At 37.6% G+C, this 144179-nt stretch overlaps 3 protein-coding genes and 1 long non-coding RNA gene across 6 annotated transcripts in view; all 4 read right to left on the bottom strand.

Moving 5' to 3' along the window:
* Window positions 1-1137: 1137 nt before the first annotated feature.
* On the bottom strand, window positions 1138-7791 carry RPS15A (ribosomal protein S15a). Its single transcript, XM_028520163.2, has 5 exons — window positions 7689-7791; window positions 6525-6662; window positions 5817-5896; window positions 2930-3015; window positions 1138-1777 (listed from the first exon to the last, which is right to left on the bottom strand). The coding sequence occupies exons 2-5, from the start codon at window positions 6655-6657 to the stop codon at window positions 1684-1686; spliced, it is 393 nt and encodes a 130-aa protein (XP_028375964.1). The 5' UTR covers window positions 6658-6662; window positions 7689-7791; the 3' UTR covers window positions 1138-1683.
* Window positions 7792-10958: 3167 nt separating this feature from the next.
* Window positions 10959-19042, bottom strand: ARL6IP1 (ADP ribosylation factor like GTPase 6 interacting protein 1). 2 transcript variants are annotated; one of them, XM_028511693.2, is made up of 6 exons: window positions 18887-19042; window positions 16674-16807; window positions 16095-16214; window positions 13770-13887; window positions 13094-13178; window positions 10959-12672 (listed from the first exon to the last, which is right to left on the bottom strand). In XM_028511693.2, exons 1-6 carry the CDS (start codon window positions 18923-18925, stop codon window positions 12554-12556), a joined length of 615 nt encoding a protein of 204 aa, XP_028367494.1. In that variant the 5' UTR covers window positions 18926-19042; the 3' UTR covers window positions 10959-12553. The 2 variants fall into 2 exon arrangements, with proteins under 2 accessions (XP_028367494.1, XP_028367501.1); XM_028511700.2 differs by lacking the exon at window positions 16095-16214.
* A 6476-nt stretch (window positions 19043-25518) lies between these two features.
* Window positions 25519-126010, bottom strand: SMG1 (SMG1 nonsense mediated mRNA decay associated PI3K related kinase). Of its 2 annotated transcripts, XM_028529281.2 has the most exons (63): window positions 125884-126010; window positions 97069-97232; window positions 96089-96244; window positions 94296-94432; window positions 93272-93330; window positions 92042-92255; window positions 89997-90122; window positions 89518-89590; window positions 88523-88620; window positions 86826-86999; window positions 84751-84975; window positions 83476-83577; window positions 82521-82790; window positions 80825-80955; window positions 80241-80402; window positions 79173-79291; window positions 78667-78754; window positions 78477-78578; window positions 77930-78070; window positions 77181-77380; window positions 76589-76785; window positions 76268-76429; window positions 75308-75462; window positions 74042-74184; window positions 73696-73897; window positions 69807-69916; window positions 68897-69044; window positions 68366-68525; window positions 67591-67711; window positions 63981-64229; window positions 63376-63660; window positions 61999-62143; window positions 61718-61856; window positions 60283-60513; window positions 59980-60157; window positions 58927-59088; window positions 58158-58375; window positions 57703-57857; window positions 55324-55546; window positions 52102-52348; window positions 51453-51682; window positions 50142-50390; window positions 48934-49072; window positions 48739-48848; window positions 48416-48634; window positions 47689-47879; window positions 46800-46972; window positions 46373-46652; window positions 45636-45908; window positions 45175-45409; window positions 44687-44913; window positions 42716-42866; window positions 42422-42611; window positions 39987-40456; window positions 38179-38316; window positions 34190-34342; window positions 32873-33052; window positions 31743-31970; window positions 30895-31106; window positions 30641-30747; window positions 29680-29859; window positions 29493-29599; window positions 25599-26747 (listed from the first exon to the last, which is right to left on the bottom strand). In XM_028529281.2, exons 1-63 carry the CDS (start codon window positions 125967-125969, stop codon window positions 26670-26672), a joined length of 10977 nt encoding a protein of 3658 aa, XP_028385082.1. In that variant the 5' UTR covers window positions 125970-126010; the 3' UTR covers window positions 25599-26669. The 2 variants fall into 2 exon arrangements, with proteins under 2 accessions (XP_035876777.1, XP_028385082.1); XM_036020884.1 differs by lacking the exons at window positions 88523-88620; window positions 89518-89590; window positions 89997-90122; ... (4 more) ...; window positions 97069-97232; window positions 125884-126010 and having other exon boundaries at window positions 25519-26747; window positions 84751-84871; window positions 86826-86959.
* Window positions 126011-143796: 17786 nt separating this feature from the next.
* The window catches only part of LOC118499559, a 7289-nt gene continuing 6906 nt past the window's right edge, over window positions 143797-144179 (bottom strand). The window contains exon 2 of the long non-coding RNA XR_004902054.1: window positions 143797-143906. This is a non-coding gene — a long non-coding RNA (uncharacterized LOC118499559). The remainder of the gene's footprint in view (window positions 143907-144179) is intronic.

The following is a 144179-nucleotide window of genomic DNA, read 5'->3' as shown; positions in this document are numbered from 1 at the left end:
GTTAATCACTCACAGCTTTCAGAACATCAGAGGCTTCAGACCCAGACCTCTCTCAACTCCTAACATTTAAAAGCAGGTGGAGCCTATCGATAAATGGGGTTGTTATGTGCCTCCTTACAACAGGCCCCCCTTTCAGGAAGTTACTAAGTTCTTGAATGCTAGCCCTGGGTTGTTTTACATGTTCTCATTTAGCAACCCGATGAGGTAGGTTCTCCCTTTTGACAAGAAGGCTCAGTTGTCACCTGCTGGAGATCACCTTATGCCAGGTCAGTGATAATTCAACATCCCCACACAGGCTGAAATAAAGAGTGCTGAGAACTGCTTGACCTATCAGATGGTCAGAAAGTAGTCCTGCAGGATAGCTATCAAAATAACCCCAACAGGTAATGGTGGAACATACTTTTCTGAAGACAATCATATCAAACCTATACAGCATCAAACAACTGCTAGCACCTCATACCACTTCCTAGGTCTACTGGATGTTTTGTAATCAGGCCTGCAATCTGGCAGCCTTTGGCCCACATGACTAGAAGACAAGGTAGCTGCTATTCTTTTATGTAAGGCTCTGAACTGCCCCATCCAATCCACTTCCATACCCGGCAAATACAGCAGACTAGCTGTACAGTAGCTGGATTCTCTCCCAAGCCTCTTTTCTCCTTGGCCAGACTGTCAGTCCTACCAAAAATAAAGAGGATAACCCATACTGTCTATTACGGAATACCAGCCACATGTAGTTATTAAAAGTGGCTAGTCCCAATTAAATTGTGCTTTAAGTATAAATTAATGTGTAACATACATGATTTCAGACTTATTACAAAGTAAAATTCCATTCATTTTGTATCAATTACATGTTCAAATTTTAACATTCTGAACACAAAATGTTAAGAAAAATAATCAATCCCTATCTCTTTACTTGTCTCAATGTGGTTACTAGAAAGTTTAATTACACGTGTAGCTCTTGTTATAATCTACCCTGAACAGTACTGTGCTCTGAGAAGTAGGGTGGAGGCCTGGTCTATCTCACAGGAGCCTTCCTGCCCTTTTTGGTGGCTGAGCTGTTTATAAACATTTCCCAGGTAAAGTGGTCTAGCAAACTTATTCACCCCAACCCCAGGAACACATGTGTGACAGGTTTACAGTACAACTACAATTTTAAAACGATGTTTCATTTTTTAAAATGCCACTTTACAAACACACATTGCTAAAAATCTTACTGACATGCCATCCAAATTTACTTTGAGGTCTTAGTGAGCTGAGGGCTCTAGCTGTCTTCCTCCTGCCTGCTTCCTTACAAGCACTTACATAGTTAACTAACCATGTATTTTCAGGGCAGTTAACAGTGCATGGAGTGAGTACTGTATCAAGCTAAAAACAAGAAAAAAGGCACCACTCTTTCCAGGGTTGACATAAGACCCCAGAAAGGGACAGCTTCACCACTTGGACCCCAACCCAGACTCAGCTATCCAGGGCCAGACACCCTCCTGTGCTGAGCCATGAGGGTGACGGTGGAGTAATCACAAACCAAGACTTTCTTGTTCACTTCAGGGAAACAGCATTCACCAATTAATACAAAGGCTGCACACTGCTGCGGGAGCTCTTGCTACTCTGCTGTCACGTTCAAAACGACCGAGTGAAGCACCAGAGTCCACTGAGGCATTTTATTTGCACATATGTATTACATCCCTAGAAAAAGAATCCCAGGATTTTCCCTCCTGTGTGTTTTCGTCTTGCTTCTTCATGGTCCATGATGCCCGCTGAGGTTGTCAGTACAATGAAACTATGGAGAGTTAAAAAAAAAAAAAAATGCTGGTGAGTTTTTCCTAAATAGTTCAACACAAAGCCAATTTCTGGTACAGAAAAGCAGCAACATTCATCAGTGCTTAAGATACTTTCCCCTAACAGACAACAGACTAACAGTGCCTACACAAGCTGGCACGACTCCTGGAACCAAAAGTCTCAAAACCAGAGACCTCAGCCACACACACTCACAGCTCTGCCCTAGATTAACAAAGAGAAACAATGCTATTAAGTTTAACTAACAACAAAAACTGCACTCATCTTCAAAATGTCACTTTCTGCTTTCAGGTAAGGAGACATGGAGTTTCAAACATCCAAGTACTGCTACGAATTGGATGGAATTGTTTCTGCCACTTACCATATGTAAGACCACAGGGAAACTACTGTACAGAGTCACTTGGACAATGGGAGTCCCACCTGGCCTATCTCCTGGGTCACTATGGGAATCAAGGCACACAATATATGCCAACTGGGAGGAATTAAAATTAGGATCATAATTACAGTTAGAAATGACTTGCTCCTAACACTGCACCTGCTACCCAGTAACCATAAAGTGGGAGTAAATCCAACTATAGCACCAAACAGGATTGCAGGGCTTAAGTTTCTAACCACAAATAAAGTGCTGTCAGACCCTAAAGTGCTTTACCAGAATTAAATTGGTTGATAATAGAACTTATGAGAAAACTATCACTACTGTTATACATGAAGATATCAAGGCTATCATTTGCCCAAGGATTCATACCTTTAAAGTAGGAAAACAAGGATTTGAACTCGGCCTCTTACCAAAGATGAACATTTTCAAATTGAGTTTCCCCAGAGGCCTACAGTTCAGAAGTGATTCGGCCATAGGAGAGGAATCACATCACACATAAACGTGAAGTACATGCACTGAACCAAAAGAGCAGACATTAAAGGGGACACAAATCTGCTCTCTCAACCTCAGCTCTCATATGCCTCTCAGAATCTGAATCCTAACACTAGCATGTGAACTGACAACAGCTAAATCCTTGAGTCAAGCAGGTTGAGAGTGAACACAATTCCTACTGCTGTAACAAAACAAAACTCAGGTTGTCAAATTGCATCACAGCAATCTTTAGCATTAACTTATTCTAAATGAGAAAAATCAACTTACCCAAACTGACGGGATGGAAGCAGGTTGTTCTGCCATTTTTCTAGATCTTTGAGTTGTACATCAAATCTGGGGCTGATTACTCCACACTGTAAAAGCATAACATAGATGTTCACTCTTCATCAATAACAGAAAGACTAACACAAAACAATATTTACTTCCTTAACAGCCATACAAAAAGTCATACAAACCAACCAACATTTAATGTACAGTACTTGATATAAATGCCATTTGAAATATACTAAATTATGAAATGCAACCCAGGGAGAAAAAGCAAAGTATAGAGAAAGTCAAAAAACGCAGGACATATGTCAGCGTCAGGTCATCAATGTGCACACCGCCCTCCCCATGGGCTAGACAGCTATCCCATAACAAAGTCTTAGACAAAATTGCAGTCAAAACTTTTTAGATAGTGAGGCTAATATGGATAGGTAGGGTCTCAAATCCTTCACCTATAAACTGAATATGCAAAATTTCAGAATTTCTAAGAAACAAGCTCCACAGGCACTAAGCTAAAATCTAAGAACAGTGTCCACACCAATAAATTACCGCTAAATACTTTCAAGGCTTACTACCCTCTACAACCCCTGGCAAAGTTTTCCAAACTCATCCAACAAAATGGATGGGAAGGAGAAAGAGCAGAGTTCTTAACGTTATCCCACTTGTTTGCTACTGAGACACAGCAACTGTCCTCTCCCAGTGAGAGCTCTCCAAGAGCCAAAGCACAATACTTCAATCGCTCAATCATATACAAATCCTAAAACACAATACATGTTCAAACATCTACTAACAAGCTACATAATTTACCTGTGAGTTCATACAGGGTGTCTGACTTAATCAGCTGGCTTTGGAAAATGAAAGTCGGGAAGATCAAAAGTCTCTTTAATTAGAAGTCAATATGACACCCCGCTCACAACAGTGCTTATAAATCACCAGCACACCTAAAAATATCTAGGCAGATAGGCTCCCACTATTTACACACAAGAAATGATCATGTGAGAACATTCAGGATTAGGACCATCAAAGTGTAAACTCCAGATGACTAAGAAAGCAGGTAGACAGTTGTATACACACCTATACAAGACAATCATTAAAAAAATTCCAAGATGCTTAACAGTAAACTAAAGAGATTACAAGATTAGAATTCATTCAAGTTTTGTAGCTACACATCCCTAGGTAGAGGTTTAAAACTGAAAATGGGCCTCTTAGGCCCAACTGCCCTGCGCTAGAAAGCGTACCTACTCAGGCACTACTTCCTATTAGCTATAATGTGACTTGATTCCATCCCACACTGGATGGAAAAAATACAGGAATAGGGAAAACCAGTTCTCCAAGCAACCTAAAATGAAAGACCTTTCTGAGGTCTCCATTCCACAGCATCCAGGTTTTTTATTCCAGCAGAAAAATGGGTCTCATTCAAACAAAATTAAACCAGCACACCTTTCCCAAACCAGATAAATCTTAACAGTCTTTAAATACTACCTTTCCCCCCAGGCCCACATTTCCACAGTAAGGGTACCTCTTGCACAAAAGAAACAGGCAAAAATGAGGAAGACTGAAACTCAAGAGAAGCTGAAAACTGAAGTCTGTTTTGCCCAAAGTCAGACAGTTAAGTGGCAGGGGCCTGGATTTCAACTACCTCTTAGCCAGAACTTTTCAAACCATTATACCACAGAACAAGAATGCCACAAATGAGGTCCAATAGGGAAATGCTCTATTTTGTATCTCAAACCATTATGTACAGTGAATGTTCAAGAATTTGTTATGCAGCCCTTCTCCAACTAAAAGAAGTTGGCTTTCTTTTTTCTTTTTTTAGTTTTACATAGTTTCTGCAGGACAGTTTTAAGATGTGCTATAAAACTGTCTCCCACTGGTTACCAAGTAGCTGACACACCTTGAGCAGAGCTCAGATCTCAGCTTCCTAACTGCCAAAATTAGGAAAAAGCAATGACACACCTTCTTATACTTCAAGAGCTCTAAATCTTTCTTTGGGGCAGTGATCTAAAGGTTGTAACTAGAAAACAAAACATACTCAAAGTTACCCTAGAAAATCCTTCTTCAAATCCTTCATAAAAAGTTCACCGCAGTAGTTTTCATCTAACACCACTCAGTATCTAGCCACATATGAACCGAGTTCACAGGGAGCAACTTTGTAAAAGAAATTGTTGGACAAGGAAATAACCCTACCAATCAATCTGACTCAATTTCTGGGCCTGCTCCCCCTCCCCATCTGTGCTGGACCACAGGATCTCAGACTCCCTGAAAATCTGAAAGCTACAAACATGAACAGAGATAGCAGGGTGGCAGCTCAGGGACCCTGACTTAGCTCCAGACACCCGCTTCCAAAATACCTGCAATCAGTTAAACCATAGCCAAATGGCTCAAACAGACCCACTAGGTTACACTGACAACTCAAACTGACAGGGAACACAGACCTCAGAGACATATACAGCTTATGCCAGGAAGAAGAGAAGTATTAACATTCTTAGAGAATCCTATTCCGTTCAAAAACCCAAGAAAGGACAAAAGTTGTTTATATTGAAAGGATTAGTGTGACTTTGGCCACCCAAGTTCAAGCCAGTGAGGCAAGCAGTAAACCACCCAAGATTCAAATACCAAGACCACCAGCTTCACCTCAACCCTCCTGTATAGCCCTTCAAACAGCTCATACTCCACAAACACCAGGTCAACTAACAATTCCAGAACATGTGCAACCCTGGAGAACAAATGAAGTAAAGTGGGATATAAGATTTAATGATTTTAATCACTGCCTAATGTAAGTCTTCACCTAACTAGGTAAAATAAGCACACCACACCACTATTGTTTTACAAGAGCAATATCAACACCATGTAAGATCATTCTTAAATGTGGAAAATAATCAATTCTTACCTTATTCAACCTGCCGGTAAGGTTTACAACAATTTTCCCAGCTCTGTGGTCATCAATAATTTCAAATTCGCCAATGTAGCCTACAGAACATAACTGATTGTATTAACTGGCAGATATCAATTTGACAGACCTGAATATTTATGCTCTTCTAGTATTCCTGCTGTTTGCCTACTGGATTCCTTTCCCTCATCTATTTCTCTAAGCAGTTTAGGAAAAGACAGTTGCTCTGTATCAGAACCAATTTTTACAGCCTAATAAAAAATACTTAATATTCAGGGGGCAGCACCCAAAACCCACCCTGCAATTCTTGAAAGTGGATTATTTCCCCCTTGCTCCTTCATAGCTCCCCACCTTGTGGACCAGACATGCAACAATCCTTTCCATCCCAAAGCTCCTAGAAGAGTTCAGGAGCGCTTTCAATGATATACAGCTGAAAGACCACTGTAAATCCCAAACACCAAGCAGAGCAAGCCACAAACTTCGTTCCTCCTTTTAACAGTCCTAACCTACTCAACGCTTCTTCAACAGCATCATCTTTCCACACCATCCTGTCCACAGCACAGGTCAACTGCACACAATCCCCAGGTACTGGCAACAGCGGGCTCCCCCCACCCCACCCCCGCCCCCGTCCCAGTCCACAATTTCTACAGGATCGGTTCCTTACATATCTTTGTACAGCAAAACATAAAACACAGCAGCAACACTTACCATGCTTCATCATCACAGTTAGAAACCGGACGATGACTTTGGAGCACGGCCTGATAAGAACCTGGCGTTTGCCTCTCTTTTCAGCATTGTTGATACTCTTGAGAGCATCAGCCAGGACATTCATGCGCACCATTATGGCTGTTCAGGGAAGACAAGAGTTTTACCATCACCGCATCAACAGGGACCCAATCATTCCACATCCTCTTTCTTCTGTCTCTATCATGAGGAAGTTTCCCTATCTCTAAGCAGGCTGGCTTCCCAGTATCCCCAGCGTAATATGTCAGCTAACAAAACGAAATTATCATTATGGTCGGTCAGTTCTTCAGACAGGAAGCTAAGAGTCACCGACAACGTTTTCCTAACTCTGAAATCCAGCAGCACCTGTACTATTAACACTAATACTTTAACACTGTCCTTTAAATCAACTAACTCAACGTCAACCTTGTCCCATAAATATTAAAAATAGAACGTCTTTGTGACATCTAAAACTGCATCCAACAGCAAGCATATCACAAAGGCAAATAGAAACATTTTGCATGCACAAGAATGGACCCTAGCCCAAAGGGCACGAACTGCAAGAGTTCTGGAAAGTTGTTGAAGCTAAGGACGGAGACCAAATCATGCTTCAAGTATCACCAGCAGGGATCCAACCTGCTTCCTCAAGCTCAGCAAAGTGCCTGAGGGGAAACCCTAAAGCAATGAAAATCCAGGTTAGTTCCCACCCAACTGCCACCCCAGACAGTACTCCCTTGCTCCGCGTCCCCAGCCGCCCAAGCTCCCAGCGCGCCCGCAGAAATGCACGGCCCACGATGGCCACGGTCCCCAAGGCTTCCCGCCGCCCGGAGCCAAGGCGCTGCCTCACCCACTACGAGAAGATCCTGGCGCCGCCGACCGAGCCGGGGACTACCACCTTTCTGGGCGGTCGAAAGCTCCGGTTCCCGCCAGCGCTGTGGCCTGTGCCTTGTAAGCCAGCTCCCCATGGTACTGAGCGTGGGGCGACCCAACATGACTCTCCCCTACGCCTGCCCAGACCCCTTCAAGGCCAGTATCCCCAGCCCAGACAAGCCCCGGCATCCTCGCAGAGCACAGAAGTCGAGTCTGAGACAGCAGGATGGTGCTGATAACTGACGGATGATGCTGGATGGCTCACAGAGGAGTACTCACCGGCACGGAAAGATGGCGGAAAGAGGACGGGAGGGGCAAGCCCACGGAGTTATGGGAAAAGGGAAGGCTATCGCGAGATTTTCAAAGTGCCTCTGGGAGGAAGGGAAAGGTTAGTGGAAGAAGATGGGTGTAGGGCGGAGCCTCTTCAGGGGTGGGCAATAGAGAGTCGATAGAATCGATCTTCCCAGGTGAAGCCTTGGGAAGAGTATAGAAGGCGTTAGTCGGAGGTTCCATTACCTTTTAGCACTTTAATCTGTAAAAATGAAAAACTTGACAAGATATTTGCTAATTTTTATTGCACTAACTGTTCACCATTTAAAGTAGATTTTGATATTGCGTATGTATAGTGTCCCTGGAACGAACTACAGAAATCGGTAATTGCTCTCTGGGGAGGGCACTAGGAACTGGGATAGAAAAGACTTGCTTTTCTCCCTATACAATTTTGTTTTGTTGTTTGAAAGGTATATACATTGTATCTTCAAACCAATCAAAAATATTTTTTGACTCTCCCTACATCTTAGAAATTATTTACCAGGGCTCCAGACGTTTCTTTCGAGTTCTGGGGAACACAGTCTGGAAGAAAGCCACAAATGTTTTGAAATAAACACTCAGGATTCTGATCCAGTGGCTTTTTCCTGCTCTTTTGCACCCGGACAAGCAACAGTTTGTATGTCTTATTCTCTGTGACTTTCCCCAAATGTAAACCAATCCCTGCCTCTTTAAAATTATTTTGAGAGTCAGATGAGATAACGGTGACAATGGGCTCGCACACCTGTCACGTAGTAGGTGTGCAGTATATTTTGGCAACCGAAAGAGCAGGGAATTGTAACTACTGCTTGAAGCCCAGGCGTCTAATCAGCTGCAAGGGAGTGAATTCTACCTCCTCCTGGAGCTGTGTGACCTTGAAGCCAGTTACCCATAGCCTCATTTCGCTGCTTCCACCCTTACCCCATCCTCCACCATCCTTGTCTTATGGCAGCCAGAAAGACCTTTTTAAAACTGAAATAGTCAAATCATGCACTTTCCAAGGGCTCCTATCAAATACAAATTTCTTACCAGGTTTACAAGGTCCTCCCTGAGGTGCACACCTGCCTCCTTGCACCACACATAAGACCTCATACCCCATCATTCTCCCTGGCTTGCCTTTCCTCAGATACTCCAAGCATACTCCATCCACCTCAGGGCCTTTGCATTTGCTTTCCCCTCTAATTTGAACACTTCTCCCCCAGTTAGCCAGGTAGTTTGTTCCCTGGCTTTCCTCAGCTTGCTCTTCAGTCACACCAACATACAGCCTCCTAGCTGTCCCCTGTCCCCATGGCCTTACCTAATTTTTCTCTATAGCATTTACCACCTGAAAAATTGGAAGCATATTTATTTTCTTTCCACATTAAGTTCCAGGCAAGCAGGGACTTGGGTTTGTCCACCACTGCACTCATAGCTACCAGAGAAAATATCTGGCACATAGTAGGCCTTGGAGATAGATACATAAGATGATAGGTAGATATAAAATAAGTAAATGGCAAATCAATTTCCCCACCTATAAAATGGGGATGATACTACCAATCGCTTGAAGTTGCTGTGAGGATAAATGAAATAATTCATGAGGTTAATACAAAATCTGGCAGAGTAAGTGCTCATCAACATTAACATCATTCGTTAGTATAAAAGCCTCTACCTACCACATCCCATTTCTCAAATAGTGAACCCGAGGAGAGCAAATCTCCCAATTTGGATATCTCAGGGATATAGAATTCTGATTAAATATACATTACAAAAGGACCATTTGCTTTTTAAATGAAAATTTCCTTGAAGAACTGATTCCCCTGTACTTATGTAAAAAAAATGTTTTGTTGACTAAAATGTGGAGTTCACCTTGAGGTCCTTGGCAACAACCACAAGGAGTTAAGTGAATAAACCCACTTTACTTCAAGACTTACCATAAATAGAAAAAGAGCACCGTCCACCATCTCTTTATATACTTCATTCATTCATCCATTCATTGAACATCAAAATATCATGTGCCAGGTTTGAGGGGACAAAAACAAGTCCCTGCCCTGAAGAGGTGCAGATCACAGTAGGGGAGACAGAACTCTAAATAACACAATACACTGGCCAATGTGCCATATAGAAATGCGGGGCTGGCCTGGGATGTTGATAAAGCTCTCAGAGGAAGTGTAATTTGATCTGTGCTGTGAAGGGTACTGCCAACCACTAATTGTAACAGCCACTGTGTTTCTTGCAGATTAATTCTCAAAACAAATGTGATTATATACTGCCCCTGTAAGATCTATACTGTCATCCCCATTTCACAAATGAGAAAACAAAGCTCTATCTTAAAATGACTCAACCTTAAAATTGTTTTAAGTCAAAGGAAAATAAAAGTGGTTACTTGTCTAAACTACTAGATAAGTAGGTGGGGTTTGGATCTAGGTCTACCTTATCCCAAAATGTTTGTGTATGGGCAATAGATACCGTAGGCTTGCAACAGCTTCAAGAATTAGGAGGGCATGGTATAAAAATGAATAGAAATCTCGTAATGGCAGGGTTGGGATTGGGAAATACAGTAGAGGAGAATTGGAGCAGAGGGCCACGTATAAACAAGCCACCTGTTTACAAGTGTGAGATTTACGCTATAGGCAAACTGGACCTGCTGAGAGGGCTTCAAATAGGAATGAGCATGGTCTGAGTTAAACGGCAACCATGTAAACAGTGAACTGACATTAAATCACCTTTCCTAAAAACGTTTCAGCACAACTCCAAATGACGTCCTCTCGACATTTTTGTGAACTCTGGGATGACAGGACCTCCCCTGGAGGTGATGCCAGGGCAAGTATCTAGAGACTTTTGCTGTGGCCAGAGATGGCACAAGTGTAGCCATGATGGCTTCAGAAGAAAGCTAACCAATGAGACTGGCCCAAGATGTAATCACAGGTGTGTGGTAGAAATCCAGCATTACAAAGCATCAGGGGACCACCTATGGTGACTTTGGGTTGAGACTTCCCTTTTCTGGACATTACCAAACCGACTCCCCAGAAGGCTCCAAAGAAGAATCCATACTTTTTTTTTTTTTTTGGCGGGGGTGAAGGGGGGGTCAGTGGTCTCAGAATTTAATCTGATTGAATCTGTTCCCAGGACCCACTAAGTATAGATGGTGAGGCCCAATGATAAAACATATAATTTGAGTTCTAATGTGAAAAAAAAAAAATTTCCATCGGATCCATAAATCCACCCATGTAATATTGTACTGGCTAAGGTAGAGAGGACACAAAAAGGGATTCCAGCATTTATTTTTCCCCTTTTCACAAAACAAAGAAATAATAACAATACAGAATTAAAACCACAAAAGTAGTTAAATTGGTAGACCACGTATATAAGAAAAAAAGATCCAGATAAGACAACAGGCTTATTTACAATGAGAAAACACATGTAAATTAAGGTATCTTGCAGTTTTCATATGAAACATTAAAAAAAAATCAAACATATGCTACATGAGTACCATTGTTTACAGCAATATTGAAGGGGAGAAAACAACACTTATTTAGGGACAGATATACCATACCACAAAGTCCAGGTTTTATAGCATCAGTGCAATAAATTCACAAAACTATATTACAGCTAATTAATTAGAGTTTAAGACCTGTTCCCAAATATGTCACATTTTTGGCCCTTAGAGGTTCATTCCACAGACTTCAACTACTCTAAACTTCTAGCTACTGAGAGGAAGAACAACTCCAAGACACTTTCCAAGAGTTACAAAATCTCTACAGGCTCAGGTCATCCATTATCTCCCAAAGTCTGCTCTCACCAACAGCCCTCGTATTCTTCAGAGAAATATTCAGGGAAAAAGTCAGATGCCTAGGAGGTAGTCACCACCTCCTAGGCCAGATCTATGGTGACCAAAGCAGCCAACATTAACATAAAATGAGAACTGAAATATTAGTAGGATAAGATTATTTTCTCCTGAATCCTGATGGAACACAGTAAGACTTTTGTCCTTGATTAGCTGGTCTTGGAGTAAAAGTCATAGGCACAAGTCTTTACCTCTTATGTACTTTAGTTTTAGACAGCTGAAATCTGAAATTAAAAGTATGCTAAAAATCCTAAATGCAAGCTTTTAGAAACTTGCTATTAAAAAGCTTTTAAGGGCCTACTACCTTGAATGCTAAGTGCAAGGGGACAAGAGTTCTAAGCCTGTCATATTTCCCATTTCAGAGGAAGAATCAGTATTTTCTACAAATTGCTAAGTTTTGCACAAGGGAGAAACCAAGATATCCTAGGGCAAGTAATCAGTTTCATTTTATTCTATAAGGATTCTTCTCCCATGGCATACAAACAGAATGAATGAGGAATGAATCTTCACTGGTTTCTTCATTGGACATGGTAAACTTGGTCTCTGTGTTCATGAAGCCAGTTTTTTAAGCAGACTGTGGAAAGTAGGCAGTAGAACCAGTTTTTTGTAACCACAGACCGCTCGCTACACCTCATATCTAGCAAGCAAAGATCAACTTGAACAATTATCCAACGTTACTGTTAACTGTACTAAAGGGTGAAATTCACCACTATTTTATTTTAAAGGAAGCTGCCTACAAGAATTCAATTAACCCTGGGTAAGAAAAATCAAAACAAGTTGTATTCGTGAGTGAGTTGTCCTTATAAGGCCAACTGATGACAATGCACCCAGATATACTTGACAGGAAATATTATATATTAAAAAAGCCTTGTGTGGCAAGTCTGATTTTCTAGTAACTAAGGGCAGAAGGAATGAGAGCAAAGAGCTACTTCTGTAACACTTTAGTATCCAGATAATAGAAACTGTTCCCAAGGACAATCAATATACACACCATTAATCACACTGAATGAAGATGTTATTCATTTTTCTTTTCTTTTTGCTTAAGAAGCTTGTTCATCTCCCTTTTGGCCATTCCAATGTACTTCGAAATGACTCCATGTTGGTTTAGTCCAGGAAGCATCAGTAAGAAAGTCACTTAAAAATAAACAAACAAAATTAAGGAGGCAGCCATTCACTTCTTAAATGTTACTACATGCTAGAGAAGATGGTTTCCCAGACTATTAGGCATTCTAATGGGAGGAAGAACTATGAAATCCATTACTTCTGTTGATAGTTACCTCTAGAAACTTCAGCTATGTAGCTTCCAACCTCAGATGACACACACTGCTTATTTTTACCTCCTATACATTTCTTTCTACCCTGGTTATGTTCTTTGTCTTAGCTTCCTGCAAGACCATAAGCTCACTGCAAACAAGGACCTGAGTTTTATTAATCCTTTTAGACTCCCAGTTCCTTGTTCACTGCCTTAAACTTGGTAAGCGTGCACGTATTTGTTTAACTAAGTTCCAGTTAGACTTCACTGCCCAGGATGTGCCTTGTGTCCTCAAAGACTTACCTATCAGGTAGGTTAGAAGAAGGTTGTGGACCTGCTGTCCCACCCAAGCAACCGCAGCAAGAGAAATGATCATGGTCATGAAGTACTGGTAATAAAAATAGTAAGAATGTATCAACTCCTAGAAACAGGCTAAGAAGCCTAACTTTAGAAGGATGTTTCAAAGGTTGGCAAATGATTCAGTTTTTATTACCACTTTTCTTTAAAAATACTCAGTATCTATATACTATATAAAACCCATAGAAATATCCATTAGACCTGCTTTATAGAATTTGGATACATACCCTCCTAGAACTACTGTAATTCTATATTTAAGTTAAATAGTTTATAACAGAAATTACACTACTTTTACAATTAATAATGTCACATAGTAACTTCATGTGAAGCTGAATTAAGAAAACAAATGCTTTCTAAGTATGTTTTTTACTTGAGTTCAGTAAGAAAAAGGAAATATCTTACTCCACTAGAATATAAATTAAATGTAAAATATAATTTTAACTTCCAGTGATTCTGTCTAATGCAGTTATGCATTAGGAATGTACTCAAGAGGAATTACACGAATGGATGATATCAAAATATAACTATTCACACAAAAAGGCTATCATTATATTACAATGAAGAAAAACTGACTGAATCTTAACCTTTTGCTTTACTTGATTAAGTCAAAACAAGAAAGTACCATTTTTGGCTTTTCTTCCTTTAGTGTGAAGAGGCGTTTCCACCAGCCCACAGCTCTCCGTCGAGTTTTTACTAGACTGCTGCAAATTTCATGGAATCTTTGCTGCTGTTCAGTGGTCCTAGAAAAATAATTTTCCCCTTAACTATAAGCAAATCTCTATCATAAACAGAAATACACCATCCTCTCATTTTTAAAAACCTATCTTCTAAAGAAAACCTGAATAAAAAATAATGATTCATCATTATCTTACAGACACTTACTAGAGTGTCTTGTACCATTAAGATACCCTAGATTAAGGAGAAAACTGTATTTGAACAATGATTAAAAGAAAAAAAAAAAAGATACCCTAGATGGCACAGGAATAAGTTTCTATGTAAATACACGTGTGAATATGTATGCGTACAAAGTAATGGTGCGAAAGCCACATTTTGTTAATGACAGTAACAAAGGACTCATCTACTATGGGCTGCACGGAAACCAGTATAAATTAATTTCTCTATTGCTCTTATTTTTCAGATTCTAGTGAATCCTGGGTTGTAGCCCACCCAAGTCCCACTATTTTGAGGAAGACATGAAGTTTCTTCAAACAGCTCTATTTGAGGACTTTGCAGTAAGACAGTAACTATCAGCATTCATAACATTAATACCCTCAACTGGGCTTCATACATTTGATGCCAAGGCAGCAGCAACACACAACCCCAATCTAAGTTTAGTCCCACTGAGAAATACTATAATCACAAACCAAACAGCAGTAAAACTACGAGATCCTCCAAGAAAGCCCTTTTCTGCTTATAATTTTTTGGAGGGGTTCTGATAGAAATTGCCATTGTACTATCTTTCTATGTGGCTATAATGGCTGCTACTATAAAGCAGGCCTTGCACTAGGGAGATATTGTCTTCTCTCCTCCAGTTCTCATCCTTGTGAAACTGCAGTGAAAGATACAGTAGGAGGGATTCTGCTGAGCCCTGGAACTTCTTGCAAACAATTTGACCTTCTATGTTGCCTGTAGTCAAGGCTGATTATGGCTATCAACAGTGTTCTTCCTTCCCCATAAGGATCAAACAGTAAAACTGCTGTGTCGATAAGACCAGGCCACATACTGATTACCATGAAACTCAGTGTTTGTTTCTGAAAACATTTCTCCAGATATTATGAATTAGCAGATTAGAATGCCAGCTGGCTAATAAAGTCAAGGTCAGAAGTTGATTGCCTTTGTTAAATTTTCATACTGTGTGATTACAAACTTGCCCCCCAAAAAGCAGCATAATTCATTCCTGCATGTGAAAAATAATTTGATTCAAAGAACATTTTCTAATACCCATTCTGCTATGGGGGAAACATCTTTAAATAAATATAACTAATTATCCCTTAACTTAAGCAAACTCCCCTGAAACATCTGAATTTTTCTCAAAGATCCAAAGGATTACATTTGAAATTCTTCCCTTTAAGAATTAATTTATAATTTGCTATTATCAGGAGAATAAAAAGTTAAAGGCACAAGTAGACTAATCAAATTAAAAGAAACAACTGAGGGAGAATAGCAGCTGGGAGGAAAAAAGTCTATTCTGACCCCCAGTTCTGCTCATTATTTGGATGAAAAGTGAGAAATGCAACACTGTGGAGAAGTTAAAATATTTTAGTATGATCCATAGCCACTTAACTATACCTTGGGAACTCAGTAACTAATTCACAGAATAATATAAATGAAATCAACAACCCACTTGTATATACACAACTTGAACCTATTCTGAAGCACTTGTTATGCATTCAACTACCACTGTACTGCCTCAATGATCTCAACCTTAAACTAAGACCAATCTTAAAAATCAAAATTAATTCACAGTACCCAGAACAGTGCTGAACATAAAAGTAGACATTCAATAAATAGTTGCTAAATGAATGGACAAAAATATAGCAGTTACTGTTTTCATAGCCATTCAAGAATAACTTGTAAAATTAATATACTATCTTAAATATTAATGAAAATAAATACAAAATGTAAACCTACTACTTTTATGGAAAGCTCATATGAGTTCTACAATCTTTGATAAAACATTACCTGAAAGGAAACTTCACTTTAATAAAAGGTCTAAAAAGGAAAATAAAGAAAGTTCAAATAAAAGACTATAAAAGACCTATGGAGATATGTAAGTACTGGAAATTCATGATTTACATGTGAAACAGCTAAAATACTCTTCATATAAAAACAGTAACTCTAACCCCTAGGAAGCTGATGGTTAGCTCTCTGTGATAATTACAGGATACTAATCACAGCCAACAGGGTAACTTCTCAAATTAGAATGCCAAATCATTATGCCACCTACCATTTATTAGAGCCAAAAATTCTAGGTGCTAGAATGGGAACAAAGTAGTCAGCCAAGCACAAAAACATAACAAAACAGGAAACACCGGAAAGAACAGATGGATCTAGACCGTAGATAGTCCTGTTAAAATAAAATTAATAAAGGTTACAGAAACATAGCCATTTTTCCTAAGTAAAGATGTTTATTCACTTAGTTCTCTGGTTCTCATAGATGTTACTTGCCCTTTCAATCTAATTTTCTCACAAGTGGTTTTCTGGAAGCTTCATGACATGACCACATCATAGCTGTAATGTAAATAACAAGAGAAAAAATCTCTTTGGGGTCTTCAATACTTTTTAGGATTCTAAAGGGTTCTAAGGCCAAACGGTTTAAGAGTCACTGATTTATTCAACGGCATTATATAACCAAGTTCACATAAGTAGTACAAATTCTGAAAACTAGGCAAACTGCTCTAAGAAAAGGCATTCTTTACAGATTATACTTTACAAAAGACTTAAGACACTTCCATAAATGGAGGCTGTGTATTACTTGAGCCCTTATTAATAAGCACAATCTTAAGTAACTGAATAGCTCACTTACAGAAACACCAAAGAAACCACACCGATGATGGCAGGTGGAAACCAGGGTCTTTCCCATCGGAGGATTTTATCAGCCATCAGCATCACCTCTCCCCATCCTTGCAGCTGCTCTTCCAGACTTGCAGTCTCTGCAGCCTATATATGACCAACATTTAAAACCATCATTTACTACTGTCAACATTTCTATGGTTCTTAGAGAGTTAAAATTCTTCTAAGGCACCAAGTATATAAAATAGCTGTTAACCAAATCACTATTTTAAACATTAGTTTCTAAAAACTACAATTTTGGTACCAATGTCAGAAATCAATGCCGAAAAAAAAAACTATTATTTAATGGTCACCTTCCATGCCTAAGAACTGGGACACTCTTTACATAAGATTGGGATAATTAAAACCCATCTTACAATTAAAGAATTGCTAACTAACTTTCCTAAAGTTGTGTACTACCAAGCACAGTACCCAGATCACTTTATATTTGCTCATTTCAGGTGGTTGGAATTGGTCTGTTGTTTTGTCATGTCATTGATTTAAACCCCTACTTCTAAGTCCATTAGGTAAGCCTCTCCCTGAACAACACTCAATTTCTAAAATAGCTCTTTGTATAATGGAATCATTTAGATGTTGACATCACTTGCACAATTAAGGAAAACCACTTTCATCAAATTATATGAGGCATTTTAAGCTCAATATGAATCTCCTCTACAGTGCTTCTTACACTTATCAGGACATTATTATTAGACCTCAAATTTCTCTGAAAAGCTGACAATTTGACTTCCAGGATGAGCTAATGTAGTATAAACCCTTCAGCCAATTTTGGTGGAGGGAAAAGAAATTGGAACTAAAAAATCCACATGTCCTTATGTCTCAGGAAAACATGCAAATAACAGGGGACAGTGCTATCTGTGCCACAATGATCACCTAGGTGACCTCCGTATTTGACTTTATACCATACTTAAATAGTTAAATAAAAAATTCCTGTGTGAAAAACTATCTGCTTTATTTGCTTATACTTTAATCCTCCCAACAAAATAAAAGGTGTTGTTAGTATCCTCATTTTACAGATGAGGAAACTGAGATACACGGCGGTTAAAGATCTGAATAAAGAAAATCCAAACCAAGAGCCTTGTTCTCCTTAAAGTTACACTGCTGTGCGGGAAAGAATATTTGCGCTCCAGTCCAGGACCTGACATTTCAATAGCTGTGGGAACTCGGGCACCTTCTTTGTGCTCTTAAAAAGATCCTGGCTGGGGCTAACTATGCTCGCTGTAGAGTGGGTGGGGGGCGGGGCGGGGCGTGTGTGTGGCAGGCCATGCATTTCTAAAAACGAATGCACACACATCAAAACTGCCCTGCAAAGTCCCCAAATTCCTTACACCTGGGTATTGGAAAATCGAAAATCAAAAATCAAAAGTTAAATTCTTTGCTCCTTCTATTCACCGTGGTTGTGGTGTGCGACCTGCCTTTTCCTGCGGAAAGGCAATGGAGAAAATGAACGGATTTTTCTTGCTTTTGCCTAGAGGGTGCTGTGAAATTCATAATGAAGTTAAATTTGTACACCTGTGATACCACCTCATTTCAGTTCCTGAGGACCCCTGCTTATCCTAAAGTCGTCCTGTGACTCCTAGACTTACAAATTCCAGACAAACGCCTGGACCTCCCATTGTCCTTCCAACGGGACCCCACTCCCAGTTCTCTACGGTCAACTCGCTGCCTCTCTGCTATTTTAAGCTGTGCCAGCTCTTACAGAAATCCTCGGCAATCCCCTTTGATCCTCCACACCTGCCCAAGTATGGAGAAAAAGAACGCAGGGCATCCCGGTTAAGATCAAAACGGGGGAAATCCAGATACGAGTGGGGCCTAGGCCCCAAATACTCGAGACAGTCACCCCGCCGTCCTCTGCCTCAGGCTACACCCAAGACTTGCCAGAGTCCCCCTTTTCTCACTTCCTCCTCAACCGGTATTCACGGTGACTGATCACGCGCCCCCCTTGCGCCTTTCCCAGGGAATGTTAGGGGTAGGCACGGCTAGAGACCTCCAAGCAGAAGCTACCCAAGAAGCCCGAGGAGCAGGGATTGTCGCCGGCGCCTCGAAACCGGGAGAGGAGGGCCGGGGACGCCGCAGACGACAGACACGAGGCCGCAGCTCCGCCCGGTGGAGCCCTCAGAAGTACAGAGGCCCCGCTCGGTTCTCTCGCGACGCGGCGCCGGCACTCACCAGCAAGTTGGTGCTACGATTATCTCCCTCTGCCATCATCCCCAAGATGCCGCCTTACTGAGCGTAAGCCAGCCTCCTCAAACGCCCTCCTCAGTGACCAGCACTGTAACTCCAATGCGACGACACGCCCAGCAAACCGCTTATATAGGCCGGCCGCCTTTCCCGACAGCCCCTGCGAAGTCCGTTCGTCATTGGGCATATCGAACCCAAGCTTTAGGGGAGTGGGACCAACCGCTGGCCAGAGCAGGGCTTGAAATCGAGGTCAAAGAAGAGAGAGGCTGCGCTGAGCCGAGGGGGCGGGGACAGAAAATGACCAATCAACGGCCAGGAGATGTGCACGGCCCAGTTTAGGGCTTTGGAAAGCGGTTCAACAGCCGCAGCTCCTCGCTTGGCCGGCTCGCTTGGCCGGGCTTTAGTATCCCCAGGATTGGCCGCCAGGGTGATCTCTTGGATCTTCTGCTGAATCTCAAACCAGCTAAGGGGACTCTGAAATTTGGTTTTCGAAGAAATAAGCCACGCAGTATCAGGGACAGATGGGCATGTTTCCCTAACCTTGCTGTGCTCCTAGGCGGCCCTACCTTCTAATCCCTGCTCTGGCGCCCGGGTCAGCCCAGATTTGACTGCGACTGGTGCCCACTTCCTTACATTTTGAGCTATTTATGTGGATTTTCTGCATTTTTCCCTTCCTACCCATTAGGAAAAAGCCTTAGCTCGATTGCGGGGGTGGGGGCGGGCGGGAGTGGTCTGGGCTTAGTTTGAGAGCTCGTGAAAAATGCACCGAATTATCAAACTGGTTTATACCAGGGTCTTTCTGGGGCACTTGAGTAGCTTCGAGCTCCTTCTCCAGAAGTGCTGGTTTTGACATTAGGGATCATGCTAAAGAAAGATATAAACCCTCTTATGAGCTGTGGGATTATAAGCAATTTAGGATCTAGATGAACTGTGTTGAGGCACTTCTAGGTCTTTTTCTCTCCAGGATTAACAAGTGCTTTGCTTTTCATTATTCAAAACAAAATCATGCCAAATGTTCACCTGTTCAGATGTCTGTTTTAGGAAAACTTACCAAGCTTTTAACTTACAGCTTTTTATCCTTTTATACTCATCTATATTACACCATTGAATTTAAATGTTTTAAAATCATTCCTTAGAGAACTACCAGCTTCTTAAGAGTTCAAACAAGGCATAAAGAAATGAGAGCAAGTATAGCTACAGAACACAGAAAGCCAGGGGTACAGGAGCATTAAGTCAAGAAAGGGTAGTGTTGACAGGAAAGACCTGGTTCTTCTTGCCCATTCATGTAAAGAATTACAGATCAGCACATCTATTTGCCTGCAATTAGGGTTTATTAGTGATCAGTTCTCATGGAAGAGAACGGACCTAGGTAAGGTGGGGGACAGACGGGGTTAAAAGCATTAGGTTCAGGGCACAGCAGGGCAGAGAAAGTAAGGGCAGCCGGCCAGGGTGGCAAGCTCCCAAGGGGGCCTGAGGCAGAGCAGCCAGAGAGCCAAGAGTCCTTTGTTCTGAGGACTTACATAGTTGGTAAAATAGTTACATATTAATTGACAGGTTAATGTGGTGTCAGCTTCCCCAGGGAGGGGAGGGTAAATGTGGTGTTACCTTTCAGGGGGAGGGAAGGGACCTGACTACCAAATTAGGCATGTATGTGGGGGTCTGTTAGCCCAGATCCTTCTTACTTCAGACTCTATTTGTTCATCTTGCAAAATAGATACATGACAGGAGGCAGTTAAAGTTGGGGTAGTTACCCAAAGGTTTTTATGAGCTCTTTCTCTAAGCACTAGGGACTCCCTCGTAAAACAGATAGTGACTAGAGGCAGGCAATTTACCAAAGTTGTTTTATGAGCTTCTTTGGCACCGTGGACCCTCTTTCCCCCTTTCAGGCCTTGGGATGAATACAGTTTCATAGGCTTTCCTTCCCAGATAGTGGAAACAATACATAGAATTTCAAGGACTTCCCTCCTTGTGTGCTAACGTGTTTCTTGTGATGGTGGAACACCTGGCAATATTATCACACCAGGCTCAGGACTGTTAGTGGGTGAGACAGGACTCCCTCCTCCTCCCTGCCTTGGTTTGCTCTTCATTTTACCTAAGTGCCAAAAGGCATTCCTGGCAACCAGGAAGATAGATGCTGGCCAGTGATAGCAGCACAGTCTGAGTTCGTCCTGTTATCTCCTTGCCTCAGAAAGATCTTTGAAAAATAAAACATCTGGATCACATATAAACACTTGAAGTGGGGGTAAAGCCTTTGCAAGGGAAAGGGACCTTCAATGAAGTACTCACTCTGGGTGGAAAACAGGTTATGCAGGTAAGACGCAGCAAGCTGATCTAGAGACCCCATTTTGGGAGATTTTAAAGCTATGAAGTTTGAGGGCCGGGCCCTTCCCTATCTCTTCAAAACAAAAGCATCCCAATCAACAGCTACATAATTAGTGAATATACTGAGCACTGACTGCAAAATTTTGCTATTGACACAGTAATACCATCCACTTTCAATTAAGAGGCCAGAGTTATTAGGCTTTTAAAAGTGGCCTTTCTAAAAAAAAAAAAAAACCCTGACATTTCTACTTTGGGAAGTACTCCTAGTTTTCACCCAAGTTCCCCTATATACAACTTAAGAAGGAAGACTTTTGAACACCGACTTGTGAAATTGAGGTAGGTGAAAAAAATGGAAGCAGCTCAAGCAGCAGGTTCTCCAAAGAGTACTTTTAAGAAAGGTGTTCCCAGAGCTACTTCAACTTCACAGCCCAGGGGCACTGCTACAAGGTTTCTAATGATACTTTTTAATTGGCCTACCTTAAAAAAAGAAAACCTACCCTTAGTGTAGCTTTGAGCTTTGTTTTTGTGCTATAAAAACAGGGTGTGATGTTTCCTACTGTGCCAGATGACAGCAACAAATGCAATCTGACTTTCACACAGTAAAGCAAACCGGGTATTTAAATTTTTCCTCAGGCTTTTATACCCCGGGAAATGTACATGTGAATAATGTTCTACAGTTTTAAATATTAAGCATAATTTTATGTTAACTCTCACTGAAGTAAAATTTCTACTGCTGTTCAAAAATACTTTAGAACTTTGAAGGTAGAAAAAAATTATTTTAAGCATTTTTGGAGGTATTGATGCTTAAAAAAAAAGCTACCCATATTGCAAAATTATATCTTCTGACAACTACTTCAACCAATAAATTCAGAGCTTAAATGCTATGTCTTTTAAGACTTTATTTTTTTGAAAAACAGGTATTTCATACAATCTTTGCCATGTTAATGCAAATATGCACAAAGTAGGCATGTATTTTTGTTTTCCAAACAATGCATTATGAACATTTTCAGGAAGCTGGTGTGATTTATTCAACTTTTAATCTTAAATACAATCACAAAATTATATCCATCAGAAGGCATTACAACCTTTTGTACAGAGAAGCCACTTTAATTTATACAATGTTTACTAGGACAAGGAAGATTCAATTCAACTCAATTTGCTCTTATAATAAGGGTAAAGTAAATTAACAAATGAAGTATGATGTGGCTACTGACATTACAGGTGGAAATAAGGGAAATTTAAAACAGAAAAGTAACTGACACAAGAACTTTAAATAGGAGCTGAAAGTGAGACTGTCAGGAAAAAAGTAAAAAATATCAGCCTGTTTTGAAAGAAAAAAACATTCTACAAGTCTGCATTTCAGAACATGCAATTCCTTAAGTTTACCATCTTCAAAAGTTAAGCTAATTGTATGACATTTTTACATTAGCACAACCAACACCTTTTCCCTAATAAGCCCAGTCAAATCCCGTAAAAAGCAAAAGACTCTAAGCAGTTCACGTTGTACAACTTAACCCTTGGACCTATAAAGCTGCTCTAGGAGTCCACTTGCCCATTTGTAAAGAAGGGGTAGTGATATTGTTACCTAGGCCTAAAAAGTAGGAAAAGTGCACAAACCCTTAGGGGTTGTAATACAGTGACTGTCCCCTTCCCCAATGTTTGGAAAATTTTGTAATGCTAGTTTTTCCCCATAGGAGAAATCTTTCTAATACAACCCAAATACTGGAAACAACTACATTCTTCAAGTGATCCTTACACTAGTATCTTCTACCTCCTTGATTTGGGGCGGGAGGGGAGTTCTAGCTTTAAATTACTGGCATTTTACAAGCTCGAGAACTGAAGGTGATTATTTTCATATTTACCTAATTTTATGTAAAAAAAGTTATTTAATGTGCTAACAATAAAGCATTCACTGATTTTTGATGTAAATGAATAAGGACCAACAGGCTAACTGCAGGTGTTTTCTTTAATATGAAAGGAATCGGAAGAAAAGAAGAACCAGCTCCTTACTGCCAAAACAAGCCCAGAATAATTACAAATATGTGGAGGAAAATAGGCCAGGAAGACTTTTCAGTTTAAAGTACTGCCTATAATACCTCAGACTTAAAAGAACCTAAGATTGCACATCAACTCTAATATTTGGCTGTACTTGCATTGCCCTGCGTGGTATTTTTTTTTAATGGCTCTTTCCTTAAATTTCACACATCAGAACCACAAAATGCAAAAAAAAAAAAAAAAAAGACCCACACACACAAAAAAACCACACACAAAACCAAAAACCCAAACATTGGACAATATTTTAAAACTACACACTAAGCTTAGTTAATAGAGGCAAGTGTTAAGGGCAGAAATGATGGAAGTTTTTCTTTAACCCTCACCCTGAACCTGAGGTTTGGGCTCTTAAAAAACAATTTAGGGAAGCAGATCAAGAGCTTGATTACCAGTTCTCAAAGAAATCTTACATATCTCAAAAACTGACCACAAGTGTCAGACACAAAAGAACCTGAATAATCATCTAGCAAACTATGTAAGAACTCATAAGCAGAAATAAAGAATGTTAAGACATAGCAAAGAAATACAGACAGAGCCATAAACCATTAAGATCCACAGCTCTGCAGAGAAATCAACTAATATTCAGGCATTTCTAGAAAATTAAAGGCAATAAAACATTTAAGATAAACTTCAATTTCCAAGGGTACATTGAATTAGAAGTTGCATTAGCCTGTACCCTCTGAATCTTAGAGAAAGAGGGAGGAGAGCCAATCCCTGGTTTTCCACAGGTATTTTGTATCATTAAAAATGTATGACTTCAGAGGCCCTGGCTCCGTGACTCAGTTGGTTGGAGCACTGTCCCAATACATCAAGTCTGCAGGTTTGATCCCGTGGTCAGGGCACATTTGAGAACCAACCAGTGAGTGCATAAATGGGTGAAGCAGATCTATGTTTCTTACTCTAATTAAATAAAAAAATTTAAGTGTATGACTTCATAACCACATTCTAAACTTTACATTATTTTAAAAGATAATCCCCAAAATACAGCCCTGACTTCTCAATCTGCTTTATCACCAGGACTTTTTACCCTTGATTAACTCTGTTGAGTTCTCTTACAACAACAGTTTAAAATGGCAAGGCTACTTGCAGATGACCAGGATGCAGTCAAGAGCAGCTTTCTAAAGAGCAGTTTTGATGCCATCAGTTATTCGTATCTGCCCCACCACCAAACGTGTATGTGCCACACTATTCTGAGGGACTATTTTAAAATAAAAGTGAGGAATAATTTACCAGATGCATATGTTTTTGATATAAAGCTATTTTGGTTTTGCTTGGATAAGGTGCCAGGTCCCTCTGATGCCTGAAATTCACAGGCAGTAAAATTCACCTATTCCATTTATTCTCTTTACCAAAGAGGAAGCAATTTCGGAATACTACTTATAGGGACAAACTAGTATGAACTGGTTTTTATTTTGATGCAGGTTTTTCCTTGTGGCAATGTTGCTGAAAACACTTTAATCTTGAGGAGCAGAGGTAATCAAGTGATGAATGCAATAGCTCCCACAGCCTCTAGGAAATACAGCAGCTTGCAAAACACAATATGGCATTATTATTCCAGATAGGTTGTTCTGATTGTGAAAATAAGGTTCAAAATGAATGAGTAAAATTTAATGCACTAGGTTCTTTCCCTTGCTATTAAACACACACAGGTATTAAAAAATATACCACTTTCTTGCAATATCTGTCAAAGTATTTAAAAAGCACTGATACTGAAATGCATTCTTTGATGGGTACTTAAAGATTACAGATCAATGTGGCAATAAGAATACAGAAAAGGTGAGAGCTATGTGGAATTTCTCCTTAATACCCTTCAAGTTTGTGAAGATTGGCAACTAGAAATTGATCACCGTCCTAATCTCTAAGATGCAGGAAAAATGGTCTCAATCAAGATTTTAATTGTAGTCTACTTTGTGTTAGTAAGTGATTTGGAGAATCCTAATCTGGATTTTATTTTGGATCAACAATTAAGTTTACACAGTCAGTACAGAAATGCAATGCTAAAATTTAAGGAAAACTTGATCATGAAATCACTCTAATGTATTACTAAATAGCAAACTATTAAAATTATGTAAAAAGAAAAGTACTTTCACAGACTAATTGAACTTAATATTGGTGGTTCTTACTTTTGCTGCTGTTTCATGTACATATCCTAAAATGCCAGGTAAACTAAAGCACTTCTAATTTACACCTTGTAAATTAAAAGTATCGAATGAGAAAACTGAATTAAAAAAACATTTCACTCTACCTCCAAGAACACATCACTTTATTTTTAATCTGTCATCAACAATGTAAAACTCTTAATAGGTACTCTATTCTGTTTTTTAAAAAGGTAAAAAGATTACATTGGATTAGCTACTTTTATGAAAGAAACTACAGCAATCACAGAAGAGGGGAAATTTGAATGACCTCCCAAAAATGCACACTATAAGCAAAGGGGAGTGTACATGAAATCAAATGTGTTAGATTCATTACTTTCGAATGCACAGTGACAATTCTGGAAACTGTACATGATAGAATCACAGAAATGACTTAACCAGAATTACATTTTGTATGTGATCATCAGGCCTTCAAACAATCCTTGAATTTTCCATGTTATCAGTAGTTTTGGAGAAATTTGTTTATCACTCCAATTATGTTATGTAACAGCATCGAGACAGAAGTATATGAAATATAAGGATTGAACTAAAAGTGAATTTGAAAGATGGCTAATCTACATCAGGTAAAGGGGGAAGGGTAGAGGTGGCAGGGTCTAGGGAGAAGGATGAGTGGGGGTTTTTTTTCCCTTTATTTCAGAAGTAAGTTCTTCCCATGTAGTGTATCTGTTACATAGCTCTCCATTTTCAGTCCATTTCTGAAATTCATATCACATAGCCTTTTTGTACTTACTGGTCAACCCAACCAGCACTGTTGCCAGGCAACAAGTGTTACACGAGAATCTGAATGCATCAAATCTTCCTTGGCTGTGATTTCTTCGCGGCCCCAGTTTTCTCTGTTTCTGAGCGGGGTTTGTTTTTTCCTGGATTGTACACACAGGGTCAGGTGGAATGGAGTTCCAAATCACTCTGTGCTCCGCGACATCCCGATTTCTTTCTGCAGCTAACCTCCTGACATGTTTGCAGCTGTTCTGAGGCAGAAAGACAATCTCCGTGTTCAGGCGGTGAGCTTTCTTTCTTTCACCCTTGACCCTGGGGTTGCAGGCCATGGTGTAGGGCGTATCCCTGAGTGCAGCTGCCCTGCAGGATTCACTTCCTAGCGCACCGAGATTTCCTAGGTTTCCTCAGAGTAAGCCCCCAGTTGCATCACCACCGACTGTGGTGTGGCTTTGGATGCCTGAGGCTGAGTTGATTCTGGTGGATGTCTGACCTCGCTTAACCAGACTCATCTACTGTCTTGCCATTCACACCCAGGCTGTCCAACCTTCATATAGCTGAGCCAAGTTATCTAGATTAGTTGCTTCCTTAATGACATAGTCAACCTGTGAAAATAGGCAGTATAGTATTTACATTTAAAACTTGACATAGTTCATATATGAGGAATACAAATCATTTAAGAATAAGTTTATAATCACCCAAATTAATTACTCAAAAGAAGTATAGTTGCTGTGGTAGAAAAGTTAAGTAAGCTGAGCTTCCCTCCTAATTGCACAGCTTACAAGATGGACTTCTGGAAGGCCACAAGCCCTCTGAGCCTCACAGATCCTTAGATGAAGAGAGAGCCCCACTGACCCCACAGCTGCTCTTGGGGTTAGCATTTACAGTCACTGAGTAAATGCTTAGGCGGTGTATAAAGAAAAGTACCTAGCAGATTCTGGAACACAGGTAGGTGCTCAACAAATGTCCACTGATTCTGACTTAGCTAAACTGCCTTTTATTGTAAGAAATATGATCATCTCTCTAAATCCAGAGCACCCATCAGGGTCCATTATATAGCAAATGTGCATGATATGGCTAAATTATAACCTATACTAAAAATTGTGTGCAAAGAACTCTATCCTTAACCCCACTCCTGTGCCCCTTAACTTAGTTCCACATAAAATGAAATAATGATCAGAATAAAAAGTACAACAGCCAAGCCTCCTTTAAATAGATGAACAAAGACCAGACTGGGTGGCCCAAATGGTTGGCGCACTGTCCCATACATCAAAAGGTTGTGGGTTCAATCCCTGGTCAGGGCGCATATGGGAAACAGCTGGTCAATATTTCTCTTCTCTCTAGCCCCCCTCCGCCCCTCCCTCCCTTCCTCTCCCTCTTTTTAAAATCAATAATAAAAATACCCACGGGTGAGGATTTAAAAACAACAATAATAATAGTGGATAGTCATGAAAGCATACAACCCAATAACCTATGAGAAAGTTTCTGAAGTAAAGATACTGACTGAAAACACTGTTCAAGATTTTGACAAAGGTGACAAACTGTTTCTAAAGAGTGACTCTTGACCAGGAACAGTGTAAGCTCAGGTCCTGTGCAGAGATTTAACAGCATTTAAAAAAAAAAAAAGAAAGAAAGAAACGCCTCTCTTGCTGATGTTTAAATTGTGAATACCAAACCATTTGAAAGTAAGATATTCAAGTCTCAAATTTTTACAGAAGAAAAGTTACATTTGTAATGGAGAATTCAGGAGGACACTGCCCTTGACCAAGTGATCTAACTTGTGTCAAAGATGGCACAAACATATGTCACTTATGTAAAATTCTGAGGACACATCACTGACATAGCATTCCTGCCAAAAATACTGGTCTTAATCTAATTATAAGAAAAATACTATCAGCCCTGGCTAGTGTGGCTCAGTGGATTGAGTGCTGGCCTGTGAACCGAAGGGTCACCAGTTCAATTCCTAGCCAGGGTACATGCCTGGGTTGAGGACCAGTTCCCCAGTTACAAACATGCCAGAGGCAACACTCTCGCACATCCATGTTTCTCTCCCTCTCTTCCTTCTAAAAATAAATAAAATCTTTTAAAAAAAGAAAAATAATATCAGACAAATACAAACCAGCATATTCTGCAAATCAACTGGTCTGGGCACATCAAAAAAGTCAATGTCAAAAGGAAAAAAAGGCTGGGGAACTGTTGTAGACATTAAAGGAGGCAAAAAATAGAACAAGTGCATAAAATGCAGAATGAACATTGATTAGATTTTATATGGGAGGGCAGGGATGGTTTAACCAGAGGGCATTTTAGGATAACTGGAAAAATCTGAATATTGCTTGAAGGTTGGATAAAAGCCAATGATAGCAAGATGAAATACCAAAATATTATAACATCACTTTGTTGTTGTTACAACAACAGGAAGCTGTTGTTTCCTGAGTTAATAGTTATATAATTATATTGTGGCTATATATCACAATGTTTTGTTTAGGAGACATGTGCTCAAGCATTAGACATGAAGTGTTATAATGTCTACAACTATCAAATGGTTCTGAAAAACTGCAGCATACACAGACAGAAAAAGTGAAACAGATGTATAAAAACATTAACAATTTGTTTCCCAATTCTAGGTAGAGTATATTAGAGTTCCTTTATTTCCGCAGATTTGAAAATTTTCAAAAAAAAAAGATGGGGGAAAATATTTCATTTTCATATTTTATATATAGTTTTAATAAAATTAATGAGAAAATTTCACAGTAATGACTTCAGACAAACTGACATCCAAGAACACTACAGATACTACTCCTACACCCAATATGTCATCCTCAGTGTACATGATACCTTCAGATAAGCCTCTTTAAAATGCAAATTAGAGGGTCAGGTCACACTTTAAATTTCTGTTAAAAGAGGGCTAGGGAGAAAAGAAAGTGTTAATAGGGTCAGATTAAAATGGTGGATGTTTGATGATTACAAAACTGTTACTCAAAATCTTCTGAACCTTAAAAGTCTCTCATTTCTTCTTTTTTTAAAGGAATTTTCTTAATAAAAAAAAGATTTTATTTATTTATATTTAGAAAGGAGAAGGGAGGGGGGGAGACAAATATCAATGTGTGGTTGCCTCTCATGCACCCCCTACTGGGTACCTGGCCCACAACCCAGGCATGTGCCCCCTGACTGGGAATTGAACCAGTGACCCTTTTGTTTGTAGAGTGGTGCTCAATCCACTGAGCCACATCAGCCAGGGCAAGTTTCTCATTTCTTGATGAAGCACCAAGGATATGGATGAGGGGATCTTTAAACCTAGAGTTTCAGCAGCATTATAATGTGCACTTCAGGTTTAAAAAATGATCACCTACCTGTTCAGCAACTGACATCCTCCTATTTGGATCAACATCTCGGCCCTCCAACTTGGCTTTCACTCTCTTCCACACACTCACTGCATATGAGTTTCTCTCTTGCACAGCTATGAAGCAATGGAAACACATGCAAGTCAAGCCACCACTTTGTATAAACATTTAAGGCAACCTTATTTTAACAAATTACCTTTCCCAGTTTTAGGGTCTCTGGCAGCCTTTTTAGGACTACAAGCAACACTCTTGCCGGTTCCGGGAACTGTGCTTGGTGGAGTATCTGCCGAAGTTGCAAGATTTTTCTGAATTAGCTTTCTAGCATTTTGTGACATGACATCAGGCTGAGTCTTCTGGCCAGTGTTGCTTCGGACTGCTGTAGAGAAAGAGTTGGTGGCTCGATTTACATGTAAACAGAAAAATGAAGGGACATAAAGAAGAGACAGCAGAGTGACACTCAATCACCAACTACAATGTACAGCCTTGAAAACAGATGCTTTTACTAACTTAAAGGCCTTATTCCTTGAAATAGAAATTGTCTTCCTAAAAATACAACCTAAACAGCTAGACACTGAGGTACACATTTGTACAATGGGGCTTCCTACCTTGTTGTGGTATCAAAAAACTATAAATATCTCAACTGTCCAACAATACAAGATTAACACAGAATGGCATATTATATTTGGCCAATAAAAATAAACAACTTTGGCCACTAAGTCATTTTAAAGATTTTTCAATGACAGGGAAATTATCAATATTAAATGGCAAAAGGCAACAAAAATCATGTTCACAGAATACCAATTTACGAGTATGTGCATGCATACACAGAGAAGTCAATCAAGAAACACAAAGTGGTTTTACCTCTAATTAGTAGAGAAATATAAATTTTCCTATTAATTATTTTTCTAAATTTCCCTATATATTTCATAAACGATTTAAAGACTATTTGAACACAAGATATTTTTGCTATCTCATTAGGTACTTTTAAAATTAAGCCAAAATTTGTTCAGTTTTGGATATGACAAAATTCAGGGAAATCCTTTCAATAGGTGACGACTATAAATATATTAGACATTTACAGTACACATAAACATCTCAGCTTCCATGTATAGATGAACACATCAAGATTCAGGTCTTTTCAAGTAGGGAAGTCCTACCTGCAGCAAAGGAAGGCTGATACGTAGCAGATGACGTTGGACTTGAACATTCATTTGTTGCATCGGTGATTAAGGGTGATGCAAAACTCACTAAATTATTATAGATACTGAAATACAAAATAAAATGGTTATAAAATGCTTTATCAGATTCCTACTTATAAATATGAAGATTGCAAAAAATTAAATAAACAAAACTTAATTACACCAGAAGTTTTTAATTTACATTTTAAATTTAGGCCAGAAGGTGTTCTTACCTTTGACTTTGTGTTTTCAGTTCTTTCAAGGTGGGAGTTATTTCCTGGAGCATTTCAACATGTTCTTGACTTCGAACCTGACCCATAGCTTGGACTAACGTAAACAACACTGTCTGAATGTTGTCCTGCCATGATTTATATTCACCCAAGAACTGCCGAACACTGTTCTCATAGGGAACATCTTCACCATCTGCCAGAGCAGCTTCTTCATCCTAGAACCCATATATTAATGATTAAGAAAAAAGTATTTGTGTTAGCAATTACTCTTAAAATGGTCACCTTCTACATAACAAGTGCTTTTCAAATACCACTGCATTTATTTAATCTGCTTATTACCATTAAAGTCCTTTTCCATTAGAATCTTGTTTCCAGCACAAAATAAAAATCCCAAGTAAAATAAATCCTAAAATTAAATGATTTATTGTTTTGTAATAACAAGTAATTTAGCCTTTTTGGGGAACTCAGTTTCCTTATTATCTAGATTATGTAGGATACTAGAAAAAAGATAATATTTCAGTCATTTTAGAGACAAACTATGAATTTGGGGGTAATGGTGAGGAGAAGGGAGAGAATTTGGAGATCTAAACACTCTGAGACTAAGTTCAAGTTTCACTCCATTATAAATGATGTGACTCTGGTGATTCAATTTTCTTAAGCCGCACTTTCTCTGTGTACAAAATCCAAATACTACTACTTGCTTAAAAAAATAGTTGATGAAAACACAAATTAACTCAGTTACAAATTGGAAGATGTAACCTGAGAAAACTTTTGTTTAGGTCACATAAATACAACTATTTATAATTTTATAACAGGGGAAAGTAACTGTATATCAATGTTATTAGCCTTACCTTAGCCATTGCTTTCAGGAGGTGTTTGACATCTCCAAGTGGCCGGTTATGACCAGTGAGCACAGTCTTTATATTATCAACCAGGTTCTGAATTGTTTCACAGACTGTTTCTATCTGTTGCTCTTTCTCAGTCTGAATTGCTCTCTGAGTAGACATATCCTGTGTCAGTTGTTTATGTGCTGACAAAAGCCATTCAGAGCTTCCAATAGGATGTTCAAGACTAGTGTCCTAAACAGAACAAGCATTTGTTTGATGTTAAGTGTCAGTTGTAATAATATGATTCTTTATCATCATCAAAAGGCATTAGTAACTCAAGTTGAGACACAAAGAACCTCCACTGCCAAGTCATGAATTACCCACAAAACACTAATTTAAATATATGAAGTACAAGCTAAGATTTTTAACTTTTCTTCATAATCAATCATACATGAAACAAACACCTAAAGTTTAAGATCTAAGAAGTATATGAAATAACAAAGATGACCTACATCCAGGACCCTAAATCACTCTTAAAAAATTTTTATTTTTAAAGAGAGGGGAAGGGAAGGAGACAAAGAGGGAGAAAAGCATTAATCAGCTGCCTCTTGTGTGCCCCCAACATGCAACCCAGGTATGTGTCCTGACTGGGAATCAAACTGGCAACCTTTAGGTTCGCAGGCGGGCACTTGATCCACTAAGCCACACCAGTCAGGGCCCTAAATCACTCTTCAAACTGAAACTGGAATTTCCTGATACACATCCTAAAGCCTCCCCACAAAATATAAACACTAAATATGTCAACTTGATATTTCTGGACCCAATTCACTTGTTTTGTCAGCATTCATCTTTCACCAGCCCTCTGTGCACTTGCTACCCTACTTTCAGTGCATCTGAGTCATTTCCCATATAGATATCTTTCCCCCTCTGAAACTCCACAATACTCTGAGAATGCTTTCCATTTTTTCATTCATTGTATTATTTGTTTGGGCTAAGAAAAGACTTAGTCCATTGTATCCCTCAAAATGTTTTATATACAGTACACATTCAATAAATATAAGTTGACCAAATATATTGACTTTGAGGGGATAACATTGGTCTTATCATTTTAATCACCAAGCCTCTCTCTACTCCCACCAAGAATCAAAACTCACCACTCTCTGTAATAAACGGAGCTCTAACTCAGACACCGAACTGTTGAACTGTGATGCAAATGAACACATTTGCTGACACCGTTTGATTAGCTCAAATAATGCAGCGTCCAGGTTTAAGGCTTCTGCAGTTCTAGTTCGTAAACTCTCAAAGTGAATGATATTGCTGCAGAGGAAAGTGACCTGTGAAAAGGCAAAAGAGAAATGGGACCATGACAAAAAGAGGGGAAAAATGCAATTAATGACACAAAATACTACTGCCCATTCATTTCCAGAATCCAGGACCACAACAGGTCCTGAGAATGCTCATGACTCTTCTGAAACACAAACCTAATCCTTATAAATTATGGTGTGTAAACAAATGCACATTTTTAGTTATTAATGCAGTTAGGTCTGAGATGGCCAAAAGCACCTAAGTATAATTAGGTATATGTATCTCCTACATAACCGTTTTCATCCAAACACACAAAAAAATTTACTCTAAGAGAAAAATGTTATTATATTCAGCTGCAACTTGTGCTATGTCCAAATTTCAATTTGGAAGGTTCCCTTTCTGGTTCTACTCCTGCCTATCTTTACAATAAAGATCACAGAGTGCTAACTAGATATTTGAAAATATTAAGCACATCATTAAAGGTAGGTAACAGTATTGTGATTATATTCTTACATAGTTCTTATCTTTACAGACACGTACTGACATTTTTATGGATAAACTTATTTAATATGGGGTATTTCCCATGACTATGGGATGGAAAGGAGGCGTAGGAAATACAAAGGAAATCAAATAGGTCTTAAGTTGATAATTTTAAAATTTTAGTCATAGGTATATGGAATATGAAAATCATTATATTAGTTTAATTTTACACCTAATTGAAAGTTACATTAAGTTTTTTTGTTTACGTCCTCCCTGACCCCCTCGGTCATAACAAAGCTAATCTACCACCCCTGGCAGAACACAAGGTCATACAACATTTTATTGCCAGGTGGAAAAATAATATTCATGTCATTCAGATCACCCTAAATTACATATAAAGAAAACCTTAGGTAAATATGGAATTAAACCCTTTATCTTCCAACAGAGACTGAGTCTACTTTATCTTTAACTGGGAGGGAGTAAGAGCCCAGGGAAAAAACTGGTTATAGTTCAGCCTAAAGGATGTTGCCCCCACTCATAGCCTTCATTAACCCCTCTTCCCAGAGCTATGTGAACTAGATAGAGGGTGGGCTCTCAAGCTACCCCTAGTTATCCAAAATATAACTTCCACTCAGTTATATAATCTTGCAACTCAAAACAAAGACAATGTATAAGGGCCACAATACCTGACTTGCTCTTTGACTCTCTTTAAGGACAAGATTTCTTCTTTCAGCTATTGTTGCTTCAAAATCTTGTAGTACAGGTGCCAATGCAGGGTTGGCACCACCTGCCCACTTGAGTCGCTGTTCAATACTTGCTTCAAGTGCTGCTAATTTCTCCTATAAAAAGCCAGAAGCATATCAGTGAATATTTGACACTCTTCATGTCCTGTCTGTTGAGCATTTTATATAAATATAAGAGATTCAAAACAAGCAGGATGGGGTATATATAATTTAGAAAACATCCTTTTTTGGTAACTAATCTTGATTTCACTTTGAATGTTTAAAGATAAACAAGTCTGGGGGGTTAAGAATTGGCTTTCAGTTTCCTGTCTTAAAATCTGCAGAAGAAAAGTTTAATTTTCATTTTCAAATAGTCTAAAACAAAACAAAACACTTGCTACCTCCTGCACCATATGTGCTATTTATAAGAAAATCCATTATACTTTTGATTGTGAAAGATAAAAATCAGATTCCCACAAATTCAAAAATTTTTTGAAGAAAATATAAAAATTTTTAATATTAATTATCTTAGATACTTGGGAGTATGGATGAAATTTTTGAACTTTTATTTTCCAAATTTCCCAAACAAATGGGAATATTTTTAATATATATTTTATTGATTATACTATTACAGCTGTCCCATTCCCCCCTTCACTCCCCTCCACCCTGCACACCCTCTCCCACCCACATTCCCTCCCTTTAGTTCATGTCCATGTGTCGTAAATTCTTTAGCTTCTACATTTCTCATACTATTCTTGCCCTCCCCCGTCTATTTTCTACCTACGATCTATGCTACTTATTCTCCGTAGCTTTTCCCCCTCTCCTCCTCCTACTCCCATGTGATCTCTATTTCTGTGGTTCTGTTCCTGTTCTAGTTGTTTGTTAGATAATTGTGAGTTTGCTGTCCTTTTACTATACATGTTTTTTTAAATCTTTTCTTAGATAAGTCCCTTTAACATTTCCTAAAATAAGGGGTTGGTGATGACGAACTCCTTTAACTTGACCTTATCTGAGAAGCACTTTATCTGCCCTTCCATTCTAAATGAAAACTTTGCTGGATAGAGCAATCTTGGATGTAGGTCCTTGCCTTTCATGACTTGGAATATTTCTTTCCAGCCCCTTCTTGCCTGTAAGGTCTCTTTTGAGAAATCAGCTGACAGTCTGATGGGCGCTCCTTTGTAGGTGACTGTCCCCTTATCTCTTGCTGCTTCTAGGATTCTCTCCTTCGTTTTAATCTTGGCTAATGTAATTATGATGTGCTGATGTAATTATAATGTAATTAAGGGTTCCTCCTTGGTTCCAACTTCTTTGGGGCTCTCTGAGCTTCCTGGACTTCCTGGAAGTCTATTTCCTTTGCCAGATTGGGGAAGTTTTCTTTCATTATTTGTTCAAATAAGTTTTCCACTTGTTGCTCTTCCTCTTCTCCTTCTGGTACCCCTATAATTTGGATGTTGGAACGTTTAAAGGTCCCCTGGAGGTCCCTAAGCCTCTCCTCATTTTTCTGAATTATTTCTTCATTCTTTTCTGTTTGGTTGTTTCTTTCTTCCTTCTGGTCCACTGATTGGAGTCCCAGTTTCCTTCCCATCACTATTGGGTCCCTGTGCATTTTCCTTTATTTCATTTAGCGTAGCCTTCATTTTTTTCATCTAATTTGCGACCAAATTCAACCAATTCTGTGAGCATCCTAATCACCAGTGCTTTGAACTGTGCATCTGATCTGATAAGTCGGCTATCTCTTTGTCACTTAGTTGTATTTGTTCTGGAGCTTTGATCTGTTCTCCCATTTGGGCCTTTTTTTGCAGTCTTGATGCACCTGTTATGTAGTGAGGGGCAGAGCCTTAGGTATTCACCAGGGCCAGGTAACCTATGTCACTGCATTGTGATGCTGTTTGTGGGGCAGGGGTCCAAGAGGGAACAATGGTGCTTGCTCTGCTCTCTGTCGGATTTCAGTCTCTTCCACTGCTTTTCCCCAAGTAAACTGGGCCCTTCTGGTGCCAATTTCCTTGTGGGTGGGCTTGTGTACATTCTAAGACCCTGTTGGTCTCTCCAAAGAACTCTCCTGTGAGGCTGGGAGTCTCTCGTGGCAGCTCAACCCCCACAGGTGTTTTCAATCAGTGGTTTGAGGCTTTATTTTCCTCAAGCTAAAGCCCAGGGTTGTGTGGTCTATCTTGCTCCCCAGTCTTGCCTAGTTTATCTGCACACAAATGTGGGACTGCCAGGTCAGCCAGCTGCCTTGCATGCCTTGCCCTGCTTCACAAACGCCACCTCACTGGGTCTGCCTGTTGCGACCCCATGACCAGGGTCCGCCAGCCACTACTTTTATTGCTGAGTCTCCTCTCCGCTGGGCTGCCCAACTCCGCCCCTCCTACTGGCCTGGATGAATATGTCTATTGTAACTCCTTGGTTGTCGGATTTCCATACAGTTCAATTTTCTGTCAGTATTGGTTATTTTTTTGTTTCTAAATTGTTGTTGTCCTTATTTTGGTTGTGCGAGGAGGCACAGTGTGCCTACCTATGCCTCCATCTTGGCTGGAAGTCCCCCCAAATTCAAAAATTTTAATGATAAAAATCCATCCAGATTATCTTAGCATGGATAATTTTATATAATGAAGATATTTCAGCCCTGGCTGGTGTAGCTCAGTGGATTGAGCGTGGGCTGGGAACCAAAGTGTCCCAGGTTCGATTCCCAGCCAGGGTACATTCCTGGGTTGCAGGCCATAACCCCCAGCAACCGCACATTGATGTTTCTCTCCCTCTATCTCCCTCCCTTCCCTCTCTAAAAATAAATAAATAAAATCTTAAAAAAAAAAAGATATTTCATTATTTATTCAGCTTTTCAGATGGAGGAATTCACATTCTTCCTTTCCTCTGCTTCTCTCCCTTTCACATTCCCTCAAATCAGAAAAAAAGAGGAGCAAGAGTTCATTTTCCTAAGTAAAAGCTAGGACTAATAGCTACATAGAAGAGATATTTCAATCTTCATAGAAGTGAGTCCCAGAAAACATTCATTGAAAATTTTAAAAATATTACAGAAGTGATTATATTTGCTTTATACTAATATTAACTTACAAAACAAAAGAAAAATATCAGTTATTACTAAGTACATGAGATATAAAGATACACAGGAAGATATATAATAACTATGTAACTATCATCAAGACCAATTTATTTAAAAAAGCGAGGCGAGATTAAATATGTAACTAAAAGGACAAAGAAATACAATCAATAATAGTAGTGGTGAAAATGTTCTACTAGATATAATAAGCTGGATATAATTGCTTATGTACATTTCAGAAAAAAAGTACTGTACTTTGCCATGTATAATGTGCTCTTATGTATACTGCACACCCACTTTTTTTGCCCAAACTTTCAGGAAAAATAAAAAAAATCTCTCATTTTAATTTGTAATTCAATTATTTATTATTTATATTTAGAAATGAAACCAATTACTGTATTCCAGGGTATTATTTTCCATACAGATATCATTATTGCTTTTTAGAGTTACACTTTTAACACATAAGCATAAATAAAGAATTGAAAATATTTAGGTAGATACAGAATTAGTACTACCCATGTATAATGCACATCCTTCCTTTTCCCTAAAAAATCTGGACAAGAAAGTGTGCATCATGCACAGCAAAATACAGTATTCAAGTTTTCCAATTACCAAGGTTCTCTTAACGTATAAATATAGTAATTATCAAATTCATTTAAAAACTGAAATATTTAGTATGTCTATACTCCTGGTTCAAAATATACTGCTCCTATAATATTCAATTACCTTGGAAGGTAAGAAAGAAAAAGATGTAAGTTAAAAATAAAAGTGAGAAGGGGGTTATGTTCCTGTGGCTTAAATGCCAAGGACAGGCACTTCGTTTCATCACAGTGTAAATTATTCCTAAAAAGGTTATTCCTATTAAGGCATGCTGGAAGGAAGACCTGACAAAACAGACCTGAACTGTTGCAATTGAAGTTTCAATCTGGCTCAGAGTATGAAGTTTCTTTTTCATGCTGGTTAAGATGGCAGACCGAGGGGGAGGTGTGACTGACATGGCTTGAGGTCTGTTGATAAGGATATCTTCATGCTGCCACTGTTCAAAGAAAAACAAATGTAATAGAATCAGGAGGAAGAAACCTTTAGATAAACAAGTAAGGGGAAGTATGAGTTGGGATGAGGGTGAAGACAAAGAAACCCAGATGCAGCAAAGTGGGGTGGACAGGAAGAATAACAGCAGAAACTGTTACAAAAGAATCACAACCAGGTGAAATTTCTGAGGTAGAGAATGGGTGATAAATTTCTTAGATCAGTGACTCGAAACACTAAAACAGTAATTCTGAAGATATTTCCTAGTGTATGTACGAGACTAGTACACAATCCTCTTACCCAAAAGAAAATCTCCAATTAAAGAGGCTGAAACAGGTGTGGTAGAGGGGAAGCTTGTACAGCATGGAGGCTAGCCAAGTGACCAAAAGAATTAATGGCAGCAATCACAAAAGAAAGAATTCTCAAAACAGAGAACCTAGAAGTGACAGACAGGGGTGGGCAACTACTGAAAGAGTATCAAGCCATTTCGTGTGTTGTAAGGAAAATCCCAGAGGGCCAAAGGGGATATTTGGACAACAATTTAAAAGTTACACATTGTGATTAGAGTTTAATAGGTGTTCGGCTAAAACTGAAAGGATTTTTACAAGATTTCCCCTACAGTTGTCAATTTTTGAGGGAATAAACTCCAAATGTATAAAATAATAAAACTTATCAGCATTTTATTTTTCAGAAGTAAAAAAAATTCCAAAAACACATCGCAATGTGCTAGAAGGACTGTTACTATACAATAAATGCAATTCCATAATTTGAATAAATTACTTTTACTAACTTATGAACTAAAAAAAGAGCCAACAATAAAACTGTGAAGAGAAGGAAACAGGCTGGGTTCCATGCATGGAGCTGAAACCACCAATTCCACTAACGGGAAGCACCTTCAATACAAATGGCACAAAGGAACCTTGATTTGTGCCAAAATGGATGCCAGGAAAATGCAGTCCCAAAATATTACTCCATGCTACAACTTATTTGAAGTTATTGACAATACTGAAGACTATACAGTATTTGAAAATATTTAAGAAGTAGCTACAATTTTCACTATGCTTGCTGCCTTACATAGATCATCATTTTTACCCTCAGTTATTAACCGTTCTACAATGAGGAAATCAGACTTAGGGAAGTTAAATTCAAGTTCATACACTTGAAACCAAATCCACCTCACCCATAAAGCCTGTATTGTCATACCACCCGCTGCACCCACCCCCCCGAAATATGCAAAGACAAATACAGGCTTCTAAAAGCAATTCCCAGATGAGAAAAGATTCATGCAAAGCTGTTGTCACATCATTAGAGCATCAGAGAAACCAAAGTCTTTAGAAAGAATCTTAATTATACATTAAACAATACAGGAGACATAGGCACATAATAAATATACCCAATCATCAGAAATTATATTTACAAAGTAATAATGACACAGATAATACTAACCATTACAACACTGATAGAAACCAATTCAAAAGACACAAACTATAAATGCAAAACTATCTCAATTACATAAAAGATAAATAACAATAATTGGAAAGCACCAAACATCAAAGCTGCGTTTGCTCTTGGCTGGCACAGGCTCAGGAAATTTAAAAAGTTCTCTGTTTTATATTAATTCCTCCAGTTTTATAATTCCCACATCGAGGGAAAACACATTACTAAAAAAATACTTACCTGAAACATGGCAATATGTAGCTGAACACGCTGCAGGCTTGTCTTACAAGAGGAAATACTGGTTTCCAACCTGCGCACCAAGTCATGCTTCTTCCAGGCAGTGTCATAGGAACTTGCTAACACAGTTGCCCTGTTCATGACCAACTGAGAGAACTTCCCAATCTGGATGTTATGCTCCACAGCTTTCTTACACAGATCATCGATGGAAACTTTGCTTTCAGCACCAAAATCCTTTGCCTCTACTTGAGCAATGATGTCTACACCGAGCGCACTGATGAAACTGCAAAGTGTGAGTCCCAGGGCTTGGTTCGGCAGTCCAATCAAGAGCTGCCTCACAAAGTCAGCTGTGAATGCCTTTATAGGTTTGGCCATCTGGTCTTCACTGAAACAAGAGTTTCTAAAAAGGGTTTTTACATTAACAATCTGTACAGGCCCATTTACAGTATTCTGATCTTCCAGTGAACTTGACCCTAAAAAAAAAAAAAAGTGTCTTAAAGTCATGCAAAACTAAAATAAGGTAATAATGCTACTTATTTAAAAAAATTAAGATTTTATGAGCATACAATTAAATTAAGCTTACTCAATGCTACCCCCTTCCAAAGCACTATGCAACTAAATTTAGCATGTCTAAATATGAAATACTGATTACTCTGGAGACTTTCGGCCAAGATGGAGGTGTAGGTAGAAACCCTTCACTTCCTCGCACAACCTAAAAAAGGATAACAACCAATCTAAAATCAATAAACAACCAGAAGTGCCAGAAAATCAAACTGCATGGAACTCCGACATTGAAGGAATTAAAGAAACATTCAACCTGGCAGGTAGGAAGGAGCCAGGCAGCCTGGCAGGCAGAGAAGACCCCCTGCAAAACAGTGGACCTAGTGGGCCAGGCCCACTGAAAGGACCTGTGAGGTGGCAGACTGAGTAAGCAGGGCTGACTGAATGGGAAACTGAGACTCAGAGCTGACTGTGGACTACGGCGGGGGTTGCCACAGTGGGAGAAACTCCCAGTCTCACATGAGAGTTCGTTGGAAAGTAGGGCTAAAAGCTAGCAAGTAAGCTACATTGTTCCCTCTCTGGCGCCTCCCTCACAGACAGCACCACAAAGAGGGTTGCCCTGCCTTGATGAATACTTCAAGCCCCATCCTCTTACAATGTAACAGGTGTGCTGAGACAGAGAAATATGCCCCAAATGAAAGAACAGAGTAAAACTCCAGAAAGAGAGCTAAGTGATGAGATAGCTAACCTATGTGATGGAGAGTTCAAAACCCCAGTAATCAAAATGCTCACAGGACTGATTGAGCTTGGTCGCATAATGAAAGAACAAATGAAGGATACCCAAAGTAAAATAAAGCAAAATACTCAGGGAACCAAAACTGATGGGAAGGAAACCCAGATTCAAATCAACAATTTGGAACAAAAGGAAGAAATAAACATCAAACCAGAACAGAATGAATAAACAAGAATTCAAAAAAATGAAGAGAGGCTTAGGAACCTCTGGGACAACTTTAAACATTTCAATATCCTAATTACAGGAGTCCCAGAAGGAGAAGAAAAAGAGCAAGACATTGAAAACTTATTTGAACAAATAAAGGAAAACTGCCCCCATCTGGTGAAGGAAATAGACTTCTAGTAAGCCCAGGAAGCCCAGAGAGTCCCAAAGAAATTAGACCCAGAGGAACACACCAAGGCACATTAAGTTACCCAAGATTAAAGATAAAGAGAGAAGCTTAAAAGCAGCAAGAGGAAAGGAGAGAGTTACCTACAAAGGAGTGCCCTTAAGACCGTTGGCTGATTTTACAAAAGAAACCTTACAGGCAAGTAGGGGCTGGAAAGAAGTATTCATAGTCATGAAAAGCAAAAACTTACATCCAAGATTACTCTATCCAGCAAAGCTTTCATTTAGAATGGAAGGGTAGATAAAGTGCTTCTCAGATAAGGTCAAATTAAAGTAGTTCATCATCACCAAGCCCTCATTATAGGAAATGTTAAAGGGACTTATCTAAGAAATTGAAGAAGATCAAAAACTATGAACAGTAAAATGAGAACTCATAACTACCAACAACTGAACCTAAAAAAAAAAAGAAAAACGAAAACAAAAACTAAGCAAACAACTAGAACAGGAACAGAATTAGAGAAATGGAGACCACATGGAGGGTTTTCAGGGTGGAGGAGAAGGGGAAGAATGGAGGGGAAGGGTACAGGGAATAAGAAGCATATTTGGTAGGCATAAAATAGACATGGAGATGATAAGAATAGTGTAGGAAACAGAATCAAAGAACTTACATGTGCAACCCATTGATATGAACTAAGAGGGGAATGCTGGAGAGTTGGGTGGTACAGGGCAGAGGGGGTATAAAGGGGGAAAAATTGGGAAAACTGTAATAGCATAATCAATAAAGTATACGTTAAAATAAATAAATATGAAATATTACCTGACAAAGTTTTAGAAAAGGTACCACAGAGTCTGAAAAACTCCTTAATTGTCTGTAGTCTTTTGAGAAAGAAAATTTCTTCTAGCACCTGACGGTGGTTATCATCATCAAAAAAATTCACTTGGGTACTCCGGGCTTCCCTTATGATATCAATCTTTCGCCAAGCTATAGGAATTTCCATCTTGTTTAACTATGTAAATGAAAAAAAAGAGAGCTCATTTTTTACTCTTCATACAATGAACTACTTTTATACATTCATAAAATTACTCATAAAACCAAATCAATAATATTTACCTTTTCAACTAATAAGCCAAAAGCAGTCTCAACTTGAGCAAACATGCCATCAAATGCAACCAAAAGCATCTGGCCAGCTGACATCTTTGGTGTCTCATCAACTGAACCATTTCTTGGTTGGATTAATTCACCATATTGAGCATGAAGTATTCTAGAAGAAAAAAACAAAATAAAACAGGGAGTTAAACCCTCACTAGAGGGCAATAAATTTGGGGAGAACACAAATGACCAAAAAGTCTCACAGATAGTACACAAAGTCTAGCAAAAAGTGTTCTGGCATTAAGGAAGGAGTGTTATGATAAAATGGCACTTATTGTCAATCAAAATGGGATGCCAATGGTTCCAATTCAGTACTAGCAATTATTCATATAAATTTTATGTAAGCTTGAATTATGACAATTTTTTTAAAACTATATAAAATATGCCCCGGCTGGCGTAGCTCAGTGGATTGAGCGCAGGCTATGAACCAAAGCATCGCAGGTTGATTCCCAATCAGGGCACATGCCTGGGTTGCAGGCCATGGCCCCCAGCAACTGCACATTGATATTTCTCTCTCTCGCTTGCTCTCTCTCTCTCTCTCTCCCCACCTTCCCTCTCTAAAAATAAATAAAATCTTAAAAAAAAACTATATAAAATATTACAGTCTTACTTCATACACAGAATGTGAAATAGAACAAACCTCAATATTAAAAAAAAAAAGTCAAGAATCCCACAATTCTAAAGCTGGTAGATCTACCAAAAATTGTCAAGTATGTTTATATCACTGTCAAGTGGTAGAGCCAACTAAATTGATAGTAAACAGAAATACCTGCCATTTATCACTATTTAGCTAGCATGCTGTGCTGTAATAATTAAACTCACTTTTACTATATAATAAAACTACAAATAAACATGAGAAAATAGGAAAATTCTGAGTGTAGGATAACAGAAAACATTAAGGAATTATTATTACCTCTTTTGCTGAAATAATGACACCATGATTAAGAAAAATAAATTTATATTCTACATATATATATTTCCTACAGTATTTAAGAACAGTATTTGCTTCAAAGAACTGGGCCAAATACAATTTAAATAAGAATATGACCATATACGGGTAATTACTGACAGTGGTAAAACGGGAGTTCATTGTACTATTCTCTCTACTGAGTTTGCATTTGAAATTCCCCATGGGAAGAAGTTTGATGGGACAGTTTATTTCCAGTCCCTCATTTATACTTTCTGGAGTGAACTGGACATCAGAATGCCAAAGAATGAGGTCTTGAGTCACAAGGGACAAAGGGACTCAGGCTTAGCTATAGGCACAGTGCATGGCTAGAGGAACCACCCAATCTCTACAGGTTCCAAGATCTGTTTTTCTGGATTCAAGAGCTGAGGTGTACAGTGTTCAATATCCATAAAAACAAACCTTATAACATTTAAGCTAATTCTGAAATGTTATCATGAATTGACATATATATTCCATTAGCTAACTAAACTGGCTCAGGTGCTTCCACAGAGTTCTAAGGGCTAACTTAAAAAATAGAGCACTCAACTTTGTACTGTGTGCACATATGGTGAAATTACAGCACTGAAATAATATATGAATGTATGTGATAAAACCACACAGAACTATACACACACAAAAATGAATGCTTATGTTATTGGTGAAATCTTAGTAAGCTCTGTACCAATGTCATTTGCACAGTGTCGCTATTGTACTACAGGAATGCAAGATGCTAACATTGGAGAAGGGATGAACATGCACAAAACCTTTCTGCCCATTGTTTTTTTACAACTTCCTGCAAATCTGTAATTACTTTCAAATATAAGGTTTTTAAAAAGACATTTTTAAGCATTTCTTAAATGCATATATAAGCATTTCTTAAGTAATTATATCTGCTCCAAAAATTGAAAGAAAACTTAGTAAAATAAAGCTCAGAACCCGTATCTGGCTTCCCCATCTGTTTCATGAGAAAAGAGAGCACCTGCCTGGCAACATCGATATAATGAGCATGTGTTTCCTCTTCGAGTCCCATAGCTGCATTTCTTAAATAGGCTTGAAGAGATTCAACTAGTGTCTGTAGGGGAACACCATCCGTTGTCTGTTCAATAAGACTGTCCAATTCATGAAGCATGCTTTCTAGTGTGTATTCTCCTTTCATTAAACATCTCAGTGCTTCTGGAAATATGATTTGCCGGAAATTTGAATTTAATTCCTATAAATATATAAGAAATATAATTTAACATTTTCTGAGTTTAGATAAGTTACACATTTTAGAGACTTAATGCCATAGTTTAAGAACTAAATTGATGCGATTTTAACCAAGTTATGGACATGATCTTTATTTTAAGTGATTGCCTGAGCAACATTAAAAGGAAGGAAGTCAAATTGCTTTTCTGAATTAAAGAGGTGAGAAGTACAATGTTCAATATCTAAAACAAACTTAGAAAACTTAAGCTAATTTAAAAGTGTTCACCTGAAGTGAGGTGTATACTCCATTAGCTAAGTGAACTGCCTCAGATGCTTCCATGGGGTTTGGAATGTCTAAGTCCTGTGGCACCAAGTGGCACTGCTTCAGTAACTGAACCAGACAAGTGACATTTCCGCTCATACTGCAGAGTTCCTCCAAGAACCAGGCTCCATCCCGAGAAGTCAGATCAACCAGCTGTTCTCCAGCACTAGAAGCAGCACCTTCCATCATCAGGTTACGCCTACATGTGATAAATATTTGTGCAGTGAAACTGACTTAGCTAAACTCACATACAAATGAGGATACCTCAAAATATGAAAGGAAATAATGCAGCTGTAACAATGGGCAAGACTAATGACAGTAAAATACCTCAAGTCTGGGATTAAACAAAAGATTCATGAAGCCTCAATAAGCATCAATGTTTCCAAGACAACAAAACTGTCTCAACATGAGGTTAGCTAACTCACCTTGTAAGAGTGCAAAGGGCAGAAATAATAACACTTGCTAGACTTAAAGATCCTTCTTCTCCATTTTCATGAAGGAAAACTTTAATGCAACGTTCAATTTCTTTCAACTGATCTTCACAAACAGGCACAGTGACAGCTTCCTGTTTCAAGCGTTCCACTTGTCTAATAAGTCTGCTGTTTATGTCTGCTGCATACCGCTGCAGGGTCATTTCAGTGGCAGTGATGAACTGACACACTGTTGGGGGTGGTTGGGGAGCATACTGCATTTCATACCTGTGTAAAAATTGAAAGAGGTACTTGTTTATAATATAACCACTCCCTGCTTATAAATAAAGTTCATGGTTTGCAAAGTACTACTATATATTGAATACTGCATTTGATCCTCAAACCCTGAAGAGTAGGAATTATCATTTCCGTTTTACAGACGGTAAAGTCTTAAAAGCCAAAGTAACATCTGAAGATGACTTCTTGGTTAGTAACAGAATCAATGTTTGGGTTTAGCTCTCTACCCTCGTCCCATTCCTCTTACACTGGGATACATTTTAATAAATTAGAAAAAACCCATTACTTATACAGGAAAACATCCTCTTAAAACCAAGACAAAAGTGACTCCAGACAAATTCCACCTACCAACATTTCATTCAAGAAAAATTAAATACTATGCAATTAAACAAATGAACACAATTTTGTTTCTAACCCCAATGGGAAGTAAAGTAAATAAAGTACTATAAACTTACTTCCTGTAGACTTCTTGACAGCGCTCTACTGTGGTGTTGCAGATGAGCTCTTCCATCCAGGTCTTCCACTGTTCAATTCGATGTTTCTGAAATATGGCCTTAGGATACTGCAAAGCCACGGTTGCATAGTGATGCAGCTGTTCCAGACAGCCCCGGAGCACTGAACGCCTCTGCTGCAGCAGAGCACCAACCTCCCCCTCTAGCTGCTCACACTGGCTAATCAGGTGGGCCTGTCCAGCATTCTGCAGAAAGGCTGTTGCTGGCACATAGCTTGGAGGACCTTGGAGTAAAAGATAATTATTAATCATGACAAAACCATTTCAAATCAGCAGTCACTACAAGACGGCACAAACCAGAACCCCACACATAAAGACACAATTACAAAACACATGCTCATGTGTGTTATCTAAAACAAGTCAACCCATACCAAGGTCCATTTGTGTGCTTATCTCCTGAAGCAAACTTGCAAGCTGTGTGGCCTCTAAATTATTGAACGCAGCCTGATAATGTGTTATCCACTGTTCAAATTCATTCAGCTTCACCTGGATTGCTTCCTGAACAGCCCTTTGCTGAGTCTGTAATTGGGTGTGTTCAGAATACCTAATAGAGAAGAAAAATTTAAATTGTTTTTTTTGTTGTTCTTTCATGACTCTGACTTGCTCATACTTGGATTGCTTGGTAAACTCCTTTTGAATCTTGAGGGCACTGCACAAATGTCCCCTACTTCTCTGGTTTATCCTGATTCCACAGCTCCTTCAACTATACTCAAAACATTTTAAGCAAAAGTCTACCACACCAGCCAGGTTCTGAGTTATTTAAAGGTAAAAAAAGACTGATGCTGATAGATCTTTACAGTCTTAGAGCCTCATGCAGTGTTTGGAACTTTCATATTCAACTACCCTTTACTGAGCATCCACTGTGTGTGCCAGGTTCATTCACTTAGGTCACGTTAATTTAATGCAAAAGAACTCAAGAGAAGTAAATGAAATAACTGCCAGTGTACAAATGAATAAGGATTCAGACAAAAAGTGTAGAGAAAACCAAAATCCAGGTTTTTCTGAAGCCCAGTTCAGTGTTATAACCATTATACTCACATACCCTTAATTATTACTCAAACATTTAAATTAAATATAACAAATCAGAATATTTAAGTGAATTATTACTTATTAACACTTTGAAACTGCAGTCCCTGGGAGAGCTTTTGTCATTTATATGAGCTGCTGCAATAATTCTAATCCAACTTAAAAATATTACACAGATATGCAAATTCTCCTTAACAACATATATTTAGAAATTAGTAGAACACTGTTTCAAACCTGTGTTGCAGAGTGTGAGAAGGATGATCCACTCCTTCAGCTCCTTCCAGAAACTCTATTTCTTCCAGAAGTTTGCCCTGCAGTTTTTCCACATCTGTCAATTGCTCTTGCAAGCTTAGGTATTCGTCTAAGCTGCTGTCCAGCTTGGGAAGCACAACCAGCATCTCATCCCTATTTTTAAACCAGTTCACCTGTGAAGGGTATTATGGTTAGGAAGATTCTTACAGGATCAACTATGAGACATTAAGATGTCTCTCAGAATGATCACGCTAGAAGTCTATCTTGCACATGTTATTCTATTTAAATCTTAACAAAACCCTGAGGAGGTAATGGCACCACCCACATTTTACAAAGATAACAGCATTCAAGTTCACAAAGCCATAAAGTAAGACTCAATTCCACAATACTATACAGTTACCACCATACCACACAAAACAAGATCAGCATCACTGGCTACCAGGATATAAAACCAAGACTGAGGGAAGTCATCCAATTAAAGAAGTTAAAACAGTCATTGGCAAACACATTTCGATCTATTAAAAAAAGGTGTCTTTGTATGGAAGTGTTTCCTAATAAAAAAGACATCAAATTGCCCTATTTACTGCCATTTCAATATTATACATTAAAATCTTGCAAATAAAATAAAAACTGTTTCACTCAACTTTTTTATGGACACATTAACTCTATTAACAAAAAGATGGCAATGACCTCTTATCATTGACTTCACCTTAATTTCAGCTACTCTGGAAGAAAAGAGGCTGCGGGTAATCTCCCGTTCCATCTCTCTCTTGCTCTGCTTGCTCTCAGCCTGCTGGCCGCCTCCACCATAGACAGCACCAGCAAACCCAGCCTCGCCCCCTGCTGTCCAGTCCACCAGGGGGTCATACACAAAGGCCTCCAGCAATGTCAGCAGAGTTTCTCTGCCACGCCGCATAATGTGTAGAACCTGTTTTTAAAAGAATTTTAAGTATGGCCACAAGTTTCCTCATGAAAATGTAGTTTTTCATGTCACAAGGTTTATTTTAAGAGGTATAACAGAAAACAGTATACCTGCTCACACGAAAGCCTAAAAACACCTTCTACTCCAGTTACACCCAGTGCTGTTTCAATGTTCTGTGTCATTCGAAAAGGTACTTTCTCAGGAACACGAAGGCTTTTACCTTAGAAGAGAAATCATGGTATTTTTGTCTTGTCAACAAAAAAATCTGACCCTCATATTAAATATAAAATCTAAGTTAATTTTACCTTTTTCAAAGCAAACATTGTAATCTATGTGAACAACCTCTCCAGTTGTCATGTCTATGAGAACATTATCCAAGTGTCTATCTCCAAGGCCAATTATGTACCCAACCATAGACATGACCGCAGTAGATCTGGCATAAGACTGAAAAGGAAGGGGTGGGGGAACAAGGTAAATCGGCAAATTCCTTTAGCAAATTCACATTAGCAAATTTCTTTCCAACATGGACTGATGCTCTAAAACTTAAAAAATTCCATAACCCTCCTCTCCTCTGTTTCTAAATAAATAGCTAGCACTGCTCAGGGCTGCTACACAGGGTCGCTGAGGTTCTGCACTGAGCAGCTGCACACAACACCATGGGCCTCATTGGTCTGCTTAAGTTACTGGGTTGGCCAAAAAGTCCACATGGTTTTTTCTGTAAAATAAAAGACACATTTTTCATTTTCACCACTAACTTCACTGACTGGGAAATTCTGAGTAGGCAGCTATCTTCCACATGGTACAACAATGATTATTCTCAACTAATGTCTCACTTTGATCACTATCAACTTCAATGGGTCGACCCAACTATGGAGCATCATCCAGAGAGAAATCAGCACAAAACTTCACAAACCACTTCTGACACACTTGATCAGTCACAGCACCTTCTCCATACACTGCACAAATCTTTTTTTGCATTTCAGTTGCATTTTTACCTTTCTTGAAATAATAAAGCATAATATGCTAAAAGTGTATATTTTCTTCTATCTTCAATGTTAAAATGGCTACACAAAAATTCACTAATTCTGATTAAGTTTTTTTAAAATGCACACTGATATGACAGTTGTCACAATACAATCTAACAAAATCATTTCAAATGAAGTTAAAGACAACTAATGCTACTAGAGCCATCTTATGAGGGGAAAAAGAACGAACTTTTTGGCCAACCCAACACTATCAGAATGCTGGGTTTAAAAAACAAAAGTATTCTTCAGCCTCTCTAGTTTTCCCCTTTCTAAAGTTTTGATTCTTCTTTTCATTTCATCCATAATTCCCTCTGTTCTGCCCTTACACAGTCATGGCCATCTTTTACAAAAATAAGTGTAATATAAGATTCAAATATAGGTCTCAAACCACCAACTATGGAGGGAGGCAGGGAGGAAGAAGGGTGATCCAGACAGACAAGACAGGAAGCAGGCATGAGAAACAATACTGGTTCCAGCCAAAACCACACCTGCGTGACTCTCCACCATTCATCAGGTGTGGTGCAAGATGACCAAAGCTCTTTAGCAAGGAGATTTGGTGGGGTGGCTTCCATCAACTCTTCTAACACTGCCTTCATTACATGAAGAGGCCAATCCCGTCGGGACACATCCAGGCTAAGTCCAACTGCTTTTAAAGCAGGGCCAATTTTACTATAATAAAGTTCACTAGGACGAGGCACAATTCCAGGATTCTGAGGGGTTTGATAGGAATCTTGAGCCTGAAAAAAATTTATTTTAAAATAAAAGATCAACTTTATTTAAATAAGTATAAATATTACTTTGAATGCAAAATAGTACTTTTAAATGTTTTCCCCCAGTGGGATTCGCCATCATTTCATGCACCAAAAAGCCAATTTTTCTTACAATCTATGTCTTTCTCGTAATTAGGTACCACTACTACTTTATTAAAAACTTGGTCTAGTGTTATATTTTCTTGAAGTTCAATTCAAATTCATCATTCAAGTACATTCTTCTTTGTAATGTATAATTCAGTTTAAACTTATAATTTATACACATATTTCATTCTTCATCAATATGACTTCATCATCAATATTAAAGATATTTAGACAAAAATTTAGATAGCGCATCTCTAACTTACCCTTCAACAATGGTTCTGCAGTCTCCTACACCTACTTTTATAACCTGATTCCCTGCAAACTCTTGCTCCTTCCCATACCTAGCCTAATTAGAAGCATTTTCTCAGGATAGATGTGGCATCATGAGGTTGAGACTGTATAAAATTTATCTTTACATCCACAGCACTTAGTACTACCGTTCCTGGCAGATATTAAGCACTAGAATATTTAACTAAAATAAATCCTAAATAAAACTCCTAGTCTACATCAAAGTATAAATTTCACAGGTACAAAACAGTGACTAACTCTAAAGTTTTTTCTTACATACTTAATTTAAAAGAATGTGGGTCAAAGCTATCTCATATTTACAAATTTAATTTAAAAGCATTAAGCCAAATAAAAAGCATTAAGATGTGAATTATCAGAGTATTAGCCACACTATCGCCCTAGCCCCCAACACTGACCTAGAAGGTTAACCCAGTGTCATTATTTCTGCCTATTAAAATTTATTTTTATAAAATGTCCCTCAAAAGCACTTTCTTAAGTACCTCAAGTCTGTTTCTTCTTTAACTTACAAAGTTAAAAAAAAAAACACTCAAGTGCAGTAAACCTAGAAATATTTCACATATAACAATGGAGACTAATATACATGAATTGTTAGGCACATTCAAATAAAAATATATGTATACTTGAATTTTTATCAACCTTTTGTGCTTGTAAGGCAGCTTCCCGTTGTTGCCATCGCTTGTAGAGACCAAACAAGGGTGTGGCTCCATCCACCCACTGGATTAACCCTGAACGTGTTCCTAATGGTGTTACAGAATAGTGTCGAGCATGGAAACGAGGTGTTTCCTGGCGATTGATTGTAGCAAACATAGTATTCACGATAGACAGGAACTGCATTATTCTCTCATCCAGATGTAAATCCTCCAATCCTATGGAAACGACATTAAAGTAGCTAGTGCAGGTGACCAAATGGGATGAAGTACGAGGGGACAGGTTTGGAAACATACCACATTTTGTGTCCTTCTGATTGGCAACAGCAAATCAAGAAATGACAGCCAAGTAGACACACTGAGAGCTTTAGAGCACATTCAATTTGGTCATAAGATACCTGGCATTATTAGCTTTATCTCAGTTATTCTGCTGGCACAAATTCATAAGCAGAGAGAGGGGGACTGGGAAATTTTACTCCGCAGCATCCAACCACTTCCATTCAAAGTCACATAAGATGCAGGATACTCCCTGTTATTCATGACACATAAAAATTCACCCGAAGCAATTCTCTCCTAACACACACACACACACACACACAGAGCATTAATAATCAAACTAATGCTCTTTTAAATCTAACCTTTGAAAAGATAAGGATAGCTCTTCCCATCTGATCCCAGAAAAAGAAGTTTCTTTGGCTTAGTTTTGGTAGGTAAGATTGTGATGGTTCCACCCACACTGTGGATTGTGACAGTGTCTCTGGCTGAGACTTCTCCAGGAAGAGCGATTTCAGTGTTAGTCATGGCAGCCAGCCAGGGGCTGATTTCTTCAAGACGTAAGATGTAACTTGCACGTTTTTGTGCTCTCTGTTGCAAACTCAGCATTATCTGTAAGATGGGTAAAACAAGTTTATATTATCATTACAACACTTAATTTCCTCCATATTCAATCTGGCATCAAAGTAACCTTGAAATACCAACACATTTAATTTGTGGTCATGTATGAGGGGGGACCCAAATAAAACTCAGAGTTTATTTATAAAAAATTGCATATTTATTCTTAATGTTTAAACTTCAAAATACTCTCCATTTGATGCAATACAGCTATTGAGACTTCTTTTCCACTACTTAAAATAGTTTTGGAACTCATCCATTTTGATGCCTTTTAGTGCTTCTGCCCTTTTTTGTTTCACCTCTTCAGAGAAATGGTCAAAACATTTCTCTGAGGACTTTTTTCATCCAGGGAAAACAAACAAAAAAAGTCGGTTGCTTGAGGCAAGATCAGGTGAATAAGAGAGGGTAGGGCATGGGGATCATGCCATTATTTGGGGTCAAATGCACTTGTAAATCACTCATCATGAAATGGACAAATGTGCTGAGTCTTCAACAAAAATTCACTGAAGCTGAACACCGCCTCTTACAACAATGCCAGTGGTACACTGATACAGTCCTAAACACTTCATTTAGCAGGGGAAGTCTGACTACACAGGGCCCACCCTCCAAAAAATAATTCTGTTTTGGGGGGGTCATCCCTCGTATTTGGATATTCCTGGGAGGGGAAACACTGGTGTGCTGGTGTGCTCTAGGTGGTTGTTTACTTTGTAGGGCCCCTTCCCCTCCTCTGTCTAAATTAGCAATAAAATCACAGCAGATGGATGGAAATCACTCTTTGATCACAAAATTCAGGGCCTGCAGACTAATTCTCCACTGTTAAGCTATTTATAATCAATGCCAAATCAAATTAATTCATCCCTTGCAATACAGCAAAAGATGTAGCCAGTGCTGGTTTTCAGGTAGACACGTCCTTAGGAAGCAGCTTGAAAAGTGGGTCTGAGAGCTCTGACCACTTGCAGTATGCAGAAAAACACCATAATCCCTTCTAATAACTGACAGGGAATAGGTCACATCTATACTTGTGTTCCTATCTGCAGCTAACTCAAAAATCTGCACCTGAGCTAATGAATTAGGGACTCTACTTTCATGTGAAAAGAATTTAAAATCAACCCTTAACATGCTTTGTTCATAAAAGGAAAAACAAAACTGGAAAAAAACCCAGTACCCACTAACAGAACAATGGGTAAACTATGGTATTTTCCTACAATAGACCGATGTTCAGCTGTACAGAAAATATGGATAAATCATAAAATAAAAAAACAAAACAAACCCTTAAGGCTAGTTCATAAATAATGGAAATAGTAAGCAAAGACACATATATACAGTATGATCTCATGTATATGAAGTTAAAAAACAGGCAAAAACTAGACAATACACCATTTAGAAATGCATCAATAAACAAGAACTACTATTTTTCAAAGAAGTAGCACATTTCCTTCAAAAGAACCCATGTGATATATCTGCAGCAATTCAGATCTGGTCACTAACTTTAAATAAGTTCCTAAACGATCTAAACTTGAAGAACCAATGTTGACACAGGGAATGTTGGTATTTTTGAAATTAGTTGCAGTTAACCAAAACGAGTACATGAAAATGTCTAGTCTCAACTAAAAATGTCTCCATTCAGTTACTGTAATTAACACCATGAATGGCCTGCTCAGCTGATGACCCCATGGTGGGAATCACACATGATTCCTGCATTGTTGAACTCTTTCATAAGTTTAACCATCTCACTGTGTGCCCTGTAATTTTTTAACAGCTCATGCTTATGTAGTGTTCTACCCCATTATGATTATTTGCTGGCTACACTGCTGTTACAATGTTCTTTTTCATGAAGTGAAGAAATAAATTTGTTTGAAATGACTAAATAAATAAATAAAATCAAAATAAACAAGGACTATTTTTTTGAGTAAGTGATGATTAGTTAAAAATTCAGAAGAGTGGTTGCAGAGAGGAAGAGAGAATTAGGGAGGAACATGTGAAACTTCTAAAATGTATTTCTTTAGCTAATTCTATTTTCTTAGCTTCATTACAGAAAAAAAGGGAGACAGGTATTCTTTTCAATTTAAAAAATTTTTAAATGATCACAACCATCAAACATTTTTCTTACTTCTCTCTCTCTCTCTCTCACACACACACACACACACACACACCCCTCCCCCTACTTGGTTTTAAAAAGTATTCCTCATGTCTCCTCCTCTGAGTTTCTTGGTTAATTTACTAAGACAACAAAGAAGCAAGAAACCATTGTTGGAATGCAAGGAAACAAGTTTTGGCTAGGAGACACAAAATAAGCTTCATCATTCATGTTAGTGTTGTCTTGTGCTTCCAGCTATTTTCTTTCAATTTTACAGTTTGTGTTAACTAGTTATAGTAAGGTGTGCTTTTTCTCATTACCAAAGTAAGGAAATCAGTTAGGAATCATAAAGGTAAACCAGAAAGAAGGGATAAGGAAAAGCTACAAAGTAATAAATAGGCTCCCCCAACTCCTAGCGCTACTGCTGTAACAAAAACCAAAGAAAATATAGAACTAAGGAGATCAAAACTGAAAAGATAAAGATTTTCAAATATCTAAATATATTAATCATCTCCAAAAAGCCTATGCAGAATTCACTTCAAAATAATGAATTAGAAAAGCTAGAGAGGCACAGGATTAAATTTCTTAATCTTTCATGAAAATATAGCAGGCAATCAATATTCAGCTCAAGGCCAGAGCCCATCACTGACTAATTTCTTAAGAGTACACTCTTCCTTGGTGCAAACCCATTGTAGATGAACATTTGCAACCTTAAGCTCACTCACCCCTAAATTCTCAAAATGAAGAAAACACCTTTCTCTACATTTCTTAGAAGCTGACTTCCATAGGCTTTCAAAATCTCATGTTCCAAGTAAGAAGATTCCCCTTATTTAAATTTTGTATCTCATAGAAGTGTTCTCATTTTAGAAGCATTCTTGAGATTTTTCTGTACCTCTTTAAATGGCATCCAGCTGCTTCCAGGTTTTGCAGGGTTTGACGGTGTCTTAAGTTTCTCTAGGGCATTTTCAATTGCTTCACCATAGTTATCCTGAAACCACTTTTCATGAGGTGTTTCCGCAGGGGCTGCTGTGATGCTCCTTACATGCTCCAAAGCAAACACAATGGGCTTCATCAAAGCTGTGTGCTTCTCCCGCATGATGGCAATTTTCTCTTCTCTGACCAGGAAGACACAAAGTTTTATACAAATAAGGAACAATTTAAATGTATCAAGTATAAATAGATAGTGTAAAAGAGTAAGAAAAAATAAATATTAGCAAAGTAGCTTACAACATGGCATTGTCATAAATCCAGCATATAAAACAGGCAGCCTCCCTTTGCAACAAACAGTGCTAGGAAACTGGCTATCCACATGCCCAAGAATGAAACTGGACCCTTTCCTTATACTATATGCAAAGAAAACCTGAAACTGGATCAAATATCTTAAGAGCTAAGACTTTAAAACTGCTCTAAGAAGAAAACACAGGGGAAACTCTCCTTGACACTGGATTTGACAATGATTTCTTAGATATGGCACAAGCACAGACAACAAAGAAAAACTGGGCTACATCAAAATTAAAAATTTATATATACATCAATAGGCACTATCAAGAGAATGAAAAGACAACACACAAAATGGGAAAAATTATTTTTTGCAAACCATGTATCTAATGATGGATTAATATCCAGAAGATATAGTGAGCTCCTAAAACTCAACAACAATAAACCCAATTCAAAAATAGGCAAAGGATTTGACTAAGACATTTCTCCAAAGAAGATACACAAATGGTCAATAGGCACACAAAAAGATGCTCAACATTATTAGTCACTGGAAAATGCAAATCAAAACCAGTGAGATACCACTTCACTCCCATTAGGATAATTACCATCAAAAAAGAAAAAAGAATAACAAGTATTGCTGAGGATATGGAGAAACTGGAATTTATATGCACTTTTGGTGGAAATATAAAATGGTGCTGCCACAGTGGAAAAGTTTGTCAGTTATTAAAAAAGTTAAACACAAATTTACCATATGACCCTGCAAATGCACTGATTCATACATAAAATCATTCTGTACACTGATGTTCATAAAAACACTGTTTGTAATATCCAAATCCAACAGAGAAGAGAAGCAACTCAAGTGTCCACTGATAGATAAGCACATAAACAAAATGTGTCATATATAAATGAAGTAATCAGCCATAAAAAGAAGGAAATTCTGATACTACAATGTGAATGAAACTTCAAAATATGCTCAGGGGAATAAGAGAGACACAAAAGGACTCAGAGGAGTCACAGTCAGAGACAAGAATGTAGACCAGCAATAACCAGGGGCTGGAGTTACAGCAGGACTGAGAGGTACTGTTCAGTGGCTACAGAGATACTGTTTGGGATAAGGAATAAATTCTGGAAATGAGTAGTGGTGATGGATGCACAACACTGTGAATGTACTTAATTAATGTCACTTAAACTAGTTTAAAGGGCAAATCTTATGTCATGTATATTTTACATCTTTTTTAAAAGGCAGTTTTCTTCCTGTCAAGATGGCAGTATAGGCAGACACAGATCACCTCTTCGTACAACCACATCAAAATTACAACTAAAATGTGGAACAACCATCACCCAGAACTGTCAGAAATCAAGTTGAACAGAAGTCTGACAACTACAGAATTAAAGAAACCATATCCATCCAGACTGGTAGGAGGGGCGCAGACCCAGAATAAGCTGGTCCCTCACCCACATGAGGTGGGTAAAAATTGTGGAGGGAAACCCTGGAAGTGAGATGTCCCAGCCCCACACCAGGCTACCCAGCCCAGGGTTCCAGTGCCAGAAATATACGTCCCCACAACTTCTGGCTGCAAAAACCAGCAGGGACTGAGTCAGTGGAAGAAATTTCTGGAGCCCCAAGCAGTTCCTCTTAAAGAACCCAAAACTCACACACGGACTTACCTACTCAGACTCACTCCCTCTGAGCTCCAGCACCAGGGAAATAGCTTGAAGGTACCAGTGGCATAAAGGGAAGAACAGATACGTCTGGCATCAAGGCAAGCAGAGGCCACTGTCCTTTTTGAAAGCCTTCCCCCACAGAGCCAGCAAGCTGGTGCCATATCTGAGAATCCATCAACCTAACACTGTCTGACCCTAACACCTTGGAGATCCCCAGAGACTACCCAACTAATGGGCACATGCCTGGGTTGCAGGTTCAGTACCCGATTGGGGTATGTGCAAGGGGCAGCCGATCAAAGTTTGTTTCTCACATCGATGTTTATTTCCCTTTGTCCCTCCCTTTCTCTTTCTCCAAAAATAAATCTTTAAAACAAACAAACAAACATACTTGCGTAAGGTGTTGTTGTTCTGGACTCTCTTCACCTCATCTTCCAGCTGCTGAATTCGTCTCAGAACGTACATGTGTTGCTGTAACAGTACTCCCAACCAGAGTTCATCCCAAAGAACAGTGACCCTGCGTAGCTCAGCCACAAGCATCTGAACCTGCAGACACAGCACATCCAAACATGGTCATCTAGAAGTCCATAGACAGCACAACTCTGCAAATTCTGGAAGCTGCTGGTTAAACGTGTGCATCTTTTGTTCACAAAACAATTAGACAACCTTTGTTAGTGAGTCTACCTATCAATACAGATTTGTAAAACCAATTTTGAATTCCTCTAAAAGCTTTGTTCCTCAAATATCACCACAATAGTTTATAATAGGGTTTGCTTATGGGTTCTTTTGGGGGGAGAATGGTTCTAATAAAAATTGGCTTAAAACTTATGAGTTGGTTCTCTGTACCTGTAACACCATAGTTGGGTTTGCAGATGACAGCTTATCTACAATTTTGCTGTAGCAATCCTGCATCATGGCTTGGTCTTCATTTAATCCACTTTTAGGTTCATCCTTATTGCTATCTTGAGAAGCAGGAGGACTTCCTCCCTCACATTCAGAAACCAGCAATTCTTCTCCTTGAATATTGCCAAGCAGAGTAGGAATTGCAGAGGAAAACTTATTTCCTATAATAAAATGGGAGAATAAGGAAGACTCTGTATGTTTCTCCCGTGGGTATGTATCACATTAGGGAAAACAGTGATAAGCTCTTCAACTCCAGAGCACTCATTTAAATAACTGGCATTCTGTGCACTAAACTAAACAAAGATCATGGATATTCTGCCTTTTTACAAATTGTGCTTTTATATTAATATTATAAGCTAATAGAAGGTAAATGGAAGAAAAGAAGTCTGAACAAATGAAGTGTTCTCCTAGCCAGAGTCCTGAACTTGGTTTCAATCCTTATCCACCAGTTACTCAGCTCAGTGAACATGAGAGTGACTCAATTTCCCCTGCTTGGTGGATTACCGGAAGACTGAAGATAACATGTAAAGCACATGTCCTAGGTACCAGGCACACAGCAGTTACTCTCTCAATAAACAGCAATTATTAAAATAGTATTTAGAAAAACTACAAACTATCAACTCTGGAATATAAACCTCAAAAAAATTTACCTAACAAACATTATTTGCAAAATAATTTATACTCAAAGTAGCAGCATTTTAATATTTCATACCTGAAGCCTGTGATTCACTACTAAGCGATATGGTACCCACTATTGCAGGATACAGTATGAGATGTGGGGAATCTTGAGCCACACGGCAGAGAAGATTACAAATACTTTGGCGCACATACACCTCAGGGTGGTTTAAGCGTGAGAAAAGTTGTGGAATGATTCCTTCAGGATAAGAAGAAACATACTTTAAAATTATTAAAATGGATCAACATAGTGGATGCAAAAGGATACAACTTGATATTTGCTAGCATCATTTCTAAGGGCCTCAGATTTCTCCCTATGATTACCAAGAACCATACACAATAGTCTTGCTTTACAAGTCTGGTTAGATAGAGTACAGAGCTATAACCAAAATCTAGAGTAATTCAAAAATGTTCTAGAGAAATGTATTTTCTGTGAATGACTGTAAAAGTAGACATAATGTTTATAAAGAGTATATGAAAATGTTTTCAATTACAGTTTCCTTTCAATACTGTTTTGTATTAATTTCAGATGTAACCCATAGTGGTTTAGATAATGAAGTACTCTACAAATGTAGTATTCCCCTGGTATTTCCAGTACATACCTGGCACCACCCATAGTTACCGCAATACTACGGACTGTATTCCCCGTGCTACACTTTACATCCCCAGGATTATTTTGTAACTCCCAATTTGTACTTAATTCCTTTGTTTTTCACCCAGTCCCCCTTCACCTCTCCTCTCTGGCAACCACCAGTCCGTTCTCTGTATCTATGAGTCTATTTCAATTTTGTTTGGTCATTCATTTTGTTCTTTAGATTCGCAAAGTACATGAAGATTTCTGAAATTTATTTTAACCACTCTCCCCAAAATTTATTTTGTATTTAAAAAGCTTCTGCCTCTCAGCTCTCCATTCTTCTAAAAGGTGAGAGGGAAGTGGTATAATAGCAGCTTCGGGTGTCATATTAACTAATGTAGCTATTCTATAACATATTTAAATAATAAACGTAAAGGAACAACTACTACTATTTTTTATTGCCTTAGATATCCTACCCAGAAATAATTTTTCATTAGACATTTTTTAGATCATCACCTCTCCATGGAGCAGTAGGTGTTGTTTCCAAACCATGTTCCAGATATTGCCTAAGCTCACCAGCATGCTTCACAAGCAGCCTGAGCAATCGCAAGGTGGCCATCACAATTACATCATCAGTGCTCTGCTCTGCTCTATGACTTAAATGTAGCCTTGGGTCATCTTCATCTAAAGGAATCTAGGGTGAAAGAGCAAAAATAGAAATAAAAAAAGAAAGAAGAAACTATTTAGAATATTGTTCTTGTCTACTAGGAAAGAAATTTCAAATAAATTTTTGCTAAAAGAGAACATAGCACAACCTACCTGACCAGCATTGAGTTTAAGGAAAGTAAAATATGCGCTGCAAGACAATTTGTACAGGCTGAAGATTCTATCCACAACTTTCCTCCACACTTTAATTACTCCTTCTGTTGCACTTTCATCAAGTTCTGACAGCCATGGGCAGCTAGATATTAACTGACGCCAGATAACATCAACCATGTCATCTTCTTCATTATCTTCACTTTCTGTTATCTGAAGTGTTATATCTTCATCCTAAAGAAAAATTGGGCAAAAAAAAAAAAGCTATTTTTAATACAAATTGAAAGGGGAGAAAGGTGCCTTGTTTTCCTGTCAAATGAAAGTACTTTTCTCATTATGAAAAACCAAACTACTCATATTTAGCTTTATACATGCTAAATCAATTATCAATAAGCTTCTCCTTATGGTATAATCACTAATGTAGTATTTAAGAAGATATAAGCACCTCACAAAGATTAAAGGCTGATTTTGGGACTTTCAATATTCTAAGTTACAATATAATATTCTGCCTGCAGAAAATGAAACATAATCTTTTCAAAAGTTTGAGATGGGAGGTACAGAGAATACAGTCAAAACAGACTTTACTTTCTGTACAGTACTGTGTGTGTACATAACACAGGCTTTGGCAGACAGTGATATATGCTCAAGTCTAGAGTAAAAGCTGAATCAATAAAATTCAAACTTTTAAAGTCTGCAACTACATACTTAAGTCGTAACACTGTAGAACTGTAGGAACTTTGAGAATGGAGAGAATACATCCTGCCAATCATCTAGTCCCTTGTTTTTCAACTCCAACTATGTATTAGAATCACCTAGTGATTCTAAAATTAGTAAGTTTAAACACACGTGCACACGGCGGCATGCACACATACCTTCTATCCAGAATATCTGGACATTGGACTCAGGCCCAAGCCAGTGTTAAAAACCTAATTTCTGATTAGAAGGGCATTTAAAGAGTAATCTGTTTTACATAAAGTGAACTTCATCCTTTCTTAATAGGAGCCTAAGGAAATGACTCGGTTTCTCAAGAAATCAGAAAAACAGCAACTCACTTTCATTTTAAAAACCAAAGTTTTTATTTGAAACAGAACATTTAATCAAGTATATGTGATCGATTTCCTCAAAATGAATGAATTAGAACAGTGACCTTGCCCTGGCTGGCATAGCTCAGTGGATAAAGCGCGGGCTGCGAACCAAAGTGTCGCAGGTTCGATTCCCAGTCAGGGCACATGCCTGGGTTGCAGGCCATGAACCCCAGCAACCGCACATTGATGTTTCTCTTTCTCTCTCCTTCTCCCTCCCTTCCCTCTAAAATACATACATACATACATACATATATAAAATCTTAAAAAAAAAAACAAAACAAAAAACAAACAAACAAAAAAAAACAGTGACCTTGACACTATTCCCCCCAAACACTGTATCATGTTTTCCTTGCCTGAATCCCCGCTGGCCGACACACGGCCTGACCAAGGATACCATATATTCTCTCTTTTTCTTCTTCAGTTATAGTGTCTGGGAGCAGGTTTTGAACTTCAGATTTTTCTTTAGGCAGCAGACGAACGCCTTCTCCCTGACTATAAAAATAAACAAGTCATTGTTATTTCAGCTACTGAACCTTTACCATGTCAACCGACATTTTAAATCTCTAGTTTGCAATACTATTAATGTGCAATCAATACAATGCATGAAATAAATTACACATTTCAACATACATACCTGGCATTGTCAACCACCTTTCTGCCCCACCTGTAAGCCCAACTAGCCAAAGCTGCCCAAGATTTGGCTACTTCAGGTGCCTGTACTGAAGATAGGTGATATAACTGTCCCAAAATGAAGTCAGGTTCTCCAACTCCAATATGTACTGCCATGATGAAGAAAGAACAATGAAAGCAATCAGCAGTGTTACATTCATAAATTTCTAATGGAATTCCCATTAACATTTTAGGATTTTGCTATCTGCAAACAGTAAGTTCCATTAATACTATAGTTCATAATTTGAGAACACTTTCATTTGTATTATGCTTTTCTAAAAGTCTAGTATGTTGAGATGAATCACTCAGCTTCCCAAGCAAGCTTAAATTATAACCCTGTAAAATAAGTCCATGTCTCCCATGATCCTGAACTTTAGAAATAGTTCAGGTGTCAGATTCGTTGTAGAGTGTCCTGCATTCTAAATTTAAACGACCATTTCATTATGATTATATTTAGCTTAAACATTTTGGAAAAATGAATATAAAGGTGATGAGTATACAATCTCATTCAAAGATGCAGGAGGCAAATAACGTTATTCCCAGTTTAAAAGTGAAAAAAAAAAATCACCTGCTCCAGTGTCATTTGTCAGTATGAAGGTTTACCCCCTCATGAACATCAAGACCCTATAATAACGCACATTAGAAACGTAAGACTAATGTAAGTGATTAAGACCCTAGGCTTCACAACAGCAAAATGAGGCCACATTCTCATGTTTCAGCAGAGGTTAATTACCTCCCAAACTGTAAAATCTGGACAATGATACCTACCATAACTGGCACTCAAATACTGAATGAATTAACTACCCCTATTTGTTGGGTACCTTTCTGTTACTAACACTAGTGCCAGGATGTGAAACAAATCTTTCTATAATTTCTTTTTCTTTTTAAAATAAATGTACTGAATTCTTGTATGTGCCCTGACCAGGGACTGAATCCTCAACCCTGACATATCAGGACAATGCTCTCATCAACTGAGCTACCCGCCAGGGCCATTTCTAGAATTCCTTCCTATGCTCCACCAGTCAAGGGGACCACAAACTGTTATATCTTTGTTGCTCCTCTTAGTGTGATGTGAAATTTTAGATATCTGAGACAAGACCTTATTGCATGCACATTGAGGTCCATAAAAGCTTAGTGAATTGGGAAGGTAGAAAGTATGGCCCGTGGGGCAGAGGCATTCAGGAAACGTGTTTTAGTTATAGTACTTCCAGGCAATATAAATTTCCATAGAGACACTTTTGTGGCCCATTACAGCCAGCATGACATTGTAAACTTTAAAACAGGGAACAAAATAAATTCTAAAATTAATTATTTTAAAGCTAGTAAGAGAAAGAAATCCTACCTGTAGATTCGCTCTCAATCCGAGGATACTCTTCATCTGCTGTATTAACTGATGGCAGTTCTATTAAAGTAAGTATGTTTTTAGACAAAGTAGAAAGACCTGTGAAGTTCTGCTGTTGCTGAGCTCTGTAAACCTGTTTTAGCTGCCCTGAAATTTCTTTCCACTCTGCCTGGATCCATTTAGCCAGTGTCAGAATTGACTTGGCAACTGCATATTCAGCTTTGGCAGACTGGCAAAAAGAAATGGCACAGGAGCTCAACATTTCCATTGCATGTGTTGACTGGCCTACAGAAAACCAAAAACAATCCTTAGAAGCCTTCAAAGCAAACAATGGACATAATTTCGGGGTGAAATAAACTTTTAAAAACATGCAAATTCAGTGATAACCAATGATCTCTTAAAGCATGTCTTAATAACCAGCAACAAAATTCTTTTAAAAGTACTAAGTTACAGAGATAAATCAATGCACAAAATTCTTATTCAGGACTCGAAAGTTCTGCAACAGCTGAAAAAAACCCAACATTTCTACCACTGCCTCACACCATAATGTACATACACATGATTATCATCATAGTTGTGTATTAACCATAATTCATTTTACTAACCTGCTGTATGTAGCAATTTGGTTTTTTCAATGTCAAGTTCAGGCCCCCATTTCTCATCCACTTGACCTTGAGTTGAGAGTTTTTTAAAATGCTGGACTAAATCCTGTGCAGTGGTGGTCTTTCCCAGCTGAACCTCACTACACTGTGCCAGAAGTCTTGTTGCAAGTGACACATTCCCCCGTTTTCTAGCAAATTTTGCTGCTGTAAGACCTAATTCCATGAGATGGCTTCTAATTGGAACTGTTTGCTCTGAAGAAAACAAAACATTTTATTAGTCCCTGATTGGTCTAATCCCAGATTGCACAGAAACACAACCAAAAAATTCCTCCCCAACTCTTGCCTTCCCTACACCTCCCTAAATAAAGGGTCATTTTTGCACCATCTTTAAGTCCCCTGCAGTTAGCATACTGCTTGCCATACAATAAACAATAAATGTTTGTTGAAATAAACATATACAACGAAGTAGACAAAAGTAAAATCATTCACTAAAAGAAATTCAATGTTTAGTTTCTGAATCTTTTAAGCAAAGAGCCTAGGCCAAAGGGTAGGGAATGAGGCTAAAGCTAGACCACCCCCACTTCACGTACAAGTACCCCCTGCCATTCTATCATGCCATTCTCTCCTGGTTTACTCCTACCTTTCTGAAGGATCCTTTCTCCATTTCCTTCTCCTCCACTACCCATCCATTAATCCATTAAAACTGGTGTTCTTCAGGTTGGTCCTAAGGCTCTCTACTCTTCTCACTCTGCATAATTTCCCTGGACAATATTACCTGCTCCTGTGGCTTTAACTGCCATACAAATGCTGATGATTCTTGAATCTTTATCTCTAGCCTGGACCATACATGTGAGTTCTACCGCTTAACAATCACCTATACTCAGGATTTTTAAAGGCACTTTAACCTGTGTCAAGTGAAATCCATTTTCCATCTTCAAACCTTTTACTTCCTTCTCCTAGTATCTCTTTCTCAATCGGGCTACTTTAGAAAGTCCTAGCAGTCATTTTAGACTTTTATTTTCAACCCTCATATCACGTGATTTTTTCTGTCCCTAATGCCACTACCTTGGTTACCTTTAGCAGGGACTTCAGCCTAACTGGTACCTTTTCCCCCAGTCTCCCCTTCTTCTAGCCCATTCTCTAACCTGCAACTGAAGCAATCTTACAGAGAGGGAAGTCTCAACACTTAACTTCCTTTTGATGGCTTCCCACTGCCCTCTGACAAAGCCCAAACTCCTGAATGTGGCTTGTAAGGCACTGATGCTTTACATTCCATTACAATCTCAATCTCATTCAGCTTCATCTCTTCCCACTCTGAGCAAACTGACTCATGTCTGGGTCCCATCTCTTAAGCAAACTGAGTCATCTAAGCATCTTTCATCATTGCCACTGTCCTTCACATATGATGTTTGTTTAAATTAAATCAGTCTGCCTTCTTTCTCACCTCTACCTCCCTCAGGTCTCATCTTAAATGGTACTTCCTCTGAAGTCCTTTTCGAGTCCTAGGATTAAGCAGTGCCCTTGTTGCACGTTCTTTTAGCAACTTGCATGTGTACTTCCGTGCAGTACACCATACTGCTGTTTCTTATTTAATGTCATTTTTCCCTGCTAGACTCTAGAATCCCTTTGGTCCTAGGAATACAGAAAACAGGCTTGTCTTTTCATCATTACATCCCAAACTGAAGCACAGTACCTGGCACAAAGCACACAATTGATAAACACTTGATGAATAAAAGAAAAGGGAGGAGGAGCGGCATTCTGTCTCTAAATAAAACAAATGGATTACTGACTTTTTCTTTTCAATTTTAAAATGTTCAAATGTTCAATAAGAGGATAGAAAAGGAAATGGTATTTTTAGTCCTACCGCATGCTATGTTCTGTGCAAAGGCTTTCATATACCTTGTCTCATCTCCTATAAATCCTTACAAGAATCACATCAGTGGAGCAATCTCCTTGACCAAAAAAGAAAGTGACTCGGAAGTTTAATGACTTGCCCTAAGATGCCTCAATTTGCAACTGTTGGTCTAAAGACCCAAACCCAAACATATGACATTAAGGGTGTGAGCCACAGTTACCAACAGACACCCTACAATGCAAGTCCATCTCCCAGTATTAGCTCAATCAGAATTTAACATTTAAATTGGCTCAGTAAGCCCAGCTACCCCATTTTCAAATAAAATTCTACAGAATTCTAGCAAACTTTCCACTTTAGAACAGTAAAAGTAAACTGCTAGCATCCCTTTAACATGACATTTCTTTAAAATGAGACAAATATTTTTACAAATGCTAATTTTCAAGCCATTTGGTGTGGCTGACAAATGCATAAATAAGTCTTATGACTTCATTAAAAATGAGTCAGATTTAAACAGGCATTTTAAGGTATATAAGATATAGCCCTAGATGGTGTGGCTCAGTGGACTGAGCACCAGCCTGTGAGCCAAAGGGTTGTTGATTCAATTCCCTGCTATGGCACATGCCCAGGTTGTGGGCCAGATCCCCAGTAGAAGGCACACAAGAGGCAACCACAATTGATGTTTCTCTCCCTCTTTTTCTCCCTCCCTTCCCCTTCTGAAAATAAATAAAATATTTTTAAATAAAGAATATAAGATATACAATGGCCATTATGCAAATGAAAGGATGCTCAACATCATTAATCATCAGGAAGATGTACATAAAACAATGAGATAGTACTACATACACACTCCAGTGACTAAAATTAAAGACTAACAATACCAACAATGTACATGCCAGAAAGAGTGTAGTATATGTAATCAGTTTATAAAAAACTGGCGAAGTATTTTGAAAGTTAAGCTATACCACCCAACATCTCCACTCCTAGGCATTTAAATTTTAATTATTTATTTATTTGTTCATTCATTCATTCATTTTTAGAGAGGGGGGAGGGAGAGAGAAAGAGAGAGACAAAAACATCAATGCCAGAGAGAAACATCTATCAGCTGCCTCTTGGATATGCCCCAACCAGGGACTGCACACACAACCCAGACATGTACGCTGATGGGGAACTGAACCAGTGATCTTTCACTTTGCAGGACAATGCCCAACCAAGCCTCACCAGTCAGGGCTCCACTCCTAGGCATTTAAAGGAGAAATACAAGTACATGTTCACCAAAAAACTTCCACATGTATTTCACAGCAGCTTTATACACAAGAGCCCAAATTCAAAAGCAATACAAATATCCATAAAAGGGTCAACAGATAAACTGTGGCATATCCATACAATGACTAGTACTCAACAATATAAAAGACCACACTGGTACTTGTACCATCGGTAACCCTTAAAAATAAAATGCTAAACAAGAGAATTTAGACACAAAAGACTTTATCATTACATTTATATAACATTTTAGTAAAAACAGGACTTAAAGACAGGACTAATCTATAGTGATAGAAAGATAATCAGTGGTTGTGTGGGATGGACAGATGAAAGAGATAACTGTGAAAAGGCATAAGGAAACCTTTCAGGGTAGATAAATAGTGTGTATTTTGATTTTATCAGTGGTTACATAGGTGAGGATGTGTTAAAACTCACAGAACTGTACACTTATCATATGTAAATTATATCTGAATAAGTCTTTTTTTTAACCTTAGTTACCTTTTATTTTCTCCAACAACTGACTCTGGTACATGGTATATCTCAATGCCTGCATCCATGGCCTCACATCATGCTGTTTACATGAACGCAAAGCTTCACTGAACAGTGGAATAAGACAGTCCTGCCAAGGTAAAACCAAAACCCCTTAGTGGAAACAGGATCCCTTACATGTTTGTAGACTGAGTTCAGTTACATCTCCACAGGCTGACTATCAACTCTATTCCAGGTTTATTTATATTAAACTCTCTACCTTCTTCACTGCATCTTCTAATCATAAGTGGAAAAGATGCTCTAAGAGAAAACACTTTCACCCATCCAAGACTGTTTTTCAGAATGTAAGTGTAACTTACCAATGTACTTATCAAAAAGTATGCACATCTTACTATAATTCTCTTTGGAAGAGCTTATCTTTGGTTAAACTTTACCCTATCTGGTAAGAGTAGGGGGTGTCTTCATCTTAGTCAAATATAAAATTTATATAATCTGCCCAACAGAAATATATTTATGTACACTAACCCCTTATCCAAAAAGAAAAAGAAAAAAAATTAAGCAATTAGCATCCTTGAGATTATGTACCTTAAGTTCTTCCACCTGCCTTACATATTTCTCAAATGAAAATCTGTCTGAAATGGCATTTTAGATTTCTGGATTTGCTAGCTTGTCTAACAAAGTTACAGATGCTATTTTAAAAACTTGAAAAATAGTCAAGTTTATTCTACCCTAGTGCCTATTGATGTTCAGGAGACTACCCTGGTAAAAATATACCTATACGCACCTCTGTAGAAAGTCTGTTAGAAACTGTGTTCTCCAAAGCAAAAGAGCAATACAGCTGTAAGGTACTGAGGACTGGCAGAGACTGGGAAACTGTCAAAGTAGAAAGTCTCAGTGGTCCAATAGCTATGCGGGAGGTTTGCTTCAAGTACTTTACCACATTTCTGAAACAAAATGTTTATTATTAATTCATAAATGAGATTTCTCAACTTGTAACCACTAAAGGGTATAAAGCAGTTTGATAAGATGCTTCCATATTGGCACCCAAACTGGAGGAAGAAGAGTAGGCCTGCTCTTTAGTAAAACGGTGTAACCAAGTCAGAGCATTTGTTTTGGGAGATGTTAGTATTTTATTTACTTTCAGCCTCAGTGTGTAAGCAAGTGGCATCCACATATTACATGACTTCTACAATCAAAACGAAGCTACCACGACTAGCACTGTAGTGATCTAGAAACTGCCTCACCCCCACCAGAGTACAAACATTTGTCGTAAGGTATACATAGTGCACATTCACCTGCTTAGAATTCAACTTACTCGGTGATAGACTGCCACTTCTGATCTTGTTCTAGATGGTTTAAAGCAGTTGCCAAACAAACAGAGCTTCTCAATAACTGAACTTCAATGGATTTCTGAAGTTCCTTTGGATCTGGACTTAACATGTTAGGAAGTAGTTTTTTCATATCTACAAAAGTTAAATAGATCCCATTCAGTTAATTCCCTTTTAATGTACAGGTGATAAGATATTTTGACAGTGCTAAAAATAATCACCAATGAATACCTCCTTTCATATTAGGTTCAGCCAGCTATGCACAATAATTAAATTTCTGATACCTATATAAAAATTATACTCTATATAAAGTTATACTTCAGACCTCTCCCGAGTCAGTTAATTTCAAGGCTCAAAAATCAGTTAGTAACCTACTATTTATAGGGGCTAAACTAGACCTACTTTGGCATATGTCACTGAATCTAGCAAATCAATACTATCACACAGATTACACAATACTAACTTTAGTACAGCACACAAAATGTTTCGGTTGTGATAAAGAATGAACCACATCAAGATGTCAAAGCACACAGGGGAAAGTGGTGATGGAACAATGGAGACAACTGTATTCAAATATTAATTAAAAAAATGATTTAAAAAAGGTGTCAAGCACAAAAAATATTTAGCTTAAATACTACTTATACTTTTTCAAGCAAATGGCTAGATAAATTTCAAAGTATTAGTGTAGCCTTTTTGTTGTTGTTGGCTTAATTTTAATGAAACTGTTATTTGCCAAATTAAATATAAATAGAACACTCCTAAATTTGTTGATTCACATGGAACTTTGCCCCAAAATAAATGTACAGTAACTTTCCAGATTGCCTAGTAAAATATACTAAGCCATACATTAAGCAACTTGTCCATAAAAATATTTAATTTTAAAATTATCTCAAATACCTATTTTTTCTTTTGATCCTCCAGCAAGTAGATTGATATTTTCTCCTGGCAACAATTCTAATTGCTCAGTGCATTCAACAAATTCTCCAGACTCAAAACTGCTTAGTGATCTGTAATTAAAATATTGGTTAGTTTGTATTACACCCTATTCAGCCTGTGGAACCATTAAAAAACAACAACAAAACAACAAATTCTAGAAAAAGACAGCACAGTTTATAGCATTCTTTTAATGAAGTTCTTTCAACACAGCCCACCATTTTATTTTTTTTTTTGAAGATGTGACCACCACCTTATTTAGCACTAAAATTGGAGTAGCAAACCTGAAGGTCACAGCTTTTGACATCAGTTTAGCATACTCACCCCTCAGTGTCTCCTTTCTCTCTTTGCAGCCTATTTTTCCTTGGGGCCCCTCCAACAAACTGACAACAGACTTCTGCAGGACAACTTCAACATCTAGTTCCCCTCAAGCTACCACCCAACCCCCTACAAGGCCCTGCCCGCCCATCACTTAATGCCTAAGATCCTGTAGGTCTATGTTATTATCTCATTCTTACATTCTAATAGTCCTGCCTTCATTCACTGCTAACCCTCTTCCTCTCTACCTTTTGCACTACCTTTCATGGAACCTATTTCTCTTCTTTCAATAAATTCTTTTCTATTCCCTCACCTTATCTGAAAATGGCAACACCTCAGAAACTCCCTCCTATAATCCTGGATCATCAATGCCAAGATGAGGGGCCTCATACTCCTAGCTCTTCACTACTTTCAAATTCCTGACGACCCTGTTCCCATTCCTATTATAGTTATTCTCAGCCAGAATAACAACTTTAGTCAAGTTGCTCCATCTCTCTTTCCCATTAATCTCTCATCTTTTCCTGTCCCCCTCACTGTACCATCCCCCTTAACATCTCAGGCTGAATCCAGCAATGTAAGTGGACATTACTTGACTATACCTGCTTCCACATTAATATGCCCCATGCCTGGCTCAACGCAACCACCAGCCTCTTAGGTGAGCTGTATGGCTGATGAACTGTCAAGGTTTATAGACTAAAACACCTTTTCTGGCACTACAGGGTCAATCTTCTCCAGTGGCAGGTTCCCTCTGTGCCCACTACACTCTACATTGCCCTCACACTTCCCACTAATAACTGACAGGACATGACAGGACAAAAACCCCAGGCTTTAGTTTCCTCTACCCTTACCCCAACCCACTATACACTCCCAAGAGCATCTATATCTAACTTTAACTGCTTTCCTTGAGGCACAGAAAAGGTGGAATTTGGTGGTTCATCCTTCAAGTCAATGGTCTTTATCCTGTTTCTTCAACTGCTTTCTAGTGGCTCCTCCCCCTTTGTCTGAAAGAACACCTGATCTCACCAATATTTGAACACATGATACTCTCTTTCAGCCCAGCTTCTTCCTCTTCACTTCAAGGAACCCAATTAGCCTAACTAAAGCTTTTCCTTTCCAAGTTTTTCTACCACTCAACAACAGTATTTGACCTGGCTGCTCCTCTCTCTACAAAGTTCTTGCTTGCAGTCTGGGGTTCCTGACAAGGCTGACTACTCCAGTCTGGCTCTCCTACATCTCCAACACTTCCTTTCTCAACATCCTTGTGTTTTCTTCAATGACTCCTTCTCCTATTCCTTAACAGATGCTCAAAAGGATTCTGACCTTGACCCTCTTTCCTTTTCACTCACTCTTCTCCAGAGCCTTATCTGTGGTTGGTGGCTTACAAAGGCTTAAGAGTATAGAGTCAAGCATTTAATTACTGCCTATATAGTAATGATCCCCAAATCTCTAGCTTAGACTTTCCTCCTTAGCTCCAAATCCAATTCTTAACTACTGGGTTGGCCAAAAGGTTCATTTGTTTTTATTCCATAAGATGGTTCTAGTAGTGCTGAGTTGTCTTTAACTTCATTCAAAACAATTTTTAAAAATTTAATCTTTATTGTACTTTTTCCCATTACCATTTAGTCCCCTTAGACACCCCTCCCTGCAGCAACCACCACACTATTGTCCATGAGTCCTTTTTCCTTTTTGCTCAATCCCTCCACCCACTTAAGACAATTTTGTTAGACTGTATTGACAGATGTCATACCAGTGTGCATTAAAAAATAAAGTTATCAAAAATTAGTGAGTTTTTTGCAGCCATTTTAATATTGAAGGTGGAAGAAAATATACATTTTAGCATTATTATGCTTTTATTATTTCAAGAAAGGTAAAAACTCAGCTGAAACACACACAAAAAATTGTGCAGTGTATGGAGAAGGTGCTGTGAATGACTGAAGGTGTCAAAAGCAATTTGCAAAGTTTCATGCTGATTTCTCTCAGGACAATGCTCCACAGTTGGGTAGACCCACTGAAGTTGAAAGTGATCAAATTGAGACATTAATGGAGGAAAATCAATGTTATATTATGTGGAAAACAGGTGACACACTCAAAATATCCAAATCAATAAAGTTATTGGTGAAAATGAAAAAATGTATCTTTTATTTTACAGAAAAAAACATACAGACTTTCTGGCCAACCCAAATACATACTAAACAATCTCATCTGCATGTTTCACAAGCGCCTTAAACATGCTTCATTATTCTGTGTGCTTCTACTTCAATTAATAGTATGTTTCCTCCTCCCTTTACCTACATCCCCACAAATTAATGGTCTACATGCTTCTACCCTTGCCCCCAACACCTCCAGTCTGTTCACAACACAACACTAAGACAGATCAATATGCTCCTCCTGTTCAAATTCTACCTAAGATTTTCTATCTTATTAGGGGCCACAGTCCTTTTCACACTTTTTATTACTTGTTTTTACTTGTTTTCATTAACCTTTCATAAATTCATAGCTCACATCTATTTCAATGTTTAATATTAGACATGTTTAGGGTCTTTATTTAGTAGTTTGATGGTTTCGTGACCAGGAATACACCACAGAAACTTAACTCTTGCTTATATCAATTAGCATATGACAAAATTCATTTTGATATATGATGTCTCACTTAAAAGTCAGTTTCCAAGAACCTATCAATGATGTTAAGTGAGAACTCACTGTATTCAAATCTAATTTAGAAACACCATCAAATGTGATCCTTTCTAAAGTGTGACAAATTTACTATTCTAGTAGTCCCCCTGCCATTTGCCATTTCACTTTCCATGGTTTCAGTTACTCACGGTCAACAGTAATCAAAAAATGTTATATGGAAAATTCCAGAAATAGACAATTCATAAGTTTTAAACTGTACACTGTTCACAGCAGTATGATGAAATCTGAAACCATCCCACTTAGGATGAGAATCACCCCTTTGTCCAGATATTCACACTGCACATAATACCTGCCCATGTGCACTTAGTAGCCGTCTCAGTTATCAGTAGGTTATCAGATTGGTTATGAGTGACAGGGTCACACTACATTCACATAACTTTCATTGTAGTGTCCTTATTATAATTGTTCTATTTTATTTTGTTGTTAATCTCTTACTATGCCTAATTTATCTTTATCATGGGTGTGTATAAGAAAAACATAGTATATACAAGGTTTGGTACTATCTGTAGTTTCAGGCACCCACTGGGATTCTTGGACATATTCCCTGTGGATAAGCGGGGGGACTACCGTATGTTTATTTTTGTTTTAGAATAGGCTCTGATAATCATACCAAATAACTACTTCAACAATTGTTTTCACATAGAGTGAAGATCCTCATCATATCTATGGTTTCTCACTATAGTCATTTTTAGAATGCAGTATTATTAGAACTACAACCATCTTGCAATAGTAGATATGACCAATTTCAATATTTTTCAGCCACAGAAGAAGTCTTTAAAGTTACTAAAAATTTGTTTAATCGAGTTAAGTATCACAATTTATGATGACAAAAAATCCTTACTTTATATAGTTGAAATCAGCTTTTAGGTTGAGAGAAGTACTGCTGGTACTCTTTTTCAAGTCGTGGATAGCATTCTGCCATTCCTGTACAGCAGCCCAATCAGCAATTGAAATGTAGCACTCACATGCTTTATTTCCCAAATAATTTATAACCTCTGGGGAAGAGTCTGTTGGTTTGGACAACACAGTCTTTCGGGAGTCACCTGAGTAGAAGTATTTTATAAAATAGAGAGATATGCAAAGCAGTTTTAAATATTTCAAAGAGTGCAGAAATCTAAAAATATACAGTAAGTTCATTAGTACAAACTATTTGACCACTACTTTTTATTTAAATGCTGAATGCTCACCATTCAGAGAATGTTTGGGGCTGGCACTATTTCGCCCAGCATTGGCCAACATAAGAACAGATTTGTCAAAACCAGAGATGCAGCAATCAACGCCTGTCATGGCACACAGATGCTCCTGGTACTCCATAGAGGCCTTTTCAAACCTTCGACACAAATTGAAAGTCTTATTTTTTAATTATTCACATATTCACATCCATGAAAAACCTGAAAGACTGAATCACTCAGTAAACTAAGCTAGACAATTATTTTGCATGGGGTTGGGCATACAGAAAATGAAATCTCTTCCTCATAACAAATGAATATAAGCAACACTGTTATCCTGAAAGTAAAGACAGCAAAAAATAACTAATGAAAAACACTGGGGTAAGTATCTGACCTCAAACGTGTGCAAAGGTTAAATAAACAAATAAATACAAGAATCCATAAAAAGTAACAGATTTAATGGCACAATAACTTGAAACTTTTGGGTATCAAAAATACCATAAACATTTAAAATAAATTACAAATAAAAAATTAAATAGCATCAACAATTTGGTGTATATTAAAATTTCACAGATTCCCAACCAGGGTACATGCCTGGGTCGCAGGCCATAACCCCCAGCAACTGCACATTGATGTTTCTCTCTCCCTCTCTCTCTCTCTCTCTCTCTCTCTCTCTGTCTCCCTCCCCTCTCTAAAAATAAACAAATAAAATTTTAAAAAATAAAAAAAAGCAAATCATGTGGCTTACATGAGAAGACAATCGAACTAGAAAGGCATATATACCAAAACTACAGTTATAACTAGGAGATGGAATTATGAGCAGTTCTCTTATCTTTTTCTGCATTTTACAGACTTGATAAAACTTACATCAATGTGCAGAGACTATTATGGTACATGCTCATTTACCTAGAGGAATCAAATGAGTCTGAATGTTGAGTGTACAGGGCTAATGAGCAATTACTTTAGCCAAAGAGGGAAATTTGTACCAGACTCTGATTTGAAAGGTTATCAATTAAGGATCAAGTTTAAAAGTATTTTTAAATCAAGTAACTGGCAGATCTTGTTTTAAGGAAGATTTCCTACTAATTCATAAATAAAAAAGATACCCAAGTTTTGCTACTAAAGAACAGACTGAACATGTGTCTTAGTAAAATAATATATAGCAAACTCCAATTACTAAAATGGAACAAAGCTGTTTTAGCATTTAAATACAATGTTAGCCAACAGTAAAAATGACCTAAACGTAAAGAAATTCTATTACCCATTTCCTTCCTTCTAACTTACCTCCCTTCAGCTTGTTGGGCCACTGAGTTAATCCAGAGAAGATTTTTCCCAACAATGGAAGATGACCAGACAGCAATTCCCTGTATAGCTTCAGGACAATGCAGTTCACATAGTGCTTCTACCACCATCATGATGGTTACTTCTAATTCATTCCCCTGAAAATGGACCTCAGAAATATTAACCTCAGACATCAATACCATTAAAATTCAACTACTAATCACGTGAAAGCCTATTTAAAGTCAAATGTACTTACTATTTTTGCAACAACAGTATTTTATTTTTGCAACAATAATATTAAATTATTCACCTTAGAATTCTTAAAATGTCATGTATAATGTAGCTACAAAGTATGGCTGACAGAACCCTAACAGTTCATGGGTGTTAATCTTTACAAAGTAAAAGGTCCCCCAGCATTTTAACTGTGGCATGTATAGGAGTAACACATAAAGTAAATATAAAGAAAAATTAAATATAAATAAACACGAATAAAAAGATGATTAATGTCATATCTCTGAATATTGCCTGGCATTACTGTAATTAGCAAACATTTGTTATTTTCGGATCCCACTTATTGAGCCCACTTACAAGCTAGCACTTTTCTCATACGTTACAACATTATTATATATACTTCTGCACTTATCATAATTTACATGTATTTCCCTATGCATTTTACAACTGCCATTACAAATTATAAGAATAATTTCTTCTATAAATTTCTTAGAATTACCTTTAATGTTCCAACCTTAAGTATAAGCAATACATATTTTGACAAGTTCTAAATACAAAATATGAGTAAGTGGCTTTGGAAGTTTTTGCTTTTATAAAATAACAGATCAAAAGCTTTGAAAATGAATTAAAGTTTTCATTTATTTTACCCAGAGATTAAATAATAGCAAGGATATTAAATCCCAGTTTTACTAATCAACAGATTTATAATTATCTGCAAACACAGCAGTGTACCTGAGATAGATTTGTCTTCATTTCCGTAAGTAAGTCAAAGCCATGTCTCACTGTCACAGCAGGCTGGCCTGCCAACAATCCAACCCTCATTATGGAGAGTCGAATCCGAGTCAGCCAGTCTTGACAAGTTTGGCGATTGGTATAGAAAAAAGTTCTAATGACCTTTAGAATAAAGAAAAAAACAGGTTCAAATTATAGGTATTGATGACTCCAATACACATACAACAAACACACAAGTCTACTTTGATGTCGGCTCTATACACACCACCAAATTTACCATAAAACACTGCTCCAAGCAACACTGAGCCCACCAAAACCAACCTTGGGAGGGGATGTTAATGCATTGGCACATCCCTCATATGCATTATACATCAGCTTCTCCAGATTTTCCAGATATTGCAGAAGAAGAACAAGTCGAAGCTGGTTGCTACTGTGGCCTTCATCATTGTCTGCAGTTGTCCACTGACTAACATCTTGATCCGGGTTTAACGTGTGAGCTGCAAGACTTCTAATGATACCTAAAAGCAAAGAGAACATTCCAAATTTAAAAGAAATCTTTAAAAAATGCAGAAGTACTTAGAGATAATTTCACAAATTTCACATTTATCAAGGTTCTTCTGTACAGCCATCATTTAAAAACAAAACTCTCAATATAAAAGATTTTTCATTTCAGCGGCAAAAAATGTTTTCTCCATACAAATCCCTTAAATTTTTAAACGAAGAGAGACAGCCATGCTGTTGCCAACACAATTATTCAACAAAAACTTATTCTAACCATATCTAAAAGATTAAGTGATAAAATATTCAGGGAAAAATTATGCTTTCAAATTTTTGTTTTAACAGACAAACTGCTCAATATAAGGCTTGAAAGTATTTACATCACAATGTTTGGAAAAGCACCAGAATTGATTACCTTCAATTGTCTGGAAGGTATCTTGAGCTCTGCCCAGTGGAGTTCTCAACTTAGAAAGGACAGTGAACTGTGCTGCTTCCCAAATAGCCCACTGCCAAAGGATGGCATCTGTCTTTAGAAGATTGCGGGGAATTGTTGTTTGGTCACGCTTATCCAGTCTCTGGCAGCTATAGAACAATCTTTCTAACCAATTGTCCTTCCTGGGAAAAGTAGTTTCATATTTAACAGACAATAATGACTTCATTTTAATAAAATAATAAAAATTGCAAGAGGAATGGAAGTAGGGAACTACAATTTTTCCTACTCCAAAAAGGCAAAACCTATAAATCTAAGAAAAGCATTAAACCCCCACCACTCATTCTGAGGAGGTCTGTTACAGTTAGAACAGGATGGGGTATGGTATGGACAAATTATTAAGGTAAATGACTCAGGATAATTTGGCTATCAGACTAAAACATCCACTCCAACTAAGCATCTCCAAAATGTCTATGCCACAGACCCTTCCCCAAAGTATTGATGACAAGATCGGATCAGTTAACTGTCAACTGCATTTCATCACTCACTTCCAAAGGCCATTTTTCTGTCCTCAGATGTTATCTTCAAAGCAATGGTTCCTACTAAAAACTAAACTAACCTATTTAAAGAAGAATATTACTTTCTACGCCACCACTCCTCAAAAGCAGGTATAGGACCAATATATTCAAGTATATGTTACTTTTCCCAATTAAAGAGTCAAAGAAATGTCTTACCCTGTTCTATGAGAGTTCCCATATAAAATAAAACTAATAACATCAGAGAAATCTTGTGGGTGGAATGTGTTACTTGGTGCTTTACTCATGTGACTTCTCAATGCTAAAGAAATTTCTTGAATTTCTGTGTGATTGTTATTGCTGTAGACAGAAAATAGTTACTGTCAATACAAAATGTTGTATTTAAAAGGTTAGTACATACTATAAATAGGCTATTTTCCTGCTAACTAAATTTGGAAGTAAAAAAAATAAAATTAAGGCTTTAAAACAGACAGAACATTATTTCAACTTTGAAATTTCAGGTTCTTAAAGCTCCCAAATTCAAATAAACAATCAGAGTTTAGTTTTTCAAATAACTGAACTAAGAAACACATTTTGGGGCTACATGAATTATACTAATTAACCATAAGCTTATTTCTCTTCAATCACTGAGAAACGCCATACAAGATGTGACATTAATTCATTAATAAGTGATCTGTCTTTTCCTAAACTAGGCTAGGCAGTGAAAACACAGTGGAATGTTTTTGCCCCAACACAACTGTTATACCTCAGGACAACATCTAAAGGAATTGACTTCAAGAGCTTTCCAAATGCCTGTCGAATACGAGTCCCACTGTGAACCAGCTGAACACGGCAAACATCAACACATCTACAAAAAATGAAATAGGTAATATAGGTATAGTAACATTTCCAAGTTTTTAGAGCTAGAGTTAAAAGATAGGATCTTTAGTCCATACCTCTGTAAAAGGTCATCTGGCAAGGAAGAGGACAACGTGTGTAGACTGCTGCACGCTTGCAGACAGATATTTACATCTTCGACAAGAGCTATTAAAAATTAAGAGTTATTACATACCAGTATGTAATAATTTTCTGACACTCAACAGTGAGCACCTACTTCAGAGCAGGCTCTGCCCCTGCCAGGGATTCTGACATTGTTTGGGAAAATGACATATTCAACAAAGTCCACTTAAAGTGACTAATCTTTACACAAAACTTTCTCTGAGGGAAATTTTAAAAGCACATGACACATGGCACATTCACCTAAATTTTAAAATGTGACAGTCACTTAAAACTACTTATTTTTAACATAGTAAGAATAAAAAAATTAAGACAGATTATATATCTCTCTCATCAAAATGGGAATTATTCATTTCAGGTCATAGAAGTACTCAAGTGATTTTCTCCTACTACCAATGATCCCTTTTTTAAGAGTGAACAAAATTAAATAATTACACAAACTTACTGTTGGCTAAAAGGCCTTTGCAAAATTTATGGAAAGATGGAAGAGAGAATAAAGGTGCATATGTTTCAGACTTCTTCATTAAAACAGCCACTTCCAAAGCCCAAGTCATTAACAGTTTCCTGAAACACAAAATATAGTGATTTTACATTCAAACAACAAAATCAATTTTAAAAATCTCTTCTTAGTTTTGTTTTGGTTTTTTAAATATCTCAAGCAGTAAGAAACAAAAATTGAAATTATAGAAATTCCCTTGTCAAAAACTGTGTCTTTTGAAAATCTAAATATTAGGTTGGCTAAAAAGTTTGTTTAGTTTTTTTTTTCCTATGATGGCTCTGGTAGTGCTTAGTTGTCTTTAACTTCATTAGAGACAATTTTGTTAGACTGTATTATGACAGGTAACAATATCAGCATGCATTTAAAAAAAATCAAATTGGTGAATATTTGTGCAGCCATTTTAATATTGAAGATAGAAGAAGGTACACAACATGTTCAGTGTATTATGCTTTATTATTTTAAGAAAGGTAAAAACTCAACTGAAATGCAAAAAAAAAGATTTATGTAGTATGTGGAGAAGGTGCTGTGACTGACTGAACATGTCAAAAGTGGTTTGTGAAGTTTTTTGGCACTACTGATGTTTTGGCCAGATAATTCTCTGCTGTGGGGATGTCTTATGCATTGGAAGATGGTTAGCAGCACCCCTGGCCTGTACCCACTGGAAGCTAAGAGCGGGAGGTAATCTACATACTCAAAGTATCCAAATCAATAGTTACTGGTAAAAATGAAAAACATGTCTTTTTAAAATTAAAAAACAAAACAAAACAAAACACTAAATGGACTTTTTGGCCAACCCAATGAATACATTCTCCCATAAAACATTGGGGTGGACAGTGTTTCACATAATGCTTTTGAAAAAGAGTAAGAAATCTTAGACTAAACAATAAAACCAAATTTTAAAAAGTTTCATAAGACATTGCTCTACCTCAACTCAATAATTTTCATTGCTTATTCTCAAATCATAAAATCAAATTAATAAAAGTTAAGTGTTAATATACAATATTACTCAGTTACCTTGTGTCCTGGTTAAGATTATCTTTCTTAAGCAATATTCCCAGGAGATTTAATATAATTGAAAAATGTTTCTTTGTAGCTGTAGTGACAGTACTAATCACGGCTCCATCAAACAAAGACGGGGACGATGAACTAAGACTACTAGATATAAAGTGATCATGCCTGGAAGACAAAGTTCAGATCATCTTTTCATATCTAATTTTTCTAAAAAAGCATTTCCAAAGTTAAATCAACATATATATATTTTTAAGTCCTCACCCAAGGACATGCTTATGGATTTTAGAGAGGGGAAGGGATGAGAGAGAGAGAGAGAGAGAGAGGGAGAGGGAGGGAGGGAGGGAGGGAGAGAGAGACATTAATGTGAGAGAGAAACATCGATCAAGTTGCCTCTCACATGCTCCCCAACCAGGACCAAACCCTCAACCTAGGCATGTGCCCTGCCTGGGAAGCAAACCTGCGGCTGTTCAGTTTACAAGACAATGCTCCAACCAGCCGAGCCATACTGGTCAGGGCTCAACACAGAGATTTTTAAAATACCTTTACATTTAAAAAAAATTTTTAAGGAATGTTTGTAAATACAGTACCTGGTACAATGAGAATACAAAGTGTAAAGCACTGCATACTGAATGGCAGGGAAGTGAGCAGCCAGGTCACCATGCACAATCATCAGATTCTTACTCAGGAGTGCAAAGACAGTTGGAGATAGTGCCCACATCTGATGATTAACAAGAGAAAGTAAATGTTTGGCTCTTCTAATATGTATATGAGCATACAAAGAGTTCATCCTTCAAAATAAGTATGTCTATACATTTTATAAAATTAAAATGACATTTAAATTTGGAAACAATCTAGTATACTGAATAAGGGGTTAGCAAACACTTTTTGTGAACAGTAAAAATCTTAGACTCTGTGGGCCATATGACATCTGTTGCAATGTCCTCAACTTTGCTGCTACAGTAAGAAAACAGCCACAGACAACACAAATGAGCAGCTATGTTCCAACAGAACTTTTCTTACAAAAACAGGTGACTGGTGACGGTTACCATTCTGTGAATATACTATAAATCATTTACTTCTATATATATGGAAATTGTATGGTGTATAAATTACACCTTGATAAAGGATTTTTTTTTAAAAGAGATCACAATAGGCAGTGGGCTGAATTTGGCCCATGGGCTGCAGTTTACAGATCCCTGGCCTAAACATAACCCTTTAGTGTAGTTATTTCCTCAATTTTTCATATATTGCAAATAGCAAAGTACCCTGTCCAATGAGAAAGAAAAATACTGCCACTCTAAGCCTGTTCCATCCTTCCCTTTTCCTTTTACATGATAAAATACTCCATTCCACTTGAGGGTTCCAGCCCTCCCCCACCCATCCCCCCTTCTATGCCCAGAGCACAGGACATAAACCTCCTCAAATCTGTATACAATGTGAATTCCTCAGCAATCAAATTTTAGGCTGTAAAGAAAGGAAGAGTCTACTGAAGTTATAACTAGCAGCACGGGAAGGAACAGCTATTGAGTGTTACAAGGCAATCTGACCTAACAATATGAAGTACATGCAAGTACAAATCAAATCTTGATTTTCCCCTCCATTTTCTCATAGAAAGCGTAACCTCTTAGGTATATGCCATTACTCTATATTAGAAATAATGTTTTCTCAATCCTGCAAGGTTTACTAGGAGAAGGAAATATACAAACCACAGCAATAATTATAAATTTGAAAAAGGGTCACTTCAAATTTCTTAGAGGAAAGAAATCACTATCTTTCTCTACAGAAATCATATATGAATGTTCCTAGGAAAGTGAGCAGTCAAAAAGTAAGACCATATATAAGCACTAATTTTAGTAAAGAAGGGGAGAAAAGTACCAGGGAAGGAAGGGGCTGCAATTTAAAGAACTATACAGATTTGAGCTGTGGAAAACACTGAGAAATTTTCTATAAGCATGTTCAAGTAAATAGGAGAAATTCACTTAAAAAAATTTTTAATAAAATATTTGAAAAATCTTATCAAAGAATGGATGTCAAGGAAGGAGAAAGCTAAACATAATGGTAACAAAATATTACTGTCAAATTATTCAGGCATGTCCTAAATATGGCCATTTTGTTGGCGTTGGCGGCATAGTGCTGAGCATAACTGCCTTCCTAAATATGGCCATTTGTTCTACAGGGATTCTGCAGCTGCACTGGCATGACAATAACTGAAATACACATATATATGCAGTGAGAAGAGGCTTCAATGTGAATAAAACAAAGTGATTACACATAAAGACTCACCCCAATTAGTGAGTTTTTGGCATTTCCAATTGTAGTCAGGGCACTGAGGTCAAATATAACTACAAATTTTGCATTATCTACATTGAATACATGATTCTTAAAAGCCTCATGTTTTATTTCAGAACAGGCATCAGGAAGTTGTAGACTATGTAGCAGGCTGTTTAGGGCACAAGTCATTTCTCCCAAAATTAATTTATAGGCAGTCTCCAAAACAGGAATATTTTTTAGGCTCAGCACTGCTTGATAAACAGCGTGGGCTGCAGCAACAACCTTAAACAGAGAATGAGGAAAGTAGTAAGTCAATAGGAAACACATCTTCTATAATTATATGAAAAATAAATTTGTATCTACATATGGTGATGACGCAGATCAATTTAAGATTGATAAAATCACTGTATAGGACATTTAAGATTGATAAAAATCACTATATAGAACATTAAAGATCTTAATTTTAAAAAATCCAACCTTTTGGGAACCTACACATATCAGTAAGTTTTTTAAAATCTACAAACCACTATTATAAAGAAAGGAAACTCTAAATTAAAACCTGACCATATGAAATTTCTTAAAAGGACATTAAAAAAAAAAGCCAGCATCAAAACATATATTCAAACAACAGTTTATTGATTTCCCTACATCTACTTAGAAAATCTCTAGTGGTTTAGACATGGAGTCAGTTGAAAAACTAATAATAAAGTTTTGTTTATAACATATATATTAGTTCTGAACAAATTTAATAAAGACAAATAATGAAAATCTGAAAAGAATATTTGGCATTCATTCACCAAGGTATATAATATGGTAATCTACAAATATCAAGTTAAAGCAATAATTATAATTACTACATTCTAAATTGAGTATTTATCATTTCATTTATGTAGTCTACTAAACAATGTAAGTCAAACTTCAATGACCTAAGTTACCAAGAGTATTTATGAACGTATCTGTCACTTACCTCTTTTTCTTTATGGTAACGCAAAAACAGTAGTTTAGATGATGGTATAAACAGTTTTTCTACAAATGATGATGGCAATTTTGTATTTATCTGTTCAACAATCTAAGAGAATAAAATAAAAAGAAATGAGCTATCAAGTCACAAAATGACATCAAAGAACCTAAAATGCATATTCTTAAGTGAAAGGAGCCAATCTGAAAAGGCTTCATATTATGATTTCAACTATGATGTTCTGGAAAACACAAAACTATGGAGACAGTAAAAATATTGGTGGCTGCCAGAGGCTCAAGGGGAAGGAAGAGACGAGCAGGTGGAGCACATGAGATTTTTAAAGCAGTGAAAACTATTCTGTATGATACTGTAATGGTAAATATATGGCACTATACATTTGTCGAAACCCATATACTGTACAAAGAATGAACCCTGAAGTAAACTATGAATTTTAACTAATAATAATGTGTTAGTTCGGCTCATCAATTGTAATGACTACCATACTAAACCAAGATGTTAATAAACAGGGAAAACTATTTGGAGAAGAGGATATATGAGAACACTGTACTTTCCGCTCAATTTTTCTGTAAATCAAAACTCCTCTGAAAGAAGTCCATTAATTTGAAAAAAAGAAGCTGTATGTTTACATAATGTACTTTAAATTTAAACTTAAACACAGGTATTTGTTTTACACTGGCAAAGGGAAGTGTAACTTCGGTAGAAATGTTCAGTAGAATATCATCTAAAATTTGCTTTAAAATAATCCCAGTGGGGATGGAGGAACAGCAAGGAGGGCGTGGGTGGGCCAGAGGCCTAGATGAGTCAAATGTATCAAGTAAGCAGGGATTCCTTATACTGTTCTATTTTTTAAATATGCATAAAAGTGTCTAAATAAAAGGCTGAAGAGGAATATTTATGGTTAAAGATAAAAACTATAACAGAAGTTTCATGTGGGAAACCAAACGTAACAGGATCTTTCAAAATACCTTCTCTTATACGGTATTTGTCAGCAGTATTAGGTGGTCTCATGTAAAGGATAGTGTTTCATCAAAAAACAAAACAAAACAAAAAATCCCTAGTACATCTACACTGAGATAAGCCTCCAAACACTAAAAGTAAATAGATACTAGTTTGCAGAAGCAAACTAGATTATATAAATAAGATTAATGTGCTCAAAAAAGTCCCAAAACAACCAAGGCCTTAATTTCATCCATAATCAAAGCAAATTTAAGCACCTAAATAAACCAACATATTAAAAAGCAACAACAAAAAAAATTCACATACCAATGTGAGTAAATTCAAGACTGAGATGATATAATCTGTACCACAAGTCTGGCAATTCTCCAGTTGATCTAATCCATATGTAATGACCATGTCACAATGTATAGTCATGCTAGGATCCAAGCTGCCGAGCAAAACACCAACACACTCATTAGCAGCTGTCAACACAGCCTCAGAAAAAAACACTTGATTTGCAGCCGTCACACATCTCATTACTCTGTACAGAACCTGCAAATGGGGAAAACAAGCAGCTTTTTAAAAAAATTCACATGCTTCCACAGAGCAAAAAATTTTCTATTTAACGCAGTTTCAACTGAAATTAACTGCCTGTTTTGTCAGTAGTCTCTTAATATACTAGTTCTCAGAGGGTGAGTAATAAGGGTATCTTTAGTACACTACACAAAAATGATCTTGCTTAAAAAATTCTGAAGTACAACTGTTTCAGGAAATGGAATTTGCAGTCCTCTATTTCCATTGTACCCACTTCCTATGCTCCCAGCATCACTAAAGGTCTGAAGCTCATAATCTTTACAATTATGAAATATGCCAGAACTTAGAACTGTAATAGTATTAACAGCATGGAAATAACCTGCCAAAAGGATAGCTCTCTATAATCTAGCACTTGGGCTTTGGACAATCAGTCTTTTAGAAAACTAACAGTATTCTCTTTCATAGCAAATGATACCTATATGAGGATTATAAAAATCATGTAATTCCCAACCAAAACCTCCACTAAATTATAATAATCAGTATTAATGTACTAAATTTCTAATAAAGATAACTTGGGGAGAAAAATTAACAAAAAGATATCTCTAAAATATTTCTGTAATAGTCAACAACCACTACACACAGATTTTTTAAACCTATATATAGGTTCAAAAGGCCTAAAAGAACTTCATGAAAGAATACATTTAATATATAACTATCCTGGAAAACTATTATGTTCCTTTCATTTTATATCTGAGTTAACTGGTCTTTATTTCAACATTGACATAGTCATCAAATAACCACCTTTGAGGTGGTAAAAAAAGAAGGATCTTAAACCATTTTGATCAGATTAAAACTATCAACGTGCTAGTTTTAATGATCTTCAAGATCAGACATTTCTGCTCAAATACACAATTAATGTACCATTTTATCTAGCAACATGCTTAACAAAAGCAAATACTCACAAAAGCTAAAGTTTTTGTCCTCACAGTAAAATTTTAATCATTTAGACTAAGTTTGTTGACTGTATCACACATTTCTCCATTCTTCTTCAAGCAGAGTATAATGATGGAGGTTCATTTCAGATGTCTATTATGCTGAACCACTCACCAAACTGTAATACAGTACATTTGATGCTGGGGGCAACAGAAGAGTGGCTACCTTTGTTTTTCTAATCCTCCCCTGAGGACATATTTATTTTAGAGACAGGAAGGAAGAGAAAGAAACACTGATTGGCTGCCTCCTATATACACCCTGACCAGGGATCAAATCCACAGCCTAGGTATGGGCCCTGACCAGAATCAATCCCACAACCTTCTGGTGCATAGGACAGCGATTCAGCCAACTGAGTTGCCCAGCCAGAAGAAGTGTGGCAATCTTATCATTGGTCTCAGATTACTATACACTCTAAGTCCTTATAGCTTTATATCCTTTGATGTCAGGCTATCAAGTTATTTTGTCCTGTCATGCTCACATAAAAGTACTTTTTGAGGCTTTCTCTATACTGTTATTCTTAATATGCTGAAAAACTAAAATAAGACTCAAATTCAAAAGCAAAATAATTAAAAAGCAAAAGATTTTTAATATATGTTTAAAAAAGAATAAATGGGATCTTTAAAGGATCTCCTAATACAAAAGTTCATGGACATTTAAAAATTCACAGTGGCCTTTTTTTCATGGGGGGAAAAAGGGAAGTAGGAGTAGGGTGGGATATAGAAATTCCCAAATTTTTCAGCTATTCAAGAAAGTGGCCAGATACATACATGCTAGACAAATGAAAGGTTAATAGCGGTTACCAGATAAACAGAAGCATTCACAACACAAAATAATTTTATTTTTGAATAATACTCAGAACTCCTAAATACACTTACATCTGTCACATACGCTTCAGTAATTGGAGGACCCCGAATTGGGCTGAAGCGCTCCCCAATGCTCCTCACTACAGTACTGAATACCCTGAGAAGAGCTGCCAGCTTTGGTAAAGACACTGAAGGAGGAGGTACATCTTCATCCACTGACTCTCCAGAGGCCACATGGCTGAGGTCCTAGAAGTGAATTTACAGCATTCTTATTTATGTAAAACACTTCAATTAACTTTATAATTGATTTTTACAAACAAAAAGGTATTTTGGCCTATGAGAAAAGGAAACATGAATCTAAGGTAAAAGTAGATTTTATTTTCCAATTAAATAAGTCAATATTAATCTGAGTAGATTAAGGAAGTAACCTCTTGTACCAACTCAGATAGGTATTGTGAAAAATTGATTCTGGTACAAACACTCTAGTTTTATATAGGTATAAATGGAGCCAGTCACTTTTGTCATTCCTGAATTGTTTGCTAAAATCTCATTCCAGGTATTAGAGCTACCTGACTCAATAATAAGCACTCCACACCAACATTATATACACAAAGAATGTGTATGTGGGGAGGGAGGATCAGTGGGAGAAAATGATAAGATCTGACTCACGGTTTTATAATCTAGTTGCAGAAAAAAAGGAAAAGATTAGCAAAAAATGGGATACTAGAATTAATATGTTACTACCTATGCTTAAACAACCAAATAACAGAAGAAAGTTAGATCTTATGGATACCAAGAAGAAGACAGTCTCTATAATCTACAATGGCTAGCTTCAGAAGGGCAGATCAACTTTAAAGGTGGGCTAGGGAACAACAACATTCTAATTGTGGAAGTGAAGAAACACATGGAAGCAAAATATTTCCTCACTTTTCTCTGAAAGGGAGCAAGTAGACTGGTATGGTTAAAAGTAGTGCATTCTTATTGACTAGAAGTATCCATGGTTACAAAGAAAAGATGAAGCTAAATCTTAATGGGAGCCTTGAACACCAAACAAGAATCGTGGTAGATCTGAGTAGGGAAGAAACCCATAAAAATTCAGACAAAAAAAAATGGCATATTTAAGCCATGACAATAGGACCAGGAAAGCCAAGGACCAGTACCAGAAACTTCATCAGGATCCTTAAAGCTACCATATGTACTTGTATAGCTGTAAAAGTTGGCAGAAACCAAGTCTTGTCCTCCAAAGTATGTTCCAAGATCTCCATACATGTAAGAGTAAAGTCTTTAGGGGCTTTTATACAGTAACAATTCATCTCACTTTTTAAGATTCTTTTTTTTAATCCTCACTCAAGGATATTTATTTATTAATGAGAGAGAAAGAATATTAGTTGCCTTCCATATATGCTCCTACCAGGGAATCGAATTTCGGGGTACCAGATGACACTCCACCCAACTGAGCCACCACACCAGGGCTTAAGACTCTTTCAGTAACAAAAATAAGAATAAACTACAGAAATGTCTTCAGAAAACTACCAGCTACCAAGACCATTCTAAGCTTTCCAAAATTAGACCTATAATTTTTCTTTGAATCTTTCTGGTAATTCTGCTGGTAACTCAAAACTAACATCTAAAAAAATTAAATAAAAGGTTGGCAATGGTCTTACAATTTCTGCTCAAATGTCAGGTGATCTAAATTATTTAAAAACAAATCTAGCACACTTTAAGGTTTATTTATTTATTTTTAGTAACTTGCTTTTCTCTATACTCACCTCAGCATATGCCTCCATGTCCTCTAGAAACTGACCAAGGAGAGTAGTAGAAAATGCAAGATCAGCTACCCAAAATGGTTCCAGGCTCTGTAACCATCCTAGGAATCATAAAAGAAATTTCGAAACAGTATAAAAAATAAAACATCCAAATAAAAATATATTTAAGAAACTTGTTTTAAAAGACATCTGGTTTTCAAGTTGCCAACTCTTAAAACACACCTGTATCATAAAACTAGGACTATTAACTATTAAGCATCCTGACCATGATTATCCAGTGTCTTAAATGTTGCAAAAATGAATGTTCTCCAGAAATTAAAATGTGTATCTCACATCCTTATTCTTCAACAGATTCAATAACCATATTGTCACTAAACACATGGCTTAGATTAAAATGCCACAGACTATCAACCACCAGGCTGGTTATCTACCCTAGGGCCACACTTAGCCACCAAAGACATGTAACTCATTACCCCGGTGGAAAGAAATGACACAGTACCAGTCTCACCTGCACATCATATTTTCAGAAGTTTATTGCCCAAAATATGCTAAGAGAAACTACAGCACTTGGAAAAGGCTAAAATATCCAAGTTATTTTATCATTTATGAAAATGTTCTAAATTAAACCATTTGCTTGCAGTTTAAAAAAAAAAAAAAACAAAAAAAAAACACAAGCCACAAATATCTAGGATCTTCCATTTTAAACTTCAGGATACGACCACTATAGTATCTCCTCCTGCCAGCACATGCCACAAATGACTTAGTTAAGCCCTTTCAATTTCTCACTGGAACATTATAATCTGTACTTGGAAGTACACAATTTTCTTTTGAAAAGATAAATTTAGCTAAAAAGTAATGTTCATTTATAATAATCAAACTATTTCTGTTAAACAATATTTTTCTTGCACTTTCAAAGAAATACTAACAGCTGGTCTTTGAGAGACCAATGATCCTTCCCACAATATTTATATATAACTAGTATATGCTGAACCACTTACCAGACACCTGCTGTGTGAGTGAAGGTTTCTGAGTATGATCTATATGCCATCCAACTAATATATCAACCGTATCCTGGATGGAAACAGAGAAGGGCACTAAGCATTTTAAGGTCTTAACTGCTATTCCACCTATGGGTGATTTCAGAGTAAGAGGCCCTAGAAAGGTGATCTATGTTCTACCTACGTGACATCATACAAAGTGAAAAAGGGGAAGGGCAAGCAAGAGAATAATGAAATTTAATTCATGATACTGACAAAATGATATATTTTTCTTTAAATATCTTAAGGCATTAGTGTCTGAAAACACAGATAGTATCTTCTATAAAAACATTATTGATGCACCATTCAATTATGGACCCTCAAACATCACTGATTATATTCAAAATAACAAAAGCTTTGTTTTCTGAGTTCCAAGGTCCTCATATGTGCAATCAAATCTCTTAATCTATCATTTGAAAAGAGGGGATTGGGGGACTCACCCTAAAGTTAGTGCTGAAAATATGAGGGTAGCATCGAGCTACCAAAAGAATGCACTTAACACATTTGCAAAGTAATTCTGGTGTATCCACATTTTCAAGAATAGACTGCAGGCTGGTCATTACAAGCTATAAAATAAAATTACAAACCATGAACATTCAACAAAAAAGGAAGAAAACAAGCAAATGAGATTCATTATTCAATAGTGACTACATCCAAATTTATGATACCAAAGAAAATCCTATAGTTTTAGCACAAAAAAGAAGTTGAAAACATTTTATTCCACTATTAGGCTGAAAACAAATACTATTTTCTCTTATCTGATGTCTGTTAAAATTATTTCTACGTAATGTCTATTTACATTATCCCTAAGCACACTCTTTAATAACATCGATGTGATTAAATTTCAAGTACGAAATCTAATGTGCTTAGAAACTTTTAAACTACAATTACTTTCTAATTCAAAATATAGAGCAAATTTTGTACAATTTATGCTTTAAACTATTAGTATGTGCTTCAAACTGAAATAACTTAGGGAAGATTTATGGCCCCAATTCATGAATGACCCACAGGCCCACATCACCACTATATACATTTTTAAAATAAATAATAGCATAACATTAGTATTCTGTAGCTGTTAAAAACCACTTCCCCCCCAAAAAAGAAAGCCCCTCTTTACAAAAGAATGTTATAAACATAGAATACTAGAATTAGAAAACCAACATTTCACAACAGCCAAAGTTATAAATATACACAGGCTATGAATGGATGCTAAGATCACTGAATGCAACATTACTAAAAAAACAGAATGCTCAGATCTTATGGCATCATGCCAGATTATTCACTAATTACAAAGAGAGAAAAATCAGCCTTCATAATGGAAAGATCTGGTGGTCATCACCTCAACCAGGCAATCAAATTCTTCATCTCACAGAGTAAAACCTGAAGTCTAAACAAAATCTAATCAGGAAGAAACAATCTGAAAAACCCACAAGGTAGAGCATTACACAAAATATGGGGAACGAAAAGGGACAGAGAACTGTTCTAACTGAGAGAGATTAAAGAGACACACCACCAAACACAAGGCATGAATCTTGATGAAATCCTGGGTCAGGTAACTGCAGAAATCTAAATATAGATTGTATTATGTAATAAAATTAATTTTCTTAAGTATGATTATAATATTGTCGTTATACAGGAGAACAGCCTTATTCTTAGGCAATGCATGTCAAAGCATTACAGCATAAACTGTCAGTCACAATGTGTATAATTTATTTTCTAATGATTCAACAAAAAAGTGTACGTGTAAAAATAAAACAACTGTAGCAAAATGTTAATAAGTGACAAATCTAGGTAAAGGATATATGGTGTTTACTGTACTGATCTGTTTTCCTGTGGATTTGAAAAGTTTCAAAGTAAATATTTGGAGAGAAGTATTAATATACAAAACTATATTTTGTATTAATGTCTGGAATATTAATACAACAACTATAGAGGATAAGCCCACTTTGTAGTTATGCTGTTCAGTTACAGCTAATTTTCTGAATCTTTTCCAAAAAAATTTTTTCATAACCTCTATAATCAAAGAAAAATGAATCTTTTAAAAAGGCAGAATAGAATTAAGTAGCGCTGATATTTATTCACATTTAAATCACTTGGAATAAGAATTTTTGACACATTATCAAACCTAAAAAAGCCTAGTATGAGCTGTGTTCAGTTTTTGCCTCCCTCAAAAAATGTGAAGCCTCTCCTAATCCAGTTCCCCTCATGGAGTTCCTATTTTCAAACCAACAAATGATTCTAGTACTAAGCAAATTCAAAGGAAAGCTTCTAGAAAGCAACTGGGGGAGAGGGGAGACGACACCTAACATTTTAAGTCTACATTTAATGTGTGTCTTTTACTCAAATTCAGAAAGAGGAATTTTATGTACATCATATTTACTATCAGTAGACAGCTTTATGCTAAGTCTCCTTTCTTCAAGGACATGTGTTAAGAACAATTTTCTTTCCAAGCATATCATCAACAGCCCCCCACCCCCATTCTTACCTGCATAACAGATGAAAAGGCTTTCTTTTCTCCTACAGTCTCTAGTGCTTTGTAGGTGGCACATAAGTAGAGGAGTTTAACTTCATCTTTTGCAGATGAGCTAAATTTGCTGAAAATCCATTTGAAGATCTTCTCGGCCTCATAGCTCAGAGAAGCACAAAGAAGGCCAAGACAGCAAGCTCCTTCCTGTCTCAACTCCTGAAGCAATTTGCTACTGTGTTTATTTTAATGAAAATAAAACAAAACACAAAAGTGTAAGCTTTCAAAGATGACAAGAATGACATCTGACAAAAGAAATGTCTTAAATGATTTTTTAAAAAATGTCTATTCAACCTGCCTAAAAGGTGAGATTTTATTCATTTTAAGTATTTTCTATTCTCTCTATCCTGCAGTGCCCCAAAGTAACTCTGTTAGACACTGGGCTTTCTTTTACAGAAATAATTACCTTACAAACAGTAAGGGAAGCCCAAGAAATACTAAAATTCATGCTTTAAACTCCACCTCAAGCTGCATCAAATGATTCAGAGAAGAGCAGCAACAAATAATTAGATAAAACACACTATAAATATATACTGTATAATTTCAATATACAGGGGCTATAAAAATACGAAATTGTAATGGTTAAATATAATAAACTTCAAGGAATAACAACACTCATTTAAGTATAATATATAACTACGTAAAATAAAACCATCAAAAAGCAGTAAGGTTTATGACCTGCTGAGATGGGTTTTTGGGTGCTTTCCAACACTCCAATTTTTCAGGAATCTACATACAAATAAATGACTGCATACCTCTGGAGAATGCCAGCAGTCCCCTAGATTATGTGGTCTCAATCTACTGTTGCCCAAAAAAGGACTGTATCATCTCAATCCACTGTTGTCCTTTCACCTCTACTCTCTAAGCAATTTCAAAATTCTCTGCCTTACAAATGTTTACTGCATTCATTCATTCATTCATGCCTGCATTAAGAGTTTATGTCACCTTACACGTCAATGCTCAATTATTCAGTTATGTTGACAAATTTTTTAAAAATGGTATTCCCTTTTAATGATTCTATTTGTATTCAATGGTTATAAACATATAAATACTTTAACACAGATGAAGATAACAAGAGAACCCAGTGAAACATTAAATAGATGTTCGTAAATGAAACCAATGGGTTTACCTTATTTTTAATAATTTCTAAGAATATCAGTTTTTTAAATTTAACCATTATTAGTTACTTACCTTTCATTAAGTACATCATGTACAGCAGTCAAGATATTATCCAATTGTTTAACTAGTACCTTTAAAAAAACACATTTATAAAAATTTCAAATTCATAAACTTTTAATAATAACATTCTGTACTTTTTTCTTGTGTCCCCTTCGAAATTATAATTGGACAACATCGTACTTTCCTTATTCCAGCCCCAATTAACATATATCAAGAGTGTCATAAGTTTTCTTTCAGACTATGAAAAAAATTTATCCATACAAATCACTGAGCCATGATCATCAATAAAAAAAAAAAATAAACTCAAGAAACTTGTTTAATTTACTCTGAAATGCATTTTCAAAAAAATAGATTCATGGATGAAGAGATGACTATGTGATGAAGCAATATGGTAAAATGTTAATGACAGAATTTAGATGATGGGCATGTTATGTTCACTGTAAAATCCTTTCAGTTTTCTGTATATTTGTAATTTTTCATAACATTTGGGGGAAGGGCAAGAAGCTTGTTTCGAATCAAATATTATGTAACTCGCCACACCATTTCTCATTCATTAATTTTCTCCTACTCTGTATCAAGTTAATTTCACATTAGGAAAATTACTTGGGGGTAGAGACAAATTTGTAACTGCTCCAGCACTTTGTCCTTAAAGTTCTTCCATTTACTTGTCCTGGACACTAGACCAAACTTACCCCTGAACAAAGTATGTACGTACCCCCCAATTTCACATATGAAAAACAACAGGTATTCTGTCCTGGATCATAGAAAAAATTCTGAGGACAACACAACACATGTGTTAAAGGCACTTTATTGCAGAAGGCAACCAATGGAGGTTCAATAATGGTAGATAAATTACACATCGGGGCATAAATTTCTAATTCATCATAACACAGGCCAAATTCACCTGGAATAAGGAATCCCTGTTGTTTTTGCTTAGATGTAAACGTTTTCCCTTCTTAAACCACTCTGGACAGCATTACCTAGTTTATTATGGAAACACAAAAATTATCAATATTCCCCAACACACTACACTCACCAGTTTATTTTCTGGTTGCTGAATAAATTCCTTCAACTGCTTTACAGTAGCCAGTCTTCGGTCTCTGTCGTCTTCCCGGGTGATCCTCCGAAGAAGATTCGACAGTCGAGACTCATCAGAGTAAGACATCAATCGCTCTGTGAATATAAACATATAAACATTTTGTTATCCACTGAGTATAAATAAGCATAGGAACCTTATATCCCAAATATTTTAAAGTACATTAAAAATCAGTCTACTGGACAATAAAAGCTCAACAAATGCAGGTCCCATTACACTTTTGTTCAACACTACAAACCAAGCCCAAGCAGACTACTGGGCATAGTATAGACCCTCAGAAAAAGTAAGCCCAAGTAAATACCTCATTCCACAGGGTCAGCTGAGACGGTAAAAATGCTTAGAAATTATTTTCTTCAGGTTACAGGTAAAGTGTCATCAGGAGAAACAGGCTATATGCCTCTATTTCTCATCTAGGTATTCCACTGGAAGGCTCAAAGTATTGCAGATTATCATCACATTATCATCATTTTCCCAGCACAAAGCTTTGGTTAATTAAATCATGTTTCACTACAACCTACCATGTGCAAGGTAGGCTGCCACTCAGAAAGTGAGTGGCAGATCAGAATCTTCCCTCCCTTTATTTTTTTAATGACAAGAACAAGCAGGAATGCTCAAACAATGCTTGACAATAAATAAAAATGCATTTAAGTATAAAAATTCTCTTTTTAGGTTTTCAACTGCTATTTATCATAATTAACCAATGGATATTAACAAACCACATCAACAAGCCTGACAGTTTTGTTTCTTTCCAAGGCATGAAAGGAATATTAACAATAAAAGAAATTATAACATATGAGAGAAAGAATAGGAATTTTTTTAGTGTTTCAGTAAGGGTGAATACTGAAAATGTCATTAGGGTACCAGACCAGAAACCTAGGCTCTATTTACAATTCTGCCACTAGCAAACTACACAACTCAGACTGTAAGGAGTAAGAATTGGACTAAATTAGCATAGAGACACTTTCTAGCTTTATTATACATAAGTCAAACTTCAAACACTATTAAGAAACAGTACAGCCTCTGATCTAGCTATTCTTGAAAATTTATCCAAAAGAAATACTGTTTTAAAAGCTATATACTAAAAAAGGACCTATATGCACAAAGATGTTCACCAAGATCTATCTACACAACACAGGCACACACACCCTACCCTCCAAGGGAAAAAGTTCGTAAACTAAAAGTCCACAGTAACTATATCCAACAAAGTATATAAACGGGAAATCTTGATTTCATACTCAGCTTCACCAATAAAATTAATTTCTTTTAGAAAAAAAATCATTACCTCTAATCCTCTGAATTTTCAGAGCACTTTACCTCTACACTGAGGCTGGTGTCATAAGGCAGAAAGTGGCATCAGTGTATTTAACTTCAGAAAGGATCCACTCCATAGACTCCCATGCCCCCCACAGGGTTCAAGGACCTGCTACAGTAAGAGCCCACTATATATTCGGTAGCCACAATAATCAGGAAAATCCTTTCTTTAAAATTTTATCCAGTTTTCTTATTTTAACAGAATTCTCTTCTAAAATACATTAAAACCTTTCTCATAGGAACTTACTCTTAAGAAACAGTTCACAGGAAAAGGAATGCAAAAAATTATACGTTTTTCAACGCAGAGTAAACTAACCAACTCACACATGTGCAAAAGCATTAGTAAGAAATAAAGTGTCCAGTAGAAGATACAGGTCTTTGTGGAGGCGCATGTGCTTGGTCCCCAGTTGGCCCAGCCTTACCCTGTGATTTCCTCATGTCTTTGATGGCTAATGCACGACTGCCATGCTGAACACTGGTGAACTCAGGGCTGGTCACATTGTTAACCCTCAGCTCTTGCCCCAACGACTTCCGACCATAAGTATTTTCCCCAGATCCTCCATTGACACTGTAACCACCTGAAAACAGCAACATTTACATTATTTTAATAAGGCTCTGTTTCACTCAATGAATTCCTGGGAGTTCAGGATCTTACTACCCACTCTACAGCTCAACCAGCCTTTGCTTCTCCTACCTGTTCCTGTGCTGCCTGCCTTGAAATCGTATTTTCATCTCATTCTAAAGATTTCATTTATTTATTTTTAGAGAGGGGGGCAGGGAGAGAAACATTGATGTGGGAAACACTGATCTGTTGCCTTTCTCAAGCAACCCAACAGGGGACCAGGGATGGGACCCACAACCTAGGCATGTGCCTTGACCGGGAACTGAACTGGTGAGTCATCACTTTGCGAGCCGATGTCCAACCAACTGAGCCACACCAGTCAGGGCTTGATTTCATTTTAGTATCATCAATGGAAGGTAAGAGAAATGAAAACTAAAGTCAGATTTGCTCTCTTAAAACTTTTGGGAAGTCTAGAGGAGAGATGGTAGTTGCGACTTCAGCCTCTTTCTTTTCTGGCAAGGAACCTTCACTTATGTATCACATATATGTAAAGAGTACTTTAATTTTAAAAAATTAAGGAGGTAAACTTAATGAAGTTTCAAATATCTGTGTGTGTGTGGCCAACCATATAGCTCTAAGTCCAGGGTTTCTTTCCTCCACACCAAATGGTGTTGCCTATAACAAAGAGCTTTTTACTTTAACATTTTATTTAAGTATAAAATACCTGTATTTCAAGCTATTAGAAGAAAGGGGTGAGGAAGGGGGGGAAGGGGTGGAGGGATGGGTAGGTTAAAAAACAAATAAGAAAACATGCCTCTACCAATAAGGAAATATATATACCCTTTTCGTCATTCTGTATGTCAGCGTGGACTCTGGTATCATCGTGCCTTTGCCGAGACACCACAGCTGAATTTGAAGGTTGCAGTCCATAAGAAGAAGACCCACCCCTATCTCTGGATGAAGAATATTTTAAATTATCTGGGTCGGCTGATGCACTATCAGTTCTGTAAAGAGAGAAGAGTATAAGATTAGAATTTTAAACAAATATTATAATAGTCTAAATCAGCAATTTTCAACTGATGTGCCACAAGACTTTTAAAAACATGCAATATTTGACTATTTAGTCAGGGGCACTGACCTCTTTTCCTGTAGACTGTCAAGTTACAAAATAAAAAAAAGACACAGCCCACACAACAATAGCTGTCTGGAGTGAATGAATCAAAATTATACCAGTTTTTTTTTCTTTTTGTCAGATCTTTTTCTGTCAGATTGACAAAAAAAACACATATTTTTTGGTGTGTCGCAGAATTTTAGTAATTAGTTTATGTGCACCATGAGATGAAAAAGGTTGAAAATCACTGGCCTAAATCAGAAATCTTTCTTTTATACAAGCCTCTCTCCTCTCTCTACCTTTTTAATTATTTAAATCATTATGATTATAAATAAGCACTCCTGTGTCTAGTAAGTCTCAATTGGGAAGAGACTGTCAGCGGATGAAATGCCTGTTTTTGAGCCCTTTCTGCTACTATTCTAAGGACCCATTTAGAAATATGAATAACTACAAGGATTAAGGTTTCAAACTCATCCCGCTTTGCTCAAGACTTCATTGGCTTTAGCACTGGACATCCCATGTCCTAGTGACTCCCTCAGTCCTCAGCAAACTCAGGCAGTTTGCATTCATACGGACCCAGTCCAGCATTCTCTTCACCTGACTTGAAAAAAGTAGTTCTTCCTCCCAGAACAGGTTTAATCACTGGGAAAATTAATCTTCCCAATCATATAAAACACTGGCAACATATCAGGCACAGGCGATGTGTTACCAAATTAAAGTACTGTCTCATGGCAAAAAGGCATTCTCTCTCTCTCAGCTAAATGTGTAACTTGATTATTTGATGGACAATAAATTGTGGAATGATATTTGAAAGCAAGCTCAGTGGGGTATTAGGACACATTAGTTACAAAGTAAGATTATTTTAATGAACTGCAATACTAAAGACTTCATGAAGATTTCTTAACTATAAAGAATATATATTAAAATTCTAAAAAGTGAAGAAAATGAAAGATATCAGGAATCTAATAAAGCTAAATTTGAAGGCTGCAGTTCATAATCTATATAAAAATCAAGTATTATCCAAAATAACCCTGGATACTTGGATATCAATAAACGACAGGTGCAGTTCCAGGGTAAAGTCAGTGCTGTTCTCCAAGAATCAGCTCTATGCCTCAATGTCCTCATCAGTAAAATACAGGGCTGAACTTCATAATTTCTCATGAACCTTATTCTTCCAACCATCAATCATACAGTATCAAGAAATAAGACAAATACTACACACTATGTGGCAGCATAAAAAAGTTCTACTGCTATTTCTTCTGAGAGGAACAAACTTTTGAAATATAAGTCAGTGTTATGTTACTTACTGAAAACACCCTCTGAACTCATAATTACTTGGAAAAATTTAAGGACACTGGCAGGGGCAGAAACTACTCTATTCCTCAACCCCTGTGCCTCTACCCCATGTATAAGAATAACTGCAGTGTTTGTAAATATATTTCATCTAGTTCGTTAGCCTTTCATTGCCCTCACCCTCAAAAACAATAAACATGAAACCTTGCATAGGCTCAATCAGACACCCTGATCTGTACTTACTGTAACCACTGTTAATATAGAATATAAACAATAAGTCCAATTAAACTTGGATACCTAACTGGCACAAGTCTAAATTATTCCTAAAGGTTCTCAATTTGAAACTTGATAAAATTCTGTAACAACTAAGACTTCATAACAGCGTATCTTCTTCAGACAAACAGGGTTCACTAATTAATAAACAAAGCTCAGTACTTTCAACATATGGGAAAATAAAATCTCTGGAAAAATGTATGAGGATATTTTCAAAGTATACTAAGTCTATAAGCATTTAAGTACCTTTAACACTAAATGGAACATGAGAACTTTTAAAAACTAATGTAAAAACATTTCCCACACATCTAAAAATAGCATATTAAATGTTCACTGATAATAATCCATAATATATTGTAAGATAATTTCTGAAAGGGAATTGAAAAATTAAAGACAGCATATGAGCTTTTCTGACAGGTTTTGGACTTTCTTGTATGTATGGCATCTAACATAATCTGGGAAAGTGAGCTGTTAGGAAATGAATGAATAAAATAATTCTGAAGCACCTAGATAATTAAAGTCTACCAATATTTAAATATCTAAATTTCTTATTTTCATTACTCTTATATATCACATATATTTATTTCCCTTACTATTTACTATTAAGAGTTAAATATGTGTACTGTTTTCCGGTGGCATAGCAGTAAACAGAAGGCAGTAGAGAATACAGGTTTAAGAAAAGATCTGGGCTCAAATCCCAGCTCCAGTACCAAAAAGATACGTGTGACTCTGCAAAAGGTACTTACTCACTAAGCCTTAGTTGTCTCTTATGTAAAATAAGGATTATGCCTATCTAATATGGAAGGCCATTGTGAGGCTTAAACAAGATAATGAATTCTTTAGGAATACTGTGCTTACAGTGTATACTCAATAGCTATAGCCATATTACTAAATACACTCAAGGTTTCCAGTCTAACAAATAATGTATAAATAGTTCATGAACATACAAAGAATCAAAATAAGTTCTTATGATCTATATATTGCAGTTAATTTTAGTTCTTCATTGAAGAAACCAAGTGATCTACTGCTACCAACAAATACATTTCTAACTAGCAAGTACTGACTTCAAATTAAACTGGAAAAAAGAAAAACAGGAGCAACTTCCCAATTCAAGTTACTGGTATTCTGAACCCAAAAGCACAAAATGGTTCAGCATGTACAAAAAAAAATCTCTATTTTCTAATATCTAGATGGCTTAGGTCTCAAAAAACTGTATCAGGCTGTAATCACCAAGATCATGTAGTCCAATAAAGAGAAAATTGTTAAAGAAGAGAAATAAGCACTTAAAATGAGGCAATCAAAGGCACAAAAGAGAAATGTAGATTTGAACTCAAAAGAGGCAGGCAAAAATGTTCAACTAGTTTATAAGAGCTGTAAAGCTATTACCTGACAGAATTAGTGTCTCAATTTAGTGATAAAAGAAAGTGTATCTGTTAAGACTAAGAATCCTAGAGCAAGGATCCCAAAATACCTCCTTAGCCCCTTTAATATTCTAAAAATGTTATGGAGAGAGAGAAAAAAATGCATAAATTTCCCCAAAATGATTAAACTGAGGTTAAAGCCTGATGTACATGCCACACGCGAGGTAAGTTTCTAAAGCTCATACCTCAAAAATCGCATACTGTATAATATGGAGCCTTTGTGATGTTTTGCATCAAGTCAATCTGTAAGACAGTAGTTACAATATTAGTGAAGGCAGTGGGTTAAAACATTTGTTGTTCAAACATGTAGCAAATACCATCCATGGGTTAGGTGCCTTTAGTCAAACTATGGCCCTCTACGTTTCGTATGCTGAAGCAAAAATTTAAATGGAAAGCCACTCTGTGCCTTAGGGGAGAGGCTTAAGGTGGCAACCAAAAAATAATAATAATTTAGTACACAGAAGAATTTAAATGTTCATTATAACATACAAATCACATGCAAATATAGTTACACTATTTTAGTGCCCTATTCTCAGTATACAGAAAATGTAACCAATCTGAGAGGTCATTCATTTTTGCATGACCCAAATCCTCAGATCTCACATCAACAATCTACCATGTGTTAGAGGATAGTGTATCCTGGCTGAATGTGGTCCAGTTCTTGTAAGCATTATAAAGAGTAACAAAAAGAAAAAAAAAGAAGAAAGAAACCACTCTGGAACTATGAAGTCAGGGAATTCCCTATAAGGAACATTTCCATAAAGCACCCAGAAATAAAGCACCCCAAAATGACTTGATGCAAACACCGCACCTGGTGGTGCCACAGGAATAAGTATCATATTGCTTCAAGTTATTTTTAAGTAGGCTTATTAAGGGATTTTGCTCTCTTGGTGAGATCTAATTTGTTATGGGTATCAACCAGGAAATGAGATTTGCACTAAAGCCAATGAGGTGGAAATACATTTATTCCCTAAAACAGTGGTACTCAAAGACAGTTATCACTGTCACAACGCAGTTGCAGGATATGGCAAGTTTTTCCATACTAACAGTTTATACCACTTGAAAGTGGTTTATCTTTTTTAGAAATAAATTCAAGGTTATCCCTGTGGTGTCTCTTACTCACCTGGATTCAGACATGTTTTCATGGGAGATGAAAAAAAAAAGTGAAACTGTGTGTGACCCTGGGCCTTTTGTATGTACATCATTTCACATTAGAAACACTGCTCTAAAATGAGTCTACAGCTAAAAATTTCATTTAGGAGACTCACAGACTTCATTACATGAAACTCTTCTCAGGAGAAAACAGTTAAGTTCAAATTTAATGAAAGAATTGAACCTTCATGTCAAAGCTATAAATGACTGTACATCAGTTTTACAATATTAAAATATTAAGTTTATATAATTTCTTGCTGACACTTCCTTAGCTCAAGAATCTATAATACCAACCTATTTATGGACTCTTTGTTACCAATTTTTAATCATCACTTAAACTCTCAACTAAAGAGCCACTGTAGACTCAAAATATTAAAAATATATTTAACTGCTGTAAAATTGTAAGAACTTTACCTTTCCCAAGCCCTGAGCTTCTGGAAAGTAATCTCTAAACTCTTGGAATGTCATGCCTAATAAGTGTTCTTACTCACCATGAGATTTACGGTAAGGGATTTTAGTCAGATGAATCACCTCACTCTCCAGAAGGACTGGAAACTAAGTTCAGCCATGTGGGCAATCAATCATGGAACCCCAACAGAAATTTTGGACACCAAAGCTGGGATGAGCTTTCCATGGGTGTTAACACTCCATGCATATTGTCACACATCAACACCAAGAAATTAATACTGTTCACAACTCCACAGGGAAAGAACAACTGGAAGCTCTACATTCGGAACTTTCCTGGACTCGGCCCTATGCACCTTCACCTTTGGCTGACTTTAATCAATATCCTTTAGCTGGAATAAACTGTGACCATGAGTATAACAGCTTTCAACAAGTTCGGCAGGTCCTTCTGGTGAATTATCCTAAGAATAGTCTTGGGGGCCTCCAAACTTGGAACTGGTGTAAGAAGTAAAAAGGTGGTCTTATGAATCAATCATACCCCCTTTAATTCTGCATCTACATTTATAAATTACTGATCAAACTCTAACCCAAAATTTAAAAGACTGTAAATTGTGTTTGTTAATTAGATCTTTAGCAAACATAATAAAGAACTAACTTTCAGTACAGTAAGTCACCACTTAACATTATCAATAGGTTATGCAACTTTTAAGTGAAATGACATACAACAAAACCAGTATTACCTAATTGATATAAATAAGAGATAAGATCCTATGGCATCTTACAAACATTGCAATAAAACAATATTATTTGAAGACCTGCTATCGTTTATTTCTCTTCCAAGAAATCTCATAAACCCTCTTGACAGAACTCTAATCTAATTAACAAGAAAGGAATAACAAAGCAAGTAACTCTAGGAGGACACAACGTCCAATTTTAACCTTTGCTTCACATGCACAATTATCTTCATTGAAAAGGTTGATGAAGACACCACTCCCATGTAGTTCTGACAACTAGGTCTTCAATGCTGCCCACGTTTTCCTGCCCAGGGGTCTCACCTTTCCAAAACAGCTTTCAAACTTTCTGTACCTCCTTCCTTTCCCCAGCACTAGCTGTAGGTGACCTTACAAAGATCCCTGCTTCAGGAGAAAACCCCTGGTGAGGAAGCCATTCATTCCTTCTATAGCACCCTCAATTAGAGCTAATAATTTTGAGCCCCTACCAAGTATGGTACACAACTTACCCAAGCAGTTAACATACATTATATGTCATTTGATCCCTCACATAATCCTATTGGTTACCACCTTAAAGATGAGGTAACTAAGGTTCCATAACTGACCTTAAGTTGCATAGCTTGTAAAAGGCAGAGCAAGAACTCAAACTGTTCTAACTTTAGAGTCCTTCAGCACTCTACCACTGCCTACCAACTTCTTTCCACAAATTCACCTACATCTGCACACACAACCTTTCTGTCACATAATGGAACAAGTAAACCTTGTACCTATAGTAACCCTGTGGATCCAGACCTCCCCTCCAGCTTCTGAAGTAATCTCCCACTTTCCTATTGCTCATCACATCATCAACATATAAACACTCTCAAGTCTTTCCTTTAAAAAAATCTAACTCTTAATTCTCTTTCTCCTAATTCTAAGTGTGTATACATGTCACAGAGAACCTGTTGAGAAAACTTTATCTGCCTTGCTTTCACTCACTTTTCAACTAACTGTAATCTGGGTTCCACTGTCAGCACTCCACTAAAATTTTCCTACCAAAGCAGAAACTTCCACTCATGGCCTATTGTCTCTCAAATTCCATGCACCCTTTTCAGTTCACCTTGCTCAATGCCCCAGTAACTTGCTTTTGACAACTATCTAGTCACATTTTTTCAACACCAGTCTAAAGTTTCTTTATACCTGTACATGTCTTTTTTATTGTATTTTTTCCATTACCATTTAACCTCCTTATATTCCCCTCCCACCACCACTCTAAAGCTTTTTTAGTAACTCAAATTCCAGTGACTCTACTTTTTCCCAGTTCAAGTACTGTTTTCCTCCTTCTTTAACCAGCTTAGATTTCATGGTCTATCCTTTCAATAACACTCTTGCCAACCCTCTAAATCTCCCTTAATGTTTTACTGAACACCAATCTGCCAAAATCCAACCATGGATAAACCCAGCTATCAATTACCCATTATCCATCAGTAAGCACCACATTCCCAGGTCCTCCGATGTTCCACCTCCCACTTGCTATATGCATTATGCAGACCTTCTCCAGTGCCTACAGATCCCAAAATTAACTGCCACCCTATACTCTCTTGAACACTTTCACACTCATAAAAATTTTCTCATACTATCTGTAGTCACCAAGGGAAGAAAAAAAAAGATACCATAACACATCTGCACCCAATTCTAGAGGCCTTGATTGAAATTTCATCTACTTTTATCTCTTTTCAAATACTCTTTGTCCTGTGGAGTCTACCTTTCCCACCAAACTGAATCCTTTCCTTAAACATGTAAAAATTTGTAAGGTCTCCCCTTTAAAAATACAAAAACATGTATTTTTTTAAACCATAAAAACTTCATCAATCTCACACACCCTTCCACCAAACAATCTACCTTTGCTCTCTGCAGTCAAACTAGGAGTTGTCTCTACTCTCCACTCCCATTTCTTCACCTCTATTAGCTCTTCAATCCACACTGATCCAACTTCTACTGCACTTTTGGCCAAACCAACTATGATCTCCAGCAGCTCTCACAGCGTGGCTGAGTATGACCTGCACCAAAGAAGCCTTGCAGAGGAATGAAGTGGGCTGAACGAAAACCACTTTTAAAAATTCTTACAATAACCCACTGTGCACAGATCCTGAGAATTTCAAGTAACTGGATTCTTCCCTTCCTTTAGCTTATGAGATGTTACACTCCATATTTCGTCCCACCTCTCGTTCTATTTTCTCAGGAGCCTTTGAAGGTTTGCTCAGTCTCCTGTACCAAACCACTAATCTTGGAGCTTCTCAAAGCTTTGGCCCTCTATTCTCCTCCCTTTGTACTCTTCCCTCAATACGTGCTGATGGCAGTATTTATCACCTACCTTTATTCCACTGACTCCCAAATCTAAGGCTCCATCACAGAGACACTCTGAGGGCCAGCCCTATAGTATATATCAACTTTTTTTTTTTTTTTTTTAAGATTTTATTTATTTATTTTTAGGGAGGGAAGGGAGGGGAGAGAGAGAGAGAGAGAGAGACATCAATGTGTGGTTGCTGGGGGTTCTGGCCTGCAACCCAGGAATGTACCCTAGCTGGGAATCGAACCTGGGACACTTTGGTTCCCAGCCCGCGCTCAATCCACTGAGCTACGCCAGCCAGGGCATATCAACTGTTTTTAAAAAAGATCTCAGTGTTCTAATGCCTCAAAAACAACTGGCTCCTTTGCTCCCAGAATCCCCATTTTAATAAACAGTATAATCATTAGCTATTTTCTAATAAATGGCACTATTTGATCAGACATGTGTCCCATCTCCAATCCTCATTTCTATCCCATCTCTTCTTCACATTTCAACAAAAATAATTCTAATAAAACACAAATATGATGTCCTTCCACTGCCCTTACCCTACGTAGCTCATTTCCCTTTTCAGCTAAGTCTACCAACCACCCCTTCTACACTCCATACCCCATCCTAATCTTTCAGTGCCATGGAAAGAATCACCTTGCTCAGCCCATCTGCCTGGAATAGCCTGTCCTCGACCCTTGCCAACCCTGGCCAATTTCTCTTTATCCTTCAAGATTCGGCTATCCTTGGGAAAGTTTCTGATTCTCCTGAAACTGGCTAGAAGTCCCTAATATTCATGTGCTACTAGAGAAATTAATAGTTTCCTTAGCTCTTAGACCATTTGAAAAGTTTATTTAAACTGTGTTCTGCCAGAAGATTATAAATACCAGAAGGGCAGGTGCCTGTCAGTTTTGCTTATCACTGTATCTCTGTAGCCTAGATGGCATATAAATTACTTGACTAAATGACTGCCTATTTTCATAACTGAAGCCTTTTTCTTGACCCTGGAATGCAGTCCCCAATCTAACCTAATACTAACTTTTCTTCAAGATTCACCTGCAACCTACATTTCTTCTCCAAAATGTTTTATTAAAATCAGCAATATTTTCTTGATCATCTACTGAAACAAAGGCATTAATTAGGAGTTAACAACTCCAAAAGGTTAACTAAGATGGTTCCAACCATCTATGAATTTACAACCTAGAAAGAAAAGAACTGTCAGTATAAGTTGCAATTAGGAATATAAAATGCTGCCCTATTTGGTGTGGCTCAGTAGATTGAGTGCCCACCTGTGAACAAAGGGGTTACCGGTTCAATTCTAGATCAGGACACATTGCCTAGGTTGCAGGCCAGGTCCCCAGTGGGGGGCGCTGCGTGAGAAGCAACCACACATTTATGTTTCTCTCTCCCTGTTTTTCTCCTTCCCTCACTTTCTCTCTAAAAATAAATAAATAAAATCACTTAAAAAGAGTATAAAATGCTGTGATTTGCCCTGGCTGGTGTGGCTCAGTGGAACAAGTGCTGGCCTGTGAACCAAACAGTTGCTGGTTCAATTCCCAGTCACGGCACATGCCTAGGCTGCAGGCCAGGCCCCCAGATGGGGCTGTATGAGAGGCAACTGGTCAATGTATCTATCATGCATCAATGTTTCTCTCCCTTTTTCTCCCCCACTCCAAGAATAAATGAAATCTTTTAAAAATATATTACTTTTTTTAAAAAGCTATGATTTTAAGTGGAAATAAGCCCATCATTCAGCTCATCCTTCCAATTCTTACAGTACTCAAAAAGCATGTACAACACTACTCGGTAGTTTACTAGTTATATACTAGCTTTAATTTTTTTTAACTAGCTTTAATTTGTTTGATATGTTAGTATCCAAGTCAGGGGTACCAACTTATACCACACACCTTTCACAGGAAGAACAGAACAAATGGTTGCTGGGCAGAGACGACAACAATGAATTAGAAAATGACTGGTATTGTTTAAATTAAGTAAAAATTTTGTCTTCTAAGTTAAGACTTCCATAACTAAAATTTGGTCTATGCATATGATCTTATGAGTAACTTTTATGCCCTGACCAATGTGGCAAAGTTGGCTGAGCACTGTCCTACAAAGCAAAAGGTTGCCAGTTAGACTCCCAGTCAGGGTATATGCCTAGATTGTAGGCCTGGTCCTGGTACCTGGTGGGGTGTGTGCAAGAGGCAACCAATCAAAATTTCTCTCACACATTAGTGTTCCTCTCCTTCTTTTTCCCTCCCTTTCTAATCTGTAAAAATAAATAAAATCTTTTAAAAAAAAAAGAGTAAATTTTCTGAACACAAAAAAAGGAAGCCAGAAAAAAAGGGTGGCTTCAGCAATATATTTAAATAAATTCTGAATTTATATACTCAGTATGCATTTTTGGAGCCTTTTTTTTGTGCATCCAAGGATACTATATCAAAAGAGTGAAAAGACAATTCACACAATCAGAGAAATATTTACAAATCATGTATTTCACAGGAATCTAGTATCCACCTTGGATGGATAGCTCAGTTGGTTAGAGCGTCATCCCAAAACACCAAGGCTGCAGGTTCCATCTCCAGTCAGGGCACATACAACAAGCAACCAACAAATGCATAAATAAGTAGAACAATAAAAAAAATGTTTCTTTCTATCAATCAATAAAAAGTTTTTTTAAAGATTTATTTTAGTCCAGGGAGAGGAGAGAAACGTAGAACTCCTACAATTCAACAAAAAAAGACAATCAATCCAAACTAAAAAATGGGCAAAAGAATTGAATAGAAATACTTCTCCAAAGATATACAAAAAGCCAATAAGCACACAAAAAGTTGCTGAGATTTATTAGTGAGTAGAGAAATGCAAATCAAAACCACAATGACAAGCCACACCCACAATAGCCATAATTTTCTTTAAAAGTGAAAAATAACTAGTGTTGTGAGGATATGGAGAAATTGAAACCCTTATACATTACTAGCAGGAATGTAAAATGGTACAAGCACTCTAGAAAAGTTTGGCAGTTCCTCAAAAAGTTAAACATAGAATTACCATATGACCCAGCAAATCTACTCCTAGGTATATGCCCCCAAAAACTGAAAACTGGTATTCAAACAAAAGCTTGTATGCAAATGACACCACAACACTATTCACAGTAGCCAAAAGGCAGAAACCCAAATGTCCACCAAAGGATGGCATGGATGAACAAAACTGGTATATCCATACAGTGCAATATTATTCAACCATAAAAAGGAATGAAGTACTGATACCTGCTACAATACGAATACACCTTGAAAAGATTATGCTAAGTGGGAGGCCACACACAAAAGGCTATATTGTATGATTCCATTTATATGAAATACGTACAACAGGGAAATCCATACAGAAAGCAGGCTTGTGGTTGCCAAAGGCTGGGAAAAGGGGAGAGTGCAAACTGGCTGCTTAATGGGTACAGGCTTCCCATTTAGCATGATTAAAAGTTGTGGAACTAGATAGTGATGATGGTTGCATGACATTTGTAAATGTACTTAACACTCAATTCTGAATAGTAAATTTTACATTAATGTTACCACAATTTAAAGAACTCCATGATTTTTTTCTTCTTTCTTCTTTTTTTTGTTCAATCCCTCCACCTCAACTTCTACCCCTACTTATGATATTCTTGAAAAGATAAAATTACAGGGGGTAAAAGACCAGTGTTTACCAAGGGCTACAAAGAGGCACAAAGAAATTAAGGGGATGAGGGAACTACTCTATAGCTCGGCGATTTTCAACCTTTTGCATCTCATGGCACACATAAACTAATTACTAAAAGTCTGCAACACCAAAAATGTATTTTTTGCTGATCTAACAAAAAAAAGCAGATATACTTTGATTCATTCACAAAGGATGGCTATTGTTGTGTTAGTTGCTGTCATTTTTTTATTTGACAATCTAAGGTAAAAGAGATCAGTGCCCCTGACTAAGTAGTCAGGTATTGCATCTTAAAAATTCTTGTGTCACCAGTTGAAAATCACTGCTATAAGTTTGATTGTGGTGGTCATGGTTACAATACTATATGCATTTGTCAAAACTTGAACTACACAGCATGTAAATTATACCTCAATAAACCTCACTTTAAAGACAATATATTTCTTTATAGTAAAGGTATAAAAGACTTGATTTACTTTTAATAATTCAGTAGTTCCTGTCTTGTATTACCTACCATATTTAGCCTTTCTAAATGGAAATGCAAAAAGGTAACATAGCACTGGATTAAAATCACTGCTTTCCAATGAAGCCAAGGATGGTTAGCGTCTGAATTAATCAATCAGGTATGAGGAGAGCTGGAATTTACAACTTGAAAAAAGATTAACTTAGCCAAGATACAGAAAGAAACAAACAGTGCATTTATACCAGTAAAAGATACTCTTACCTATACTGATACTATAATAGTAAGTTCTAAATCTACAGCAAAAGAGAAATTTTACTCTTTATCAATGCCCAAGAAATACCTGACAGTCCTTTAGAACTTAATTTTTTAAAAAGAAATACACTATAGTTCTTAATATTTTACTGTTTACCCATTTTGATAAGCTTTCAAAATTGTGGCTTAGTTCTTATTAACTAACCACTGAGACAATGAAAAAACTTAGAGTCAAAGTACTATCTATGACTGAAAAATCAGAAAAATCACTGGCTGAAGCAGAGACATGAAATCCACTACTAATTTAAGTATTCTAAGGACCTGAACCTCAACTGGCATAAATTTGTATCTTACCAGGATCAAGAACATTGGTAGTTACAAAATCTTGCATGCTTTTAATCTCCAATACAAATGTGAATTCAACATTCAGTATTTAACAAAAAAATTTTGTTCATACTAAATAATCATTTACCTAAAGGTTCCTGATTCGAAGGCACCTTGTTAATTTGACTTTCTCTTGGCCTTTATTTTTAACCCAAGCTAGTTTACAGACTTAAAAAGAAACTCTGCTTCAGGTCCAATTTGCATTGCTTCTTCCTCTTTTGTCAGCAAGTCCTGGAAGTACTTTAGAAACGTCCATTTCAGCGTGGGAAATGGCCAAGATTGAAAGGAAATCTCTTACTCCAGGACCTCCCTAGCAGGAGAAGAACAAAAAGACAAAGTCTACAAAGAAACATGTCCCACTTCCAGGCTCTTCAGTTAAAAGCCAAGCATAGCACCATAAGGACAGAGGAGATCAAGAATCACTAAGAGTTACACACTACAGGAATCCTAAAAGAAAGAATCTTAAAATCAGACCAGGACTCCATAATCAAAGAAAAGGTGGAATGTTTTATTAATATAAGAAATGTGTACAACCACCTTTATAAAGTCCTAAAACCAGGCAAATAATGACTGTAGAGTTAATCTCATAAAGTTCCTCTAGATAACAGACTCAAGCATATCCTCAAGGGGCTGACATGCATGCGAGATTCTCTAACAATTACATATTTTAAATCTTTAAAAATAAAAAGTACTATGGTCACTTTTAAAAATAAATGTACTGTGTAACAGATAACATTACCACCACTTTTTTTTTTTTAAACAAGTGAGACTGGTCAAAAAAATATGGTTCCAAAAATCTCTCGTAAACATGTTATGAAAAAACAAATATGCAATTCAGATATAGGTACTTTTAAAGAAAACTAATAGCAAGACAGACACACATTGGCACAACAGTATACAGTACACCCTACAAATCTTGGGCACAGTCAAGGTTTTGGGGCATCAAAAGAACAATCAATATTCTATCATGCATTCTTGAACATCTAACACATGTTAAATGATGACATATAAAGAAGACATTTAACTGAATTTCATATTCCACACCAGTAATTCTCAACAAAGACAAGGACATTACAATATCTTTAGGGAATTCTCAAATTCTACACATGACCTCCACTCCAACCTTCTTAAAAAATATACCTTAGGAAGAAATCTGAAATACCCTGGGGTTCTATTTCTTACTTTACTAATGTATTTATACTAAAAGAGCAAGTGGATTTTTACATGGACTCTGATTCCTTTCAACATCCTCAATCATTCCTATAGGACCTATCTCCTTAGGTATCCTGAGGTAGGAAATATGCTCTAAAACAACAAACTGGTAACAAAACATACTATCTGTAATCAGAGGTAAAATACATTTGGTGAACCCTCCTACCTAAGCACTAGAATATCTTTTAGGGGCCGTGATGAAATAGCCACTTCCTACCACTAAAACATAAAGAAATAAAAAAGGTCTCAAAGAAAAATCTCAAAAGATATGATCTTCTATATCAAATAGTTGGGAAAGAAAGATACTTTTCAGAATAATCGCACTATTCTAACTATAGAAAAATTTACTAATGAAGAGAGTTTTTATAGTTATTGAAACATACAAGAGGCACCAAGGGCCAGGAAACAATGTTCCCATTGTGCTCATCAGTAGGCAGAAATAACATTGAGGTATTTAAAGTAGCTTTAAGTTTGAGAAAGCTATGGAACAATTCAAAATCATCACTTAAGCCATTTTAAACGCACAAGGTCTATCTATATCAACCCTATCTTTTCTTTTTTTATATTGTATAGGAAATGGTTTAATAAGATTGATTTAAATGGTTTAAAAATAAGAACCTTTTATAATTCCCTTTTACAACAAAAGACAACTAGATATCAAGTTCCTTAGGAAACATCATTTACTCATTTTGAGAAAATTTACAATGCCATAATGTAAAATAGTACCAAAATCTCATGATAGCTTAATACTACATATATAGTGGTATAATGGTATGAAATTTCACTAGTTCCTATCTTTGCTTAGAGGAGACTGGCAGAGAATTACCTTTTCCATGATTCCATGGGTCCATTTCCCTACTGCCTTTAAAACACACACACACACACACACACACACACACACACAGACTGGGGCTGGGAGAAAGCAAAGCAGCATGTACATAATGTTCTTGTAAGGATTAGTTCTTAAATTTCAAAGACATAATAAAAATTTAAAAAGCTACAAACTATCTTTTAGTTTGCCCTTACTCTCTATTTAATTTTATTTGTTCCTGCCCTCCAATATATGTAGTCACAAAGATTATTTTTGCTGGATCAGGATTTCAACTGGTATCAAGTTTTAAAAGTGTGAAGAAAAAAAATAAAGAAAAATAAAAAATGATGCAGATCTATAGTCAAATTCCTCATAAGCCAACTTGAAACAGGCTTATAGTCTAATGGAGCAGAAAATGAAGAAAGAAAGCCACTACTATACTAGAGGGCAATTAACTGCATCTCCACCAAATCTCTTTTAAGTATGCATATAACAATAACACAAATGTCATATGCCATACTTAACAGAAATTTAAAAATTATGAGCTTCCATTCACATCACTCTCATACACTCTAAGATTCAATATAGACATTATAAAATTTTTAGAAGTTATTACACACATACTCACTCTAGAAGAGACAAATGAAATTTGAACTCAAGTATGAGTATGTACATTTGTAGGAAATTCTAAAACTTTCTGAGGAAGAGAGATGAAATTCCACATTTGGTCAGACGTAGTGACATCAGCATTTGTATAGCACTTTAACAGTTTTGAAAGTAACTTTCCCAGCTTTATCTTTAACCAACTCTAACTCTACATCTTAGGAAGGCAAGAATGACCTCCTTAGGGGGACAGCTGGTAATGCCAATACAAAAGCCCTTTGTCTTCCCATTCTTAGTCCACTGCTATTTTGATGACACCAGCCTTTCCTAAGATAAATATTTGTGAAGGATCAATACTAAAAATGCACACATTCTTAAAAATAAACACACCTTAGAGAAGAATCTAAAACACCGTGGTGTCTGCTTAAGAAAGAAAAAAAACTTTTAAATGGATTAAGGGGAGAAGAGCACTACTGGTGTAATTGTTACATCCTCAATAAGATTACAATAAAAACACTGCCAATATTAGCATTATAGTAACTATACAAGATAGGCAACTTTAAATAAAAGGCTTTTTTTTTTTTTACAAAACTTTGTTTTATAGTCAGTCAACTAGTAATCCCTCACACACACCCTAAATTAATTTTTAATTTCAAAATATTTTCCGAAAAGGGACAAGATTCCACTTATTAAAATGCTATCAGTATTTCAAATAATGACAGAATTAATCACTTTTAACAGAATAGTAACTCAAGTCATTCAAAAACAATTCAAACTGTCTTTAGATTCCTTTAAACCCAACTAAAAAATAAACACTGAATCTCAAGGTTTTCAGTCCTGCTGCTGGGTCTACTACTTTTTTATTTGTCTTCAGGTTTATCCAAAGAATATAAGTCAAGCAAGAAAAACCACCAAAGTTTTAGGAAAGAAAATCCAGGATGTGTTTGCTTTCTAATTAAATATATATTAATACAATTGTGCCATACTATGTGATAGGGGTCATCTTTGGATCTTTTTAATCTAATCAGGAAATAGTCCAATTCTATAAAGGCAATGGAAAGTTTGACGTCTTTCCTCAAATTAATAGGATTTTCTGTCTAAATTCTGGCAAATCTCACAGGTCAGTGAAGGGGACCAATGTCTTGCCCTTTGGGATGCTGATTTTAAGGTGGTTGGTTGCTAAGAAACAAAAGACTCTCCCACTTTCCTGCCCAAAAGATTCAGAGAAAGACCTGCTACAGGAAAGAAATCTCAGCTTATTCACCTTGGCTTAATTTAAATCAAGTATGGTAGATAGGAAGGTTTCAAGCAGGGGCCTGGTTAGCTAGATCACCCCTTGTGTCCCACTGAAATAAGAATTTACCTGAAGCATTCTGTCTTCCTCAACTACCTGTAAATTGCCTAGTTCCTTTAAAATCCCATCACTACCCCCCTTTCTCCTTTGTCCAAAAAGACAAATACACCCAATTTTGCCTGTCTTTACAATTTTCATGCTTAAGTGAATTCCCCATGTGCACATATTAAAATTTGATTTTTTTCCTGTTAATTTCTCTGTTACGGTGATTATTAGTCCAGCTAGAAGAATTTAGACAGTGGGAGAAAAAGTTTTTTTAATTTAGCCCGCACACCAACACAGAATCTGTCATTAGGGCAATGAATCTGGATTTCCAGGGTTAGAACCAAAACAAAGAATCTGGAAATAAAGTGTTACCTTTCAGACAAGAAAGGGTTCATATCAGGAATATAAACCAAGGAGACCCTCAAGAAACTGAATAGCAGGAGTAATGGATTGTTTCAAAAAACTAAGTATTTCAAGATGAAAGTTAAGATTTCAAACATAGAATACACCTCTTTTAAAATCAGATTAAAATGCTAAAGAGAATAAAGACAACTTTTAATGAATTTAAATAAAAGGGAAAACATTTATATTCAAAGAACTTCAGTAAAAAAATGATATGTTGCCAATGCTGTCAAATATGGAGGAAAAAACCTAATCTATGTCACTTAAAGGGCAGGGCATATTTATTAGTGGAGTCTTTTCCCTAATCAACAGAAAAGGTATTAATGAGGAGGGATCCCAAAAAACCCTGAATTTATTCAGAAAAAAAATGTGTATTTATTCTTAATGTTTAAATTTCAGTCACCTTCAAAATATGCTCCATTTGATACAATGTACTATTGAGACTTTTCCACTGCTCAGAACAGTTTTTGAACTTGTCTATTTTGATGCTTTTTAGCACTTCTGCCATTTTTTCTTTTTGGTTTTCCACCTCTTCCACATCAGCAAAATGTTTCCCTTTGAGGACTTTTTTCATCAGGGAAATAAATAAAAGTTGTTCAGGACAAGATCAGGTGAGTAGAGATGGTGGGGCATGGGGGTCATGCCGTTTCTTCGTCAAAAACTGAACACATACCACTGTGTGGGCAGATGCACTCATAAATCACCCATCATGAACTGGACAAAGGCGTTGAAGGAATCTAAAAAAAAAAAAAATCCCTGAAGCCAAATGCAGCCTCTTATAACAATGCCAGCTGGCACACTGATACAGCCAGGGTCCAAGAACACTCATCTAGCAGAGAAGGCCTGTACTAGAAGAGGCCCACTCTCCAAAAGATAATTCTGGTTTTCCTTGGGTCCCCCATTGTATAATGGATGCCACCCAAAAACAAAAATCTAGTAAATATTTAGTTTCACAATTTTTAAAAATCTGTGGACATACAAGATCTGTCCAGAAAAAGCCCACCACTAATATAACGAGAATGGTTTGCATGACATCGATGTAATCTGACAGCCACAGAGTGGGCTGGAATGCACATGAGAGAACAGTGATGACTTCACTGTACTAGTCAGAAGGCACGGTAGATGCTGCTGACAGAGCATGTGTACTGTGTGGCCGTTGCATTCAAAGTGACTGAGCAAATGGAGCAATGAATCTACATCAACTTCTATGTTAAGTTCAGCCAAATGGACGCGTAGATTGGTACGCTTCGCTTCCTTGCACAACCATAAGAAGATAACCACCAATTTAAAAACAAACACAACCAGAACTGCCAGAAAACAGAACTGTATGTAAGTCCAACAACCAAGGAGTTAAAGAAACACTCATCCAGACTGATCAGAGGAACAAAGACTGGCAGCCAGGATAGAGAGCGTGCAGAGCAAGGCAGTGGCTGGCAAACCAAGAAATCCACATTCACATTCAGATAAACTGGGAGGAACAACTGGGGAGCAAGACAGACCACGCAACCCAGGGTTCCAGTGCAGGGAAAATAAAGCGTCAAAACCTCTAGCTATAAAAATCTGTGGGGATGCAGTCACAGGAAAGTCTGTTGGAGGGGTCCACGGGGTCCTAGAACATACACAAGTCTACCTACCTGGAAATCAGAACAAGGGCAGCACCAAAAGGGGCACAATTCACTTGTGGGAAGCAGGTGAAGTGATTGAAAGCAGGGCAAGAGCCATGCAAGTGGCATTGTTCCCTCTCTGGCACCTACCCCACACACAATGCTACAACACAAGGAAGTGGGTTGCCCTGCCCTGGCAAATACCTAAGGATCTGCCCTTTACAATGTAACAGATGTGCGAAGACAAAGAAATATGACTCAAATGAAAGAACAGATCAAAACTGTAGAGAAAGGACTAAGCAATGAGAAGACAGACAACCAATCGGATGCAGAGTCAAAACACTGGTAATCAGGATGCTCACAGAAATAATTGAGTATGGACCAAAAAAAAAAAAAAAAGAAGTGAAGGCTATGCAAAGTGAAATAAAGAAAACTATACAGGGAACCAACAGTGAAGGGAAGGAAACTAGGACTCAAATCAACAGTTTGGAGCAGAAGGAAGAAATAAACATTCAACCAAAACAGAAGGAAGAAACGAGAATTCCAAAAAATGAGGGGAAGCTTAGGAACCTCCAGGACAACTTTAACCATTCCAAAATCAGAATCACAGGGGTACCAGGAGAAGAGGAAGAGCAGGAAATTAAAAACTTATTTGAAAAAATAATGAGGGAAAACTTCTCCAATCTGGCAAAGAAGCTAGACATGCAAGTCCAGGGCACTCAGAGAGTCCTAAAGAAGTTGGATACAAGACGACACATACCAAGAAACACATATTTAAATTACCCAAGATTAAAGATAAAGAAGAATCTTAAAAGCAGCAAGAGAAAAGGAGACAGGTACCTATAAAGGAGTTCCCATCAGACTATCAGCTGATTTCTCGAAAGAAGCCTTGCAGGCAAGAAGGGGCTGGAAAGAAGTATTGAAAGTCATGAAAAGCAAGGATCTACAACTTAGATTGCTCTACCCAGCAAAGCTATCATTTAGAATGGAAAGGCAGATAAAGTGCCTCCCAGACAAGGTAAAGTTAAAGGACTTCACATAATCACTAAGCCCTTATTATATGAAATGTTAAAGGGACACATATAAACAAAAGAAGGTCAAAACTATAAACAGTAAAATGACAAAAAACTCACAACTATCAACAACAGCATCTAAAAAATAAAAACAAAAACTAAGTAAACAACTACAACAGGAACAGAATCACAGAAATGGAGATCACTTGGAGGGTTATCAGTGGGGAGTGGGAGGGGGAAAATGAGGGAAAGGTACAGGGAATAAGAAGCCATAATTGGTAGGTACAACATACACAGAGAGGTTAAGAAGAGGATAGGAAATGAAGAAGCCAAAGAACTTATATGTACGACTCATAAACTAAGGGCATGAACTAAGGCGGAATGCTAGAGGGAAGGGGGTACTGTACAAAAGGGTATAAAGGGGAGAAAAATGGGGACAATGGTAATAGTATAATTAACAAAATACACTTTTTAAAAAAATACGAAAAAAGAAAAAAAAATTGTGTTAAGCCTAAACAGTCCTTCACATAAACTATTTGGATGAATCAGAAGGCTTTTGGGGACAATGCAATGAATGAAGCCCAAATAAAAGTGTGACAGAAACACTTCAAAGATGGTAGAGAGTATGCTGAAAGTGATCCACTTTCTGGAAGTCCTGCAACAAGCAGTACACCTGAGAATGTTGAATGTGTATGCATGTCAATGAACAAAGATCTGCGACTGACAATGCAAGAACTAGAAGATGATCTGGGGATTCCAAAAAGTGACTGAGTCCAAGATTTTGACGTAAGCTCTTGGCCTGAAATATGTAGTGGCAAAATTCACTCCATGGCTTCTCCTACCAGTGCAGAAGGAACATCATGCTGCAGTTGCTAATGACTTGATTCAAACCGCTACCAATGAACCAGATTTTTCTCAAGAAGGTAGTTAACAACCAGACTACAGATATGACCCAGAAACGAAGGGCCAGTTGTCCCAATGGAAGTCATCTAGTTCTCCACACCTGAAGAAGGTGCAGCAAAGCCACACTGAGATCAAAACCACGTTAACTGTGTTTTTTGACTGGGAAGGCATTGTCCATCACAAGTATACTGTTCCAGGCCAACCAACTAAAAAGGAGTACTACTCAATGTTCCTCATTGGTTGAGAGATGCAGTATGACAAAAATGACAGCAGGTATGGGCAACTGATGATTGGCAGCTTCATCACAACAACATGCCCTCTTGTGCATCACATCTCATGCAGAGTTTTTTGCCAAAATATCAAATTACCCAGGTGGCTCAGCCCCCACTACATCCCAGATTTGGTGCCCTGAAATGTCTGGGTTTTCCCAAAACTAAAATCACCTTTCAAATGGAAGAGATTTCAGATCATCAATGACTTACAGGAAAATACAATGGAGCAGCTGATGGTGATTCCAACAAAGGATTTTGCCAAGTGTTTTGAACAGTGGAAGAGGCAATGAGAGAACTCTGAGGTCCCAAGGTACCTACACATTGAAGGAGATGGAGGCATCACTGTCCTATGTACAATGTTTCTTGTATTTTCTTTAATAAATGTCTTTTTCATCGCGTGTGGCTGGATACTTTCTGGACAGACCTCAGTATATATGAGTATACAATTACCTCAGGCCACTGCAGAGTAATTAACAATTTTCTTGTTGCCCTACAGGGCCTGTAAGAATGCTGCTGAAGTTCTTTATTATGATAAAAAGTAAGATAAAGGAAAAAAGTAGTGCCTCTTATTTATAACTGAAGAAATAGCATAACTTAAGAAGTTCCATGCCAAAAAAACATAAAACTACAATTCTGATACCAGAAACCTCTCTGAAAAAGTTTTTTAAAATAATACAGAAAGTCTGTAAATGGTTTTTAAGTAATAAACATGAGGTCCTAGACATATTATGAATAAAAACATAAGTAACAACATTAACCTCCAAAGCAATCATTTGTAACAGGAATACAATTTCCTTTTTTGGAAGGATATAAAGATTAATACAGTTAAGTAATTCACTGTTTAGAAATCTGTTGAATCTGGAAATCTTGGGTTTCTGTCATTCCCTAATCAGCAGGCAGACAACTGGCAAGAAATTTGTTTCCTCCTGTCACCTGATGGAATGCCAGAAAGCTCAACCCTGTGCTTAACTTTTAAGTGATTAGATTATTTAAAGAATGTACAAGTAGATATGATAGAGACACAGGATAAGATAATGTGTAAAAGAATTTTAAATATGAGAGCAAGGTACTTTTTCAAAATGCATAAAACTTAACGACTCTTCAATGTCCATATTCTCTCTTCTATAAAAGATCTGGCCACCTCACTTCCACTAGAACACTGTCCCTTTGAATCTGTTCAATCAGTTTATTTAAGTTGCTGTCTCAGGCTAACCAGGCTGCTTGCTGTACAATGAACAGTTCCTCTCAAAATGCCTCCTACAGTAAAAGTGTTGTAAACTTTGAAGTTAACTCCAAATGCAGAAACAAACTTGCAGAATTCTATTTTCAAGTACCTGCTTAAGGAAAATAGAAATACACACAATAGAGTGTACATTATTTGACGCTCTGGTCAAGTGTGCATGCACTCCCACTATAGTAGGGAGTGCATGCACATACAAAGGTTATGTTTTACTGGGGAAGATAAATGAAAATTTCAGGTAGTAGTAAGTGCTATGAAGAAAACTCAGCCCTGGCCAGGTAGCTCAGTTGGTTAGAGCATTGTCCCAATATGCCAAGGTTGCAGGCTCCGTCTTCGGTCAGGGCACATACAAGAAGCAACCAATGAATGCATAGGTAAGTAGAACAACAAATGGATGTTTGTCTCCCTCCTCCCCTCCCTTCCTTACTCTCTCTAAAATCAATACAACAAAAATGTTTTTTAAAAACCCACAGTGAAGTGTTAAGAGAACACTGCTTCTTCTCCCTAAGGAGTAACATTTAGGTTGAGACAGCATGTGAGTACCCCAGGTCAAATACTCCAAGATCAGCAAGCTGTGCAGTAGCATGCAGCAACAACAGGACATGGAAACTCCCTAAGGCAGAAAAGAGCTTGAGGGGTGCTTTGGGGCAAGAAAAACAAAGAAGAAGGGGAGCATATGGCTCTGTTCAGCCCTTAGGGACTTAAACTAATTGGGGAACAAGAGATCAATCATTGAAGTGATATGCAGCTAGTTTTTATTGTAGATTTGTTGCAAGATTCAGAAAGGATAGGGATAACTGAGGACAGAGGTAGCATGGTAGGAGTCTTAAGGAAAGCACAAGGGTTATTATACTGCTGAGTGTATGAAAAACAAAAGCTAAGCAAAAGTAGGCATGGAGAGAGTAGAGAAAGATATTAATACATGAACTTGTAGCTCATAGAAATAAACGCAGCCAAGCAGAGGAGCTCTGTGTTCCCAGGACATAAATGCCTGTAAAGGTTAACAGCAGATCCATCTTTTGAAATTGATTTCACAGGGATCTTCAAATATCCCAATAAAGTATGTTTACAGCAAAAGAGGAATGAAAGAAATATGTTGAAGACAAAACCGTTGTCAATCCTCAGAAATCATTAGGTTGGTAATAAATTATAGATAATATTCAAAGATTTTCTTCCTGCAAAAAAAACAAATTAAGGCAAAATCTACCTATATGCTCCACTGATGGTTTTTTGGGGGCTGTGAAGGGGATGGGAGTATAACCAAACTAAAAAGTCATTATGTATCTGCACCTTAATTAGGGTTATGGTTACACTGAATTTAAGAACTAAACATATGTAAATTTTATCTAAAAAAAGTAACACAATGGAATTCAAAAAAGAATTCTAAGAAGAAAACTACACTCAACTAATACAAGATGGAGTAGATGTATTTTAAAAACACAAACGTCTCTACATCAAAAAACTATAGGAATTTAACAGTTAACACTCTAAATTTTAATGTTAGCACTCTATACTACAGGTGTGTGTGGGGGGGAGGGGCGTGTTTTATTTTGTAGTCCTCAAAATAAAATAGGTTCGAAGAATACTTTAAGCCAGCCAAAGACAAGTAACCAAAATAACAGCAATACAAGGAGAAACCACACAAATAATAGTTTGTGTGAATCCACAAATCGAAGTCCTCTAAAATGAGCCCTACGGATTTATTTTAGGCGGTTAGAATAGGGAAAGAAAAGCAAGTAAGCAAGTGCTACTATACACTAGGCAGTGAAGGAAGAAAATCCTAAATTAAAAAGTTGTGAGAATTCAATATTCCTAAAAGACACCATGGACCCCACTCCATTGTATGTGTATGACTATTCCATACAATGTTAAGTGTCCTCACCTGAACTAAAGTGTGAGCAGAAAAAAAAGTGCTTTAGTGATCATCCTCAAAATCAAAACCAGATAACAAATGACCAACTTTTGCTTATGAAAATTCCCATATATTGGGCTGAAAACTTTTGTCTGAATTAAAATCATGAATTATGAACAGAATAGTCAGGTTTTAGCAGTCTCTTGTTTAGATTATTTGCCAATTGCCTCCTACTGTGGTGTGTGTGTGTGTGTGTCTCTCACACACACACACACACCCCAATTAATTTTAATCTTCCTAAATCATGCCACTTTCCTGCTGGTAAAACGTCAATGGTTCCCTAAAGTCATTCCAAATATATACACTTAAACTATGATTCAAGGTCTACCATCCAGTTCCAATCCAACTCTGGACCTTTATCTCTTACTTGTGTCACTCCTCAGAAGTACCCTTCCTTCTGAGCAAACTAGAAATACAAACAACTTACATTTTGCCATCCCTCTACTTTCTTCTGGGTTTTTTCGTTTTGGTTTGTTTTTGTTTGTTTGTTTGTTTTGTCGTTTTTTTAAAGATTCACCATGCCCCATATACACACTATTTACCGTCAAAATAGTAGAGCTCAATTTCATGGCTCACTGATCCTCCCCACTCAACCACAGCTTTTCCTCCTGACTTTCCAGGGTTTGTTTGTTTTTGTTTTTTTAAGATCTTATTTATTTTTAGAGAGAGGAAGGAAGGAACGAGAGGGAGGGAAACATCAATGTGGGCTTGCCTCTCACGCACCTCCTACTTGGGACATGGACTGAAACACAGGCATGTGCCCTGACTGGGAATCAAACCAGCAACCCTTTGGTTACCATGTCAGCACTCAATCCACTGAGCCACACCACCCAGGGCTGACTTTCCAGGTTTTAAACTCTGTTAATCACATGTAAAAATCACTATACCAAGAATTACATCACAATCAATACCCATATAATGCTTTACCTTTTACAAAGTCCTTTCTTATCTGCCAAACTAACTACAACCTTCTCTATTAGTCATAAAAATCCCTAAAGCATCAGTATTTCTTGAACTGGAATATTTTCAATGAATTAAGAGTATTTCAAAATCTATTACCAAAAAAACAAAACAAAACAAAACACCAAAAACGACCCTCAGTTAGACTCCCAATCTATAAAGGAACCAAACCAGAAGGGGGAAAAGGTTCAATTTAAAGATACAATTGCCAATTGTTTCATAAATAATACATGTATTTTATAATGGAAAAAATAAACTTTCTCCCCCAAATTAAACACCCATACACATTCTATCTGAAAAACTTTAGTGTGCTTGGAAATCTGTGGTACAGAATTGGCAATCATTAAATTCTATTTAAAGCTCTACTTACAGTTATATGTAATTCCTATGCAGTTTACTATATTAGGTATCTATGGACATTACAGTACAGACTCATAAAAGGCTCAATAGACAACTCTGACTGCAAAAATCCAGCTTCTTACAATGTCAGACATTAGTTCCCAGCTTTTCTACATGATCTCATAGCCCTCTTCCTTGTCCTTTGGTCTATGACAACAGAGAATAAAGGTATCTGTACTTTTGAAAACTTTAATCTGTGTAGATTTTACCAAAAAAAAAAATAGAAGCTGGTTTTAATATACATTTTCATCCTTTCAGAATTGTAGAAAGATTCTATACTGGGCCCTGTAAGATACTCAGTATATATCTGTTAAACGAATAAAGTCCTAAGATTCCTAAGTGTATAAGTAAAATCTATTTATTTTCTGTTGACTTGAATGCTTCCTCTTGTTGAACTAATCTTTATTTGATTTCAATGTCAAATTCATCATGTCATTTGGAACACTAAAGTGCATAATAATTACACATTTAATTTTAAAACAAATCATTCTGATCTCTATCTTGATTGGTACAACTGATTACTTCCCAAAATAAAGTGAAAAAAAAGAAAGGCTTTGGCTAGTGGCAATGATTTTTTAAAAATTTGCCTAATCATTCTTAAATTTTGAGAGTACAGTAATAGAAAGGAAGACTACAATCCAGTACTAGATAAATGCTTTCTGTTAAGGTGTGCTTCTAGGGAATGTGGGCTTGCTCTGCTCCCATAAGACACTAGTCTATTTAGCCACATGGAACACTTCCTGTCAATATCCTGTGTGAAGTATCATGTGTGGCCATGATTGATTCAACAGTAGGTTTCGAGACTGACTAAAAGAAACCAACAAATAACACTTTTTTAAATTTTACTTTTTTCAAACACCTATATTTAGGAAATAGAACCAAAGAAAGCAAAGGAGGAATGGTACAGAAAGGCAAAAAATCTTTTAAAAAACCAAAATGGTTCAAATGAACCACAGGAATCTACCTGCATTTGAAGATGTTTAAAAAAATAAAACACATTTAAACAAGAGGGAAGATCAAGCTCCACTCTGTCAGTTAACTGGAGACTGTCACCTTTCCTGAACTGAAGTGGGGACAGAACAACCTCAAATTTAACTTAGAAAGTTTATGACCTGGCTAATAACTGAGGTTTTTTAATTAAAACAAAACAACTGAAGTGATCATGCAAATAAAGTTATGGGGTATTGTCTATACTTCTCTGCTCCCTCTTCCACAAAAAAGTCAAGTACTTCAATATCCTAAGCAAGTGCTACTCCATGTAAGTATATCTTCTAGTATCTGTCTACCTACGCTAAGTTCTGAGACAGAGCATAGCTTCAAAAAAAGCTACATCCCCCCCAACTCTGGGTCACCCCACCCCACAAAAAGCCAAGAAATAAAGCACTTTTAAAAAGAAACGATGGGACCCTGACTGGTGTAACTCAGTAGGTTGGGTACTGTCCTGCACACCAAAAGGTCAATGGTTCAATTTCTGGTCAGGGCACATGCCTGGGTTTCACCCCCATTGGAAGTGTAAGTCAAACAACGGACTGATGTTTCTCTCACACAACATTGATATTTCTCTCCCCTTTTCTCCCTTCCCTCCCCAATCTTTAAAAATAAATAAGATCCTAAAACAACAACAAAGAAAGAAAAACATAAGAATTAACAAGGGGCCCCAGCAGAGTAGCTCAGTTGGTTCAAGTATATCCTGATACACCATGGTTGCAGGTTCAATTCCCAGTCAGCACACACACAAGAGGAAACCAATGAATGCATAAAGTGGAACAACAATCATTCTCCTTTCTTCTCTCTCTGAAATCAATAAGTAAAAATTATTTTTAAAAAGGAAACATGGATAATATTAATAATGCACATACATATCCATAACTATTTTGCTTCATATCTCTCAAATAAAAGTCAGGCAACCCCAGCAGGTGCCCCCAGCTACTCCATTAGAATTACAAGCTACAAGTTATTCTTTTCCAAAAGCTCTAGGATCTTTGAGAAGGGTACTTCATATAGTATTCTAAAAGGATATTAAATTATTTTATATATGCTGACCACAATACTGAAAAATAATGAGAAACCCAATGTCAAAGAAGAGCTCTCAAATGTCAAATTCACATCCATTTATCATCCAATTCCTCAGATGCAAAAAATTACACATTTCAACCAAAGTACAAAAGAATGAAAAATGGCAATTACAGATAAAAATATTTGAGCTAGTCAACTGATTTTATTTAAGGCACTCACAAACCCTACCTGACTGTTTTCAAACATTTTTTTAAAAACTAAATAACATCTTAATTCTAAATTTAGACATCAACTTTTAAAGACATCTAGTTATACACATCAGTTCTCACTGGATTTGGCAAGGCATATTAAATCGAACACGATGCACACCACCCATTAGCCAAGAGATTCTTTTGATTTTTTTTTATCAAGTGTTAAAATGTTAAGCACTAACAGTTTACCAAATTATTTCTTTCCAAACACTGCTGGAATTAACATCAGGAAGAAAAAGTTATCCCAACTACCTGTGTGTCTTACATGTATTTGGTCAGTTCCTGGACAATCATAATGCAAGTACGCTTCAAAGTATGAATGCTCCATGAATCAATAATCCTAAAATATACATATTTAGGGAGTTTTAGGCACCAGGCTAAATTTTAAATAGTCTCTGAATATTACAAGCACTTACTAAGAGAGGTAAAAATAAATCAGTACGGAATTAAGCACAACTGCCCCACGATTAATCAGAAAGACACCATCACTTTTTTTTAAGTTGATGCTCCTACTTATTATATCCATACCAACCAGGCCCCAAACCGATCTGAGAGCAAATCCTCCATTCTAGAGGAAACTGTACTAAAGTGAATGGCCAGGTATGAACTGCTCTCCACCAGGGTAACTGCCCCTGCACTTGTGAAAACTTCATTTCCCAGGACCACAGTGGGTCGGCCCCAGTAATATATTTCCAGTCTCATCTCGTGCTCCACAACTATCCAGCCTAAAGTCAAAGAAAATCCTTAAGAGTCGGATGGTGGTGTTTTTTTTTTAAGTGTTAACACGTGGGGAAGGGGTCAGAGAAGCAATCACAGTTAAAGTCTTTCACATGGGAGCTGAGAGGGCGCGAGACCAAGGAAGTGAAAGGGTAACAGAGAGGGTCCTGAACTATCAGGGTCCCTCAACTCTTATCCCAAACAAGGGGGAAGATGGTAACTAGAAAGTGTCCCCATCATCACGCCCTTTTCTTCACCACTCTAGAACCAATTCCTAGGCCAGTGCCTCCGCCGGGCGCTCAGGGTCCCAGCCCCGGGTGTAGAGGAGACATTTAGGCCTAGCCTCCAGTAGCCGCCTTCCCCGAGCCGGGGCGGGAGGAGACCCAGGAAGCCGCGCCCGGTTCCCGGGGGGGTAAAGGGCCTAGGCCGCGCCTTCCAGCCCAGCGGCCTTAGGCCTCGGCCCGCCTGAGGCGGGGCCGAGGGGTTCGGGGTAGCGGGCTGGGCTCCGGCTCACCCACCTGGGTTGCCAGTCATTCCAGCTCCGCGGGTACTTGGTGCCGCCGCCGCCGCTGTTCAGCCGAGACCCCGGGGCTCTGCGGCTCATTACCTTCCCCGACACGACATGGCCAAGCGCCGCCGCCCGAAGAAGCGCGAGTCGCCGCCCGAACCGATCGCCGCCCAGACTCCGCTCCGGCCCGGAGATGAAGAGGAAACCGAGAAGGAGGAGGAGGCGGCGGCGGAGGGCGGGGGAGGCAGTCGGCCGTTCCGGGTTCCGCCTGAGCCCGCAGCGTAGAACGAGGAGGCGAGAGCAGCGCGGCGAAAGGGAGGTGGAAGAAGGGGAGTCGACGTCTCTTCCAGGCCCGTGCGCGGCCCGCGACGCCGGGGCCCAGAAGGAGGACAGCGAGGAGGAAGCGGTGGCAGCACCTCCTTACGCTCCTACAGCTACAGCTTCCCCGCCTCCCGACTCCGCCCGCCGCGCCGCCGCTGCCGCACGGCATGCTGGGAGCGAGAAGCGAAGCCGGCGCCCGCCCAGGCAGGGCACAGGGGCGGGGCCGGGCGAGGGGGCGGGGCAGGTGGGCGTGGCGATAGGACTGCCCTCCTGCGCCCAGGGCTCGCCTGTACTTCCCGCAAAACGCGCCGAAGTCCGGGACCCGCCGCGAGGGTTCCTGGGAGAGGGGATCTCCGCTACCAACCCTACACGCACCCTGTCCCAGCACGCCTCGGAAACCACCTGACCCTCGAGGGCCGGGCAGTCAGGGGTAAACAAGCATCCAATCCAGGACTTGGGGTGTGCGTGCGCGCTTTCAGGGTTCACGTGCGCCCACCGCCTCCACCATGTATGGTGAAAAATAAAAATAATTTTTGAAAAAAGGGAGTGGATATCGACCTACCCGGCCACCACCCTTAGTGTGCCCTGCTTGGGCACACTATTTCTTGACCATTTCTTCACATTGTGAAAAACTACACTGAATGGAGGGAGAGAGGAAAGTGATCACCAATCCATCCGCACATCGTGAATTGTAACTTGAAATCCTCTCACCCTTGTACTTGTCCATCTTCCCCGCCAGAAAGAGGTTGGCTAGAGTGGGACAAACCTGAGCACTTTCCAGCCCCACACCCCAACACACACAGTCTCCTTAGAAGACTTTGTTTACAAAAGCACCTAATACATACTGTGGATGCTGACACAGAAAGAAAAGGTGGGCAAGATTCATATCAAACGGGTAACTGGAGTTGACTTTGGGAGAATAGTTAAAGGGTCTTAACCTTATCTGTCCAGAGGGTTTTAGCCTATTGTTTTTGAAGAAAGAGTCTTTGTGTAATTTAAAATTATTACCAAAAGTGTCTGAAGATTATGAGAAACTTTGATATCTCCACACACATACCTGTCACCCTTCTGCTCCTTGCTTTATCCCCACCAACTGCTCGCTATCTGGGATCCTGCCAATTGTAAAGGATGGGAAGTTAGATTTTCAAATGAGTCCTCCCCATCTCCCCATTTCAGGAGAAAAGAAACTCCTGCTCTGAGCTGGAGCTGATATCTAACTCAATGAAGAAATTCCCACTAGGTCAGACCCAAGCATGGTCACCCACATTTGTAAAAAAATAACACACCAAGTTAAGAGGGATATAATGTACATGTACATACTCTATTCTGAAATTTGCCCTAGTAGTTCCATACTTTCCCACCTTTCTCGTGCTGATAGGGAGGACATGAGAAAGGGGCCTATCAGTTGTAAAAAAAAAAAAGTGTCCTTTCTTCTGTTTACCATTTCCTCTTCCCTATTCTTCTTTGAAGAGAAAAAGTTCCTCTTGAATCAAGTCCCCGAGATTAGGGTCCCCTCATTAATATGGTCTTCTCTGGAAGACTGTTATTCTTGACACAGGATATTTTGGTTTTGTATATTTGTAGTTAATATTTAATTACATAAGCAAGAATGAATACATTATCCTCAAGCATGATTTTAATGTACAGCCTAATCATGATTTATTCTTTCATTCAACATTCAGTAAATTTTATTGAGCATCTGTTAATCAAACAGTTGGGATCAGGGACACTGGTCAAGGCTCAATTCCTGTCCTCAAGTAACTCTGGAAGTAGGGCTCAGAAAGATAGGTTTATTATAAGAAATAACTAAAATATTTAGGTTTGCCCTCTCTCCACCACCATGCAAGCCTTCCTTGCTATCTGACTATAAAGTCCCCCCTCCCAAAGCCTTCTCTTAATTTTAAATTCCAAATGTCCTTGATATTTCCCTCAGATCCTTTCCTTTTGATGCTCCCCTCTTGTTTGGAACCTTCAGACCCATGAGCAAATGGATGATGTGGCTGAGAAATCATTTTTACTTTTTTAAATAGTTGATTGTAAAAATGATTCAGTGACCAAATCATGTCCATTATTCATATTCCAAAATAATTTGCAGAAGAATATTACCAGAACTTTAGACCCCTGAGAAAAATTACAGGAGTCTTCTAACCTTTCCAATTACAGAACAACAGCAGAGTAATTTGAGGAAGGACTCTGGGTTCACATTGTAAGTTCTCCACTTAAAAACTGAAGGAGTGTTGGCAACCTCCTGACTCTCATGGTGCCTCAGTTTTTCATCTGTAAAATGGAAATGATAATACCCTGGCCAAGTAGCTCAGATGGCTGGAGCAGAGTCCAGAAATGCCAAAGTTGCAGAATCAATCTCTGGTCAGGGCATGCATAAGAATCAACCAATGAATACATAAAAAGTGGAATGATGAATATATATTTCTCTTTCTCACTTTCTTCCCCTCTCTCTAAAAATCAATTAGTAAAATGAAAATGTTTTAAAATGGAGATAATAACAGCAGTGCCAACCCCCTAAGGATGTTGAGAGGATTAATAGAAATATTGCATGTAAAGTATTGATAATTCGCACAGTGTCTGCCAAACAATAATCAATAAATGATCACTAAAAATTAAATCTACAACTTTACTGAAACACATAGTTATTTGGACAATATATGTCCAATGAAGGAGAAAAAAAAGTAACTGCCAGGGGTTGTAGCCAGTTGCTCAAATGCTTCTTATTATTTTTAATCTTTTTTAAAGATATCATCTGTTTTTTAAAGATTTTATTCATTTATTTTAGACAGAGGGGAAGGGAGGGAGAAAGAGAGAGAGAGAAACATCAATGTGTGATTGCCTATCACATATCCCCAACTAGGGACCTGGCCTGCAACCCAGGCATGTGCCCTATCTGGGAATCGAACCAGTGACCCTTTGGTTCACAGACCAGGGCTCAATCCCCTGAGCCACACCAGCTAAGGCATATTTATTATTGCTTTTTGTACTTCTCACATAGAAATCATTAAATATACTCAGTGTTGGCAAAGGGATGGTATAAGGACACAGAAGATAGGTGTAATTTGGCAGCAACTTCCTGGAAAGCAATTTAACAGTGTGTATCCAAAGATTTAAAATTGTTAATACCACTTCCTCCAGTAATTTCACTTCTGGGAATCTACCCTAAAAAAATTTGCCACACTGCAGCCAAAGTGATTTTCTTAAAATAAAAATCAGATCATGCTTGCTTCAGCAGCACATATACTAAAATCCGATCATGTCACCATCCTACTTAAGACACATCAAGGTCTTCCCATTCGTCTTAGAATAAAATCCAGACTTGTCACAGAGCCTGTAAAAGCTGATTTCTCCTACACTGCAAATATCCCACAGCAGGTCATACCCAGATCAGGATACTAAAGATAGGTCTCAATTTTGTCTTCACAATAAAATCCCTACACCTAAACTGTACCCCAGACCAATTAAATCCAAATCTCTCAGGGTGGGCCCAGGCATCAATATTTTTTAAGACTTCCACAGGGAATTCTAATATGTAGCCAAAGTTTAGAAACACCACTTTCGAGCCCCTCAGCACTGAAAATGTTATCAGTGCCTCCCCTAACCTCACTTCCCAACATATGTGGGTTATAAAGACAATTCTAAACCACTGGAAAGAAAAGAATTGAAATTTCAGTTTCTCCCACAGCAACTACTTGGATACTTTAAAATACATATATCAAAAATGATCAAGTCTCAAAACTTTCAAACATTTTTTTTCATTCCTTTTGGTAGTTCTGTATCAGTGGTTCCATTGGCACTTCTCCACTTCACTCCGGTCATAGGAACCAATTTTTGTTCCGGAAACACACCAAGCCTCTCTAGCCTCTGGGCTTTTGCACTTGGCTGTTCCCTCTCCCTGGAATGCTTTTCCTACATGATTGCCATCAGAGTTGTGTTGACCACCAGAAAGGCAGCCAAGATATCCTTTAGCAAAAAGGATTTATTTGGGGTGAGGAGTTGGGGGGTGGGCATGGGGGTGGGGAAGAATTGCAAGCCAGCACGTATAGCTATGGCAAGCCATGTTCAAGTTGGGGGAAATCAAAGGAGAAGAAGTTTTTTATAGAGGGGAAGAGGAAGTTGCAGGTGGGGGTGCTGTTATAACCATAGAGTTCTTCCTGTAGGGCTTTTGAAACCGTCGTGGGTGTGACAGCTCCTCCTCTAGTTAGGATGAGAGTTAATTGCTTATGGTGCCAAATTCAAGGAAGCACTCATTCTCAGGGTTGTGCAAGTGCCAACCCTGCCTCACCCTAGTCCCAGCAGCTTTCCATGGCCCATCCCAATTTTTCTAAGAGGATTTCCCTGACCTCCCAGCCCCTAAAAGCTGGTCAGTACCCTTTCCAGGTAATCTGATACACACACTACTTCTTTCCTTGGTAGCATCTACCACTGTCTGCAAGTTTAAGGTTTTTTCATCTGTCACACCCTTAGGATGTGAACTCTGCCTGTGGAAGCAAAGTTCACACCTATCCCACTTCTACCCTTTTGATCCCCAGTACATAGCACAGCACCTGACCCAGAATAAGCACTGGAAAGTAGCTGTTAATGGGAGGGATGAAATGGAAATTAACTAAAATAAGGACTAAGATTAATAGAAAAGTATTAATCTCAGTTTTACTCATTAATAGTGATAAAAATGTCCAACAATAGGAAACTGATTAGGAAATAGTATATTCATAGTTAGAATTTTCTACAACCATTAAAACTATATTTATGAAGAATTTTTAATAAAATCAGGAAAATATGTGAACTTGTTTTTTAAAAAAGGTGAGATTTAGAAGTAAATATGTGCTAGCACCTCAACTCAGTTAAAAAAGGGAGGGGGAGTCCTGAATGTGGCTCTGTTAGTTGGAGCATCATCCAGTAGACGAGTCTGATTCCCAATCAGGGTGCATAACCAGGTTGCGGGATTGATTCCTGGTTCAAGTGCATATGAGAAGGCAACAAATCAATGTTTTTCTCTCACATCAATGTTTCTCTCTCTCTCAGAGCAAAGAAAAACAATTGCCCTTGGGTGAGGATAGAAAAAAAGGGAGGGGGATGTTTCACAGAAAAAAGATTAGAAGAAAATATATTAAAATGTTAAATTTACCTAATACTAATGTCCTATGATAAGTGGGATCATGGGTGATTTTTTTCCCTGATTATTGGTAGCTTCTTAATACAGAAGTGGTAGTTATAAAACAAAAATTTTCAAAACTGAAATTAAGCATTCAGTAAGTATGTGTTGAATGAATGGACAAAGAATGAATACTCATAGGGTGTGGTGCTGACCCACATAGGCTCAATTAAATAAACCAACTCTAGCTAATATTTATTGAGCATTTACTAACGCCAAGCACTGAGCCAAATCCTCTGTGTGGGCTACTTCATGGAATTCTCCAAAACCACTCTAAGAGGCAGGTATCGCTAAGTGAGGCCAAGAGGAGCTGAGCAGACTGTCCAAGGTCACCCGCTGGTGGTAGGTAGGAACTGTCCCAGGAAGGGACGGAAGAGACATTTGACCCAGACCTCATATTTGTCAGAGGCCTCAGATTTATACCTTTGACATTATGGCCTATTGAGGTTATATGGAGTCCCAGAGGCATAGTGACAGTAAAGAAGTCTGGATTTTAAAACTTGTGTCCCCTTTCTGGCCCACATACTTCTAGGGTTCCTATAGGTCATTATATTGTATTGTAGTTTTTTTTCCTGGTTCAAGTGTTAAAAGCATTCAGTTGTAAAAAGGAAAACATTAAAAACATATCATAAATTTTGTGCGCCCTGTTTGCTATTTCTTAAATTTTTAGTGTACTTAGAGCCTCAAACACTGCAGGTTGACCTGAACCTTTCTTAACTTCTGAAAGACCTTGCACCCCAGAGTCCCTAGCCACCAGGATATTCCTAAATAGATCTTCCAAATTTCTGAGGTAAATACTCAAATTTATATTCTGATAAACAAAAAATAAGGCTCTCTCTTTTGTTCCCTTTAATCCCCAGATCTGACACTGGATTAACCTCAATTAGTCACCAAGCATGTAGGAAGTTCATTCCCAAACCGGAGACTTGAGTACAAGGAGGATTTTAAAACACTATCTTAAAAGCAAATCCATACCAGAGAGGCATTACAGAAGATTAAAAAAAGAAAAGAGAAAAAAAGCAGTCCTCTTATTCCTGCTCCCAGATAGGAAATCATCACAGGTCAGGCTCCCTTAGCAAGGGCTATTTTTATAGCCAGTTTTCAAGCTGGTGCTGGAGAAATTTGGCTGGGAAACCTCATGACACATTTGAAACCTCCACTCAGGCTGCCTCAGCTTGAGGCAAGGGCCAAGCTTCTATGAATCAGGACACAAGATGTGCTGCCCAGTGGCTCATGCACTCTCCAAACAATAAAACAGGAGGGCAATGATGCCCAGCCAAAACTATTTGAGACTTATGATGTGGAGAAAACGAGAGGGTGAGATTGCCCTGTGTTTGGCTGGGTGAGGCCCAAGGATTTGTGTGGGGATTCTAAAGAAGCCACCTCCTTTGCTCCTCAAGATTAAAGCAATATCAGAGACATGTGTAAGTAAAACTCAGATTATGTAAATAAAATCTCCAGCAGCAAGTCATTGCATCTATTGTTTATACAGCTATCATTTAACATGCATATTGTAGTAAATGTGTTTGTGAAGAATTGGATTCTATGGAAGCCAGACTTTTTACTTTGAATGCTAATTGGCAAGCACTATTTGGCCAGAGAGAGTGCATCTCCCTTCCTCTCTGGCTTTTAGCAGAAGGAGCTCTCATCAATGTAGCCTTTGTTTTTTTTTTTTACTCATTTTTAAAAAGATTTTATGTATGTATGATTTTTAGAGAGAGGAAAAGGGATAGAGAAAGAGAGGAGAAAAACATTGAAGTATTGATCTGTTGCCTTTCACATGACCCCAGCTGGGGACCTGGCTTGCAACCCAGGCATGTGCCTGGGAATCGAAACAGCAACCTTTTGATCTGTAGGCTGGCACTCAATCCACTGAGCCACACCAGCCAGGGCAATTTTATTTTTCAATTACAGTTTACACTCAATAGCATTTTGTATTAGTTTCAGGTGTACAGCATAGTGGTTAGACAATCACACTTGACAAAGTGTACCCCCCACCCAATATTTCCAGTACCCAGCTGGCACCATATGTAGTTATTACAATATTATTGACTACATTCCCTTTGCTTTTCTTAATATTCCCATGACTTTACTTTAAGCTATGGCTTCTGATGTCTTTCCTTGGGTTCTTGCCCAACTCCAGCCTTCTTAAACATCTTGCCAAAGGTCAGGGCCCACCAGGACTGGGCTGAAGAGAAAAGATATTAATGTGTGGTGGGGGTGGGAAGAGGAAGTGTGCAGATGGAAGTTAAAGCCAGGGTTAAGGAGAGTGGTGCATTCAGTATTTGCTGTCACCATTTGGAAGTCACCCAAATCTGTTGTTGATGATGATGATAATGATGATTATGATACAATTCACACTAATAATAGCTAACATTTACTGGGCTCATGTTACCTGCCAGTCTCTATATAACTAGCTCATTGCTAATTGAATATTTGAGATGACCACATAGAGTTGGTTGCTCCTCTTACTCCTATTTTACAGGTGATGAAGCAGAGGCTTAGAGACAGTACAACTTGCCCAAGGTGACACAGTCAGTAAATAACACAGCTGAAGTTGCCTTGCCTGTCTGAATGTTGCTCCTATAGTTTCCTTCAGCTAACAATCAGCTTTATCTATCAAATTGTATGAGTAGCCCATTTTCTTAAAAGCAATCAAGTGTCACAAGTTTAATTCATTATAAAGTTAAAGAGTCTACCAAGTTAAGGAAGAAATAATATTTTCCTCCAGAGCTTCTTGCTAAAATATTAGAAATATTCAGCTTCTTTGGTGGTCTGCTATATGTGTCATAACTAAAATAATCCCTTCATACCATGCTAAGGAGGCAAACAAAGGTTTATTCTGGAAGGTCTTTTGTGCTAAAATGCTTTGAAGGTCACAATGCTTGGCATGGTGTTTGGACCATCCCCCCCGGCATGCCACCTCTCAGGCGCCCTACCTGCTGGGCCCTGGAAGAAGCATCTCAAAAGAACACTTGATGTGGCTTTTGGAAGCAGAGGAAGCAGATGGCCAAGTATGAATGACATCACCTTCGGTAAGGAAACAGAAATATGAAAATAATAGAATTGTAGAAAAAGAATAGCCTGATCTCCAAATCATCAGTAAATGTTTGGGAAGTGTTTACTCCCAGCAAATATCAGGATGGAAGAAAGCTAATAAATGACAAAGCCTGGCCCTGTGCTCCCAATTTAAAAGCAGATACCACCTTTTCCACCATTTTGTTAAAGTAATGACTACTTACAGAGAATTTTAATTATATTTATTTCCAACCACCATTCCTCAAACTCTTGGAGGTAAATATCATCAAATACTCATTTTCATGTAGGAAGAAACTATACTCAGAAAATTTAGTCAGTAACTTGCCCCAGGTCACCCAGCTAGAAAGTGGCAGGGACTGGTTATGAACCCTGGGCTTCCTGTTATCAAAGATACCCCCACCTAAAAACATCGTGAGGGGCATATGAGGAACATTTTTCTGACCATCCTATAATGTACCAAACTGACGAACATCGAAGGACACTATCACCAAGTGAAAAGGCAACAACCCTTGGAAGAGAGCAAATATTTGCAAATCATATATTTGAAAAGGGGTTCATATCCAGAATATACAAACAACTCTTATTATAATTCAACAACAACAAAACAAACAGCTCAACTAAAAAATGGGCAAAGGACTTGAATAACCATTTTCCAAAGAAAATATACAAATGTACAATAAGCACACACAAAAAGATGGTCGATATCACCAATCATTAGGAAAATGCAAATCACAATAAGATAACTTTATAGCCATTAGAATGGTTATTATAAACAAATGAACAAACCAAAAATAAGTGTTGATGAGCTTGTAGAGAAATTAGAACCTTTGTAGATTGTTGGTGGGCATGTAAAATAATGTAGACACAATGGAAGACACTATGGAAGTTCCCCCAAAAGTTAAAAAATAGAATTACCATATTACTTAGAATTTTATTTCTGAGTGTATACCCCAAAGAATTGAAAGCAGGGGCTCAAACAGATATTTATACCCATGTTCATAACAGCATTATTCACAATAACCTAAAGATGGAAGCAACCCAAGTGTCCAGTGATGGATGAATGGATAAACAAAATGTGGCTTATCCATACAATGGAATATTGTTCCACCTTAAAAAGGAAGGGAATTCTGAGATATAAAATATAGATGAACCATGAGGACATTATGCTAAGTGAAATAAGCCATATACAAAAGGACAAATACTGTATGATTCTACTATATAAGGATCCTAGAGTAGTCAAATTCATAGAGACAAAGTAGAATGGTGTGTGCCAGGGGTTGGAGGGAGGGAAAATGGGGAGTAATTATTTAACTGGTATAGATTTTTCAGTTTGGGAGGAGGACAAGATTCTGGAGATGGATGGTGGTGATGGTAACACAACAGCGTGAACATATTTAATGCCAATAAACTGTGCACACAGATGGTAAGTTTTATGTTATGTATATTTTACCACAATGAAAAAAATGGAGAGAGAGAGAGAGAGAGAGAAAACAAGTCACAGGAACCATTACTGTTCTCTACTTAAAAACTTTGTCTTCCAAATCAGTAAATGTAATACATCACATAAACAAAAGAAAAGACAAAAACCACATGATCATATCGATAGATGCAGAAAAAGCATTTGATAAGGTACAGCACCCATTTATGATAAAAACACTCAGTAAAGTGGGAATAGAGGGAGCATTCCTCAACATAATAAAGGCCATATATGAGAAACCTACAGCCAACATTATACTCAATGGGCAAAAATTAAAATCTTTTCCACTAAGAACAGGAACAAGACAAGGATGTCCACTTTCACCACTTCTATTCAATATAGTACTGGAGGTTCTAGCCACAGCAATCAGACAAGAAAAAGAAATAAAAGGAATCCAAATCAGAAAGGAGGAAACAAAACTGTCACTGTTTGCAGATGACATGATAGTGTACATAGAAAATCCTATAGACTCCACCAAAAAACTGCTTGACCTAATAAATGAATTTGGTAAAACAGCGGGATACAAAGTCAATATCCAGAAATCAAAGGCATTTCTGTACACCAACACTGAATCAGCAGAAGCAGAAATCAAGAAAAAAATCCCATTTGAAATAGCAAAAAGGAAAATAAAATACCTAGGAATAAACCTAACCAAAGAGGTAAAAGACCTGTATTCAGAAAACTACATAACACTGAGGAGAGAAATCAAGGAGGACACAAACAAATGGAAACATATACCGTGTTCATGGATTGGAAGAATTAATATCATTAAAATGTCCATACTACCAAAAGCAATCTACACATTCAATGCAATACCGATTAAAGTACCAATGGCATATTTCACAGACATAGAACAAACACTTCAACAATTTATATGGAACCATAAACGACCCCGAATAGCTGCTGCAATTTTGAGAAAGAAGAGTAAAGTAGGAGGAATCACAATACCTGACATTAAACTATACTACAAGGCCACTGTAATCAAAACAGCCTGGTACTGGCATAAAAACAGGCACATGGACCAATGGAACAGAACAGAGAGCCCAGAAATAAACCCAAGCCTCTATGGTCAATTAATATTTGACAAAGGAAGCAGCAACATAAAATGGAATAAAAATAGCCTCTTCAACAAATGGTGCTGGGAGAACTGGACAGCTACGTGCAAAAAAATGAAACTCGAGCACCAACTTACACCTTATACAAAAATAGATTCAAGGTGGATAAAAGACTTAAATATAAAGCGTGACACCATTAAAGTCCTAGAAGAGAACGTAGGTAGGAAAATCTCAGATATTTCACGCAGAAACTTTTTTACTGACTTGTCTCCTAGAGCAAGGGACATAAAGGAAAGAATAAACAAATGGGACCTCATCAAAATTAAAAGCTTCTGCACAGCCAAGGAAAACAGTATCAAAATAAAAAGAGAACCAACTGTATGGGAAAACATATTTGCTAATGATACCTCAGACAAGGGTTTAATCTCCAAAATATATAAAGAACTTACGCGACTCCACTCTAAGAAGACAAGTAACCCAATTAAAAAATGGGCAAAGGACTTGAACAAACAATTCTCCAAGGAGGACATACAGAAAATCCAAAGACACATGAAGCGATGTTCAATATCGCTAGCCATCAGAGAGATGCAGATTAAAACCACAATGAGATACCACTTCACACCAGTCAGAATGGCCATCATAAACAAAGCAACAAACAACAAGTGTTGGAGAGGTTGTGGAGAAACGGGGTCCCTAGTGCACTGTTGGTGGGACTGCAGACTGGTACAACCATTATGGAAAGCAGTTTGGAACTTCCTCAGAAAACTAAAAATGGATCTGCCTTTTGACCCAGCAATTCCATTGCTGGGACTCTATCCTAAGAACACTAAAACACCAATACAAAAGAACCTTTGCACCCCGATGTTCATAGCAGCACAATTTACAATAGCTAGGTGCTGGAAGCAACCTAGATGCCCATCAGTAAATGAATGGATCAAAAAACTATGGTACATTTACACAATGGAATTCTATACAGCAGAAAGAAAGAAGGAGCTCATACCCTTTGCAACAGCATGGATGGAGCTGGAAAGCATTATGCTAAGTGAAACAAGCCAGGCAGTGAAAGACAAATACCACATGATATCACCTTTAACAGGAATCTAAACAACAAAACAAAACAAAACAAAAAACTAGCAAAATATAACCAAAGACACTGAAATAGGGGATAGTCTGACAGTGGCCAGAGGGGAGAGAAGGGAATTTCAGGGGGGAATGGGTAGGGATTACAGGAACAAATTTGGAGGACACATGGACAAAAACTAAGGGTGGGGGGTAATGGGGGGAAGGGGGGAGGGTTGGGTGGAGGGGCTGGAACGGGAGTAGGGGGGAGAAAACTGTACTTGAACAATGATTGAAATTAAAAAAAAAACAAACAAAAAACCTTTGTCTTCCTAATGTTAACAGTGAACAAAAATTAAGTCTCTTTCATTTAAAAAATCATTAATTATTTAAATTACTTTATAAAGTAATGAATTAACAGATTTTTATATGTTATTTAGAGAAGTAATTTTTAAATAAAAAATAGTGATAGTGCCAGTTTGTTCTTCAGAATAGGCTTTGGGAAAACTGCAGGAAACCTCACTAACTGTATTTAAACTTTATGAACAAGAGTTGTAGTTTAGTCTGACATTATTTGATATGATAGCTACTAGCCACCTGTGGTGACCAAGCACTTGAAGTGTGGCTGGTTCCCATTGAAACATGCTGTAAGTAAGATATATACCAACTTTCAAAGAATTATTACCAAAAATAAAGTTTAAAAGATCTCATTAATAAATTATGCCGACTATATGAAGTGATAATATTTTGGACATGACACTATCAAAACTAATGTCACCTGTTTCTCTATGTGTAAGAGATGCCTGCATTGTATCCAGGCAGCTCTAGAGACACAAGCAATTCCTGGGGCATGGGCAGCTCATCAGCAGTCCCTGCTGAGAACTAGGTCTCAAGGTCTCTTTACAAGACCTAACCTTTCTACCCTTCAAGGCATGAGTCAACTCTTCCATAAAACTTATCTTCACCTTAATACCTAAAGGAAACTCCCCCTTTTCTGATCCTATAGAATTATCTTAGCCACTCACCTAAGGCCTTTCAGTATACTGTCTTAATTCCCCAACCAAAGCAATGTGGGTAGTTTATAAGAAGCCTCCAATTTTTGGTGAGGAAACACACAATAAGCATCCTATTCATTCTGTCTAGTCTATACCCACAACAGACATCAGTAATCAATTATAGCACTATACCCATGACAGACATTAGGAATCAATCACAGCATATTTTTCCCTTCAAGCCCATTGAAGATCTAATATTGGTTTCAATTCAGAGCTCCAGGCAGCTACTACCCATTGATCAAATTTGTCATGAGAGAAAAAAATCTATTTGCCATCCATGTAATAGAGACACTTAGTGAATAGGATTGACAGAGTAAATTCAGCAAAGAAGCACAAGTTTAAATTTTTCTCTCTTTTCATCACAGGCTATACATCAACAAAATGAGTCCAATAAGTAGATTTTATAAACAGTGTGTCCCAGTATGTAACTGTTGCCTGATATCAGGTATGTGGGTAATTCCCATGTTCCTAAAGAAGGCCGGGATGTTGGGAAGCATGCTGCCTATCTTCTTTGGGATTCTTTTTAGCAAGTCCCATCACTCCTTCTCCTAACAGGTACAGAGCAAAGGGTAACATCATTGTACACCAAGGCAGGGTGTCCAAAAGTGAATTTCAAAGAATACTGGTTCTATAGGGTATTAATAAATATTCAATAAAAGATGAATTCTCTATTCAAGTAAGTGAGAAACATTGGATTTATACAAAGTTAAAATAATTTATTGTTACTCTCCAAGAAAGGGATCTGGTATCCTCCCCATTGTTTTGTTTTTGGTATTGAGTCCCATTTTCATATCTTAAGGAGCTATGTTCTAAGAAATATATTTTAGGAAATACTGTTCCAAAAATTAATGCTTTTTATTTTTGAAAATGGGGGTGGGGGGTTACTTTACATTGAGGGTAGAAGTTACTGTAGCCTTCCCTTTATTTTCAAATTTATTTCTTTAAACCCAGGCATTTATTGCCATCAGTTACCTCATGGTAACAGGTAAGAGATGAATCCTTTATTTGAAGTTGAAGGTAACTAAGTCATGGCCTGATCCAACCCCTTCAGTTTGCTGATGAGGAAACTGAAGCTCAGGGAAATTAAGCTTCCTGCCCTAGGTCACCAAGAGCATCAATGTCTAACACATTGGAAAGTTAAAAACATATATATGAACTGGCTCAGACTCCTATGAAGGAGGCATTTATTTACCTGCAAGAGAAAATTGCATTTTGCAGGAGGGCTGTGAATATAGAGAAGAAATTTATTACAGCCTCAAAGCCTCAAAGGAGGCTTCCCAAGGAGGCTCTCTCAGCCTTCCCAAGGAAACCAGGCAAGGTGAAAATTCATGTTGGAGCTCTTTATATTGATACCATTCAAAGAGCTTCTCTGGCTTGGTTTCTAGAGTTCTGGACATAATTTTACCTGCTCTGAGTTCACATTGTCCTTAAAACATGGGACCTGTGACAAGTAAAGGTTAATGGTTGTAGTTGGCCTCCTAATGGAGAGCTTTGCAGAATTTGACAATTCAGCAGACCTCTACTTGGGGCTTAATCTCATGTTCTGGATAATATCACTATAGAGGCCACATAGCAAGTGTCCCCACACTCCATGGCTCTTACTTTCATACATCCCAAGCAGCTTTCTCTCTGGCAAAGCTAATTGGCACAGACCTTTACTAGGTCAGGGTTTCTCGACCTCCGCACTATGGCATTTCAGACCCGATAATTCTCTATTGTGGGAGCTGCCTTGTGTTTTATAGGATGTTCAACAGCATCTCTGGCCTCTACTCACTGGATGCCAGTAGCATCCCCCAAATTGCAACAGTCAAAATGTTTCTAGATGTTGACAGATGCCTCTTGGGGAGCAAAACTCCTCCTGGCTGAGAATCACTGTTCTACAATAGATTAATTCAATGAGGATGACTGCCATTCAAACTAATGGGTCAGCTCCCATTAGACACTGAGCTCCTCAAGCAAGGGGTGCAGGAAACGTGTGCTAATCATCTTCATATCTTCCAAGCCAGAGAAGCTCTTTGAATGGTAGTAGGTATTCATTCACCAATTCATTTCACAAACATTTATTAAGTACCTATTATGTGCCAGGCACAACTCCAGGGAATAGGGATATAGCACTGAACATCAGATAATCTCTAGCCTCAAGAAGCTTACATTTCAGAGAGGGGAAGACACATAATAAAAACATAAATAAAAGTGTAAGTAAATATGTAAGGTAATTTCAGTTACTAAGTGCTTTGAAGAAAAAATACAGATAAATATGAAAGAGGCTGCTTTAGCTAGAATAGTCTATTAGTTAGAGTTAAGTTAGTAACAGGATCTAAAATAACAATGATTTAAATAAGACAAAAGTTTATTTTTCTCACAAGTAGAAGTCCAGAAGCAAGTAATCCAGGTTGGCTATGACCATTCTGCTCCATGAAGTCCTCAGCAATCAAGGCTCCCTCTATTTTGTTGCTCTACTATGCATTCCCAAGGTTACCTCATGGTCTATATAGCTGTTTTAGCTCCAGCTATCACATCACATTCCAGCCAGCAGAATAAATAAAAGGGGTTGGGGCAGGCAAAGGGTATATGCCAATGATTTTTTTTAAATAGTTTTTTTAAATTTTTTAAAAGATTTTATTTATTTGTTTTTAGAGAGGGGAGGGAGGGAGAAAGAGGGAGAGAGAGAAACATCAGTGTGCAGTTGCTGGGGGTCATGGCCTGCAACCCAGGCATGTACCCTGACTGGGAATTGAACCTGCGACACTTTGGTTCACAGCCCACGCTCAGTCCACTGAGCCATGCCAGCCAGGGCCCAGTGATCTTTTAAGGATGGTTCCTAAAAGCTACCACATTATATTTTCGTTTATATTGCACTGGCCAGAACTTAGTCATGTAGCCATGAACAGTTTAAGGGGAGCTAGCCTATTCTGGATTTAGCTAAAAATAGAGGTTCCATTCTGGGGGGAAAGGAGAAGAGTAGAAATTGAGGGATAACTAGAAGTCTGTCAGAGAGAGTGTGTACATGGTGAGAACTGAATATGTACATTTTGCATGTAATGCCATGGGATACTGGTGCCTAAGTGCACATGACTACTTGAGGGATTGGAATGTGGGGCATGATGGGAATAAGAGAAAACAAGAATGTTTCCCAGAGTTTGACTTGAGCAACCAGTGCATGGCAAGCCATTTATTGATATAGGAAAGGCTTGAAAGGAGGCAAATTTGGGTCAAGAGTTCTGTTTTGACCATGTTAAATCCAAGATGTCGATGAGATCTCTGAGAAAAAATCCCAAGCTAAGAGCTGAATATGTCAGAGTGTGGCCTACAGGTGTAAATTTGAGAGTCATTAACCTGAAGATGATACTTTAAGGGTAAGTATGAAAACAATGTTAGAGATCACTGGCTCAAAGAAAAGGAAAGTTATGTGTTTTTAAGTGAAATTAGACAAATTTTAAAAACCTGGAATGCTCCATCTTAAAGGCTTCTGAACATCCCTCGAAGCCCCTCAGGATCATCAGGTGCGCAACTCTTGCTTCGTCTTCTAAGTACACCTGCCTTAGAACCTCAAGCACCACTCTCAACAAGCAAAAAGCCCTGTGGTATCATTTGTTAAAAAAAAAAAAAGAACCTTCTTCTTCAGTTGTATGTGCCTCCTATCAGTGCTGCTTTTTGATTTTTAAAAAACTGCAATTGGGCAATATTTAGGCCATAGTGTAGTTAAATTAGGCTTTCCCAGATTTGCCTTGGGGAAGCAATGAATGCATGTTGTCTCCATGGGAAATGAGCTCTGAGGCCTTCACTGTGAGAACACAACCTGCTTGCTGCTTACAGGTTACCGACTGCCATTGCATGACCATAATCAGACCCAACCCTAACTCCAAGGAGTTTATAATATAATAATAAAAGTAGTAGCGCTAGACAGCATTATTTATTGAACATTTACTATGTGCCTGGCACTTTATAGACACAATTCTAATCTTCACACAGGCTTGATAGGGAGGTATTTTCCCCATTTCACAGATGGAACTACCAAGACTCATAAGACTGTCTTGTTAAAGAAGCAGATCTGCCTTTCCTTAGACTCTTCTGCAAGTCTAATTTTTTCAGAAAGACTTATTATTTATTGGGGCATCTCACTTAGCTCTCCCATGTGCTCACCTAATTAGAAACCCCATCTCAGCCCTGGCTGGCGTAGCTCAGTGGATTGAGCGCGGGCTGGGAACCAAAGTGTCCCAGGTTCGATTCCCAGCCAGGGTACATTCCTGGGTTGCAGACCATAACCCCCAGCAACCGCACATTGATGTTTCTCTCTCTCTCTCTCTCTCTCCCCTCTCTAAAAATAAATACAAATAAATAATAAAATATATATATATGTTAAAAAAAAGAAAACACTAAAGGATAATGTTTAAAAAAAAAAGAAAAGAAACCCCATCTCATTCTTTTTAAATCAACTACAGCTTCTGTCCTATAATAGGTACTCAAATACTTACCGAACAATAAACTAGAGACACAGATATGACAACACACATTAAAAAAAAAAACAACAGATTTATTAAAGGGGTAGAACTGGGGCCCTGGCCGGATAACTCAGTTAGAGTTGTCCTGATATGCCAAGGTTTCAGGTTCGATCTCTGGTCAGGGCACATATAAGAAGCAAACACTGAATTCACAACTTAAGTGGAACAACAAATCAATGTTTCTCTCTCTCTCTCTCGTCCTCTCTCCCTCCCTCCCTTCCTCACTCTCTCAAACCAATAATTTAAAAAAAAAAGGAGGTAGAATTCAGAAAATGTCCTGAGATATCACTTAGTCGAGAGGTCATTACCTGGCTGGCCCCAGGTGGACTGTAGCCTCGGGAGTGTATTGGGTGGTTTTCAAATTCTGGAAAATAAAAAGTCCTATTAGCTCTCAGCATTCAAAAGTTGGAAAGTTGCAAACAAAAATTCAGATTTTTGTTTTTTGCTTCCCGTGACCTCTGATAACACCAGACCCACATTCCCAAGGTGAACAGGGAGAGAAGGTCAGAATAGGGGCTGCCCTTAGTCCCATTTAGATTTCCACTCTGGGTCCTGTAGGCTTTTGAATTTGCAACCTCAACTGTCAAACTCTCTTATTATAGAAGTGAGAAAACGGACGCCCAGCACAGCAATGTGA

Source organism: Phyllostomus discolor, chromosome 3, assembly GCF_004126475.2.
Source record: "Phyllostomus discolor isolate MPI-MPIP mPhyDis1 chromosome 3, mPhyDis1.pri.v3, whole genome shotgun sequence".
Taxonomy (NCBI): Eukaryota; Metazoa; Chordata; class Mammalia; order Chiroptera; family Phyllostomidae; genus Phyllostomus; species Phyllostomus discolor.
This window is presented reverse-complemented; position numbering and strand designations above follow the sequence as displayed.

Coding starts and splice junctions, on each gene's coding strand:
- RPS15A (XM_028520163.2), bottom strand. CDS start 6,657: ATGGTGCGCATGAATGTCCTGGCTGATGCTCTCAAGAGTATCAACAAT. Junction 3,016..5,816: donor TTACCGGCAGGTTGAATAAG/GTAAGAATTGAT, acceptor ATGCTTTTACAG/TGTGGAGTAATCAGCCCCAG. Junction 1,778..2,929: donor CTTCCATCCCGTCAGTTTGG/GTAAGTTGATTT, acceptor AACTCTCCATAG/TTTCATTGTACTGACAACCT.
- ARL6IP1 (XM_028511693.2), bottom strand. CDS start 18,925: ATGATGGCAGAGGGAGATAATCGTAGCACCAACTTGCTG. Junction 16,215..16,673: donor GTGGTTTCTTTGGTGTTTCT/GTAAGTGAGCTA, acceptor TTATTTTAACAG/GACTATCTACGGTCTAGATC. Junction 12,673..13,093: donor TCTTCTAACCTACCTGATAG/GTAAGTCTTTGA, acceptor TTTATTTTTAAG/TGACTTTCTTACTGATGCTT.
- SMG1 (XM_028529281.2), bottom strand. CDS start 125,969: ATGAGCCGCAGAGCCCCGGGGTCTCGGCTGAACAGCGGCGGCGGCGGC. Junction 97,233..125,883: donor TGGAATGACTGGCAACCCAG/GTGGGTGAGCCG, acceptor CTCTCTTTACAG/AACTGATAGTGCATCAGCCG. Junction 67,712..68,365: donor CTAACAGACTTTCTACAGAG/GTGCGTATAGGT, acceptor TTACCTTGGCAG/GACTGTCTTATTCCACTGTT.